Below are 143,371 nucleotides of genomic sequence, written 5' to 3'. Positions count from 1 at the left end.
GGCATGTCGGGCGTGTGGCTGTTCCGGAACGGCGTGGTGCGGCTGGTGGAGAACCCGACGTCGGGGAACGCGGCGGCGGCGTCGGGCAAGCGCAAGGCGTTGCTGCACACGCCGTCCGGGGAGGTGGTCACGTCCTACGCCTCGCTGGAGCGCAAGCTGGCGGCGCTCGGCTGGGAGCGCTACTACACCGACGACAACGGCGGCGGCCTGCTGCAGTACCACAAGCGGACCTCCGTGGACCTCATCTCGCTGCCCAAGGACTTTGCCCACTTCGGCTCCGTCCACATGTACGACATCGTCATCAAGAACCGCGACGCCTTCCGCGTCATCGACGCCTAGATAGCTAGGCTGCCTAGTCGTACTGGCTGCTTCTACCTCTCCTCTCTCGATCGATCGCTCCATCATCGCCTTCTTCTTTATTAATTCCTGCCTGCTGCATCACTGCAGTAGTTCATCGTCTACCTATAGCTAGCTAGCTAGCCTTTGTTTGTACCCTAATTTGTTGCGTCTATCTACTTGCTCATCCATCGATCGGTTTGTGTAATGTACGTGGCGTTCGCGTGCTGTGTAATGCTCGATTTGGTTGCCCTTGGGTCCAAAATAGCTGATGTCCTGATGAGTTTGCATGCTTGTGGCCTTATGCATGTTTTCACATGTTGCTGGGTCGATCTGCTTGTATTCTCAGTCGATCTCATGAGCTGTGATCCAAGAACCAATTAATCGGTTAGTTTCTATTGCAGAGTTTTAGGATCGATGAATCGGATTACAGCAACAGACTCTAAAATTAATTAGGTGATGACGTACTGATCCAAAACCAAGTGTTAGAAGCCTGATCACTAGCCAGCTAACACTTGAAATAATCAAGTGCAGAGTCAGCTACCACTTGAATAGTAATCAAGTGCAGAGCGAGTACAGAACTCTTTGCTAGTAACCGATCCTCTCTTCTGGCTGCGGCGGCCAGCCATGGCCATGCCGTCGATCAGTGGCAGAGCCACCCCTGGCGTCCACCCAACTCGTCGTCGTCAGCGGCGAAGTATAAAGAAAAAATTTCTTTTACATATCAAACAGAAACATCATATTTTTTTGGATAGATACTTTCATACAACGAGATCGAATCGCTTGGGCTAGTAAGAATTTCTGGCTATATATGCCACCACCGCGCTGTCGATGGATGTAGACTGCTGGAGGGGAGGACCAACCAATGCAAAGCCGGTCACTGTAGCTGAGATACTCAGTCTCTGTTTACTGATCAATAGCGACCACTCACTCATGGATGTGCACAGGGAGGGTCAGGGACAGGATACAGCTAGAGCTAGGCCCGTGGGGACGTGATCGTGAGTGAGAGAATATATGTTGCTGACTTGCTGTCGCTGGGTTGGGTACGTCGTTCGCCTCCGCCTCTGGTTCCACTCGCTCATCCACCAATGGCCCGGCCACAGCACAACCGCTCTAGCTGGCATCATTTTTGCACACAATAATTTCTGCGCGTCCTACTCCTACCCCGGCTGCTACCTCTGCTCGACCGTCCGGTAGTTTAGAGATTTTTAGATAGAGGGCTTTTTACCAAACTTATGTTGTGTTTAGTTCGCGAAATGAAAATTTTTGGATGTCACATCGGATGTTTCGGGGATATCGGAAGGGGTTTTCGGATACTAATAAAAAAACTAATTACATAGCTCGCCTAAAAACTGCGAGACGAATTTATTAAGCTTAATTAATCAATCATCAGTGCATGTTAGTTACTGTAGCACTTATGGCTAATCATGGACTAATTAGTCTTAAAACATTCGTACCGCGATTTCCAACCAAACTGTGCAATTAGTTTTTTTCGTCTATATTTAATACTCCATGCATGTGCTACAAGATTCGATATGATAGTTTGGGGCGAAAATTTTTTGGAAACTAAACCAGGCCTTAGATATGCTGTAGCTGTACTGCAACAGCTAGCAGTAGTCATAGCCTGAGAGAGGACCATTATATAAGCACAGAAAACTCGTGGATGCTTTAATTTGTCCTTAATCAAACTATTTTAAGGTGAATCAAATTTATAGAAGATAGTACCAATCAAATTTATAGAAGATAGTACCAACAACTGTAACTCTGATATAGTGTACGATATATTTAATGATACCTATTTGACATCATAAAATAATTATAGTTTTTTTTTTGTAGAAATTTAGTCACACTTAAGATTGTTTGACTTAGAACTATGTAGAATTACATTCCTTTTGGATGGAGGAAGCTATAAGTGAAGGCGATTCAATATGTGGGATTGGAGAAGAAACTAAAAGGAGAAATGTGCGCGATGTACGCCTGTATGATACTTGCCAACTAGTTCGAGATAAGAGGTAGTACATGCTGGGAATAAATCTATTTCACCCCTACTATTCAAAGATTTTGACTACTTAAACCCATCACCTATGAACAAGGCATTCTATGGTGGTTTTAGAAGTGATTTTTACCCTGTGGCACTACCCGTTGGACAATGGTACACAGTGAGAATATTTTTAAAACAATTCCAAAGCACCATACATGCATCGATGACCACCGGATAAAGGTCAACGAGAAGATGAGAACAATGGCAGCTTTGCTTAACCACGAGGGCGATAACAGCCACAAGGGAGATAATGAAGCAAGGGCCTGGCATGGCGGTTGCCTATCCCATGGAACTATTGACATTGACGTGTGTTGTGGTGATCAGTGGATCGAATCTTGGTGGTGGAAAAAGGTCAACTCATATACGTGATTGGTAATTGGTTGTATGTCCTCACCATATCATCGTCAATGTGTAGTGGCTCCTAAGCAAAACCACCACTTAAATTTGCTAGAGGGTACGTGTTATTTAAATAGCTTTGGATGGTTTAGAGGGCAGAATACCTGGCTTCACTGTAAGGGGTTAAGTAGTCAATCTTGATTAGATGCACTACATAAGCAGAATTCTAGACTCTATGATGAGCCGTGGCAATAGAGCTATTCATCACTAATCAATAATCATTCGGTCTATGATATTTTCTAGGAGCTAGTTCGGTCTTTGATTTTGGTGGTGAAATTTTTTATTTTTTTAGGAAGGATTAGTGGTTCAATGAACAATAATATTGAATATGTTATTACTTTTTAACATTTTGTAAAAAAAAACAAAAAAGAAACAAAGTAGACTAAAGACGCAAAACAGAAGAAGAAAAAACATCAAACAAAATCGAGCGAAGCCACCGAGCAGAATCCGGACCAAAAAGAAAAATCGAGCTCATCGATTTGAAAAGCCTAATTTGAGGCCGAACAAAATTTACCAACAAAAAATTTATCATTTCAATATTAAATACAATGGTATAGATATAGATATATAAAAAGGAGATCTTTTAAAAAAAATGAAAAAAGCCCGAAACGGGCATGGGAAAGAACGACAGAAAAATGGATGGAAAAAATCCTAAGAGCATCTTAGGAGTGTTTCTAAAATTTCCTCTCCATTATTCGAAGAGTCATTCGAGTAAAACTTGCTTTCTATATCCTTGTATCATTCAACAACTTTTCTATATCTTATGCGCATTCTAGTGAGAGTCATCCTCACTCTCTATCTATGGCTAGTGAGAAATTTGAAATAGAAGATGTCTATATTTGAATATTCATTTAAAAAGACTGTTGGATGATGTTTCTTTCACCAAAATCTATATTCTTATAAACCACGAACGATATAAAGAGTCTTGGAGTTGGATGATCAGAAGAAAAACAAAAAAAAAACATGAAAACCGAATGGCGGAAGGTAGGACGCGAAAACTATAGTCGAAAAAAGAAAAAAAGATCCATGGAAGAAAAATAACTCGGACATGGAAACAGAAAAAAAGAAGTGGTAACTGAGTGGATGTCTTAGGCTGGATGAAAGCGACAAATTTTTTAGCTCTTTAATATTAGGCATAGATATCCGAGTTAAATGAAAATTCACTGTGTTGAGTCCCTCTACTTTTAAGAGCATTTATTCTCCTATTTTAATATATGTTCTAGTTAAATGAAAAATCACTACGCTTGAAAAATCTCCGAAAGAGAAAAAAAATCACTACGCTCGAAAAATGTCTAAAAAGAGAAAAACTACTTTTAAGAGCATGTAGTTTCCTATTTTAATATATGTTCGAGTTAAATGAAAAATTACTATGCTTGAAAAATCTTCGGGAAAAATCACCATGCTTGTAAAATCCGGGAAAAAAAAAAGAAAAACAAAAAAGCTCGGCGCACATATCGTACACCAGCCTATATGGCCAGTTTTTTTTATAGGAATCTTGTCTTGATTTCAAATTGAGAGGGTGCTCTCCACGCTTCCCACGCGGTGATGTAACTATCACGGTCATTGTTTATTAGCTGCAAAATGTACGGTTTTGTAGATGTGGCGCTAATAACAAATGGTACGGCTTATAAATACGCCCCACGCCTAAAAATGTCAACGGGGACCCGATCCCCGATTTCCCGCGGGGAATTCCCCTATTAGGGGACGGGGATGGGGCTAAATTCATCCCCATGGGGATTTAAATGGTAGGAAATTGGTCCCCGTCGGGTCTGACGGGGACGGGGATGGTTTGGTGTCCCCCGCCCTCGTTCCCCGTATCCCCGGCCCGCTAAGCTGCTACGCAAGTGCGCACGCAAAGCCCACCTAAAGGCCCAACGCAGCCGAATATATATACTACGACTAACCCTAGATTCTCACTTCTCACCTCCCGCACGGCCGCACCAGACACACACACACACTCCGCCGACGCGCCGACACAGCACCACCACCAACCTCCGTCTCTGTCTCGCCCTCTCCCTTTTAGGCGGCCACGGGGAGGAGCAGAGTTGAGGGAGAACGGGGGAGTAGAGCGGTGGGCGGCGGTGAGCACGGAGTAGAGAGGGAGAAGGGGAAGCAGAGAGAGAGGGAGCTCGACGGCGCTCTGTGGAGGTGGAGCAGAGGAGGAGAGGAGAGGGCAGAGTAGAGGGAGAGCACGGCCGACGGCGGCAGCCTTGGCTCCGGGGAGGAGGATGCCGGATCCGTCGTCGGGGACGAGGTGGGGGCTGGATCCGCCATTGGGGACGAGGTGGGGGGCGGATCTGCCGCTAGGGACGAGGTGGGGGCCGGATCTGTCGTGGGGGATGAGGTGGGGGTTGGTGGCCGGATTCGCCACCGGGGACGGGGTCGGGGCCAGATCCGCCGCCGGGGAGGAGGTGGGGGCGGATCCGCGCGCCGCCGGGCGAGACGGGCCGCGCTCGCCGTCGTGGTCGAGCCGCGCCGCCGTGGTTGGAGGGAGAGGGAGGAGGGGCGCCACCATGGTGGGAGCGAGGAGGGTCGCCGGCGTGGTTGGAGGGAGAGGGAAGGCCACCGAGGGAGGGAGAGAGAGAGTGGGGGGAGGGAGAGACCACATGGGAGGGGATGGGACTGCGCGGGCGAGCGGGGAGGGGGAGGGGTTGATGCGGGGATGGGGATCCCCGCGGGGATTAAATCTCCGAGCGGGGACGGGGATGGGAAAGAAGTGCTCCCCGTGAGCCTTCACAGGGACGGGGACCGGAGAAATTTGCTCCCGTGGGGACGGGGACGGGGCAGCGTTGACATTTCTACCCAAGCCCCGTCGTTCTGCACTTGGGCCAAACCGACTATAGGCCTGCTGGGCCAATCAACGGACCGGACTGGTCTGAGTTCGGATTCATGCATGGGCTTAATAACAACTAATAATGCGCGCCAAAGGCCAATCGTCGGTCAATCAACTAATTTAAGTAGAAGGCTTGTGCTGCCGAGCCTAATTAACCCAAAGTCCGGAGGGAGCTGCTAGGATCCGAATAATCGGACCGTACCCCGCGCCGGCGTAGCGTGCCAAATATTTCACAGAGGAAAGCGCGCGCGGGCGGACGCTGGCTAATGGCGCAGAGGCCCACCTCAGCCACGTCACATCTGAGCTCACACATGCAAATGACCTCTAACGATTTAAAAAAATCATAACTGCTAAACCAAACATCCAAATTAAATTTCGATTACACCATCAGATTTTTTGCAATAAATCCTTCGAAACAAGATCCCACATGGATATATTTAGATAATTTTTTACGAACATTTGTCTTATAAAGATATAACATTTTTCTTTTATTGAGCAGAGACGAGGTTCTAAGTTCAAAGAACGATGTTCCGTCTTTATAAGAAGAATGTTCTCAATTTAGGTTGATGAAATTGGTATTATAATATACATAAAAAAAATAAAAGAAACATACAAAATATGAAAAAATGAAAAAAAAATAAATCGCATAGAACATAAAAGAAATAAAAATAAAAATTGAAGGACAAAAAGGAAAAAGAGAAATAAAAAAGATAAGAAAAGAAAAGAAAATAAAAGGAAAAGAAAAGAAAAGGAAAGGGAAAAAATAAGGAGACGAAAAAAAAAGACATCAACTACCAGCCTATCGAGAGAAGCAGTACGTGCGGGAAACCGATGAACTGTACATCGCTGTCGCTAGCTAGTTGGGCCGTCTCCGTGGGCCGACACCTCAGTCGTTGGACCATTTCTGCGTTTACGGGTATCACGCGGGAACCATCACTAGGCGGCTCCGGTCGGACCGGAAGATTTCCGAAGGACGGACGGATTCACATGGGCTAAACAACTAATAATGCTGCCGAGTAATTTGAATTGTTTTTTTTAGGAAAAGAGTAATTTGAATTCTTATATGTTAGAAAAGTTACTGTGTTACTAATTAAATTAAAGAAATCGCCTCTTTCACTCGCTCTTAGGGTTAAAAACTACCATATTCCTATAAATATATAAGATTGTAATGTTTAGATCTACCGCCTGTTCGCTTGGAGGAATTCTGGAGGAATTTGGATGGTTTGGAAGAATGCTGGAGGAATTTATGAGAGAAAAACACTGTTGTGGATGAAAAAAGAAGCAGATCAAGCCGGGTTTAAGGGCACGTGAATGGGGCCATGAGAAATAAATAAAGACTCAAATACAGCAGCATGAAAAGAGATAGTAGTGTACAATAACTATATTTGCCATGTGAATAAAAAAAGAGGAAACCACATCGAATGTGTAAGGGGACGGGTTACACCCACAGAGAAGAGTTATCCAAGCCGGGTACCATTGTCTTGGCGCGCCCACAAAAATCATCAAAGCAAGTCGGATCATCATGCCACTTCTTCCTCGCCTTGTCATCTCAACACATCCTCTCACCATACTCTAAACTTGCCAAGTTGGTCTTTTCCACGTGGAAAGTTCTGCATCATTATTGATGTTGATGAAGGGCAAATAACCACATAGAATGTGTTGATTCCAATGATCGTGACTTAAATCTGATGTCTTATATCAACTTTTGACACCTTACCTATAATTGGTCCATAGATTTCTCAGTGCACATGTGTGAGAAACTTGGCAACATATATGGTTGACTTTTTTTTTTGGCAATGCCGGGAATCAGACATCCGTCCGCGACGGACACTCCTGTTGGTGGACCCGACATCCAAAAACCTATCCTTCCTATCCGCTCCGATCCAGTCACCGTAGATTAGAAAAAATCATGCATCACCGCGATTGCGCTCTGCGACCAGCTCCGCCGCGGCTCCGGCACGCCACCTTCTCTACCGCGCTCCTCCTTCTCTACTACCACCGCGCCCACATGGCCGCGACGTGCTCCCCATGACCACATCACTGCGGCATGCTCGTCGCGCGAGTCCGCACCACCCGAACGCCGTTGTCGCCTCCACCGTGGGTACCATGCGCGCCCTATCGCCAGGGCCAGCCCTCACCGGGGGCCGCATAGCCACCCGCCCGCTGTCATCCTCCTTCTCCACCACGACTGCACAGCCGGATCCTGCTGTGCCGTGCTCCGTCTACCTGGTTGTCATGTTTTGCTGAAAGCGCATGTTGCAAGCGTATGTTTTGAGTGTTTGAGATGTTTCAGGGGTATGCTGCAAGTGTTTCAGATGGACTATGTAAAAGTAGATCGAGATGTTGCATATATGTTGCAATTGTTGTGCATGTATGTTGCAAAGGTCTATTACCATTATTTCATTTGTGTTTTCGGGACGCATGTTGCAAGTGTGTTTATCTGGATGTTGCATATGTTTCACACATACGTTGCATGTGTTTTATCTGGATGTCGCGTATGTTTGCAATAGTTTTCAAGTGTTTTCAGGTGTTTTTTCAAGTGTTTTAGAACCATGTTTTATGTCTTTAGGTGTATGTTGCAACTGTTGTATTTGGATGTTTCAAAAGCAGATCGATTGTTGCTTCTGTCCTCGCCTTCTGCTATATCGTCTCAGTGTGTCCTCCTCCTGGCGCCGGTAGGGCATCCATATGACGTCGCGGCTGGGTCCTTTTGAATCGGAGGCGTCGCCACTTCCCCTCTTATTGCTCGGGCAGCGTGGGCCCACGTGGAGTGCGTGGAACGGAGTGCAGCCCACGTGCGTCCGTCCAGACATCCGGGCGCTAAAACTGCCGCTTTTTTTCCGTGAGAAGTTGGTCACAAGTGAAAATAAACGTGGTCAATTCGTTGCTAGTAACAATATGGTTGAGTGACATGGGTAGCCGGCCTGGGAGTCCAGATCATAATTGATGGTTCGATAGCTTCTTTGAAGGTTTGAGGCCTCGACGGATGTTGGCAGATGACAAGATTGGCCACGGTTTCTTAAGCCAACAGTGGCTCCAACCTCCAATAATAGACATGAGCCCACCAATTATGTTTTAGGACAAAAAGGCAACTACAAATCCAATGTAGAATAATGTATATGACGATTCAAACTTTGAATTTATGAAAGTATAAGGTCTAAACAAACTGTGAGAGATTTGATAGTGGTTTCGTTGAGGAATATGGATCTCACCGAAAGAGACGACAGCTACATAGCTTGGTACGGTTTGGCTTAGATAGGAATTGCATAGCCACGTGATACTAGTGGGGGAACCGCTAGCGCCCGGACATCCGATACGAGCGCTAGCGTCGGACGCTCACGCTGCTGCTCCTAGATGCCCCCCTCCTCTCCCCCCTCCGCCCACAACCAGCAACCTCGTTCCCATCCCCAACCTCGTCCCCATCGTTCGCAACTAGCGCCCGCCCGCAACCGAGCCCGCTTCCATCGGGATGCCCTCGCGCACGCCCGCACCTCGTCCCATCTCCATCCCCATCCCCATCCGTTTGCCTCGCTCCCGCAGGAGAACCCCCCACCACGTCGTGCCCCCGACGACGGCTCCGCTTTCCAACGCGCTCCTGTCCCCCATTCCCCAACTTCCACATGGAAAAAAAAATTGTAGTGCAACATTGATAAACATACACTACAACATCGAAAAATATCTACTGCAAGAACAAAAATATCTACTGCAACAAACAAAAAATATGTACTGCAACATTAAAAAAACATGCACTACAACATCTAAAAAAATTTGATGCAACAATGAAAAATATCTACTGCAACAACAAAAAATGTGTACTACAACGTTTAAAAACATGTACTGCAACATCGAAAAAACATATACTGCAACATCGAAAAATGTGTACTGCAACATCGAAAAAATGTGTACTGCAACATCAAAAAATTATGCCGCAACATTCGAAAAAATGTATTGCAACATCTCAAGCAGTAGTACTGCAACATCACAAAAACATCTGTTGCAACAACCCAAAAAAAATCCTATTGCAACATTCAAAATCATCTGTTGCAGCATCCAAAAAAACCCAGTGTAACATGACGAGATCTGACCCCGAGAGCTCACCGGAACCCTAGCCACCGCCGCGTCCCTCAAATCCAGATCCAGAGAAGGAGGAGGAGGAGGAGGAGAGCGCAGATCTAGAGGAGGAGGGAGGAGGGCTCAGATCCAGATCCAGAGGAGGAGGGGCAAGGCCTCAGATCTAGATCCCTTCGCGATGTACCTCGTCGGAGCCGCCACCGTCGTCCTCGTCTCCGGTGGGGTGCGGGAGCCGGGTCACAGGGAGAGTGGGGGTGCATGGAGGTTGCGGAGGCGCAAGGGACGGAGGGAGGAAGGGGCACGGACGAGCGGGCGCGCAGCGAGCTCGCGTGCGGTGGGAGGGAGGGAGCTCGCGCGGCGACGAACGGCGCGGAGAGCGAGTGCGGGAGAGAGCAAGGGCGTGGGAACGGGCGGAGTGCGGAACAGAGCGACTGCGGCGCAGCGGGCGGAGCGGGTGTGCGAGTCACGAGTACGGGGTGGTGCGTGCGGAAGCCGGACGCCCGATTTATAGCATTACCATACTCGTGGGAGAAAAAGAAAGACCGAGCCTTTATTTTGTTGAGCGGCCGCTATCGTTCGTGGCTTTCATTGCTGATGCCAAACGGCAAATGCTCACCGCTCGCTGCTATTCTCTTCGATCTGCCTGCCTGTCGTGGCCCGCCATGCTTGCTACGTGTGCGTGTGCGTGCGCGTGCATTCGTTGCGTCTGATCCCCTCCCACTGTCCGCTGCCGCCTTCCTCCTTTCCATCCATCCCTCTCTGTCTCTGTCCTGATCACCTCCAGAAACGCAACTTGCTGCCGCCTTTCCGTCGCCAGCAGGGGCCAGCCCCTGGTCGCCAGCCTTTCAAACGTGTATGCTCCATAATAGTTGATCTTCAAGTACCATTGAGCCATATGTGTCTTCAGATATATATGGTTTTTGCATATTTTTTTCCTATTTTCTTTGTAGCTTTAAGTTACAGTTTAAACACGGATGCTCTAAAATGGCTATAAGAAAATAAGATACTCTCCGTTCGCGTGCTCTTGAACCCGGCTTGATCCGCTTCTTTTTTCATCCAGAACAGTATTTTTCTCTCACAAATTCCTCCAGAATTCCTCCAAATCATCCAAATTCCTCCAGAACCATACCATCCAAACGGGGCCATATCTTATTTTCTTTACAACTTCAAGTCGCAGCCACAAGAGCAGATGCTTCACTATGGTTAAGATGTCATGCCCATCACACTTCGAGTACGTTGATCTTCAAGTACCTCTAAGCTGCGTGTGTGTCTTTAAGTATATGTATAGATCTAGCTTTGTGCATAGTGTGAGTTTATGCTTAAGTTTACATACAATAACTTGTACTCGAAGTATCGAGGCATAACAAAAATCAGTTTTTTTTAATCCCCTTTATTTTGAAAGTCTTACTTTTGCACCTTGAACGGTTTTGGACGCAGACTTTGTTAATAGTTTATGGTATAAACCAGGCTATAAATACTTTTTTAAAATATATCCTCTTTCAAAATTGATACGACTAAAATCCTAAAACCTATTCTATTCTTAGAATAAATTATAGCAAATTTGTTTTAGCTTAGAAAAACATCAAACCGGTTTCAGATTTTTTTCCTCTAAAATTATACTCTATAGTATAGTGCCTAGATTTAAATGGTTTGAATATGCAATATTTTATTGTTTTTACTAGTTGATGTTGTCATTATCTATTATAATTGGTCAGTAACCAACCAAACTATGTAACACACTGACTACTCTCGCTAGTAGATACCCATGTTATTTATTATAGTTAGTCGATGTTTATCTACCAAACTACGTAGAGGCTAAGTCAGCTCCTCTTGTTAATGGGTCCACGTACGCGTCACTTTTGTCCTCGTTACGTGTAAAAAGGTTAACCTAGAGGTGTTTCGTTTGGAGCGACAAGGATTATAAGCTTATCCACACTCTCCTAAACTTCCAAGTTGGTATTAAGCCCACCAACTACAAAAACACATAGACCAAACTACTACTGGCTACTAATAGACTGAGGTGTTACAATTACTCTCGCTAACAGACACTCTCGTTATCTATCTGGTTTTTTTTATAAAATTTGTTTTTTTGTATTCTTGGTGTTTGTGTAGTGATACCTGTGAGTCATGTCATCCACACTTTAACGACAATACTTTCTACACTAGCATGATTATAGATAGAATCAAGTAACACTAGTGTTCAAACTAAGGACCTGTTCTGTACAACCTATAAGCTGTTTAAATAAACTGAAACAAGAAGCCAAACAATATTTTTTTGTGCCGTTTTCTGTTCACACTTCTCTTCTTAGCTCCCGTTTGTACTAAACACATACAAGGGTTAGCCGCTTATTTTGGTCGTGCTTTTTCTCCATTTGCTCAGCATCTCCCAATAGTTGTATCAAACACGGTGTAAATAAGATCAAGTATGATATGGTTACATCATTACTGTTGTCACCAAATCACCTCAACCTTTTCATAGTTCGGGCCGTCGATATAGGCTATATATCTATTTCTAATATTAAATAGTCAAAATTTTCTTCTCAAAATTTGATCAATCAATCTTTCTTTGTTCACGTATCCCTCCACTATCTAGACTCTAGAGTATGTACTAGCCTATTTTAGTATATATATGAGTTAGATGAAAAATCACTAAGCTGTGTCCCTTCACTCTTTGGAGCATATATTGGCCTATTTTAGTATATATACGAGTTAGATGAAAAATAATTGTGCTTGAACAATCATAGAAAAAAAAATCACTATGGATCAAATGAAAAATCCCGGTAAAAGAGAAACAAAAAAGCTGGGCGCACATATCGTACGCCGGCCTAATATAGGCTGTATTCATATAAGGATTCTGGTCTGAATCACAATTATGCAATGTCGTACGCCAACCTATTCAGGCGGTGTTTTTCATATACATAAATTCTTGTCTGAATTTTGTTCGTGCTCTCCGCGCTTGCCACGCGGTGATCGTACTATCAGGGTCATTGTTTGTTAGCTGCGGAGCACACGGTTTTGCAGACAATGTGGCACTAATAACAAATAAATTACGGCTTATCCTTTTTTTTAAGGAACGGTACGGCTTGCCTGGCGCCCCACGCCCCGTCGTATACACTTGGGCCAAATCGATTATAGGCCTGCTGGGCCAATCAACGGACGGGACTGGTCTGGGCATGGACCGAAGTGCCGAACAACTAAGGAAATAATGCGCGCCAAACGACGATCACCCCTCTCAACTTTTACGAAAGTCTGCGTTTCCTTCCAGAACTCTAAAATCGGGTAAATCATCTCCCTAAACTTTTAAAATCGTTCATTGTACCTCCCTAACCGGTTCAAAGGCGGTTTTGTCTTATTTATTTATTTATTTATTTATTTATTTCGGTTAATCTTTGAAAAATCATAGTAAATCATAGAAAAATCATAAAATAAAAAAATCCAATTTTGTTGGACTCCACATGAATATATCTACACAATGAACATATAATATGAAATGCTTTAGTATAATTTTTTTGTTGTAACTTTAGATCTATGATTTTTTTATAATTAATTCATAACTACAGTATCTATGGTCCAATTGTGTTGAATTTTTTATGGTGAACTAATTATTATATGCTTGAGCTGTAATAAAAATTTTATATTCATTGGATCATGTGTAACTTAGTTATAGATTTATAAATATTTTTTTAACAAACATACACCTAAATAAATCTATAACTAAGTTATACATTATCCAATGAGTATGAAATTTTTACTACAGTTTAAACATACAATAATTAGCCCACCATAAAAATTTTACTATAATTGGAACATAGAAACTGCAGCTTTGAATTAATTATAGAAAAGCATAGATCTAAAGATACAACAAATTTTTTTTACTAAAGCATACCATATTATATGTTCACTATGTAGATCTACTCATGTGGAGTCCAACAAAATTTAATTTTTCTATTTTATAAATTTTCTATGATTTACTATGATTTTTCAAGATTTAGTCAAAATAAATAAAAAAGAAAAAGATAAAACCGCCTTTGAAAACCGCTTATAGCCGGTCAAGGAGATAAAATGAATGGTTTTAAAAGTTCAAGGAGATGATTTACCCGATTTTAAAGTCCAGGAGAAAAAACAGACTTTCGCAAAAGTTAAAGGAGGTAATGTAGACTTTTTTTCACCAACTAATAAGTAGCAGTCTTGTGCTGCCGAGCCCAACCCAAAGGAAGTCCTTGTTGGAAGCATTTGGGATCGGCTGCCGAACCGAAAGGGGGACCTTATCAGTCTAGCTATGAACTTGGAGATGGACGAGTGTTATCAGCTCGGCGTTCGACATGAACAATCCCCCCTCCCCCTTTTTTTCCCCGCTGTCTGATTCTGAATCTAAATGAGACCAGAAAGAAGCGCACCAACATTAGCATATAGCAATATAGTATATAGTGGAAGAAGAAAGCAACGCGGTTTTTAGGTAACCAGCCCTGCCTTTATTTTGTTCAGCGGCAACTAGCGTAGCCTCCGTGGCTTTTCTTTGCTGCCGCTGCCAAAACGGCAAACCACTCGCTGCGCTTCTCCTCGATCGATCTGCCTGTCGTGGCCCGCCATGCTTATTGCTTGCTACGTGTGCGTGCTCCGATCCGATCCCATCCCATCCCATCCCATCCTCCCACTGCTCGCTGCCGCCTTCCTCCTTTTCCATCCATCCCTGTGTGTCCTTATCACCACACACTGCTCGCTGCCGCCTTTCCGTCGCCAGCTGTTACCCGTGCCCGCCCGTTCGTCCCGGCTCAACGCGTGGCACGGCGGCACCACGTCATGGCGATCCAAACGGGACGGCCGCCATGCATATTCCTCACTCCCCCTCTCCTCCTCCGTCCGATCGAGACAAAACCTAAAGACGATCGACGACGACGCAGAACCGCTTGGCAGCAACCAGCAAGAAAGCCCAATGCGCGGCTGTCCGTCGCTCGCTCTCGCTGACGAGTGACGACGAACCAACCAAGGCCGGGGCCGGGCCGGCCGTCCCATTCCGATCCGTTCCCGCCGGCTTCGCTCGATCGATCTTGCTCTCTGGTCGTCGCCTCCCCGGCCCCGTCGCTTTTGCATTCCACCATCGCGCGTCCCCACACACACTGCCCGGCGCGGCCTTTAGTTGGGTTTCGCAGCCTCGTGCAGCAGTCAGCCGTGCCGTTGCTGTACCTCTCCGAGTCTCCGTCCGTCTTTAACAGCTAATGCTCGGGAGCTTTTGCTCGTGGTGGTGACGGCTGACGGGATGGGACATGGGAGGAAGGCGAGAGGAGGAAGAGAGACTCGGCGACGGCGACGGTCATATATACGAACGAACGGAGTGGTGGGATGATTGATCGATCCGGGCATGCGGCCGGCCATCTTTCTTGGAAGTATCACCCTGTTCGTGAGTCGTGAGTCGTGAGTCGTGACAGCAACAGGGACCGTATGTATGTACCATTCAGAGACAAAAGAGATATGCGTGCGTGTATCAGCATGTTCATGTTCATGCTGGTGGATCGGTGAGATTCTGAATTTTGTTTCGGAAAAGTGCTTTCTCTGATATGGCACGCACTTTGTTGTTTGTGTTCACAACCGATAGTTAAACTAAACAAGCCAACCTGTGTGCAGCCAGGCAGCCAGCGTGCTTCTTCCATGCATGGAGCAGCTGCAGCAGAAACAGAAAGTATAACTGAATGAACTAGCCAACTGCCTGTTCAATTTCGACGGCGTTGGACAGTGTGAGAGAGGGGGTCAAGAGCCTCCTTTTCCTTTCCATGTCTTTAGCAGATAGTCCACCAATCACCATCTCTTGACGTTGCAATAATGCGGCGTGCTTTATATCTCTCTCTCGTTGACGTCTTCCTGCTTCATTGCTGATCAATGCGTTTATTACATGCATCTTCTTAATTGTTCTGCACGGTCCGAGTGATGATATCCTGCCGCCGGAAGACAAAACTCTACTGCCTCATTCAGCACATTGATTCAGTATGTACAAAGTAAAATCCGCATATTATCTCGATCTCCAAAACAATTGCGATACACATAATAATATATATAATCCAGAACTAACTAGTGCGTGATCGCTTAACAGCAATTAAGTTTGCCGACCAAATCACCAAATAATAAGCATCCATATATATAACCAAACACATCAAGCCATATTCTAGGTCGATCTCCTTCCACGTGCCTGCAAAAACACAAAAATACCAATTCCAGATCATTCCAGAATTCAGCTTTTGCAAATATAATGTGGCCGGCCAAAGCAAGCACCTGCAATTTGCGCTTAATGATGGCTCAAACAAAGCTAAACGTATCTATATATATAATAATAATAATAACATATAACTAAGAACCACACAGCCCCAGCCCCAGGCTTGGACAACTAACAGGCGTTGTCAAAAAAGGCTTCTTCTCCTCTGGAATGTGGAATCGATGCTTTCTTCTCCGACCATGCAAAACTGAAAAAAGCGTGACACAACACAACACGCGCGCTTTGTGACGACGAGGCTCTTCCTCTGCACGCCCGGCCGGGCAAACTTAACGAACCAATAACGAGATGCATTTGCAAGGGCCAATCTTTCTTTCCTCTGGTGTTAATTTGGCGGCGGCGACTGGCTTGGCGTGACGGAGCTGGCGGCTGGCCACCACTAACCCGCGGTTGCATGCGTGCATTGGGTTGCCCGCGACGCCGTAACACTCCATGGGAGGGCCAGGAATCTCACTCAGCATGCGTGCATATGGGAGTTGAGAGGGGCTATCGTATTCAGTTTCTTCTCGGCGTCGTCATTTTCTTCTTCGTCATTGTTGTAATTCAGTGCCGTCTCCTTCAGCGAGTTGTTGCTGCCTTCGCTTTTGCTTGTTTCATTCACAAGTGAAACTCTGACTACGTGCAGCAATATGAGAAAAAGGTGTTAAAAAAGCGTAGAAGGGACAGGGACACATATTTTTGTTTTCCTTTCTCTTTTGATTGTAATGCTTGAAGGCAAGAGCATGCGTCGACAAGAGGGATAACATAGAATATGGTTAGCGCTCATATGTTGTCAAACTAAAGACTAGTTCTTAGCAAGAAAATTGCATGTGAACTTGTCTTTCTCTGAAACTCTGAACATTAGCCTTCTTATTTGTTCCTCCGACGAAATCTTTCTGAGTACGTATCTATATGGGCGCACATATCTGCTAACCTCACTCTACAGATATCAGCACAACTAAACCTCCACATAAGCATCTAATAAATCACACGAGGATCAGGTGAATCAGTCTGTCTGTCCACATGCCGCACATATCTAAAATGTTACTCAATGACCTCTGCTTGGTCTTATGGAAAACAAAAGAGAAGGGAGAAGAAGAACAGCACAGCAGGAAAATCTCTACTAAAGGTAGCTCAGGTCAGCAAGACAGCAACAATTAGCAAAAGAGATGTTCAAGTGTAATCCCCCCTCCCTGCAAAAAACCGCTTTAGTTGCCATCATGCAACCTGTTCGTTTGGCTGGTTCGTATCGTTGTTGATTCGTGAAGAAGTACCGTTGGCTGGTTTGTGTGAGAGAAAAATACTGTTCCGGCTGAAAATTTACGATCGTTTACGACAAGCCACAGCTAAACGAACAGGCTGATGCATCACCTAAAATGAAAATCTCAGCTGCTGCATGCACAGTATTATTGTAGTACAGCTCATGATGAGCTCTGAAAGGAAGAAGACGACGACTAGGACTAGCACTGAACCATCGATCGCCACCTCCCTACGCTTGCTTTCACTGTCACAGGCTCACATCCATCTTTACCTCCTTCCAAAGCCTCCAAGGGCGTGGTGCGCTCTGCGCTGCGCCCATTTGTAAAGCCACCCCCTCCCTCCCTCCTCCCCTAGCTGATCAGCTCTCCCAAAGATATTCAATTCAGCACGCACGGAAAAATTTATCGGCGATAAAATTTCGATAAACCCAATAACCCCGTTTATCGCTAAGGTCCGACAAATTTTATTTATCACCGAGATTCCAAATTTCACTAGTCCACCTACACGAAAGTGTGATATTCTCTTACATCAATACTATTATGTGCTAGTTCTTAATGTTAAATGCTTTAGAGACAACTTATGTAATTTTCTAGACAAATTAGGTATTTTTGTTTTATTTTTGACCGAGAAAATTTCCGACAAATTCGATAAACCCGTTTATCGGTGACCTCCGGGTTTTTTTCGCTACCGGTAAAGTGAACCTTGTCACCACGTACTATTTCTTCTGTGTATGGCGGTTGCTTCCATTCCTTTCACTTTCTAACTAAACTTGTGCGGGTATAAAGATCGCCCTCCGCACTTCCCCCATAGTTCACGACTCCACGGACACACTTTCCCCTCCTCTCCTCCTGCAAGCACCTTCCTCACCTCGCTCTCATGGCCTCAGAGCCTATAGAGTGCCAGGTACCAATATTCTTTCTTCCCTCTTCTCTCTCTCTCTCCCTCGGCCTGATCGGATTCCAGTTCCAGTAGATGTTTCCAGAACGATTTCTGTTCTTCAGTCTGATTCCTGTTCCAGTCACTGATTTTGTTTGATTCTTGTTCTCAATCCGTTTGTGTGTGCCCTGTTTCAGGATGTGGTGCTGAGGGTGTCCATTCACTGCCAAGGATGCAAGAAGAAGGTGAAGAAAGTGCTCCAGAACATCAGTGGTACGCTCTTGTTTAATTTTGCCCCGAATTGCATGATATGATTCGATATACGACAGGTCTTTCAGTTCACCAGCACGTAGCTTCGCATTGTCAAAGGCCTTGCTTTGCTTACACAAGTCCTGATGCTGCAAAATTTGCGTCTTCGATTGCAACACTGAACACTGAGCATTAGTAGTCTAGTACAGTACATGTTAGGTGGCTTTGTTTGCAAGCAACTGCCTCCTTTTCTTTGTACTATATACCAAACTAAAAATAAAAACAATCAATGAAGGGCGCGTCTAGCACAATTTGATTTTGATCGGTGAAGATGGACCATACATGCCCCATGCTGACCATACTAAATTTGTGTTCTTTTGATCTTGTTGAAGGCGTGTACCGATGCGAAATCGATGCCCGGAGCAACAAGGTCGTGGCGACGGTCTCGACGAAGCTCGACCCCTACATGCTCGTCGCCAAGCTGCGTAAGTCCGGCAAGCAGGCGGAGCTATGGCCGGAGCAGCCGCCACCACCACCACCGGCAGCTGAGAGCCAAACTCAGGAGCCCAAGAACAACCAGCCTGACGAGCCGAGCAAACCCAGCGAACCTGCCGAGAAGCGCGGCGCCGACACAGCCGACGCCGCCGCGGCAGAGCCGAGCAACCCTCCGGAGCCCAAGCAGAGCACCGGCGAGGCCCCGAATCCGGCTCAGGGCAGCAAAGAAAATGCCAGCGCTGACGACACCGGCGATGACACCGCGGCGGCACCGGCGCCGGCACCGGCGCAGCATGGACCCAGCGAGGCGAAGGGGAAAGCGAAAGCGATGCAGCAGCCGGAGATGGAGAGGCAGCCGGTGGACGCCAGAGTGACTGTAGAGTACGACCGAGGCGTCCCGGGCTACGTGAACCGCATGCCGGTGCCGCCGGCGGCGGTCATGAGCTACAACCAGGTGCGGCCGAGCGTGAGCGCGTCCTACTACGCCCCCGCCCCCGCCCCGGCACCAGCGGCGCCGGCACCGGCGCCAATGCCGATGGCGAGGCCGGGGCCGTCGCAGGGCTACATCGACGAACACTACACGCCGTCCTACTATAACAGCAACTACAACCGGTCGCCGGCGTACGAGCCCGAGCCGTACTACTACAGCCCTCCGCAGCCGGCGCCGTATAGCTACCAGTACCAGCCGGCTTCTTCGTCGGAGGATTACTACTACAGCGCGCCGCCGCAGAGGAGCGCCTTCTCGCCGCCGCGGGACGGCTACGGCGACATGTTCAACGACGAGAACGCCAGTTCTTGCACCGTCATGTGAAGGGATCGGAGGAGTTGCAACATGAAAATGGGTTGATCGCTAGTAGCTAGTTTACTTACAGTTCCTTATTAATCAAGCGAGTCTATATATATATGTTAGTAGATTTTAGAATCAGTACGAGCAAGGAGATGTATTGAAAGCACTGGTCAGGCTTGATGGCGCTGAATAAGTTGAGAGCTGAGCTTGAATGCTTGATGCATCATGCATGTATGATAGAGGAGAATGTGAGGATCTGAGGGAACAGCTCTGGTGGTGCTCGTCAGAGCAATTTTGTAATGTATGACACGGTTAAACTGGAGACTTCCAATCTCCTCAACTTCTTCACCAGAGAACTTTGTATGTACAGAGAATATGAGCAAAGGCACGAGCTGTTCTGTTTCCTTGTGAATCTTGCACCTAAACGGTGCTGTGTTCAATCATTCAGGAGGTTGGTTAACTAAACTGTGTAGGAGTATTTCAGGAGTAGCATGGGCGTTTCTAATACTCTAAACTGCTCTTGGGAAAGGATAACTCAGCTAATTCCAATGTAAAGTTGCTTGGACGTTCTCAAAAGAACCCAAGGAACAGAGCTGGTAACTTTTTTCATTGTTGCTTCGCCTTTCATTTGAAACCTGCTACTGCTCCTACTATTTGTTCACCGAGTAACGTTAGAGAGAACAAGAGGAGCTGACGTTTGTAGACTGACACTGTAAAGATGAAGCACTGAAGATGCATGGACTAGTTCTGACCACACCTGAAGTCCTGAAGAGCGGCTGCATCAAGAACTGGAGACAAGAGCGGGAGACAAACTTGCTCCAAGTACAACGAAGAATGCACATGCATGAATCATGATGCGGCAGCTTCTGTAGCTTATACAACAAATGCAGAGTCAGAAATTCAGGGCCCAGAGAACAATAGAGGCGTTTGGGATTGACACGCCTCTGCTTTGGATTTGCCCCACGGACACCAATTATGGATTCCAAACTGCGGTTAGTTAACTGAAACCGACGGCTGTGCGCTTCACAATCCCCATGAAAGTGAGGTGAAAGCAAACAGGCTATGTCAGTATCACTGTTTCTTTAACCCAAAGCAAGGCTGCCATGAAAATCGCTGTCCTAGTCGGCCATTTAGGCAGCAGGGACTGCTATTTTTAAGCTTTGTAGTCGGCCATTTAGGCAGCAGGGACTGCTATTTTTAAGCTTTGTAGACATAAACATGTTGTCCAAGGCCTGAGTGTGGTCGATTTAGAGGGACCAGGTTGTAAACATGTAAACATGCTGTCCAAGAAAATTGATATAAAAATTGTTTATATTAATCTGAATGTTTTATCTTTATTTATTTTCTCACGATTGGCATATAAAAATTAACACGCCTGGAGTAGCACGATGATTTCAAAGGATTAGAAAGGACTAGAGCAAGGTGGAGATTGTTGTGCGGTGACTCAAATCCTACTTGTAATATGACGCAATAGAGGTGTGGTTTTAAGACTTCTGGTTCTTCTAAGAGTTGCTGTAGAATCCTACTAGGAGTGGGACTTCTACTTGCATGTATGAAGGCCTTGGAGCGACTATATAAACAAGGGTAGAGGCCATAGGCATCAACCAAGCCAACACAAGAGACTCATCCAAGGCTTGTAAGTACAATTAGGAGCGCTCAAGAGGATTAGGCTAGAAGTTCTATTCCACTATATTCTTGTATAGGACACAGTGGGACCTAGAGAATCAAGTAGGACAGTGGGTCGTAGAGACTCAAGTAGGGTCGTGAGAGAGCGACAATCACTTGTACACTTTTGAAGTTGTGTGCTAATAGAATTTGCGGTTGGCTTCGCCAAAATTCTAATATCTTATCGTGGTTGCTTCAACATCATCATCTAGAGTTTCCTACCTGATTCGACTACCTCGTTTATAATACGGTGCAAGCTTATCTCATACTTAGATATTCTTTCAAAGATCCAAGGGTTGCTGCGGGGTATCTGATTCTAACAGAAACGGCTATAGCAGCTAACGACAAATGCGACTGGGCGCGCACTACATGCAATTAAACGTCAGGACTCCAAAGTCTAAATTCACACCCAACTTGAGAGGCTGGAAGTACAGGATAAAATTGGGGCCCTAATGATCTCTGAATGTTCTCGACAACATACTGTGGTGCAAAACCGAGGCACTTGGGATTGACACGGCTTCTCCTGACAGACACCCGACACCATTTATGGATTCCAAATTGCGGTTAGTTAACTGACACCGATGGTTTTGCGCTTCACAATCCCCATGAAAGTCAAGTGAAATCAAATTGGCTACGTTAACATCAATGTATTTTTAACCCAAAGCAAGGCATCCATGAAAATTGTTCTCCTAGCCTTCCCCATTTAGGCAGCTAGATAGAATTAGATAGAGATAGAGGTAGAGATAGCTATCTGTAAAGTAATCTACTGCTCTCCCTCTATTCACGTGGCAGAGGCAGACGCCGAAAGGGCTCCCCTGCTGCTGCACTGTAGCCGCGACAGGGGCAGGTGCCGAAAGGCTCTTCTGCCGCACTGTAACCACAGCAGGGACATGCGCCAAAGTTAGCTCTGCTGTCACATCTAGTCATCGTTGGAGGCTATCCTCGCTGCTGTGCCAGCGGAGTACAGGGAGCCATTGAGGCCGAAGAACTCTACTAAGGACGCGTGGGAGGCCATTGCAGCGATGCGCGTCGGCTCCGACCACGCAAAGAAGATGACGGCCTAGCTGCTAAAGCAGGAGTACGTCAACCTCAAGTTCAAGGATGGTGAGTCGGTGGAGGACTTCTCCCTCCGCCTGCAGTCGCTCATCAGCAAGCTGAGGAGTCATGGCGTCACCATCGACAAAGAAGAGATGGTCTCCAAGTACCTCCACTCCGTGTCGGTGAAATACATCCAGATCGCTCTCTCCAAGAGACGATGCTGGACTTGTCCACCCTCACCATTGAGAATGTGACAGGCCATCTGCGGGCGGTGGACGAGCGCATGGAGCAGGCCACAACAACAACAGACAACGGTAAGCTGCTGCTAATACAGAGGAGTGGGCTGCCCGGATAAAGGAGAAGAAGTCCAGGGAAGCCTCCTTCAGCTGCGGTGGCGATGGCAAGCGCCACGGCAAGGCTTCTTCGGAGAAGAAGAAGAAGGTCGACCCCAACGTCTGCCGGCGCTGCGGGAAGACGGGCCATTGGGCAAAGGAGTGCACAAATCGCAAGCAGGAGAAGAAGGCTGAGGCTCATTTGTCGCAGACTGATGAGGATGATGAGGCCACTCTCCTGATGGCGACGTTCCGTGCACTGCACGACGTTGAGGCCAAGGAGAAGGGAGAGGTGATGGCGGTGGAAGGGCATGGCAAGGCTCTAAAGGCTGTCAACCTTGACAAACCGCGTGTCCAAGTCCACCTCGGACGTGTGGATGGCGAGCAGGAGCAGCGGTGGTACCTGGACTCCAGCGCCAGCAACCGCATGATAGGCTCCAAGGTAGCCTTCTCCGAGCTCGATGGCAACGTGACCAGCACGGTGAAGTTCGATGATGGCTCAAGGGTGGCGATCCGAGGGCGTGACACCATCATCTTTAGGTGCCAGAATGGTGAGCACCGCGCGCTGATGGATGTGTACTACATCCTGTAGGTGCGTTCAAGCATCGTCAGCATCGGGCAACTGGACGAGCGTGGATACGAGGTACTGATCGAGTGCGGGATCCTGAAGATTCGGGATCAGGAGCGGCGTCTTCTCGTGATGGTAAAATGCTCACGTAATCGATTATACCTACTCGACTTGAAGGTGGAGCAGCCAGTGTGCCTGGTAGCATGACACACCGAGGAGTCATGGCTGTGGCATGCTTGGTTTGGCCTTGTCAGCTTTGACGCGCTCGGTCGGCTGGAGAAGATGGTCCAGGGGTTGCCCCACATCAAGCACGCTGGCAAGCTGTGTGACAGCTGCTTGGCCGGGAAGCAGAGGAGGCTGTCGTTCCCAAAGGCGACCAAGTATCGCTCGGCGGACGCTCTCGAGCTCGTCCACGGCGATCTCTGCGGGCCAATCACGCCAGCCACAAACGGTGGTCGACGGTACTTCCTCCTACTCGTGGATGATTACAGTCACTATATGTGGCTGCAACTCCTAACGAGCAAGGATGAGGCGGCGGAGGTGATCAAGAAGTTCAAGGCGCGCGCGGAGGCGGAGAGCGGCAAGAAGCTACGTGTGCTGCGGACTAATCACGGCGGTGAATTCACTTTGGTGGAGTTCGCTGCGTACTACGCGGATCAGGGTGTGGTGCGACACCACTCCACGCCGTACTCGCCACAGTAGAATGACATGGTGGAGCGGTGGAACCAGATGGTGGTCGGCATGGCTCGATCCATGATGAAGGCCAAAAGCATGCCAACAAAGTTCTAGGGAGAGATGGTGACCACAACGGTGTTCATCCTCAACCGCGCACCCACAAAGGTCCTGAAGGGCGTGACGCCGTTTGAAGCTTGTCATGGGCACAAGCCGAGCGTGTCCTTCCTCTGGACATTCGGCTGCATCAACCATGTTAGGAAGATGAAGCTGGTCCTCACCAAGCTGGAGGACAGGAGCACACCGATGGCGCTCCTGGGCTATGAGGATGGTACCAAGGTGTACCGGCTCTACGACCCATGTGGAGGCAAGGTGGTTGTCTCACAGGACGTCATGTTCGACGAGAAGGCGGTCTAGGACTGGGACAGTCTGGGCACGGGGGAAGCTGGCGGCTTTACTAGCACCTTCGTCGTCGAACACTTGGTCATCCATGGTGGTGGAGACGCTGGAGAGGAGGTGCCGACCACTCCAGCAACAGAGCCGAGCACTCCTAGGGCGGTGCCGAGCACTCTGAGAGGGGTGCCGAGCACTACAGGAGGGCTGTCGAGCGGTCCTACAGTGGTGCCGACTACTCTAGGATGGGTGTCGAACGCTCCCGTAGCAGAGCCAAGAGGTCTTGCAGTGGTGCCAACCACTCCAAGACTGGTGCCGAGCACTCCTGCAGTGGTGACAACCACTCCAGGAGTGGTGACGAGCGGTCCAGGAGTAGTGCTAAAAACTATAGCTAGGGTGCCGAGCACTCCAGGTGCTGTGCCGACCACTTCGACAGAACAGGGGACTCCATTGACGTTGATCGAGTTTGCCTCACCTCCAAGCGATATCACTGAGTTTGTGGATGCCTTCCACGATGGTGAGGAGGTGCGGTTCCGCAGGCTGGACGACATCGTCGGCGGCATAGGATCCTCAGGCCTGGCGGGTTGGCTGCTCAATGACCTAGAGCTACTTCTCATCAGTGCAGAGGAACCACCCACATTTGCGCTGGCCGAGCGCGATACAAATTGGCGATGGGTGATGCTGGAGGAGATGAAGGCAATCAAGGAAAACTAGACATGAGAGCTCGTCGATCCACCTCCAGGAAGCCATCCGATCGGCCTGAGTGGGTGTACAAAGTCAAGGGGACGAGCGCGGGGCCATTGTCAAGCACAAGGCGTGCCTCATCGCCTGAGGCTTTGTCCAGTGCGAAGGCATCGACTTCGAGGAAATCTTTGCGCCGGTAGTAAGTATGGAGTCTATTCGACTGCTGCTGGCTTTGGCAGTAGCGAAGGACTGGCGTGTCCATCACCTAGACGTAAAATCGGCCTTCCTCGATGGCGAGTTGGCGGAGACGGTCTTCATTAGGCAACCTCCGAGTTTTGCCGTCAAGGGAGCGGAGCACAGGGTGCTCCGACTGCGCAAGGCGCTCTACGGGCTACGGTAGGCCCCACGAGCGTGGAACGCCAAGCTTGATGCCACGCTAGGTGAGCTTTGGTTCACGCGGTGCACAACCGAGCACGCGCTCTACATGCGGCGTGTATGTGGTTGACTTGATCGTCATCGGCGCGCGTGTGGAGGACATCGATAGCTTCAAGCGCGAGATGGCGGCTCGTTTTCGAATAAGCGATCTCGACGCACTCTCCTACTACCTCGGCATCGAGGTGAGACAGGGGAAGGAGGCGCTCACACTCGGTCAGAGCGCGTACGCCTCGAAGCTATTGGAGTAGAGTGGCATGGCTGAGTGCAAGAGTGCGTGACTCCGATGGAGAAGCGGCTGAAGCTGACGAAGGCCAGTACCGCAGCGAAGGTAGATGCAATACTCTACCGGGTGCATCGTTGGCGGTCTGCGCTACGTAGTCCACACGAGGCTGGACATTACGTTCGCCGTGGGCTACGTCAGCCGCTTCATGGAGGATCCCCGAGAGGATCACTAGGCTATCGTAAAGCGGCTGCTACGCTACGTCAAGGGGACGGTGGATCACGGGATCGTCTTCCCCAAGACCGGCAGAAGTGGGTTGTAGCTCACTGTGTTCAGCGATGTAGACATGGCGGGGGATATCGACGGACGGTGGAGCACCTCTGGCGTGCTCGTCTTCCTTGGGTCGGCTCCAATCTCATGGCTGTCACTGAAACAAAAGGTGGTGGTGCTGTCCACGTGTGAGGCACAGTACGTGGCGGCGTTCACAGCGGTGTGCCAAGCTGTGTGGCTGCGCCGGCTGTTGGACGAGATGACAGGTGTGGAAGCTCACCCACCAACACTGATGGTGGACAACCAGCCCGCCATCGCCCTCGCGAAGAATCTGGTTCTCCACGACCGGAGCAAGCACATCGACGTCAAGTTCCACTTCCTCAGGGACTGTGTCGATGGAGGGCCGATCGTCATCGAGTTCGTCGAAACTGGTCGGCAAATCACGGACGTCCTCACCAAGCCGCTCAGCCATCTTCGGTTCACGGAGCTAAAGAAGATGATCGGCATGGTGGAGGTTCTAGGGTTAACAGTAGGATTAGGGGAAGAATTGTAAAGTAATTTGCTGCTCTCCCTCTGTACGCGAGGCAGGGGTAGGCGCCAAAAGGGCTCCCCTGCTGCTGCACTGTATCCGCAGCAAGGGCAGGCGCCGAAAGGCTCCCCCGCCGCACTGTAGCCACAACAGAGGCAGACGCCAAAGTCAGCCCTGCTATCATATCTAGTCACTGTAGCAGCATGGCAGTCTGACATGTCTGTGTACTAGGATTAGATGGGTATAGTTGTATATATAGCTTCTCACTGTAACTCAGTAAAGTGAGAGAGTTCAGTTTTGTCATCTCCTCTATAGAGTTTCGGCCAACGTTGATGCTTGTGCTGTGTGCGCGCGCTTTGTTCTTCCTCCCTTCTTTTACCTCTAGCCATAGCGAGCGAGAATGCCGGTGACCGGTCGGCTCACCCGTGCGGGAGATCTCAGGACCAACACTATCTAGAGCACTGAATGTACCCCCGAGAGCGAGGTCTAACAAACCATTATATAAATATCGAACATGTCTATGCTATCTTCCTCACACCAAATAATTATGACATCCAATACAGATGTAGTGGTTCCTGCTATCTTCATCCATGCCTTGCTCCTCATGGCCTATTGTAAGTAACTAAAACAACCTTCTTGCTTATCAAGTTCAAGCTCCATTCAAGAAAATATGTGGTTTATATGGTTCTAACTACCCATCAATTTATGATTGTGCGTAGGCGCAGAGGCAAAGATATGCACGAAGCCTAATCGAGGCAAAGATATGCACGAAGCCTAATCCATTTTACCTTAGTTTATGCCAAAGCGATAAGGATTGTGGAGACTCGTGCATTCACTTTGGCATCGGCACCAGCGGGTTCTTCAAGGCCAGAAGACCACCTACCAGAGTATGTACATGTAACTTTGAATGTCCAGGGCAAGGACGAAGCAATCTGCCAGGAGTCAAGCTGCTATCCAGCGGGAAGAAGTTGTTGTCATCTGGAGATGAGCCTCCATCTAGGATGCCCAAATTGACAATATCCAATTGAATGTTTATGTAGTTGATTGATGAAATTGATGAAGCTGGAACTTTTTGTTTCCATTATCTAAAAAAAATGATTGATGAAATAAGAGCAACACATTTATATGTACACATGCATGTTTTAAGCAATCGTGTTAAAGTAATTAAGTAATATGAACAAAACTGATAGCATTTGCATGATGTGTGAAACATCTTCATGGACAAGACTCGGTACTTTTTGTTCCAATACGGCCTGTGTGTTTATCATAACAAACCTAGCCTAGAAAGCCTAAGGGTCTGTTTGGATTGCTTCCACAACTGACCGCAAAAACTTAGCTCTCTCTCTGGATGGCTTCATAATCTCGTCGTAACTCTGGCATGCCGCAAGTTTTGCTTCAGCTTTCAGTAATCTCTGGCGAGCAAAACACTCTCAGTGCTTTTGGCTCACCCATAGCTACTGTGTGGTAAATCGAGGGAGCTATCCAAACAGACCCTAAACCTTAAACTGATGAGTGCAACAAGATCACCATTTCCTAAGCTAAATGTACATGCAGTGAATGTCTTTTCGGCCACTTTCTAGATATTAGCAATTTCTCTAAAGAAAGATTAGGCTTGTTTAAAAGTGAGATAGATAGATAGATAGATAGATAGATAGATAGATAGATAGATAGATAGATAGATAGATAGATAGATCATGATACATTTGATTTTTTTACTTAAAAATCTATGTTGCAAATAGTTTTATTGCTCATTTGATTGTAGTTTTCCTCTCTCCATGAGCCCCGGTACGAAATCTATATAGCTGTCATCAACCAATTCCTTAATTAGAGCATCTCCAAGAATGCCCCTAGTTAACATCTCATAGTAAAAAAATTAACAAAAAAAACATCAGTAGCACACCTATCTAACATCCTAAATTCAATAATGGCGCCATAAATAAAGCATCCTTCTGCCTCAAATTTGAGTCACTCCATGGACACAACATATAAAAAAAATAGAAGGTTGAGATTTAGCGGGAATTACTATGGGATAAAAATGATTTAGGGTACATTTATGTTTAAGATGGACCCTGCATCAGAAAATAGGACATCTAATTTTAAGTGGGATCCTGGAGATGCTCTTAGTTTAAAGATATTGTCATTTTTCTTAGCTCTTCTTTTCTTTTCACTTATTCATTGGTTGCCTGATTCCTGTCGAGGTCAAATCAAGGTTGCTTCAGCTACTCTCTTTCCTCATCAAGTTTCTCAAACGTTTAGTTTCTTGGCCCCTTGTAAAATTTAAATTCTTTATTATTATCATATAATTAACTTCTCTTGTGGATTGGTTGCCATGTAATATGGATCCACTAGTACATTTGGTTTGAGGACAAGGGTGGATGAGATATGGCCATCCATAGATTTAGGGATATGGATATCCATGTTGTCTATTTGGTTGGATGAATGGAGCAAGCTATTTTTCTATCTGGTTAGATGGATGAGAGTGGATGTGATAAGAATAATTGATTAATTATATCTATTATTTAAAAATAATAACAACTAATTATTACACTAATAAATATACACTAACACTAATTTTGTCATGATAAACAATAATAAAAAATAAAATATATTAATTAGCACTACTACACTACCCTAATTATTGGCACACAAAATATGTGCTAATCAACATATTAGCACGTATCAAAACTAATCTTGTCATCATAATTACTAATTAATAATATAACATACCAATAATCTTTAATTTATTTAGGGGGCTGGTGAAGCTCTACCAAACATACCCTTAACCTAGAAAAAAAAACAAAGTGAGAGTTTGAGATCAGAAGGAGTAAATTCTACTCTTATAACATTATTGGGGTTCCAAACAAAAGGAAATACTATTATTCATGTTGTATCTAATGGTGCTCATTATAAACTTGGTCAATTTTATGATAGTTGAATAGAATAATTCAAAATCCATTATTTAGGATGAAGATAGATAGATAGATAGATAGATAGATAGATAGATAGATAGAGAGAGAGAGAGATAGACAGATATATAGATAGATAGATAGATAGAGACAAATAGACAAATAGACAGTGTCCCATAGCATAGCTATGGTTTCTTAGACATTCATTAAATCGCTGCATGTGCTCCTGGTTTACGTATGTCAGCTATGCCTACTACCTTGTATGTGCCAATGCTACTTCATTATGTGCATGCTATCATTTATTTCCACTAATTGTGCACACAACTAAAGTGCATGGTAGTTTAGTCTGTTCGCCATTTCAATTCCCTAGATACTAAAAAATAGTTGTATTTTTGACAAAATTTTAAACAACTGATGTAGCTATATTCTAAGATGGAGGGGCGAATAGATTAGATATAGATAGAGAGATCAAGAGAGACATAGATATCGATATAGATAAAGATAGGGACACATAGAGCGATAGAGATCATAGCCATCTAGAACATGAACCCCGGAGGTGCACTAAGGAACCACTATAAATATTGAACATGTATATGCTCTTTTCTTCACACCAAGTAACCATGGCATCCAGCAGCAAGATTGTAGCGGTGCCTGTTGTCTTCACCCTCGCCTTGCTCCTTGTTGCCTATTGTAAGTAACTAAATCAACCTTGTCGCTTATCAAGTTCACTGAAACACTAAAGTAGAATTACTTCTAATTCGACACTTGATGACACATATACCTCTTGTATATATATCATGGAGCGATTACTTTGAACCTCCGTTCAAGAGTACATGTGATTATTATGCTTCTAACTAGTCGGTGATTTATGATTGTACGCAGGTGCGGAGGCAACAATCTGCTCAAGGAAAAATCCTTCTTACCCTGGCTCGTGCAGGAGCAATAAGGACTGTGCAAACTCGTGTACTCAACATGGGCTTGGCACTAGCGGGTACTGCAAGGGCAATGTCCGCTTTTTCAAAACATGCTTATTGTACCTTTGAATGTCCAGGGGGAGGGGAGGGGGAGGGGGAGGAGGAAATCCGCCAGGAGTCAAGCCGCTATCCAACGGGCACTAGTAGTCATTTGGGGATGAGCCACCGTTTCATGTCTAGATTGGAAGTATATGTCTGAGTGTTTATGCAATTGATCGATCGAATAAGAGCAAAACATATATATGTACACATGCATGTTTTAAGCAATATATCGTGTGAAAGTAATTAAGTGATATGAACAAAATTGATAGTATATTTGATGTGAAACATCTTCATGGACAAGGTTTGGTACTTTTTGTTCCAATACGACCACGTGTTTATCATGAGAGATCTAGCCCAGAAAAGCTAAACCTTGCACTGATGATGAGTGACGACAAGATCATTGTTTCCTAAGTTAAATGTACGGCACAGTAATAATTGGTCACTTTCTAGATATTAGTAATTTCTCTACAGAAAGATTATCTGTAACTTGCGATTGGATCATATACTCTTCACCACGGTGATCTGGGCTTGCTTAAACATGAGAAAATTGAAACGATGCACATCCATAGTGCATCTATACGCACCAAATTTGAGATTCAAACTCCATCTAGAAAAAAAATCATACGAAAAGAACAAATTTCAGCTGCATAGAGGCATTATTAGAAGACAATTGTTTTTGAGAATTTTGTCTTCTGGTACATATGCACCTGAGATTGGATATTTTTGTATAAATTTTATAAAATGAATTTGAATCTCAAATTTAGTGGCGACGTACATCTATATAGTTGCACTATGGATGTGCACCGTTTTTTATTTTTAAAAACTCCTAAGTAAGTTTTTCAAAGGGGTTTTCATGATTCCATTGAGAAGGTGGTTTGCATCTAATAATATTTTCCCTAGTAGATAGATAGAGATAGAGATAGCCGTCTAGGACACTAAACATAGCGTGGAGGCTAAAGAAACCACTAAAAATATTGAACTTATTTAAGCTCTTTTCCTCATACAAAATACATTACTCACATCCAACAAGAAAGCAACGTTGGTTGCTGATTTTATCATGGACGCTCCTCGTGACCTATATTGCAAAGTAACTAAAACAACATTGTTTTTTTAGATAAAGGATAGTTTATATCCGGCTTCATCTACCTCAGGGTAGAATCAGGCTAATTATTACAAAGTTCGGTACAACGACCAGCACACAACCCACAGGGATCACAAGCTTACAAGTAGACACTTAGGACAACAAAGCGGGAAGTAAAGTTCTGACTAATGAAGACCAATAAATCTAGTCGATAACCATCTATTGGAATTAAAGAAGTGCAATGTTGATGTCTCCAGATGCTGCCCAATAAGAATCAGCTGATCCCGTAGATCATTACGCCAGCTGCAGCCTTGCCCATTGCCGTAGCCAATGGGTTTCCCTGAATAGCACCTGCAAAAAAGTTTTCGGTCTGCATTTGTCAAAAACTACTTCATTTCTTGTTAACCAGATTGTCCAACATAACGCTGACGCTGTAGTTAATAACAAAGAATTATGTATGTTACCACCCGCCTTAGACCAATTAACAAATAAATCATGTATACTGAGGGGGGTGATAACCCAAACATCAAGTGTACAACACGCCACAAGAACTTAGCATAATAACATTGGAAAAAAAGGTGTTGAATAGTTTCTGGATGGTGACAGAAGCAACATTTCGTATCACCATTCTAGCTTCGTCGTGCAAGATTGTCCTTGGTTAAGATCACACCCTCTTTTTAAATACCACAAGAATATTTTTATTCTTGAAGGAATTTTGATCTGCCATAAATCATGTGACACTCTGACCCTATTGTTAATTAGTGCAGCATACATAGATTTAACAGAAAATGTACCAGATGAATGTAATGCCCAAACAAACACATCCCTTTCCCCCTGTAAGTTCACATCTTGTAACGAGGCAACAATTCTATGCCAATCCCTTAGATTTCTACCCCCTAAATTCCGGCGAAAGGAAATGTTCAGCGGGATTGATGCAAGTACAGTTGCCACAGAATCCTACTTTCTACTCACAATATTGAACAACGAGGGAAATTTATCTTTTAATAGGTTGGTTTCCCAACCAGGTGTCCATCCAAAAATGAGTTTGTGACCCGTCTTTTACTTTGAATGAACCAAAAGTCATGAAACTATCTTTTACATTCATCAGTCCTTTCTAGAAGTGAGAGTCAGTGGGCCTTTTGGTACAACTCCCTATAGTTTTATCTTTTATATATTTATTTCTCAATAATTCTTGCCACATGCCATCCTCATTTAACAGCTTGAAGAGCCATTTACTCATCAGGCATTTGTTTTGTAAATCCAAATTATGTATGCCTAAATCACCCTATATTTTTGGTTGGCACATAATTTCCCATTTGGCCTAGTCTATATTTTCGCTTGTGATGGTCGCTTTGCCAGTAGAATCTTGATCTAAAGCAGTCGATATTTTCTAATACTCCTTTTGGGAGTTCAAAGAAAGACATCATAAACATCGGTAAGCTAGAGAGCACCGAGTTTATTAAGACCAAGCAACCTCCTAAAGAAAGCATCTTACCTTTCCATCCGCTAAGCTTGTTTTCAATTCTGTTCTCTATTGGCTGCCAATCTTTATTACTCAGTTTCCTAGTGTGCATAGGTAAACCAAGGTACCGAAAGGGAAACTTACCCACCCCACACCCAAACAACTGCGAATAGAAAACCTCATGCTCTTTTGCTTTACCAAAACAAAATATTTTGCTTTTATGAAAATTAATTTTGAGCTCCGAAAGTTGCTCAAACGTGCTTAGTATCAATTTCATGTTTACCGCCTTCTCAACATCATGGCTCATAAAGATCACTGTGTCATCCGCATATTGTAGAATAGACAAACCATCTTGGACAAGATGAGGAATGACCCCTTCTATCTGGCCTGCTTCCTTGGCCCTAGCAATTAGTATAGCCAACATGTCTACCACTATATTAAATAGTATTGGAGACATTGGCCAACCTTGCCTTAGGCCTTTTTTGGTCTGGAAATAGGAACCAAGTTGGCCATTCACTTTAATGTTTACATTTCCTTCCTGTGTAAACTGCTTGTACCCAAGAACACCACTTCTGAGAGAATCCTTTCATCGCTAAGGTTTGTTGTAAAAAGTTCCATTTTACTTTATCATAAGCCTTTTCAAAATATATTTTAAAGATTATTCCATCTTGATTTTTCGAGTGGAGTTCATGAATCGTTTCATGGAGAATTACTGCGCCCTCCATGATGTTTCTTCCTAGGAGGAAAGCAGTTTGTGTTGGTCTAATGATCTTCTGGGCAACAGTAGACAGTCTATTAGTCGCAACTTTGGTAAAGATCTTAAAAGAAACATTCAACAAATAGACCGGTCTATATTGTTGAATGACTTTCGCATCTTTCTTCTTTGGTAACAGAATTATAGTACTAAAGTTGAGACTATTCAAAGGCAGAGTTCCCTCATGAAATTCCATAAAGAGAGCCATCAGATCGTCTTTTATTAAATCCTAGAAGACCTGATAGAACTCAGGTGGAAAGCCATCCGGTCCTGGTGCCTTATTGTGTTGCATCTGGAACACCGTTGCTCTGACCTCGGACTCAGAAAACACATCAGTTAGAAACTCATTTTCTAGATCAGAGACTTGAGGTATGTCTTGGACCTGGTGCTCCTCCAACACTATAGAAGAGCTCTCCGGGGGACCAAACATGTTTTTATAATAGTTGGTAATATGTTGTTTTAGTTGAGCATCACCTTCTATTATATTGTTGTCATCCTCCAATTGGAAAATACGAGTTTTTCGATGCCTACCATTAGCCAATAGATGATAATATTTAGTATTATCATCACCCTCCAGTAGATGTTTTACCTTTGCCCTTTGGTACCATTTAATTTCCTCTTCACGCAGCAGTTCAGCCAATCTCTCATTTAACACATGTTTAAGATTTAGTTCCGTCTGATTAAGCAAAGATATTTCTGCCTTCTTGTCTAGCTCATCGAATTTGTCTAACAGTTCTTTTTTTCCTTCTTATAAGCCCCACTCACATTTTTTGTCCAGCCTCTGAGGTACTAGCGAAGTCTTCCTGATCTTCGCCTGCCACCTCTCTAATGGGCTGCCCTCCACAATCACACTAAGCCAAACATCTCGCACCATGTCACAAAAACCATCCCTAAGCAACCAACCCAATTCAAATTTGAATTGGGGTTGGTAAGCCAAAGATGGACTATTTGTGCTAAATAATAGTGGAGTGTGGTCAGAAATGTCTCCGCTCAAAGCAACCACAGTTGAAAGCGGATACTTAGACTCAAAATCCGTACAAATTAGAATCCTATCTAGTTTCTCAAAGGTCTGATTTTGTACGTGATTAGCCCAAGTAAACTTTCTTCCTGTCAACTCTAATTCTCTAAGATTTAGCGTGTCAATGACTGCATTAAACAGAAAAGGCCATCTATTACTATAGTTTTCATTATTTTTCTCATCCGAACTACGAATAATATTAAAATCACCACCTATAACAATAGGTAGGGTGTCTTTTGAACATACTCTAACCAGCTCGGATAAGAATTGTGTTTTTAGATCTAATTGAGCAGGGCAGTAAACCGAGATTAAATTAAATTTAAAATCAACCTTCTTGTGTCTCAACTTGAACCGAATAAAAAAATCCCCTTCTTCTATCTAACCAATATAAAAAATTAAAGGGTTTATACATAGCATCATACCACCGGACCGACCCCTTGGAGCCATGCAATGCCAAAGAAAATCTCTGCCAGCGCAGATATTATTCAAAGTTGATTGCGGAAAATTGGCTCTCCTGGTCTCCGATAAGGCAATGAAATCTAGGTTCTTTTCTTTTGTCAAGTCAGACAGAAATGTATACTTTTTATGGTCAGCAAAACCATTGCAGTTCTAGAAAATTCCTTTCATTTAGATTGACTTTTAGCTTTTTTCATTAATTTTGGACCTAGATTTTTTGTAATGTGATAAAGGGGTCTGTAGACACAAAGGATCACAGCCCCCATCACCTAGGTCTTCAGTAATCTCCGCACAAATGAGGTTTAAAGCATCTAAATTCCATATTTTCCTCTAAATAGCAAACAGATGAGACAACATCCACTAGGTTCTTGCTAGATTCCTCTAAATTAAAAAACTCAGATAGTCTATGTGACTCCACATCTTTTAAAGATTTTAAAGAATAGGAAACCTCATGCTCATTAACCCCGAGTGAAATTCCTAGTGCACTAGTAGAAGCTAGCAAAATAGAATCATCAAGAGCATCAAAAGAAAGTGGTCTATGATTCTTTACCTTTGATCGAAGATGATTACAAATTTTTGCGCACTTTTAACTTCGTCGCCTTCTCCAACGAGTCTTGCTCCGGAGTAGATGCATTTCTTTTGCTAGCTCTCACTGGTGACACTGCCCGCCACTCATTGCCTTAGTTTTTTTGAGGAGGCCAGAGTCACTTTTAGACTGCAACAGACTAGCCTTCCATTGTGCAGTACCATCAGGAGTCATCCGAGTATGAGATAGTAACACAACTGGCTTATTTGCATTTTTCTTTTCCACTGAGACATGTCCTGAAAAGTTTTGCTAGAGTACTGCACCTGTACCAGCCCCCATGCTCTGCTGAGTATCAGCGGCCCGTGGTAGGACCGACTGGTTGGTCGTGATATTGCCCAGGTGATGGTCAGTAGGTGTACCAGCAGCCGCCTTGTTCTTGTGCTGTCCACTTAGCGCAACTGAGGCATTGGGCAGCCTATCAAACATTTGACCAGCTGGTGGATCTCCTGTTTTGTTAGCATCATGATCCATGTTTTTCGGTTCCTTCTCCTCCGAGGCTTTGTCCTTGTCCATGGTAGAGTCCATGTCAATGACTTGGGGCTCACCATTAGACATATCCTTCTCAACTCTGAATTGTATCTCATATACAAAATCCCCAATGACTACATCCACATGGTTTGGGATGAGGTCAGGATTTAGCACTGCTACTTTTATTCTTGCTCTGCCATATTTCTTTGTGAATTTCATATCAACAAGCCCGAGATACCCCTAAAATTGAGCCAATTGCCTAGATAATAGGAAATTCCCGTAACTCCTTTGGGAGCCCTCTGAACTGCACCCAAACCTTGTCAATCTCATATTTAAAAACATCATTTTCGGCTCCTTTCTCGAACCGAATCTTTCCTTTCACTGTCTTTGTGTCCATTGGGCCCCAATTCACCATGTGGTTGAGCACTTCAGAAGATGGGAAATTAGTGAAAAAGGCATCGTTGCCTTTCTCTTCAATCACCCAACTATTCCTAGGCAGTAGTTTGTCAAGTTCCACTGCTAACTGGTCAGCAGTAAAAGAACCCTCCAAAACACATACCATAGCGGATTTGTCATCAGAAGCAATTTTTGGATTCTCAACAACAGGTATGAAATAAAAGCCCAGGCCTTCTACAGCATATCCACAAGGTATAGCAGTAGAGTTCAAATTCTTCAGATTTGGACATATTTTTTTAACATGATCACCAAAGCATAATTCACAACTAAGAACAAGCCGTACAAACTGAAATCGTATGCCCTTTAGTGTGGCATCGATAGCAGTAAGGTTTACCCTTGCTTTTTTGAGTTCCTCCTTTCTAGGATAACTCTGGCACATCACTCATAATAACTGTAGAATTGGATCCTTGGTGGGGCAGTGTCTGTCGCAAGAGTTTCAGCTGATGCCGAGTGCTGACTTGTTCGAAGTAGTCGAGGTCGCCTGCTGCGATGACCCCATTGCTGGTGTCGGTTGGGGAGCAGCCCCCTGCGCACCTACCAACGCCTGCCCCCCTGGATCGAGTTTGGGAGAGGGGGTGGCCCTGCTGGTTGCTGCGGCATGTGGCTGCCTCCCAGCTCCTGCGACGAAGATGGTTGGTAGCGGGGGCGGCTAGGGTTTGGCCAGCCCCCACGACCTCTGCCTCCGCTGAACCCTCCTCCATTGCCGCCCTGTGGACTCCCGCCCCGGCCCCCGCCAAAGCCCTGGTTGAAGTAGCCGAAGCCACCGTATCCCTGACCCCAGGCCTCGACCACGTGGGGGAAACTGGTCAGCGGCCATGGCCCCGTCCGTGTCCTGGGTCAAAACTCGGGTGAAACCTAGGGTTGTACCCCGCCCCCCTTCCTCCTCCACGAGCGCCATGATCACCACCATGACCTGAACCCTACGCCGCCATCTGTTTGCCTGCTCGCACGACGTCTGCGAACGAAGGTCGCGATGGCGTCGTATACACTGCTGGCGGCGGCTTAGTTACGATAGGACTTCTCCTCGTCCCTGTCCTCCTGAATAACGCACATAGTCCCTTCGTGGGCCAAAAAAACTTTCCTGACCCGATTTGCACCCGTTCAGCACATCCAGAGAAAGCACGCACCGTTCCCCCCTCCGCACCGATCCGAGCGCACGCGATCGCGGCCTCGGTCCATAGCGTCGAACGAGGAAGCGGATGGAATAACGTATCATGATCCTGGATTTTCGTTTTTTCAAAAAAAAATTTGAATCTTCCTGTGACCTCGCCGGAACAGTCCTCGTCGGCGATCTAGGGTACCGTGGAGACTTTCCCGAGCCACCACGAGTTCCCAGGTCACGGTGGCTGGCCTTGGCAAGGAAGTCGCCTAGCGTTCTTGGCGGAGACACACGCGGAGCGGGCAGCGGCCCTTGCCATGGCTCGCCAACGAGCTTCCTCTTGATCAAAGATTCAACGATAGCCCTAGGCAGAAGAAGATCGCGAGGTAACGAAGCCTTACCTGTGTCTAGAACCTGTTCCACCGTAGCTAACTGATCGATCGTGAAGCCGGCGTCCAAGGCTTCCTTAACGAACTCCGGCGTGGAATGGTTGTGAACCTTCGGTTCGTCTTCTTCCGATTCATCAGAATCACCTCCCGATGCCCAGAACTTGGACTTCAGTGGGGAGGCCTTCTGGACACCATGTACCGGTGTCGGTTTCCGGGACACCTCCGCGGCCATGGCCACGAAGCTGGACAAAGCTTCACGCCCCTCCTTGCGACGTCGATCTTCATCTCCTCCTCTCCTCCCAACGCCATCTGGATGCGGTCCAGGTCGTATAACCTGCTTGACCGCCGGCGCCAAAGTAAGTCTCCTTCCCCTCGTGATCCAAGGCTGTACCTGTACTACGTGTGGTCTGTACTCTCGACGCCGGCGAGGGGCCGTTGCGGCGAGAGCGCGGCGGCTGCTCTCGATGATTGACGTAATTTATTCGTCCCTCCGACGCGCGGCTGCCTCCATACTGCTACTACTTGGTCACTAAAACAACATTGTTGCTTATCAAGTTCATTCAAATACTAAAGGAGAACTGCTACATCTAATTAAACACTTGGCGGTAGATATATGTACCATGGAGCGATTATTGCTCCTGGAAAAATAATTTTTTTGTGCGCTGAAAAACAACGAAGTAAATTGATTATATCGGTCACCCGACTGACAAATAAAATTGTGCCGTCTGTCTCCCAACCGAATGTATTTTCCGGACCTTACCTTACAGGGAATTTTCTAGTCGTTAAGTTTTGTGATATCTCAGGTGCAAGGTTAAATACTTTTCATATCAGTAGCCGCACAAGGAAAAGCCAACTAGAGAAAAAGCAGGTTCTTGAGCCTTTTCTGTGGGCCTAGAGACGGGAACCAAAGCAAAGGACGAAACAGATAATGGGCCTGTTCGACAGGACTGAAAAATACTGTTCTAATTTATTGTTGTGAGAAAAAAATACTGTTCTGTATTAACTGTTCTGGCAGAACGTTAACCGCACTATATGCGCACATTTAAGCGTCAGGGCTCCAGAGTTGGAAATTCAAGGTTCACCCAACTCGAGAGGCTGCAAGTACAGGATTACTAGAGCACACCTCTGCTTTGGTTTTTGCCCGACGGACGCCAGATATGGACTCCAAATTATGGTTAGTTAATAACCGATACCGATGGTTGTGCGCCTCAGAATCCCCATGAAAGTGAAGTGAAAGCAAACGAGTAACACCACTGTTTCTTTAACCAAAGCAATGTTGTAGTGGTGTAAATAGATCGGATAGGGATGGATATATACGGCTACGGCTACAAATAGCTATAATTTGGATTCGGATTCAGGTGTAAATTGGACCAATCAAAATAGTCTCTATGTAAACTAAGCCAAGATTTGTTCATACATTAACCATGCAAAGAGGATATGTGAATGCTTTCTTTATTCTGTATAGAGTGCATATCAAGACAAATTGTATTAGGTCCAATATTTGGGTCTCGTTTGTTATTGTAAATTATGTTCCCTGCTACATAGGCGCATTGGCATGGTTTCCCCTCTCCTTGCTCCAACAGGAAGAAGAGGAGACTGAGATGCTGTTGTCAAGAATAGATAAAAAGAGAGGGTTCTAGTTGAGAAAGTGCTAGAGAGAAAGAAAATAAAGAAGGGCTAGATTGGTTAGTAATAGTTCAAGGTTCCCTATGCAACATACCTATTAGGTCAGTCTCAGTGAGAGGTTTTATGGGAGTTTCATGGCATTAAATGAGCTGACATGGCATAGTATAGATGAAGGGAGAGATGCTAGAAAATTTATGGGATGAAATGAGTCTCATGAGGATGAAACTTGTCAACACCGTTTCTAACACATGTGAGTCTTGGAAACCGGGACATGAAACTCTCACTGAGACTAACCTTAGCTGTAATAAATCGAAGAAAACACGAAGAATGGTGAAATAAATTTTGTTAGAATTGAATTAACTGTAACTACACAATAGAAGTCGTCAATCACATGTTGCATACTTTATATTTCTTGGGTAAATGCATTTAGTAAAACCATAGCCTAATTTTGTAAGTAGTTCTTCTCCTCAATAAATCCCATAAAATTACATCAAGTTAATAACATGAATTCCACGCTAGCATAAAAGTTTAGCACCTAAAAAAGCTCAAATGATAATGCAAAAAATAAAATAATGTTTTTGTCAGCTTTAGGATAGTTTGACTAGGACAAATCAAAATCCATTAGATAGATAGACAAATAGATAGATAGATACATAGATAGATAGATAGATAAACACTAGATATATAGACAGAGAATTACATAATAATATTTTCAAACAGATTAAGGACAGCAGCAAAAGGACTAATATGGCCTTCATTAAACTTGTCCTACATGTGCATCGGTTGACTGGTTCGTATCGTTGTTGGTTCGTGAAGAAGTACTGCTAGCTGGTTTATGTGAGAGAAAAATACTGTTCCGGCTGAAAATTTACGATCGTTTACGACAAGCCACAGCCAAACGAACAGGCTGTATGTATGGCAGCTATGCCTGCCTTGCATGTGTCAATGGTAATTCATTATAAATGTGCATGCTAGTATGCTAGCATTTATTTCCACTAACTGTGCACACAAATCAGGTGGAAGTGTAGTATAGCTATTCTGTTCACCATTTAAATCCCCTAGAAAGTCAAACATAGTTGTATTTTGAGCACATTTTAAATGATAAATGAAGCTACATTCTGAGATGGAGGGAGTAGTGTGTGTGTGGCTAGAACACTGAATGTACCGAGGCCTAAGAAATCACTATAAATATTGAGCATGTATATGCTCTTTTCCTCACACCAAATAACCATGGCATCTAACAAGATTGTAGCGGTGCCTGTTGTTTTCGTCCTCGCCTTGCTCCTTGTGGCCTATTGTCGGTAACTAAAACAACCTTTCTGCTTATGAAGTTCGTTGAAATACTAAAGGAAAAACTACTCCTATGGCCCCGTTCGGCTGACCTTAAAAGTCGACTTGTTTGGTTTTTTTTTTCAACTGGAACAGTATTTTTTCTCACAACAATTCAGCCGGAACAGTGTTTTTCAGCCAAATTTAGCCAAACGAACGGGGCCTACCACCTCTACCATATGGAGCTATTACTGTGAAGCTCTGTTCAAGAGTATATGTGATGCATATATATGGTCCTAAACACCGAGCGGGTTATGATTGTACGTAGGTGCGGAGGCAGCTATCTGCCGTAGGCGTAATGGTTTTTACCACGGACGATGCATGAGCAATAAGGACTGTGCAAACTCATGCGTTCAACATGGCCTCGGTGTCGGCGGGTATTGCAAGGGCCGGATCCCGTTTAGCCAACAATGCATGTGTACCTTTGAATGCCCGCCGGGAGGTGGTCCGCCAGGAGCCGATTCGCTACGAGTCAAGAAGCCACTATCCGGCGAGCGCAAAGTTGGCATCTGGGGATGAACTGCCATTCGGCATTCCAAATTGAAAGTATCCAACTGAGTATTTATGCGCAGTTGAGCGATGTAATAAGAGCAAACACATGCATATATATGCACATGCATGCATGTTTTAAGACATCATGTGGAAGTAGTGATATACGAATAAAACAAAGGCACGATACTTTTTTTTAGGTAAACTTCGGGCGATTAAATAAACACCCCCCCCCCCCCCCATTCCATATTCCACAGATTCCGGCAAGCCGATGGGTGGAAGGGGCGGAGCCCTCCAAGTTACGAGTGATTACGATTACATCACGAGTAAAATGCACCGGAGGTCAATTAACTTTCGTTGAGGTGTCATCTAGGTTCATCAACTTTGAAACTGCATTTTTAGGTCCATGAACTTTTAAAATGGTTCACTGCAGGTCCATGCCACTTATTTAACCTTAAATTCAAAGTACATTTATAGAAAACCCCCTAACTTTCTTCGCGCTGCTCGTTTTGGCACAGCCTACCTCGTCGCGGGAGAGCAGCCCTTCGCGGGCGATTGTAGCCAAGCAGCAGCGGCAGCACGACGTACCGATGCATTCGCCGAAGTCGTAGCGGGAGAGCAGCCCTTCGCGGGTGAGGTCGTTGAATCGCTCCTCGACGCGGCGCCACAGCTCAGCGGCCTCGACGGAGCCCGTGGTGCGGCTGATGAAGCAGAGGCCCTTGAGGACACGCCTGGCTCCCGCGCGGGAGCGGTTGAGCTGCGCCTGCTCCCTCAGCCGCTCGCGCGCCGCCATGGCCGCCTCCCACTGCAGCTCGACAGGCGTGGGGTAGTACGGGGACGGGGACGGGGACCACCGCAAGGCTACATATATATTATCATGTAAGCTTGCTAGGTATACTTGGCCATATGGCCCGAGGCCCGTTGGCCCGGCCCACGACACGATGTTTCGGCCCGGCCCAGGCACGGCACGGCCCGGTGGCTGGCGGGCCCAGGCTGGCCGGCCCGACCCTTAGGCCTCACTTTCGGCACGGCGTGCCGGCCGGCCCGGCCCGACACTTTGCAGGCCTGGAAATGGCTTCACAGTATATATACGTTGAGCATAACTAAAACCCTAACTCTCTCCGTCTCCCTCAGGCACCGCGCCCTCCAACCCTCTATCTCCGTCTCCCTCGGGCGCCGCTCCATCTCTCTCGCTCTCTCTCCCTCCCCATCAGGCGCAACTCCATCCCTCTAGCTCTCCCTCATCCCGAGCACAACCAAGTGGCCACGGCCATGGCCAGGGAGAGCTCCATCCCTCTCCCTCTCCCTTAGGCGGCCACGGCGGCGCAAGAGGCGCGCATGGAGGCTAGGGCTGGCTCGCGCGCATGGAGACCACGACGTCATAGGGCGGGCTCGCACGGGTCGTGGGCACGTGGATCCGTGCAGCAGCAGCTCCTGCACCTTCCTCGACAGCGGATCCAGCGCCACCACCTCCATGTCGGCGGCCGCGCGCATCGTCATCAACTCCGACAGCAGATCAGGTAGGAGCAGCTCCTCCCCCGTGTAGTTTCAGCGGGCTCCCTCCTCCCTCCCTCTCCCTCGGTGGATCTGGCGACCCGGTGGAGCTAGCAACCCCGGCGGCAACCGGCCTCGGGCGGATCCGGCGGGCTCCCTCCCCCCTCTGCCCGTGCGGATCCGGCGCATCTAGATCTCGACGATGGACATCTAGATGGGAAACTTTGTGTAGCTTGTTCTAACTTCTATCATTTTGTAGGCCACATGCTTCTTGCTCAGCTGCGGTAGCCGCCGTTGAGGGACCAGAGTGCCCGCGATGGCTGATGGCGACGATCCCCCTGTGTAGCGCTGCCTGCGACGCTGGGCCAGTCAGGCCATCGGGCCGGCACGACACGGCATGAGGCCTTTTAGGGCTGTGCTTGGGCCGTTAGTGCTGCTCGTGGGCCGGCACGGCACGGCCCGATGCACCTGACGAGCCGTGCCGGCCCGATGACCTCCGGGCCGTGCCGAGCACGAGCCCGTGCCAGGCCAGGCCGGGTGGCCCGAATGGCCATCTATATTGCTAGGTTTACACGTACGCTGACTACCAAGCAAATTAAAGCATAACCAATCATGTCTGGTTGTCGTCGTTCGTGGACAATATGGGCGCCTCTCCTAGCGTCGCTGCTGCTCGTCGGGCTCGCGTCGTCGTCGACCGCGGGCGCCAAGGTGGTGGAGGAGGAGGAGGAGGACGATGACGGCGAAGCCAACAAGAAGAAGCCCCACGTTAACCACGGCAAGTTCAAGGCGGACCCATGGACGGACGGGCACACGACATTCTACGGCGGGCGCGATGGGTCCGGCACCACGGACGGTGGCGCGTGCGGGTACAAGGGCGAGCTGGGAAAAGACTACGGTGCGCTGACGGCGGCCATGGGCCCGTCACTGTACAGCAACAGGGCTGGGTGCGGCGCGTGCTACGAGCTCAAGGGCACCGTGGTGGTGACGGCCACCAACCAGGCCCCGCCGCCGGTGAGCGGGCAGAAGGGCGAGCACTTCGACCTCACCATGCCGGCGTTCCTCAAGATCGCTGAAAAGAAGGCCGGCATCGTGCCCATCACCTACCGCAAGTACGTAGTAGTAGTGCAGCTGTCGATGTTTGACCACCATAGCCTACCACGGGGTTCCCCGGGGCAGTATGTTCGGGCTTCAGCGTATGCAGAACTCGACGGTTAACGCAAGAGACAGTCGATTTATTCTGGTTCGAACCCTCAATCTTTGATCGAGTAATAGCCCTATGTCCAGTTGGCGTCCTAGTTTTTAGGACCGGACCGGAGATCGAACCGGCGAGGCTGTCGGTTCATTGGTCCAACCGTATAGAACCGGTTGAACCGCTGGTCCGATTGTATTGGACCGAACTAGTTGAACCGGTCACAAATACTATGAACCAGTGTATATATATATATATGCTATAATTAATAATTGGATTCATATATATATATATATATATATATATATATATATATATATATATATATAATGACATGTTAATTCAAAACATCAAGTGACTGATAGCAATAACATAAGTTTCGCTTCATACATAGTTCATATTCATACATCATAGAAATAGTCATGGGCTCATGGCTCACAGCAACACAACCTCAGGTTCTTTAATACAAAATATCAAGTGCATGCTAACTGATAACACACCGACATGCTAAAAGTTCCAAACAAGTTCGTGCTAAAAAGATTACGAACACAATCAGAAAACATGATAGCTAGATGGTACTCAATCAAAATTCACAGGATCCCATTCATCTCGTGGTGCAGCATAACAAGCACTTGATCCACCAACATCAAATGCCATACCATCAAAATCAAATAGATCTTCATCCCTTTGGGGCCTTTCCTGGTCCTGAATGTCCTGAATCTCGTCACTGTCTTCCATGGCATCAGCCTCAATAGCATTCAAGTCCAGCACCAATTCTATTTTTTTCAACATAGACATGATGTTAAATAAGCAAAAAAAAAAAACTGGTATGTGAGTTGAATTTATTTCACAATTGACAAGAGACATTACCATCACTGCATTGTATACTTAGTGCGGATAGTTCACTACGAAAGGCGTTCAACTCTTCCGAGTTAAGGCGAGGTGGACTGTCTTCTAAGATCCAAGCTTCATTTCCCATTCCAATTTGTTCCAAACTTATTGGGTCATAATTTCTAGTCCTGATCTTGGACCTAATGTTCAAATAGTACATACTGACAATATTATTTTCCGGTTATAGAATAGGCTAGCAGCTAGCTATGCAAGTTTTAGTCTTTCAAGAGAAGGGGTACCTTTGACGCAGCCTCAGGTTACAATGAACATACACAATATCATTTAACCTTTGATGCTCTAATCTATTTCTTTTCTTGGAGTGCACATGTTCAAAGTAGCTCCAGCTCCTCTCACATCCAGAAGCACTACAAGTTTGGCTCAACACACGCAAGGCAAGCTTCTGCAAGTTTGGTGCGCTGCAGCCATAAGTTTCCCACCACTCATCTATGTGACAAACAGAAGTTAGTAATATGCTTAAATGAACTGGAAAAGTAAGAACAGCAATGTAGTGAATGAAGTTACCAGCAAGCATGCCCGAGCGATCATTTATAGCACTTGCACGCCCAAAATCACCTTCTGCATTCCTAAAAGTCTTCATTTCTTTTGTCAAAATATTTCTAAGGGCAACATCTTTGCCAGCATATCTCTCTATGACATCAAGAACTCCAGAAGTAGCGAACTTGTACTTCTCTCGTAGTTGAGGATTGTACTGGTTATTAGGATTGAACCAAAAGCCAACAGCATGAAGATTCTTATCAAAGTGCTTATCCCACCGTGCATCCATGTATTCCAAGAAAGGCTTTACAAACTCTTTCTTTCGCTGAAATCTCTTTTCAATTTCATCTCTTGCAGCATGGAATCCTGCAAATAGATATCCCATTGCAGGTCTCTCATCGCTGTCCACTATTCTCAGCACCCGAACTAGTGGCTCTGATAATTGGCAAACAATAGCACAGTTTTTCCAAAACTTTTGATCTAGCACAACTCTAGTGAATTTTTTGGCTTTTGGTTCCTTATAATATGCACAGTTTGTCCACTCATTGGAGATAACCATTGCATGCAGATCAGCCTTGTGCTTATATATGCTTTGCAAAGCAATAAAATTAGTAGCAAAACGAGTTTGGGCTGGACGAAGAATCTCATGACCTTTAGTGAACTTCCTCATTAAATACAATGGGAAGCAATGGTTGTAGACATATTTTGTAATGATTGATGCATGAGCTACGGTGGTCTTCACTACATCCTCCTTACCAAAGTCATGCAATATCAAATTGACACAATGGGCAGCACAAGGGGACCAATAAATGGATGGGAACTCATCTTCTATCCTTCTACCAGCAGCAACCATGTTTGAGGCATTATCAGTGACAAAATGAACCACATTTTTAGGCCCAACAAAATGAACCACATCTTTGAATAATCTAAACAAGAAATCTGCAGTTTTGGAGCTATCAGTGGCATCGATTGACTTGAGAAAAATAGTACCTTTGGGACAATAGACCAAGAAGTTGATGAGGGTCCTTCTCTTTCTGTCAGTCCACCCATCAGCCATAATAGTGCAACCAGTTTCCCTCCAAGTGTTGCGGAAACCATCAACAAAATTCCTAGTTTCCACAACTAATTTTGCAAGCAATGAACCACGCAGCTGATTAAAGTTTGGCCCCTTGTATCCAGAACCATATGCACACACAACATCAATCATGGGTTGGTAAAAAATGGAATTACTTGCACTGAATGTAATAGTGGCATCAAGGAACCATCTTGCCATGCACAAATCTGTCTTCTCCTTGACTGCTTCCCCTTGAAGAACACTCTTGATTGTTGGTTGATCCCCTGGGCCAGTTCTAGGCTTGAAGTACTTGCCAACACTAGGAGTTGCAGCTGCAGGTCTCTTTTTTCCTTTGTTTCCTGCAGGTGCAGCAGCAACACGCCGAGAAGGGGCTCCAGGTTCATTAGCAACAGAGACTTCAACAACATCATCTTGTTCTCTAGGTTCTGGCCCATATGCATTCCCTTCCTCATAGTCCTGTTGTGCCTTCTTTTTCTTCTCAGTCCAATCAACCAGGTTTTGATACATTGTATGCTCAACCTCAGGATCAACTTTTTTACATGCTGCCACATTACCAGGCCATTTGGCTAAATGCTCCTTGAAACGATGGATTCCTCCTCCTGCAAATACATCATTACAGAACATGCATTTGATCTTCTTTCTTCCTCCTTCAGTGATCAGCGTACAATATCCCCATGCTGGATCAGATTTCTTTCTTGTCCTCACTTCTGTAGATGCCTCTTGAGTAGCAGGTGTTGCAATTTGGTTCTGGCCACTATCAGTGTCACCCGGAGTTGGAGTCGCTGAAGAATCAACTATATGCACAAGAAAGGGGAAGACAAGTTACCAGCAGTCCAGCAGCTAAGAAATGGAACATATTTGTTACTAGCCAAATCTTGTAGAAACAATCCTAAACTATTCAGATCAGGAGAACACTGCCACAGTGGCTGCATGAGTGGAGAGTATGGTGCATGGACGCAACGTCAAACTCGAATTTACGCCGGGCAGTCAGTCGCCCATGCCCTCCACTTCCATGGACCTGGACCCTGCTGGTCACCGGCCTCGCTGCGCGCTCCAGTGCCCGCAGTACTAGTAGGAGTAGCTTCTACTGCTGTGCTGCACTGCGTGCGAACGTAGGCCGAGGAGGAGCAACTGTAGCTAGCTCTCCATCCATCGGAAGCCCATTCCCCGCCTGTTGCTGCATGCCTTGGATACTGGAGACTAGAGAGTGGAGAACAGAGATGCCAGTTAATGCTCACCATTAGCCATGCTTCTGATCATTGAAGAACAGCAAGCTCTACAGTCATGGAGATGGAGACTGGTCGCTCGTCATAGTGCTGACGGCTGAAGCCGCCTGCAGTCCCTCGCCGCCACGCGCACTGTTGCACGCTGGGTCGCCGCGGTCGCTGGTCGCGCTTCGTTTGCAGTCACAGCTCGCTGCGGTCGCATGTGACGCCGCATCCCGTGACCCGCCCGCAGAGGCGTAGGTGCGTAGCCCGCAGCCAGTAGCCGGCAGGAGCGCCGACCACCGAGCGCCTCGGCCCTCACCCCTCAGTCCCTCACCCTCAGGCCTCAGGCCTCAGGCGCAGAGGCATAGCCCGCAGCCAGCAGCCGGTAGGAGCGCCGACCACCGAGCGCCTCGGCCCTCACCCCTCAGTCCTAGAGTCCCTCACCCTCAGGCCTCAGTCCCTCGCCGCCACGGCGCACGCGCAAAAGCCCCGCGTCGCCGCCCAGAAACGAAAAGGGGAAAATTTTCCCTCCCACTGAGTCACTCCAGCGCCAAAACAACCCTAAAGAGTAATTTCCAATAATACCCCTACCTAAATAAGGTCATCCTGAATGCACAGAGGGGTAATTTTGGAAAATTTCCAAACCACACCGGTTTGCATGGAACCGCCCGGTTCACCGGTTCTACAAAAAACCAGCCGGTTCAACCGGTTTATAGCGGTTCGATCGCACAGATGGTCTTTTAAGTGAACCGGACCGTTGTAGGCTCTGGTTCGGTCTTTTAGCGGTCGAACCGCCGGTCCGGTCCGGTCCGAATAACAAGGGTTGGCGTTAGCCTTTTGCGTTGGATTGATTGTAAAGTGTTGTGTTGTGTACAATTATTCTCTTGAACTCTCGATCTAAGGAGCCCTGCCCTCCTTTATATAGTCAGGAGGCCAGAGTCCTAGTCGGTTTACAATGAGAGTTCCTAGTAGGATTACAGAGTAATACTGCTACTAAGATTACAGGGGAAGAATCCTAATTAGACTAGGTCTTCTCTCTTCCTTGCGGGGTATCCCATGGGTCCTGCACCGACAAGCCCCCAAGCACTTCATGGTTGAGTTCTGGAAGCCTTGTCTTGTTCCTTCAAGTCTCGTCGAGCAGGAACAAGCGTCGTCCGAGTGCTTTCTTGAGTGAAACCGTGTAGCGCTTCGTGAGATCTTTGTGTGGTGTGTACTTTTTTTAAAGAAAAAAGTACTCCTATTTGGATGTAGCCCCCGAGCCTCTTGCTGTTTGGCACAAGGAGCTTGAGGGTCTTTTCTTGAAATCGTCCTGATTCTTCGTCGAAAGGCTCTCGAGCATATACCCAGGTTCTTTGTCGAAAAGAGCTCGGATATAGTTATGTTCGGGTTCTTTTTGTCATGTGGTATTGAAGTTGTCTGTCTTAAAGAAGTCTTCTGAGTGATGTGCGCTTTCTGAAGAAAAAAGTGCGCTCACGGAGTGTAGCCCCCGAGCCTCTTGCTATTTGGAATAAAAAATTGGAGGGTCTTGAATCTTATGTTGTTTTAAAAAATGTTGTCTTGAAGTAGTTGTCTTGGTGACGTGCACTTTTTGAAGGAAAAAGTGCACTCACTGAGTGTAGCCCCCGAGCCTCTTGCTATTTGGAACAAAAAGTTGGAGGGTCTTGAATCTTGTGTTGTTTGAAAGGAACTAAGAACTTCTCCTATTGCAGCCCCCGAGCATTTATCCAGGTTGTTTTGTTCAGGAAGAACTCAGATGCATGGTCTTGGCATATTCCCTGGTAGTCTACTGTTGTCAGATATAGTCGTATGGTGGTGGTTGAGTGTGAATGTTGTTTGTTCACGAGTTGTACTGTGTTGGTATATCCTTTCGAATACGCTTGTCCTTGAGTACTGTTCCTTCACGCCTGAGTCCTTTTTCATTGAATTCTGTCTTTTCACTGTGTCCTTTGTTAGGCTTGTTTCGTTTGTGCTCCTGGTCCATGTGCACCGCTCTTTCGGTCTATAAATACCCTCTTGGAGTGCTATTTTTGATTCATTAACCATTTTGTTGCTTGTTCTGAAGTCTCTGTAGTCATGAATATGATAGTTTGTGAAGTAGAGCAGCCCCTGGGCGTATTTTGTAATTCTTGTATGTCTTGCCGTAGCTGGAGGGAGTCTTGTGATAGGGATTAGAGGTAGGCTAATCCTGCAGCAACAATGTACCAGGATGTACGTGGCGATAGTTAGAGGAAGTCTTGTGATGTGGGCTTCGTTCCTTCATCTGGCAGTTCTAGGTTGATCCTCGTTGCCTGTCCTAAGACTGTCCGATGTAGATCAACACCATATCCAGCATCACATCGGTCTTGGATAGACAGATGCCTGCCGGCCTTCTCTGCTCCATGTTGTCCCACCGTGTTGCTGATTTTCGCCTTGGATGCACTGCGTTCGTCCTTTGAAGAAAACAGTGTAGCCGAGGGCGGTTTGTCCTTTCGAGTAGCAATTTGGGACACGTAGTCGTTCAAGAGCCTAGCCGTGTCCGGGTTCCTCTTTGCTACTTTTCTTTTTGTGGTATCGAGTTCGTTAGGTCTTGTAAGATTTGTAATCTTCTATTTTTAAAGTCGCTTGTAATGGAAAGAATCTTATCTTCTGAGTTGTCATTTATTTTTCTGTTGTAGTCCTGGTTGTTCATGAGATTCCTGAGTTCTTTCCGTAAGAACCAGGTTCTTATGTTCCTTGTGAGGTAGCCCTTCGTTTCTTCATGGTTGACGGGTTGTTTTTGTAGTAATCTGATAACTCCGCCGTGGTGCTAGATGGATGAGTCTGAAATTTGCCCGTTGAATTGTATAATTGTGTGGATTTGTGCCCTCCATCATTTTAGCTGTGTCAGTAAATGGACCGTTGCGTTCTCACACTGTGCTTTAACGGGCCTGGTGGGCCGTTTTTATTGTTGTAAAATCTATTTAAAGACATTTCATCTTCTTTTTCTTTACTGCCCTTCTCTTGCCTTGAATAACTAGCTTTCAAAAATCCGTCGTCGCCATTGCCGCCGCCATCTTAGCGCCGTCGTCCAAGCCTTCTCATCCCCTAGTTCCTTCTTGCCTCCGTTAGTACATGGGTAGGAAGAAAACTGTGAGCAAGTCCCAGGCAACCTTCATGGACGAGGAGTCATCTCTTTCCGTGATCGAGAACTAGGAGTTCGTGGCCATGAGGGCTGCCCAGAAAGCTTGGCTGGCTTCGACAACAACTGAAGACTAGCTTCATGAGCTTGCCGGTGATGGTCTAATCCAGAGCAAGGGTATTGCTGAATGGAGAGTTCCAGGCAAGCATTGGGTCCCCGCTCTAGGTCCTGGTGAGATTATCCTTTTTGTCTCCTTTATCCGTGCCGGTCTTTGCCTTCCTGCTTCTGCCTTCCTTCATCAATTTCTTGGTTATTTTGGGGTTAGTCTGAACCATCTAACTCCTAATGCCGTCCTCCATCTTTCTGTTTTTGTACATCTCTGTGAAGCTTTCCTTAGAATTCCTCCTTCTCTTTCTCTTTTTCGTCACTTCTTTCGTTTGAAGCCTCAACCCCGCCGCAAAGACACCAATGTTCTTGGTGGCTATGGGATTCAGTTTCACCAGGGTCTTAAAAGCAAGTTCTTTGACTATGACCTGGTTGATTCTGTGAGGGATTGGTGTGCTGATTGGTTCTATGCCACCAATTTGATTCCTTCTCTTGCCATACATTCTAGATCTGGTCCCTCGGTTAATGACCGGTGGGAAAAGAACTCCCTGACGCCAAACGAGCTCCAGGTGATCTAGCCATTCCTTGAGCAGATAAGCACTCTAAAGCAACAGGGCTTGACTGGCTTCGGTATTGTCTCGAGCTTTCTCTGTCGCCGTGTTTAGCCTCTGAAGGAGCGAGAGAACCTTGGCTTCGAGTACTCTAGGGCTGAGGATCCTTCACGCATGGTCCCAGCCCTTGAGTTGACCGACGAGGAGGTACTCGAGCGTCTCTAGAAGATGCTGAAAGGAGCAAGCGTTGTCCCGCTTACTGTCTCCGAGTACTCTGCTAACAACCCGCCTCTGGCTGTAAGTCGTTTTCTCTTCGTGTGGGTTCTTTCTATATTTCTTTTGCTGTATCCATTTTTTCTTAATTTGCCTTGTCTTGTTGTTTTATTATTTTCATAGGAATTGGGGCGCAACTTTGTTGACCCTATTCCCCCTGATGTCCTCCCTGCCGTGGTGAATACTAGGGAGAATCTTGCTGGGGCTTCTGTAACCAGTAAGTTCCCAATCACCACCATGCTTCCTGGAGTTTCTTTCGAAGTTGCTGATATATATGAAGAATATGTTACCCGTCTAGTCCCTCGAGGTCCTCATAGTGTCTCGAAGAGGGGGCGAGCGGATGGTTCTTCGTCTGGTTTACCTGCTTCCAAGAAGTCTCGTCAGCCAAGTACTCGTCTAGGTACTCCAGTTGTAGCTAGCATGCTCTTAGGTGAGCATATTAATACACTTTGCCCTTTGTCTTTTTGTTTTTATCTTGAACCGAGTACTTTTGTTCTTTTTTTAGCTGGTGCAATGGTGGCCTTGGTCGAGACTGAGGAAGAAGAGGACGATGATGCACCCCTTATCATGCGGCGGTGAGTTGTTTTTTTTCTGCTGCTGAATCCCTCCTCTTTGTTTTGACTTTGGTCTTGATCTTTTTGTAGTAAGCAGTCATTGAGTATGAGCTCTTCTAAGGCTCCTGCACTGGGTTCTTCAATAGCTTCGGTGCCGAGTTCTTCTGTAGCTTTGGTACCGAGTTCTTCTGGGGCTTCGGTACCGACTATGCCGCTCCCGTCGTCGAGTGGCGGGGTTGTTTTTGCTACCGTGGTTCCCCCTGCGAGGTCTTCTTTTTGTTTTACGAAGAAGAAGATAGCTGGGTGAGTAGATTTTGGTTTTGTTTCTCTGCTTCTGTTCTTCTTTTTTCTTATTCTTTTTTGATGGGTTCTCTTGTTATCTTTTAGGTCTTCATCTTCCCCGGCCCTCCAGTCGACTTCTTGTCAAACCTCTAGTGCGCCCTTGTATGCTGAGTCTCAAGGCTTAGAACACATGGGCGCCGAGGTGGCTGTGGGGGGGGATGGAGTCCGCGGCTATTGATTTGCCAATTCCCGAAGTGACCGTGGCCATGGCGATGGGTTCTTCTGAGGGATTGGCCTTGGCTTCCAGGGAGATTGCTCTGGTCTTGCCTTCTTCGCCTCGGCCTGCTTCTCCTTCTCCTTCTCTTGCCTCCGGTGGTCCGCCTTTTGCTGATGATGTGGTGCAGCAGTTTGATGCCACTCATCGACTATCGGAGTTAACTACTACCTAGGGAAGCTTATCGACCCTTGCGACTTCTTTTGGAGAAAAGATCCAGGTAAGTTTTTCTGTCGTTCCTTCTTTGGATGCTCGTTTTTCTTCTGTCCTTATGTCTTGTTTTTCTTTGTCTCTTTTTGCTCAGTCCTTCTCTCATGATCATACTGGCTTCTTTTTCTCGTCTGAAAATAAGAAAAAGTTGTATTTCGAAGTGAGCGCCCTGAAAGCCGATCTTGACCTCCTCCGGGCCGAGATGGAGGCTGAGCGTCAAACGCATCAGAAGGAGGAACAAGCTCTTCGTGCCCGGGTTGTTGAGACCGAGAAGCAGAGGGATGCTGCTTTCTAGGAGGCTTTAAAGAATTCGGAGGCCATGAAGAGCTTGGAGGCCGCGAAGAAAGATTGCAATGGTATTGCGGGTTCTTTTGGTTTCCTTCTATATTCAAACTTTCCTTTCTGCTGACTTGTTGTTTGGTGCCTTGTCCAGCTCTCTGAGTTGAAAAGCAGAAGCTCTCGGAGGGTATTGATGAGATGAAGACTCTTGTTCGTTCTAGTCACAACAAGGCTGAGGAGGTAATTACTCATGATGAGGAAGAACTCACGCTTGCTAAGTTGATTAGGCGTGGAGCTGATAGAGATCTTGTGCAGGCCCAAAAAACTATTGAAGACTTGTCTAGCAAGTTGGCGATGGCTACTGAAAACTAGAAAGCTTTGTGGAAATCCTTTCGTTCAGTAGTCGATGTTCTCTGAACTCTAGCGGATGATGGGCAATCTTGGGCTCAGTTGATTCCTCAAATTCCGACTCATTTCCAAGAGTTCGTGAAGAGGTGCACCCAACTATGTACCAAGAATGTCCTGGCCTAGGTCCGGGTTCTTGCTCCAACGGCGCCTTTGTCCAAGATAGCAGAGGAAGCCGATAGTCAAGAATACATTGATGCCATTGAGAGGATGGAGCCTGAAGTCGAAGACTTAGCTAGTAGAATTGTAGATAATCTTAATATTGTTATCTCTTCTCCTGATGATGACGCTTGATGTATTTGACCTTTATGTCCGTGCCTTGTAATATGACATTATACTTCTTTTTGAATGAAGATTTTTGTTGATGTCTTCTTTGCTTGGATCCCTTGTTTATTCTTTGGATGAGTTGTCCAAGTGATCCGAGTTACTTGACTTGCCGAGTACTTTGTCTTACTTTCGTCTTTGCCATGTAAACAATTCTGCGTGTTATCAAACTTTCTTGATTTGTCGAGTACTTTTCTGTCCCATGTAAACAACTCGTTATATGTAGATCTTTGTGTTGACAACCTTTCTTGATCTATCGAGTGCTTGTCTGGCCTTCTTCTGTGCCATGTAAACAACTCATTATATGTAGATCTTTATGTTCTTGGGTATCTCCAGTGTAGCCCCCGAGCCTCTTGCTATTTGGAACAAGTAGCTGGAGGGTCTTGTCTTGAAATTGCTCTGGTCTATGCTCAGGCTTAGTTTCAGTCGTTTTGCTTTTTGTTTCAGGTGTTAGCTCGTTAGCTACCCTCATCGGCGGGCTCAAGCGTCTTTTCAGCTATTTTGCTCTCGGCTGGGATGCTCAGGCGTATTTTCAGCCATTTTGCTTTTTATTTTGGGTGTTAGCTTGTTAGCTACCCTCATCGGCGGGCTCAAGCGTCTTTTCAGCTATTTTGCCCTCGGCCGGGTTGCTCAGGCATATTTTTAGCCATTATGCTTTTTATTTTGGGTGTTAGCTTGTTAGCTACCCTCATCGGTTGGCTCGAGCATCTTTTCAGCTATTTTGCTCTCGGTCGGGATGCTCAGACGTATTTTTAGCCATTTTGCTTTTTATTTTGGGTGTTAGCTTGTTAGCTACCCTCATCGGCGGGCTCAAGCGTTTTTAGCTATTTTGCTCTCGGCCGGGATGCTCAGGCGTATTTTCAGCCATTTTGCTTTTTATTTTGGGTGTTAGCTTGTTAGCTACCCTCATCGGCGGGCTCAAGCATTTTTTAGCTATTTTGCTCTCTGCCAGGATGCTCAGGCGTCTTTTCAGCCATTTTGCTTTTAAGAAACAACTCGGGAAAGCCATAATGGGACATATGTTTATCGAGAAAGAATAATCTTTATTGATCATGAATATTGATATGTCACAATGGTACATATGTTTTTGGTGAGCGCTATCTTTGTTGATCATGAACGTTGATCTCTTGTGTCTTGTATACCTATTTTCTCTTGAGTTGTTTTCATACATAGAATCTTCGTAGCTGACTGATGTGCCATGTATTGTTGACTTCTTTTCCGTCTTCAGTTATGAGCTTGTATGTGCCCGGTCCGATGACTTTTGTGACGATAAAAGGACCTTCCCATGGACTGAGTAGTTTGTGGCGTCCGTTGGTTTTTTGTATTCTTCTTAGTACTAGATCTTCGACTTGTAATGATTGAGACTGGGTATTCTTGTTGTAGTGGCGCCTTAGTCCTTGGAGGTATCTTGCTGATTGCAGGGTAGCGTTTATTCTGACTTCTTCTGTACTATCGATTTCTAATCTTCGGGTGTGTTCTACTTCTCCTTTGTCGTATTGCTTTATCCTTGGTGACGTCCAGATCAAGTCTGTGGGTAGTATGGCTTCTAATCCGTACACCAGGAAGAAAGGTGAGTATCCGGTGGCTCTACTTATTTGAGTCCGTAGCCCCCATACAACCTTGGGTAATTCTTCAATCCATTTTGATCCATAGTCTACTAGTTCTTCATACAGTCTTGGTTTTAATCTAGCTAGTATGAGTCTGTTTGCCCTTTCGACCTGTCCGTTGGCCTCTAGGTGTGCGACTAATGCGTAATCTATTTTGAAACTGTAGTCCTGTGCCCAACTTTGGAATTCTATGGCCATGAAGGGAGAACCCAAATCCGTGATGATTCGATTGGGCATGTCGAAGCGGTGCATAATGTCTTGGATGAACTCAACTGCTTTGGCTACGCTGTATTTTGCTAGTGGTTTGAATTCAATCCATTTGGTGAACTTGTCAATTGCCACGAAGATGTACTCGAATCCGCCTTTTGCTTTCTTGAGAGGTCCTACTTGATCCAGCCCCCAGCAGGAGAAGGGCCAAGCGGGTGGTATGCAGATGAGGTTGTGGGCTGGCACATGAGCCTGTCTTACAAACATCTAATAACTTTTGCATCTTCTGACGAGTTCTTCTGTGTCTTTCAAAGCGGTTGGCCAGTAGAAACCGGTACGAAATGCTTTGCTGACTAGTGTTCTTGAAGCGGCGTGATTTCCACAGCAACCTGAGTGTATTTTATCTAGGATTTGTTTACCTTCTTCAAATAAGACATATTTTAGGAGTACTCCTGATGATGTGGCTCTTCTGTAGAGCTTGTCTCCTACTAGGACTTAATTCTTGCTTCTATGAACAACTCAGGTAGCTTCCTGTTTTTCCGCTGGCAACTTATTCTCTTTGATATAATCAATAAAAGCCTGTGTCCATGAAGTGTTGATTACCAGAATCTGGTTGCCTTTGGCTATGAGTTTTGGGGTTGTCTCACCAGGTTGTTTGATAGGAGCTGATAACTCCTCTATGAATACGCCGGGTGGGACCTTTGCCCTATCTGATCCGAGCTTGGCGAGGACATCTGCTGCAATGTTGGAATCGCGTAGGACATATAGAATTTCTAATCCTTAGAAATGTTTTTTGGGTTTTCGGATTTCAACACAGTAAGCACCCATGTTTTCTTTGGTGCAATCCCAATCTTTGTTGACTTGGTTGATGACTACTATCGAATCGCCGTACACAAGTAATCGCTTGATTCCGAGGGTAATTGCCACTCGTAGCCCGTGGATGAGAGCTTCATACTCTGCTTCATTGTTGGTAGCTTGCCATAATATCTGAAGGACATACTTAAGTTGTTTTTCGTCTAGAGAAATTAGGAGAACGCCTACACCGGCTCTGCCTAGCTTGAGTGATCCATCAAAGTACATCTTCCAGTGGTCAAGGATTGTACTTGATCCATCAAAGTAATTAAATCTCTGTACACTCGGCAACAAAATCAGCAAGGGCTTGAGATTTAATTGCTTTCCGTGGGGTAAAATCGATGTTGAGAGCACCGAGTTCAACTGCCCACTTAGATATGCGCCCTATTGCGTCTCTGTTGTGTAAGATGTCTCCTAGTGGGAAATCTGTCACCACGGTAATCTTGTGGCTTTCAAAATAGTGGCGAAGCTTGCGTGAAGTGATCAGTAGGGCATAGAGTAGTTTTTACACATGCGGGTACCGAATTTTTGATTCTGACAGTACTTCACTGATGTAGTATACTGGGCGTTGTACTTTATATACGTGCCCTTCTTCTCTTTCTACTACTATCGTTGTGCTGACCATAGTAGAAGTTGCCGCAATGTATATCATCATGTCTTCATCTTTCTTTGGAGGTCAGAGAACTGGTGAGGAGGTGAGGTATGCCTTAAGTTTCTTGAAAGCTTCATTGGCTTCTTCTGTCCACTCGAACTTGTCTGTCTTCTTTAGCAATTTAAAGAAAGATAACCCTTTTTCGCCCAGTCTTGATATGAAACGATTTAGTGCCGCCATGCAGCCTGTTAGCTTCTGCACATCTTTGACACTTCGAGGAGGGCCCATCTCTGTTATGGCACAAATTTGCTTGGCGCTTGCTTCGATTCCGCAATGACTGACCAAGAATTTGAGTAGTTGTCCTGAAGGAACTCCGAATACACACTTGTTTGGGTTCAATTTCCACCTCCACCTTTTTAGATTTTCAAAGGTTTGCTTTAGGTCTTCAATTAGTGCATCCATGTTCTTTGTCTTTACCACTACGTCATCCACGTATGCTTCTACATTTTCGTCGATCTGATCACCAAGGCATGTTTGAATAGCTCTTTGATAGGTGGCTCCAGTATTCTTGAGTCCAAACGACATGGTTTTGTAGCAGTAGGCACTGAACGGAGTGATGAAAGATGTCTTGTTCTGGTCTTGTTCTTTTAATGCAGTCTGGTGATATCCTGAATAGCAATCAAGAAAAGATAATAGGGCAGATCCTGCCATTGAGTCAACTATCTGATCAATGCGCGGTAGGCCAAATGGATCTTTCGGGCAGTGTTTGTTGAGATCTGTGTAGTCGACACACATGCGCCACTCGTCTTTATTCTTTTTCTGTACTAGAACTAGGTTTGCTAGCCAATCTGGATGAAGGATTTCTCTGATGAACCCGACTGCTAATAGCTTCGTGATTTCTTTTTTAATTGCTGCCTTCTTGTCGGGTGAGAATCGTCGTAGTCATTGCTTCACAGGCTTGGAGCCTTCATTGATATCAATTTTGTGCTCAGCCAACTCTCTTGGGACCCCTAGCATGTCGGCTGGCTTCCAAGCGAAGATATCTCTGTTGTTCCGAAGAAAGTTGGTGAGCGTGAGTTCCTATTTTGCCGAGAGGTGGGCGCTGATGGTTGCTGTTTTGGAGGGATCGCCAGTGCCCAGGTCGATTTGCTTGACGTCGACTTCTTTTGGTGGTGCGAGGATGCTTGGCTTTTTAGCCGGTATCTCTAGTTCTTCTTGGCTTATTTCTATAGCAATAATGGCTATTTCTTTTCTTCCATCGTTTGTCTGTGCTTTTGCTGCAATTTGGATTGCCTGAACATCACAGTCAAATGCACGCTTTAAATCACTTCGAAGAGAAAGGACACCGTTAGGCCCTGGCATCTTAAGCAATAGGTACGGATAATGCGGTATTGCCATGAATTTTGCTAGTGCCGGGCGCCCAAGGATCGTGTGATATGATGAATCGAAGTCCACGACTTCAAACTTGATGAACTCTGTACGGTAGTTCGAGGGAGTTCCAAAAGTAACTGGTAGAGTAATTTGTCCGAGTGGCATGGCTGCCTTGTCGGGTACTATTCCATAAAAAGGTGTACTTGTTGGTGTAATCATCCCAACGAGTTGTAGTCCCATCTTCCTTAGCGTTTTTGAAAAGATGATGTTGAGTCCGACTCCCCTGTCGATTAGTACCTTGGTGACAGTCATACCGGCAATAGTTGGATCTAGAACCAGTGGGTAATGGCCTACGTTTCCTACGCTGGTCCATTGGTCTTCTCTTGAAAATTGGATTGGATACTCTGACCAATTGAGATATCTTGGTGTAGCAGGTTCTGCTGCCATGATGGTTCGTAATGCTAGTTTTTCTTGATGTTTGCTTCTGGAATCTGGAACCCCGGCAAAGATTACTGCCACTGTCCCTCTGGATTTTTGGAATCCCTTGTCTTCATGGTTGTCTCCTTTTTTCTGATTGTCTTCTTTATTGTTTCCCTTGCTATATTTTCTAGTGTATCTTTCGTTGAAGGTGTAGCAATTTCTGATGGTGTGCTTTCCATTGGGGTGTAAGGGGCAACGTATGTTCTCAATGTCGTCATATCTTCTGAGCTTGGTAAATTTCTTTGATTTGTCAGCCATTGCTACTGTGTTGTCTGGACCACGCTTTCTTTCCTGATGTCTGTTGTTTCAAGGATTTTGCCTGTCCGGGTTGTCTCTGTTGTTTCTATCCGGAAATCTTTCACGTGTCTTCTCCTCTGCAGTAATCATCTTTTCACTGTTCGTCTGAATTCTTTGTTGTTTCTTGGATTTTCTTTGTAGAAGTCTTGAAATTGCCACCTAGCCATGATTCCGTAAGAGAAAGCTTCGATTACTTCTCGTTGTGTGATGTCATATACTTGAGCTCGTAGTTCACCAAATCATTAATAGTAATTTCTGAGACTTTCGCCTCCTTTCTGCTTGAGTCCTTTTAACTCTGCGTGGGTGATTGGATGTGTAATAATACCCATGAAATTTTCATAGAAAGCTCTTTGCAAGTCCTCTCAATTTCTGATTGATCCTAGATTCAATTTGTCAAACCATTGAAGTGGCATAGTTTCTAGGGCCATGGGAAAGAACAAGGTCTTGATGTCATCGTCCCCACCGGCCAATTCAATCGATTGCGAGTAAATCCTGAGCCATTACTTTGGTTCGGTCTTGCCATCATACTTGGAGTGGTTGGACGGCTTGAACTTGTGAGGTAGTCGTATTGAAGCAAGTCTGTTTGCAAAACAGGGGAATCTATCGTGCGTTCTGGCTTCTGTATATTCTGATTCTGCGCCCCCTTCTTGCCAACTATTGTCTTGGTGAGAGTAGTTTTGCGTGGCTGTCCGAGTAGGTGCTTTGCATCTAGCCTTTCTTGTTTGTTCGACCCAGTTGTCTTGACTATGATTCCTTCTACTTCCTCTGTTGTGTCTTCCGCTCGGTCCAAGTCTTTCAAAAGCGGACTTCCTTTGATTTTGATCTTCCTGTTCATGAGATGCTGACCTGTTCGGTAGTCTTGAGTAGGCCTTTCCGTCGTGCGTCCTTAGGACTGTTGATCGGAGGAAGTCCCGAAGTTGTTCTTGTTTTTCATTGGGATATGAAGTTGCTCTGAGTTCTTCTAATGCTTCTCGGATCTTGTCGTAGGGCGTATTCGCTGCTCATCCTTCTTCGACCTCTCATTCTGATTTTCTTCTATTGTACTCAGCTAGGTCTGATTCATATTTGATCCAAGTGTCCTTTCGTTGTTTAGCACGACGTTGACGTCCTTGTTTCAATTTATTCTTTCTCTCTCTGGCTTGCCTCTGACTTTCAGTCTCACCATCGTGCCCCTGGATAAACGGTGATATGTTGGATTCAGATTCATCTGAAGATCTAACGTTGGGTGCTTCTAGGGGGATCAATGGTGATCGAGGACGGTGAATCATGAATACTTCTCTAGCGTGAGTTGTTTCGTCATCGTCGTTGATTTCTGTACTACCAGAACTGTTGATAACTTTAGTAGAGGTTTCAAGATCACAGATCGAGTCTCCTTCTTGGTAGGGTAGAGTTGTTGTTGTCGTATCGTCGACTAGTTGGGTACCGTCATCCTCAGGAATGGAACCTGACCAGTGGACGATGCAGTCTTGAGATGTTATGGTTAAAACGAGACCTTCCTGGGCTCCCTTCAGCGGCATTCTAAGCACGGAATAGGTGGATCCTTCGGGCCATGTCTGATAAGATGTTGCCATGTTGTGGAGTTCGAACGGAAGAGGACCCGACTTCTTTGAAGTACTTTCAGTGTACTCTGAGTAATATTCTTGATAGGTTGACGTCATGTTCCGGAGCTTTGTTAAAAAAGAACTCGGTTTTCCTAAAGAACTCGGATAAGACTTTGTCTCAGAAGCGGAACTTGAGTTTGAATTGGATGCGTGAAGTCGCGAAATCCGAGTTGGATTGGACATTACGAGCTGTACGAATCTTCCGGCAAGCTGATCTGTCATCGTCGTCAAAATGGAAAAGTCCTGATGATGATCTAAATCTTCGAGGAGACAGCCTTGGAGCTTGCCATTGTCGCCTGCCTCGTAGATCCATGAACCGAAGATGAAGGTCGATCCCTTCGAGAAGATCATGTTATCGAGGTCCATCGAGCTCTCGGATGCAAAGTCGTCGAAAGCCCCTACCTGGCACGCCAGCTGTCGATGTTTGACCACCGATAGCCTGCCACGGGGGTCCCCGGGGCAGTATGTCCGGGCTTCAGCGTATGCGGAACTTGACGGTTAACGCAAGAGACAGTCGATTTATCCTGGTTTAGACCCTCGATCTTTGATTAAGTAATAGCCCTACATCCAGTCGGCGTTAGCCTTTTGCGTTGGATTGATTGTAAAGTGTTGTGTTGTGTACAATTATTCTCTTGAACTCCCGATTCAAGGAGCCCTGCCCTCCTTTATATAGTCAGGAGGCCAGAGTTCTAGTTGGTTTATAATGAGAGTTCCTAGTAGGATTATAGAGTAATACTACTACTAAGATTACAGGGGAAGAATCCTAATTAGACTAGGTCTTCTCCCTTCCTTGCGGGGTATCCCGTGGGTCCTGCACCGACAGCAGCACTTCCGTATGCATGTGCATCATCTACCGATCTACGTACAAACAATTGACACACGCATATGCAGGGTGGCGTGCGTGAGGCAAGGCGGCATCTGGTACACGATCACGGGGAACCCACACTACAACATGGTGATGGTGACGAACGTCAGCGGCGCCGGGATGTGGTGGGGCTGTCGGTGAAGGGCAACAAGCGCGTCAAGTGGACGCCAATGAAGCGCAGCTGGGGCCAGCTCTGGACGACGGAGGTCGACCTCACCGGCGCTCCCTGCGGCGGCGAAGAACTCTCCCCATAGGCGGTAGTGTTGGACTCATTGTTGGACGCGTCGGTGGCGGCGGTGGTGGTCTGGTCGTCCGCCAGGTAGTCCGTGATGCGGCGGTGGCCGCTACACCGGGCGTTGCTCCCACGCGACGGCGTCCACATGGCGGCTGTCGTGGCGCGAGAGCTGTCGTCCTCCTCTCCGAGGCGGCACGGCGGTGGTTGCGCACCCCGCCAGGCCCGGCCCTTTTATTATCTTGCCCATAGTTCTAGTCCTCACCGCAATGCGTCTGTCCATCAGCCAGCTATCCCCGTTCCCGTGGACAGGCACCAGGCAGCAGCGGCTAGGCGGTGGGCGGCCCGAGCCCCGGGCCGGTGATTCCTTCGCGGGCGTGGTGCTCGGCTAGCTGTTGCGTCCTGTGGTTCTGCCACGGCGCTGGGCGAGCTTAGCTTTTGGCCGCTCTCGCCGTCGCTGTTCCCGTCCCCGTCCCCGTCCCCGTAACGCCCCACGCCCGTCGAGCTGCAGCGAGAGGCGGCCATGGCGGCGCGCGAGCGGCGGAGGGAGCAGGCGCACCTCAACCGCTCCCGCACGGGCGCCAGGCGCGCGCTCAAGGGCCTCTGCTTCAACAGCCACACCACGGGCTCCGTCGAGGCCGCCGAGCTGTGGCGCCGCGTCGAGGAGCGATTCAACGACCTCGCCCGCGAAGGGTTGCTCTCCCGCGACGACTTCGGTGAATGCATCGGTACGTCGTGCTGCCGCTGCTGCTTGGCTACAATCGCCCGCGAAGGGCTACTCTCCCACGACGAGGCAGGCTGTGCCGAAACGAGCAGCGCGAAGAAAGGTAGGGGGTTTTCTACAAATATACTTTGAATTTAAGGTTAAATAAGTGGCATGGACCTGCAGTGAACTATTTTAAAAGTTCATGACCCAAAAATACAGTTTTAAAGTTGATAGACCTAGATGACATCCGAGCAAAAGCTAATGGACCTCCGGTGCATTTTACTGTTACATCATTATCAATAGCAGGGAAGCGATTACATAGGAAAGAAGGTACTCCAGCTCAAGGCTAACACTGCATTCCGCCTTGGGATCCTACAGCTCCATGAGACGACTGATTGCTTGCAAGCTGCTAGTAGGCGTTCCACGTTCGGCTGTAGTCCTCTGAAGATCACATCATTACGGTGCTTCCAAATTTCCCAACAGCACAGCAAGAGGAGGGGGTGAGCGACGGAAGTATGGAACCTGGTTGGTGACTGAGTTAGCCATAGCTGTTTGACTTCGGCAATCCCTTCCGGTGCCCATCCGATTCTTGTCCAGGAGTGCACAAAGCTACACCGGAGATGGTGTGATCTGCGGTTACCTCCTCAGTCCCACAAATCTCACACTTTGCATCGTCGACTATGTTTTTGCGCCGGAGGGAGGAACGGCATTGGATTCTGTCCTGTGTTAGGAGCCAGCCGAAGAACTTTACCCTCTGGGTGGTGCGAAATTGCGCCAAACGAACTTGAACGCTGGACAAGGCTGATCACCACGCGTTGATGCTCGGTAGATGAGCCCGGACATGAGGCGTCTGTTGTCGTCCTGGAAGAAGCTGACACGCTGATCATGACTTTCATCGAGCGAGACATCGAGCAGGAGTTCCTCCAGCTGAAGCCTGGGCAGTTAGTCGTCGCTGAAGTAGGTTGCGGATCCCCGTAGTGACGACGTCGCACACGAACGCCGCGCGACCATTGTAGTGGCTGAAGATTGCTGGCATCTTTTGCGCCAGGGAGCCGTCGATGAGCCAGCAGTCGTGTGACTAGAAAGCGGCTTGCAGTAACGAGTGACGTATATATGTGCACAACTAGCTTACAGTTTCCTGAACTAAATGCACATGCAAGGTTACAAGCTCTTGTCCATATATACTACCTAAATGATGATCGAGTCCTGAAGACCATAGACACACTTTGCATTCCATTCAACTCAACATAACCATACTTACCGGTCTCCACACTACCTCCATGATGCAAAGGTTACAAGATTGTGTCCATCTACTTCATATACAAAAAAAAACGATCTTTATATAGGCTAATCTCAAAGTGAACAACTACGGATAATTAATCCATAAATCAAGGACCTACATTGTGATCCTAACCTACAGTGTAATGGTAATCGAGCACGCATCAATCTCATGGTCTCTAATTCAAAATGAAGGCACATTAAAATTGCATGGCATACGACTATCTACTCATTGAATCCAGACCTACATTGCAATGGAAAACAATCCTTCTACACCTATGCTCATACATACAACATACAAACGAATCAACGCCTAACGCTCTCTGCGGTAGTGGTAAGGAACGAAACTGGATGCTGTCTTTACAAAGAAAGAAAGAAAGAAAGAAAGAAAGAAAGAAAGAAAGAAAGAAAGAAAGAAACTAACTTGAGACTGAAACGCCGCTGCATCAGCCTGAAGATCTGATGAGCAGATGAGACACAGAAAACTAGCAAGGGCTAGCCGTGTCTGGAGCATACATCCAAGCAAGATATGGCAGGAAACGGGAGCGTTGGCACGTGCTCCCGGCCCCCGACGTGCCAGAAACAGCCGGCGCAGCTGTGACCTCATGTGCCGCGGCGCGCGCGCGGACAAGGCGCCTCCCCGTATATTAATGCCGCGCGGCAGGCGCGCCATGTTGCCATGTCGTCACGGATCGAGATCGTGATCCAGGGACAGGGAGCGAGCAAGCACTTCACTTCCATTAGCCGTTAGTCTCGGGTCGCGCTGAGAAGCAAAAGAAAAAAATATCACCCATCGTGAGCGGGAGGAGATCGAGCGCGCACCGGCACCGCCGCGCCGGGGCAACTAGCAAACGGATGGCGCACGTCGACCGGCCAATGAGCCGCGCCGTGCTCGCGGTCGCCGTCGCCACCGTGGCGCTCCTCCTTGTCGCCGCGGGCGCCCCGTGGGTGGCCGGCCAGACGACGACGACGACGGTGGTGGATCCGGACAGCTGGGCCGATCACGGCGCGGCGTGCGCGGGCACGGTGGAGGAGTGCGTCGACGGCGGTGGCGGTGGCATGGCCAGGAGGGAGCTGGGTTACGGTGGGTACATCAGCTACGACGCCATGAGCCGCGGGCGCGTGCCGTGCTCGTACCGCGGCGCGTCCTACTACAACTGCCGGCCGGGCGCGCCGGCTAACCCTTACTCCCGGGGCTGCTCCGCCATCACCCGCTGCAGAGGCTAGGGCAGCGAGCGATGACACGGCCGGCCATGCATATGCATTGGTCTCGTCCGTCGTTTCAGTTCCTGCTGTGGCGCAGCTTGTAAGGCGAATCCTGTTTTGTTTTCTTCTCCTTTTGATTGATTCTTTCTTCAATCTTTTTGGTGTTTTTGTGTTCTGTAGCTGGTTAGCTATTAGCTGGGCTTTGAGAGATTGATTATTGATCTGTTGGCATAGAGCAAGCTGCTTCTTGCTCCATGATTTTGTAATTGGCGATAGAAAAAGGCGGCATGTATTGATCAAGAACTCCTCCTGGTTCATTATATTCGTGTGCATGCATACAACGTTTGTTCATGCTAATTGGGGTTGCGAACGAAATTGTGAAATCATCTGTACATAAGGAAAATAAGTGAAAAAAATGTTGTAACTTGTAGGGGACAAGTAAGAAGAGTGGTTTGGTTCATTCAGATGGAACCTGGTGAATAAGTGAGTGGTCCTGATCTTGTCCTGTTTTATTTTGCCGGAATCCAATCAGTTTGCGCTTTTTCCCAGTTCAGATCAGACATCAGAGAGTGGAGACCGGAGACAGATTGAAATAGTTGCCGAGGCGGCAGCAGCAGCATCGCATTGCACTGCAGAGTAAATAAACTTGGAGAAGCAGCGATAGCTGTGTTGACGGGCTCCAGAAAAATCAAATTTTGGTGAAACAGATGAAAATTCACGGTTTAAAGTCAGAAACTCAGAATGCGATCGGTTATGTATGGGCCTTGAAGCGCCGATTGATCGAGCACCTCTGCAGGCCCACATGGAGCGTACTGGGCCTAGTCAGGTGAGGTCTTTGTTGAGTATTGGGCTGAAGGGGGGCCAGACCAAGCCGTTTCTTTTTGAGCTTTTTACCTGTATGACCTGGGAAAAAATGGCTCTTCCTTGTATGGTCTTTTTTTTTAACTTATTTGTATGGCCCTGAAACGAACTTTTATTCCTTCTATGGCCTTCTGTCAAGTCTGTTAGCGAACTCTGTTAGTTTGTCCACTGGTGGATACGTGAAAAGACGAAATTGCCCTTCTGTATTTCTGAAGGGGCCGCACGGAGCCGAGCGAGTTAGACCGACGTCGCGTATCGAAAAAAAAAAGAAGATCGAGTGTCCGCCCGGTACTGCGACTCGCGAGGGAGATGGGGGAGTGTGCGCCGCCGCCGTCTAGGTGCCTCGGCCGGGATCTCCGGCCCCGGATCCAGCTCCGCCCGACCCCGCTCCCGTCCTTCCTCGCCGTGGGGGAGGCACCGTCGCCCGCCTCGTGCACCGCGTGTGGCCGGGGCTGGTCCAGCGCGGCTAGCCCGACGGCTCCTCGTCGAGCGGACAGCCCGGTGGCCCCTCCAACAGCGGCCAGGCCAGACGGCTCCTCGTCGAGCGGCCAGCCCGGCGGCCCCTCCTCCAACGGCCATCCCAACGGCCAGCCCAGCGGCCCATCGTCCAGCGAGAAGCCCGACGCGGCCTCTCCAGCGAGCAGCGCGGCCGCCACCTCCAGCGAGCAGCAGCCCCGCGCGGCCGGCCCATCCTATAGCAAGCGGGCAGAAACGGTGGATGGCGTCAACTCTGATCAAGAAGATTGGCTACAAGGGTGAGTCCACAATTTTTCTGCTCCTAGAAGAAGTTACAGATGTACCGAAACCCTAAACCCTATTTTGATTTTGAATAACAACATGGATCCAAATTCCAGTTTCAAGCTGAAAGTTAAATTATTGGGCAACCGTAAGAAGTGTAGACAAGATATGAAATGTTTTTGCTTTGACATGGTTGTTGATTCAAACAAAATAAATTATGAGGACCTTGTTGAATCAGTGGTAGAGAAGTACCCGCCTGGTTATTTGGAAGTAGCTCATATTCAGTATTACGATGAAGGTCTAAAATCTTTCCCAGAAGTAAAAACCAACCAAGAGGGCAAGAGTTGATGTCTATGTTTGATAAACATTTAAAGAGAAAGGTTGTCATCATGTTTGTTGTATATCGAGGTCATTCTGATCCATATGAGCCTGTCACAGAGTGGGATTTTGGTGTGGATACCCAACCTAAGGACAACATAGACAATGACAACATAGACAATGATGATGCAGATGAGGATGATTACCTTAGGAATCCTGAACCACAGAATGAACATGTAGGTGTTGATGAGGAAACTATGTACTATGATATTGTTGCACCCAATGCTCTACAAGTGGTTCATAGCCCTATTCAAAAAGACCCATCCTATGTTGTTGATGATAACGAGGATGATAGTGAAGGTGGAGATGAGTCACAGGATGAGGAAGATATACCATGCAATGAGCAAAACTATGCTCCAAATGTAGGACATGATCTAGAAGATCCACCAATGGTAGTAGGCTCCACTTATGCTAATATGTATACATTCAAATTGGTAATTTCTCAGCATGCAATCAAAAATCAGTTTGAGTTCAATACTGCAAAGAGTGCACCAAATAGGTTCAGGGCATATTGTTCAAGGAGAGACAAAGACAACTGTCCATGGTGGATATTTGCTTCTACCACTAAGGATAACTGCACTGTTATGGTAAGGCTTTGTCTTTGTCCTTACGTTAATTGAGATTGCATATTATTTAGATCTTTATTATTTTTCTTTCTAACTAATTGTTTCTCATCTTATAGGTGAAAAGGAACCCTTGTGCTCATGCTTGCTCCAGTACAAGGAGGAAAAAGAGGGTCAAGAATGCAACCAAGTTTTGGATATGTGAAAAGGTGAAGGACTTTCTCATAGTGGATGCAACTTTGGGTGCAGCGACATTGGTGAACAAATTGAAAGAACACCATAAAGTAAATATCAACTACAAGAGAGTGTATGATGGTAAGGAGATAGCATTGAAATATCTTTATGGTGTCTGGGATTCCAGCTTTGATAACTATTCAAGTTTAAAGTATAAGTTGAGAGTTGTTGCCCTGGTAGCTTAGTCATTATTGACCATCACATAGTAGATGACAAGATCAAATTTAGAAGATTCTTTTTTGCATTAAAACCATGCATAGATGGGTTCCTTGCTGGTTGTAGGCCATACCTTGCAATAGAAAGCACATTCTCGACAGGCAAGTACAAAGGGCAATTGGCCAGTGCATGTGTTGTTGATGGGCATAAGTGGCTGTATCATGTTTGCTTTGGAGTTTTTGATTCAGAAACTACCGAGAACTGGATTTGGTTCATGAGTCACCTTAGAGAGGCTATAGGATCACCAAGGGGCTTAACCATATGTGCTGATGCAGGACAGGCTGTGATGGCAGGGGTGGGTGAAGTATTTCTAGGGTGTGAACATAGAGAATGCATGTTACATTTAGTGACCAACTTCAAGAAAAGGTATCATGGTAAGGTGTTTGATGACCACCTATGGGTAGCAGCTTACTCATGGAACCCATATTTGTTTGAAAAATATTGGCTTGCTATGGAGAATTCAAAGCCAATCGCAACAAATTGCTAAGGAAAACCCACAAAAAGTTATGGACAACGAGCCAATTCAAAACCATTTGCAAGGTAGACTATGTGACTAACAACCTTGCAAAAAGCTTCAACAACTGGATTAAGCCTCATAAGTCTATGAACTTGGATGATTTCATGGACAAGCTCAGGCAAATGCTCATGTCCAAGTGGAACAAAAGAAGGAAAATAGGAAGGAAGCTTCAGGGCTTGATTCTACCCCACATCATCGAGGAATTGAATGAGAAGAGTAGAGAAGTAAACTTGAAAGTTAAAGAATGCTCAGAAGAGGTAGCTGAAGTTACTACAATGGGAGGAAGTGGATTTTGGTTTATTGTTAACCTACAAGAGAGGACTTGTTCTTGCAGACAATGGCAGGTTTCTGGGATTCCTTGCAAGCATGCACTAGCATTCATTACATCCCTTAGCGATGCACCAATAGAGAATTATGTTGACTTGTACTACTCGGTGGAGAAATTTAGAGTTGCATACAGTTAGTTGATTCCTGCTATGCTAGACAAGTCTGAGTGGTCTAAATCTAACCATGAATTTTTCATGCACCCACCTTTATTGACACCAGTTGTTGGTAGGCCTAAAACTGAAAGGCACAAAGGTACCGGTGACAAGAAAAAGAGAAAATGACAGCACCAGTGCCCTATTTGTATGGACTATGGACATCATTGGCATAATTGCAAGAGAGGCAGACCAGAAGACATTGAAGCTATGAAAGCAATCAGGTAATAATTTGTCTACTCTTCTCCACCATTTATGTTTTTCCTTTGTAAAATACATGATATTGATTCTATTCTTATTTCAGGGGAGAACCAAAGAAGAGGGCAAGGAACACCAAATCAGCCCAAAGTTCCATTGTGCCTTTAGAGGAAGATGCACCAACGGCATCCATGTCTTTTCCTCCAAGGTTTAGTATTTCTTCCTTGCTCACATGGTTATTTCGCACTTCTGATGGATTCTAAGTATCAACTAATTTGTCACCGTAGTCAAAACTTGGAAACAACATCTTCTAAAAAGAGAAAAAGTGATGATTGTACACCTGAAGCCTCTAAAAGGTAATTTATATATTGCTGAAATCTCTCTATATCATTACATCTTGCTTTGAAAACTTCATTATTTGACTACCATGATAGCCATAGCTTGGAGGTTTCAAGTAAAAAAAGGGAAACCGCACTAACTCCAACTCTGGACGTTCAAAATTATACATTTTTTAATTCTGAATTTTAGTTACATGAATCCAATTCTTTTCCTCTTATATAAACCATTGCCAATGTATAACATTTGTAGGTCAAGAAGTGGGTCAAATCAGCCCGAAACACTTTCTATTGCTTCACGCGAAGATCGACCTGCTCAAGTTAAAAGAAAGCGAACACCCATCAAGAAGAAGCTAGGCCTTCCAAAGAAAAATGTCGTAGATATTCCAAAGGTGCCACTTGATAGCCCATCGATGGGTACAAGAAGCAAGGCAGTACTTCCTAGCAGCCCTGCCATGAGCACGCGAAGCAAAAGAAGGCTCAGTCTTTGATTTGTGATATGCCTATTGAATTTGCTAGTTGTATATGAGACCAATGTATGTTTGAATTCACACTCTTGTGTGACCTTATTTATGTGTGACTGAAACTATGGTGGATTTATGTGAGACCTTATTTATGTGAGACTTGGTTACTTGCAATGCATGTGTGAAATTTTTTAGAGCACATAATGTACTGTTATGTGCCCTATTTGCTTAATATTACTCCAAATATGTACTGTTATGTGTATTACATACTCCAAATATGCCCTATTGTAACGTGTGAATTTATTTGCTTAATATTACTCAAAATATACAACAAACAAACAAAACTCTGCAATTTATTTTTTTACGCCAGGGGCAAAACAATCTTTTTACCCTTGACTTAACACCGTCAAGTGACAAAAACGGACACAAGGCCATAGAAGGAATGAAAGTTCATTTTAGGGCCATACAAGTAAGTTTAAAAAAAAGTCATATAAGGAAGAGCCATTTTTTTCAAGGCATACAGGTAAAAAGCTCTTTTTCATTCCCTTTGTACTTAGAACCAGCCCAACCCACGTCTAGTTAAAGTAGCATTTTCAACCCGAACCATGTCTTCCACAAAATGGGCTGAAATCATAGTCGTGGACGTGGGTTGGGCTGGTGGCTATGCCACGTTGTTGCTGTTGTTGTTTTGAATTTGAAAGGGATGCCACGTTGTTAAGTACCGAGGGTTCCGCTAAAGGCGGCAGCTAAGCACGACCGAGTCAACCAAACAAGCCAGGTTCTTCGCTCGAGATTCCAGCCAAGCAAAATAAGTCAATGTACATTGTACAGCGCAAAGAGGCAGATCCAAAACTGCAAGGGCCGGGTTTTTTTAAGATTTACAAGGTACAACGAAGACACACACAACACGTACGCATACTCATCCCTATGAACACACGTACATAAACCCTACCCCTATGAGCATCTCCTAAGAACTGGGTCGGCAGATCTCGAAATTCATGAAGTCATCACAGGCGCCTCGCTGTCGACGGGGATGCCGCCTACCACTGAAAGCATAGCGCCGTTAAATTCTGAAATAAATCGAGGAAAATGGCTTACACGTATACACAATACTTACCCTACTACCGACATTGCATGAATCACGTGGACCATTATTCCTTGTGTAGAGAAAGTGTGATCTACGGCACCATGCAGTAAATAAAGAACGGAAGGCCTAGCGTTCGGACGTCCGAACGGGATGTCACGTCCGAACGCAGCTCCACGTCCGCTTAACGCCCCACGCCCTGCATCCCCTTATCCCGCCTAGCGTGACGGAGCTCTCGCATCCGCATCACGCCCTGCATCCCGCACAACACCCGCGCTCATGTCTGTTCATAGGATCCGCGCACACCCCACACTCGCACGGGGAAGCCCACAGGGGTTGACATGGCTACGTCCAGCAGCTACGGTGGGCTGCTATCCCGTGACGGGCGACATGCAACATAGGTCTGAAGATAGGGAGATACAGATGCAACACTTGATCTATTTTCAAAACCTCCAGATGCAACACTTGCACCATAGGTATGAAGACAGATGAAACATTTGAAATATGCATCTAAAACACTTACGAAAACACCTCAAAACCATTATAAAAACATATGCAACATTCAAATAAAACACTTGCAACAGATGTGTGAAACATGTGCAACATCCAAAAATAAACAAAGTTGCAACATAAATCGAAAAAACATATGAAATATTATGAACATAATGTTGCAACATACGTGTACAATGATTGCAACATATGCAACATCCCGATCTAGTTTTGTAACATGTATATGAAACATCTGAAACACCTAAAACATAGGATTGCAACATGCATTTTTCGCCTTTCTTTCGACAAGCTCTTGCTAGGCGGGGGCGGGAAGAAGGGGCCGACGGGGAGCTCTGCCGGACGGGGGACAGGAAGAAGGGGCTGGCAGCAGGTGTAGCGGCCAGCGGCAGGGGGAAGCGCCGCGGGGAGTGGGCCAAGCTTGTTGGAAAAGCGTCGCTACCGACGCATTGGCCGAGCTTGTTGGAGAAGCGTCGCTACCGCTGCACTGGTAGAGGCTGCCCCATTGGCGGCGTCGCGTTGGCTTGTGCCATAGCCGTGTCCTGGTGGCTGGGGCTGTGCCACCGTCGCTGTCACCTCCTTGCGCACCTCGGACGAGGACGGGACTTGCCACTCCTCCACACGCAAAAGGTCATGCCCCACCTCCGCGAGCGTCTGACGGCGATGGGATGCGTTGCACGTCAGATGGGAGGGAGTCGCTGCTTCTTCGTGCGTCAGAGAGGAGGAAAGGGGGTGGCGGCGACACGAGAGGGGCGTGGAGGAAGCGGAGATCTAGGAGTGCGGTGTGGGAATGGCGAGGGTCAGAGGAAGCGACTCGATGCGGGCCTTGTTTTTCTTTGGCATGATCGTTCTATTGGGCCATAGGCCCAAGCGCGCGATGTCTAGACAAGACGGACGCCCATGTCCTATCATTATCGAATAAAGAAACATGGTGCATCATATCGATCGGTCGTGCACCACATCAAAATGAACTGGTGGCTGGGGGCCAAAAGGAGAATTGGCTCTTTCGTACCATGCATTATAAGTCCAAGTTGTTGGAGCCATCTTAGATTCTAATTGGATCTATTAGCTAGTTATAGTTAGCTAATTAATAGTTTATATCAAATATTAGCTGTTATTAACTAGTTTAGTCCAACTAATAAAATAGTTATTAGCTAGTTTAGTCCAACAAATATTAGCTGTTATTAACAAATATTAGCTATTATTAACTAGTTTAGTCCATCAAATATTAGCTGTTATTAATAAATACTAGCTGTTATTAACAATTATTAGCTGTTATTAACTAGTTTAGTCCAATAAATATTAGTTGTTATTAACAAATATTAGCTGTTATTAACTAGTTTAGTTCAACTAACAATTAGCTAAACTATTGGCTAGACATGTTTGGATCCAAAAAGCTAACTATTAGCAAGAGCATCTCCAAGAGTTTCCAAAACCCACTCCCAATCTTATTTTTTTAGCAAAATTGTAAAAAAAATTGTTCTTCAACAATTCTCTATCTCTGTCGGGTATCGATATTAGGGATACACAAAGCAAGGAAGTTAGCGCTCACGCTGACTTCCCCGGATGGCTCGAGACATTAAAAGGTCTCGCCCGACCTCAAGGCCATAGGCTCCATCTCGCCCGACCCGTTGGGTGCGAGCTCCGTATCGCCCGACCCCAAGGATGCGGGTTCCGTCTCGCCCAAGGCTACGGGTTCCGTCTTGCCCAAGGCCGCGGGCTCAGTCTCGCCCGAACTCGAGGCCGCGGGCTCTGTCTTGCCAGACTTCGAGGCCACGGGCTCCACCTCGCCCGGCTCCTTGGGTGCGGGCTCTGTCTCGCCCAACCCCAAGGACGCGGGTTCAGTCTTGTCCGACCTCAAGGCCACGGGCTCTGTCTCGCCCGACCCCTTGGCTACGGGCTCCGTCTTGTCCGACCCCAAGGACGCGGTTTTTGTCTCGCCCGACCTCGGGCTCTGTCTAGCCCGACCTTGAGGACGCGGGCTCCGTCTCGCCCGACCCAAGGATGCGGTTCCATCTTGCCCGACCCCTTGGGTTCGGGCTCCGTCTCATCCAAGGTCGCGGGCTCCGACTCACCCGGCCTCAAGGACGCAGGTTTTGTCTTGTCCGACGAGGACCCATACCGCCGCCAACCACTTCAGGTCCAAACGTATGGGCGTGGGTCAAAACTCTGACACTAGGGAAGAGGCTGGCACTTCTCAATGTAACCCGTGGTCATGATGGGCCATACCCGGGGATTCACATCAAGAATAGTGTCGGATGTGCCGATGTTGTTCCGCCTAATCCTAGTACAGACGCTGACAGGCGCGTCAGTTCACCACGACGTCCGCCGGGACGGAGTGGAACGCCATGACCGGCAGATGACGCCTGCGCATGGCGCCAGTGACGAACTGGGCCGCGACATGGAGCCGTCCCTGTGACATCTATAGGATCGACGAGATCCGTATGAAGGAGAAGAAGGACCCGGCAACCCTGGAAGCCTTCTTCTCTCTCTTGTTCTTCTCCTTTTCCCCCTCTGTAACCCATGTTTTCCCTTCGTCTATAAAAGGGGAAGCAGGGCGCCCCTACCGGGGGGATGAAAACAAAAGAGCACGACATGAGCACACGCCTGAGCGGCAAGCGAGCTCTCAGCACCCGTTCACTCCTTCCACCAAAGACTTGGGATCCTCTCCCTCTCTCGCCTATTTGTCACCCCTACTGCAAACCAAGTGACGGTAACACGAGCAGCAACGAACTGGACGTAGGGACATTCCGCCCGAATCAGTATAAACCCTTGTGTCCTCCGAGCACACCATCCGAGCTAGACATGTAAATACAAATTTACTCTTCGGTGGTCCGAAAACACCGACAATCTCAACCCTCAATCTTTTCGTACTTAGGAGAATTGACCCAATCGCGCCAATCTGGAGGTGGAAGGACGTGGGGGAAGAATATAAGTAGGACATGATTTTTTTATGCAAATGTACAAGAGAAAAAGAATGTATAAAAATGGTTAGGATGATTTCAAAATAGTACGGGTGTTCCTGATGCAAAATTCTCTTCTATATTTTAGGAGTGGGAATCTGAAAACTATTAGAGTAACCCAACAAATATCCTCCCTTAGCCACTTAAAAAACCCATAGATTTACCAATTGTCTTTTTGGAAACTATTAGAGATGCTCTAACTATTAGCTCCATGATCCAAACCAGACCTTATTCACCTTTAAAGCGTCATGCTACGCTATGGGTATTGGTTCAGAGAAACCTAGCTTTTTCACTAAGCACCTCCTTTAAGCATCACATTATCATGCTCACCAGGGGATCTAGAAGGTGTAATGTATATAAAAACTTATAAATGTTTAACATTGATTACGAATTTCCACACGCCTCACCTTATTATTTAAAATCCAATCCTCTCGGGGGTTTTTTTTAAACTGACTAAACTGTCCTCGAATCTTTAAACTTGGTAGCTCTGGCACTGGTAACGTGGTGCCCCAGGACACACAACAAGAACAAACACAGAAAGCGCAGCAAGACTACTGACTGCAGCCCTGCAGGAGAGCATTCTACCGCGCAGGTCTGCAGCATAAAGCGGCCGGCCGGACGCGCGCCATGCTGCCGACGCCGCCACGGAGCCGCGCGGCGCTCGCGGCGCTCGCGGCGCTTGTTGTGTCCGCCGTGCTCCTCGCCGTCGCAGGCAACAACGCGCAGCGGAGCGCCGCCGCCGCGTCGGCACCGGTGTACCGCCACGACGATGACTGGGCGGTGGACGCGGACTACGGTTACGGCGGCGTGGCCTGCGCGGGCACGGCGGTGGGGGCGGAGTGCTCGGTGACGGCCAGGAGGGAGCTGGGCGGCGGCGGCAACATCGGCTACGGCGCGCTGCAGAAGGACCAGACGCCGTGCTCGTACCGCGGCGCGTCCTACTACAACTGCCGCCCCGGCGGCGCCGCCAACCCCTACACCCGGGGCTGCTCCGCCATCACCCAGTGCAGAGGCTAGCCAGTGAGCGAGCTGTGGTCAATGCGGCGGCATGGGGGGGTATGGTGGAGCTCCACCACTTGTTCAGTTCTTGCACCTTGCATTGTTTGTAGTAAGAGTAAGACAAAGCCTCCCATTTCATCTTCTTCCATTTTCTTGTTTTCGGTGATCTTGCGTTCCCCAGTTCCCTCGAGATCCCTGCTCGGTTGAGTTGACACAGAGAAAGATTCCTGTTCCTTGAGCATGTATAATCGGCATTGGTAGGGGAAAACATGTCCTGATTGGTTCCTCGCAGAAAAAAACAAAAAAAAATCCTGATTGCCTCGTGCAGTGCTCAGTCACGGCTCTCATCACATGACTATATACTCTGAGTCTCTGACTGGAACCTATCATTTTATTTTGAAATGCAGTATAGACGTTCTTTTTGTTTGAATTTCTGATGACGAACTCAGAGGTGGACGCTCTGCTCTTCGCTATGTAGGCTCTGTTTCACTGTTTGGATGCTTGTAGATCATAGTTATCTGCTAATAATTATCTATTTTTGATTTAAATATGTATAAATAATAGACTAGCTAATGGTTAACCAGACCTCTAAATAACAACTATCTCACTAGTTAGACCAAATTAGATAATAACAGCTAATAGGTGGAGAAATAACAGAAACCTGCTAATAATTGTTAGCTGGCTAATAGATGTGCATCCAAACACCCTCCAGCTAATAGGTAGCTAATAGTTATCCAGCTAATATTAGTTATGAGCTACTCCCTCCGTTCTAAATTATAAGTCGTTTTGACTTTTTTCGTACATTCATTTTGCTATGCACCTAGATATAAATATTGTATCCAGATACATGGCAAAATAGATAAACTAAAAAAATCAAAGCGACTTATAATTTGGCTAGATATAATATTGTATCCAGATACATGGCAAAATAGATAAACTAAAAAAATTAAAGCGACTTATAATTTGAAACGGATAGAGTATTAGCCAACTAACTATTAGCAAATAATTAATGAATCAAACAGGTTCTTAGCTTGCAAACAGCTAGGAATTCAGGAAGTGTTGGACAAAATAGAGAAGGGTAAAGCGGGGAGGTCGTTGCAGGTTTGAGTTCAAATCGTGTCTAGCAAACTTAGTTGAATTCGACATCCAAAAAACTGGAAACGCATTCATTCATACTTTGACATACTCTGTTTACGAACGTTAGAATGCTCATGCATCATGTGCAAATGCAGTTGCATGTTTTGTCACCTTGTGATTACATTACATGAAAAGAGAAGTTGAAGGTTATTAAAGCGCCGCCACCAGGTTAAGCACCGACGTTTCCGCTAAACACAGTAATTAAGCACGATTTCCAGGTAATAGGTCAACTACAATAAGCCTATGAAAACTTCCTCCTGCTTCGACGAGGTTGTAGGCCACAATAGTCAACAAGGGCCACGAGTGGGATTTGCAATTCGGCATGTTACTACCGACACGTTACATGGACCTCGTGAAAATTTGCTTATGTACAAAAGAAGTGGCCTAACAATCATTTCACGTTCTCATTAAAAAAAAACATTTTTCATGTTAGGGATACATCGGCCAGGAACTTCTTGTTTTGCGAGGGGAGAGGAATTATACTAATACGTACTATGATAGGCTGGCATAGTGCATCCCAACAAATACAATATTCTTCCAATTCTTTTCGTAGTCATTCTCCCCAGTGGGCAGTGTCAAGGTAGGTAATGCTTTAGATAAATGAACCTCTTGAACACCAAAACCACAATGCAATCTTCATATCCAATCCCTCGATCAACTCTAGCCTAAAATATTAGACATGCCTCAAGATCTACTAATGCTCTAGAAGACCGAAATGCATATGACGAAGCTGTGAAATAACACTGACGGTTGCATCATCGAGTACATCATAGTGAGGAAATACAATACCTCCAACCAGTGACGAAGCCAGAAAAAAATTTAGGAGGGGCTGAACAAAAGAATAGAGGTTTTTTTATCTTCTTTTAACCTTAGCCCCTCCTACCTAATACATGTATGCATAAAATTTTAAGGAAGAACTTAGGAAAACTCCACGTGCTCAGGATGGGTAGGGGGGCTGAAGCCCCCCTAGCCCCACCGCTGGCTACGTCCCTGCCTCCAACCCTTGGACGTATGATTTTCTATCCTCGGCTTTCGGCGGCTAGGTCGTCCACTCGAAATTACTACCCCTATTGGAGACTGTCGAGGAGCACCCATCCCTTCGCAGATAGAGACCAACAAGTCACCTCCCGCCGATAAAAATGATGCTTACAACTATTACTTTGTTGTGGTGTCTTTGCTGAAGTCATCATGGGTAACAAGCTCTAAACTAAACATCGTTCCAGAAAAGAGTGAAAGACATGACCTTGCGGAGTGCAGACCGTAAAATCTGCACCAACTTTCCGTGATCCGCCTGTTGCCACTGCATGTTGTTTTGGCTCACTCCTTTGAGGATTTTGGATCACAGCACCCAACGTCACTACCCACTCAAGAGCCGGGAACAGATTTGAGAACTGGTCTAAGAAAAGGATGAAAATGAACAGAAATAGGCAGAAAAACCCTTCTCCCATTTCCGTTTCTATATCTTTTTTGGGTGGAAACATAACCTGGTTCGAAAAAGCTAAGATCGAAAACGGAATCGGGATATGCTGACATATGGAAACAGACAGGTATGGACGGAAAAAGCCGAAAAATTAAGTTAGAAATATGTATGTATAAAGTCACACAATAATATGCATGTATGAACATTAGTATAAAGTCACACAATAATATACACATGAACATCGGAAACTATAGTCCTTTTTGAGTTTTTAAAACTCTATTCATGACCTCTTTTTTCTGAGCCATGGTTTTGCGTCTCTTTATTAGCTTACAAAACCACAATTTTGTGACACCATTTGTTTCCAAAAACTACGTCATCGAAAAAAAAAATGTCACCCAAATAGGCCCTTAGTTTGGACCTAAAATCTATGGCCAGTAGCAGCCCATAGGCCATTTCAGGCCTTGTTTTTTTAGACCAGAAACAGGCCGAGCCTAATCGAGCCACCCGCTGTCTAAAATATTTCAGGCACACGTTTTTGCTGTCCACGTCAATAACACACGCTGGCTGAGCCAAGCCCATCGGCCAGGCCACGCTGACAGGCCAGGCAAGAGTTGTGATTTTCTTTGGGCCAGAAGCCCACAAAGATGCAAGAGTCTTAACCCGGCCCTATACATTGTTTCCAACAGCAATAAAAGAAATGAAGCTAGCTGTCAACAACTAGGCACATGAATTCAGAACTGTCGGAACGTCAAAAAAATTCAGAGCTGTCGGTGCCCTCGTTGAACAACCAAATAATTATTATCCAACAGAAAATGAAATCAGAACTACTACCTCTAAAATTTCATAGCGCGCAGGAAAGCCCTGATCCCATGTTCCATTTCATATTGCATATGATCTCCAGCCAGGGGGATATCAAGCTGGGCATATTTGCTATAATGGCACAAGTGAGCAAGGCATAAGTTCACAAAACAAGTGTGATGTTACAGTTTTATTCAAGCTGAGCTACGTTATTATGCTCTGAAGACCCAAAACGAGCATCGAACATTGTGTCGAGGGACGGCAGCAACAGAAGAAACCGAGCGCTTGCAAAAGGATGCTCCAGAATGTTTACACAGCCTCCACATTTGGCTCAACATCCCCATTATCCTCAACAGGCTCATCATCCTTCTGTTTCACAAAGCCGAAATATTCCTCCTCCGAATAATGCTCCTCTGCGCTTCTGCCAAAGATGAATGGTCTTCTACCCATTGTTGTAAAAGGCATTAACCCAAACGCACGCGCGGTTTTTATCTCTCTTGCAATCTTACGCTGAGCTTTTGCACTTATACGGGTCTGAAGAAAATAAGTAGGTTAAAAACCATGGCAAACATATGTATTGACTATTATACAGAATTACAAATGCAAAAACGTAAGAAGATCCTGGCATAGCAGTGGCATCGGGATCTCTTTCCAGCTATTCTACCCAGATACGTCAGGGTAGGGACTAGGGACGTATCCCGTATCGGATAAATATCCAATACACACCTACTTCTTGCCAATACGTTGGGGTTGTTGGATACGCAGATCGATACGGCCCAGTCCACAAGTGGATTTGCTTGTAGTAACTCCTGCAGACCTCCATCTGCCGCATCCTTTCTCCCCATACACGGCCGCCACAACTCGCTCTATGCCCGTACGGCGAGATCTCGTACATGGCCACCAAGTGACCGCAGCGGTGAGGTCCTCAGGAATTACTGTGGCAGTGACGCCCCACGGTTGCGAGCTCCTGACTTCCTGATCTCCTCCAGGACGAGCGATGGCGTGTTATGCTGCTCCAGAAGATGAGGCAGCAGCTGCACTCGCGCTAGGAGGCGATGGCACAGGGCCGGTAGCAGAGCGTGACTGCCCATGGTGTGGTTGCTGCCACACGAGGCGGCCATGGCGATGCCTATGCGTTTGCCAGCAGCAGCCTCTCTGTCCACTTAGCTGTTCTGCTCCAAGAAAAGGGAGGTAAGGGCAAAGGCCCCCAGAATGATGTGTGTTGGTTGCTGATCGGCAGTTACGCTGCCTGAGTTCCACTTTTGCTATTCTCCTCCGACAATTATTTGTTTAATTTCTCTCCGGATATTGATATTTTTTCCCACCAAAAAAATGATAAGTTTCTCAGAGGTAAGCTCCTCCCACCTGACATTGAGGTCTAACTTATCACAATAGTTTTTAGTATGGTTCAGGCATGCTCTTTAGGTCTAGCGGCATTAAAGAAATTTGGAATTCATGGAATGCCTACCAAGATTGTGTCCGCATACCTAGCATAGTACACCTTCAAAGGCTGTTCTCCCTGTTGGGAGAAACCACCTCTTTTAAGATCTTGTCAAGCTGGTGAAGATAACATTGCATTAGGACTTGTGAGATACATACAGATAGGTTCGCATTTTGATATGCTTGAGTAGTGAGTCCTCCCTCAAGTTTCTACTTCTGCACTAAAGCGTTTATACAAGGATGAGAATAACAACGTAATTGCAAGAATGCATGGTAACTTCTTGCTAGGCTGCTACTGCTTGTAGAATTTTCATATGCCTAATTGTTTATTTATTTAAAATATCAATACATATCATTTTTTCTAAAAAATGCCATATCCGTGTCCGTCAGATATTGATACACGTATCCGTGTCCGTCAGATATTGATACATGTATCCATATCCATGCTGCATAGCTATCCAGGATGGAGTAATGCATTCAGGATAGCTGCTCCCAGTATTGCATGATAAACAACTATCTAACACGACAGGATCTGACAATTTCACTAAAAGGAAGGAATATCTTGCCCCAAAAAGCTCGTCGTCATATATAATGAGTACTTGAGTATCAGTGGTTACCTGGCTTCTCTTGATGATAATTCCAGCTTCTGTAAGAAATTTGGAGAGGAATCTAACGTTCTGCAAGAAACAGTTCCAAATCTGTTAAGGAGTGAAACTAGAATGTACATGTAGACAAACATGAATTCATCAACCAGACCAAAGCTCAAGATATAATCTTTGGAGAAACATTACATGTCTCTTCATTGCAAAGAGGCGCCTAACAGTAATATTTATTGACATAGTTTTCCACAGTGAACTGATTTTCTTTGCAAATTGATCTGATCAGTCAAAATATATGTATTTCATACACGTTGAAACTTGGAACATTAAACACATGGTTCGCATTCGAATACTTGCTTCGATGCATGTCGCAGTCAAATGTTTGCAAACCAAAACCATTCCAATATGTATATAAGCTTCTTTTATGCACTAGTAAATTAAAGCAGGTGGCATAGTGATTAACATGTACTTCATTGCAATGAACTACCTTGAATTTGCTAAATTCAAACAGAACAATTAGAAAAATCAGAAGAAAATGTCAGAGTAACATAGATTTAGTGTTAACAGTGATTATTAGTTCCACCCCTGGTGTCCACCTCTTGTTCAAGTATTAGTTCCAGAATAACCCATAGTAGTCCACCTCCTTTCATCTCCACAATTCATAGAAAATCATTAGTTCTAGATTCCTATCACTCCTTGTTCCCTATGGATTCGATACCATGATCCTCCCAACACTTCTAGAGTCAATCTCCACCCTTGGATCCCGAGATTCTCTTCTCTTATTGGCTAAAAGGGAGAGCACACGGATTTATGGGCCCACAAGGAAGCATCCAACATGACACAAGTATCCAACCTTCACTATGACACATGGGGACACCTTCTAGAAGGTGGTGGCATGGCCCACCTGCCATAGGGAAAAAGAGATCAGCATAGACTCTTTGTGTTCCTGAGCTTTGTGTTACCTAGCAGCCCTAGAATTTACAAAGCCGTAGAGCACAGCAAAATACACATTTCAATATAAAATAGAAACTGTAGTCAATTTCCTTGTGTTGTCAGGCAGATATACTCACCCTAAAATCAGCCTTCTTCAAAACCTCCGCTGTAGTTGTTTCAAACTGTGGTCTAGGAGGGTTCTTTGCGGCTGCAGGTCTTCTAAGGTCAAGGTCCTACACTTATCAGAATTGAATGAAACAAGGCATTAGAATAGCAACCACGCACGGGCAGATCACCGAATAAACTAATAAATGAAGAAAGAAAGTTGTAAAGTACACATGGTATATTGGTATTATAAAGAGTAAATCTGGGTATTGGAAATGAAATTCCCATTTTGTTGACGAACATCAGCTAGTAAAACACACGATTTTACTGTGACTTCAGGATAGCAGACATTTCTAGCCCACACACTTACCCACTAATTCCTGAATGCTTACACAGGATAACAAGATCATATAGGCAGCAAAAGATTTAAGATGACTCCAATAATTCTGGCTATGTACTGACAAACCAAACTACTGCTTACCCGAACAGAATATGTCGAACCTCGCTTATACGGCACATCAGACCTGAACTCAAAATCATCTTCCCAGTCGCCGTCGTCGTCATCCTCCTCCTCCATTTGGAAGTTGCGTGCCACATTAGCAAGCTTATCACTTAAGCCATCGTGCAAAGAATCAAAACCACCCATCAACCTAGAGCTGCTCCTGTCGCCAGATGCAGCAAACCCAGGCAAACCAGAGCTGTTCCTGTCACCGAACCCAGGGAAACCACCCATGGACGACCCAGATCTGCTCCTGTCACTGAACCCAGTGAAACCACCCATCCCAGAGCCCATATTGTATCTCCTACCAGCGTTCTCAGCCCTATCAAGCTTCGCGTAGAGTGATCCTTCATCTGTGCCCTTCCTCCCAAACAGCCGTTCTTCGAATTCGTCCATAGTCTCGCCATCCCCTGCACAGAAACAGTCGAACAAGATAGCCATATCAACATCAGCCTGATTGAGACCATTAACACTACGGGAGGCAAAATTCCCCGAGTGTCTCTGGCTTCCCTAAGTGCCAAAAATCGGGCACTCGGAAAAAAGAATCTTCTCCGAATGTTGCACTCGGGGAATAATTGCACTCGGGGAAGAGAGGTTTTTCCGAGTGCCGCAGAGATCGTGGCACTCGGTAAAGAGCAACACTCGGCAAATGCCCTCTTCCCCGAGTGCAACACTCGGGGAAGATCGGCACTCGGCAAAGAAACATGTTACTTGACGGTTCACCCCGCCCACGTCGTTAAAACTTAAAAAAAACAAAAATTCTTCCCTGAGTGCCAGGGAAGGCACTCGGGGAAGAGGCCCTTTTTCGAGTGTCAGGACAGGACACTCGGGGAAGAGGCTGCCTTCCCCGAGTGCCCTGTCCTGACACTCGGGAAAGGGACTCTTCCCCGAGTGCTAGGGATGGCACTCGGGGGAAGAATTTTTGTTTTTTTTTGTTTTTTTTGCCTCATTTTTTTTTGAGGCCTTCCCACATTATTTAAAACTCCCTGTTCAAATTTGGAACAATTTTGATTTTTTTTGTTATATTTCGTTAGTTTTTTTCGTTTCGTTGAATTTTTTTACATACTTCGAATTTGAACTGCAGGTACATGAAATAATGAAATTTGGTGATTCAAAAAATTATATTAATGATATATGGTGTATGTTGAGGCCTTATCCAGGAACTCGCATGAAATGTCGAGCATCTTGTTGACGTAACATGACGAATAACTTGCGGGAAAAGTGTTTTTAAATTATATAAAATCTGAACGAAGTCTGATAATCACGAAACTTGTCTGGGCGTCGTGTTATCGTATGTAGATGCTATGATAAAAAATTGAGAAGATTTCGAATAAGTTGTAACGTCGGATGCCTAAAACCCAGACATCTACCTAGCCTTTTCTTGCTTTTGATAATAACCTGACCGGCCATATCTATATTATTTGGCCCTTTCAGAAACTAAAGCTCAGCTCAAAAAAAAACTCACTCTGTTTCCCTCTCATTGATCTTGAAAGTGGCGAGAAATGGATCGTGATGATGTGGCTGGCTATTATTAGTGGAGGTTAATTGCAAACATATATTCCTGACCTCGATCTGAGACTTCTAATTAACACAGTACAGTACGCAGCGGGATCTGTTCTTTTCATCTTTGGTATTAATATGTTTCTTAATTCAAATGGACAGGGCCTACCTAAACCTTGGATCTGGTGGTATTAATATTAACTCCTTGAACGATCCTTGACATTGGAGCATGTACAGATCAGCGAGCAGTAGAGTATAAAGGTACTTCCATTGGCACACTACTACCACATGCTATGCATGTTGTGCATGCTCTCTATTAATTTGTCAAGTTAGCATGACATATAGCTTGTATAGCCAGCTGTTGACATCATTTTTTGCACGTGTTAAAATGTTCGGAGTGGACTAATCGGCAAGGGGAAAGTTACTGTATACTTTGATAGCCGATGAAAGCCAGCTTGTAAAGATGGTTGCCGATAGCTGGTGATGCCGATAAAGGGAGGCTTGAAGACTACTGCCGATGAAACAGGGAGTATGCCGATGAAGGGAGATTTGAGGACTACTGCCGATGAAACAAGGAGTATGCTGATGGGGGAAGACTTGAAGACTATTGCCGATGAGACAGGGGGTATGCCGATGGGAGGAAGGACAGTGAGATTTCCATCGTAATTAAGGCGGACAGGGAAATAGATAGGAGTTGATTTCTTTTTCTATATTTGTTAGAGTATGATTCATGTAAGAGTCACGTGTTTTCTTAGATATGGGCTTGGTGTCCTAGTTGTGTTTGGTTGTGTTTCTTTAGATCAGGGTATAAATATGGAGTGAGGGGCAATGTAAATAGATATATCAATCAATATCAAAACCAATTTTTACTCCTATTTGCATCTACTTACTTTTCGGCAATGTAAATAGATATATCAGCAGGTACCTTCTGTAGAAATTCAGCCAGTTCGTCAGCAGGAAGCTGATGCTTTTTGGGCCGATAGGATAGCAGAAATTATGAAGGATCAGTTTGAGATAAAGCCCAAGGTCAATATTTATTCTTATCGGACTCCATATCCTCCTGCATATGATTTAATTTCTCTCCCAAATCGGTATAAGGTACCAGATTTCACTAAATTCTCCGGGCAGGATGATACATCAATAATGGAACATGTCAATCGCTTCATTATTCAATGTGGAGAGGCAGCTAGCAGAGATGAATTAAGAGTTCGATTATTTTCATCATCTTTGTCTGGATCGGCATTTACGTGGTTCATTTCATTACCACCAAATTCTATTATTACCTGGGCTGATCTAGAAAAACAATTTCATAAGTATTTCTTTGCTGGAATCCATGAAAAGAAGCTTACCGATTTAGTAAAATTGAGACAGCGCAATGATGAATCGGTAGAGAGCTTTGTGCAAAGACTACGAGATGTAAAAAATAAGTGCTACAGTCTGGTGCTAGATAATCGGCAGCTTGCCGATCTGGCTTTCTAAGGGTTATTGCCACATCTTAAAGACAGATATGCTACTCAGGAATTTGAAAGCCTCAGTCATCTTGTGCAAAGGATCTCCGATCAAGATACTAGGGTTTTTGAACCTAAAAAGAATTGGAGTAAAAAGGTATCATTTGTTGAAGAAGTAGGAGATTCTGATTCTGATGAAGAACCAGTTATCGGCTTAGCTGAGTGGGTTAAGAATAAAAAGTCAATATCTTGTCCCTTTGGTAAAAAAGAGCCAGAAAAGTTTACCTTTGATATCACCAAGGCTGACAAAATATTTGATCTTTTGCTTCAAGAGGGTCAAATTAAGCTGTCACCTAATCATGTGATCCCATCAGCAGAAGAGTTGAAGAAGATCTTGTACTGTAAATGGCACAATGCAACTTTACACAGTACAAATGAATGCAAGGTGTTCAGGCAACAGTTACAATCGGCTATTGAATCTGGGAGAATTAAGTTTGGTACTTCTAATGCCCAAAGGCCGATGAAAATTGATCAACACCCCTTTCCAGCAAATACGTTGGAGGCCAAAGGGAAGACCAAGGTATTGACGTCCGAGGCTGCTGAGAAAAACGCATCAGTGGATCCTCAACATCGGATAACTACCGATAATGCAAGAAGTAAGGGATTGCTGGGAGAAAGTGTTGACACCGTTTTTTGCACGTGTCAAAATAATCGGAGTGGACCAATCGGCAAGGGGAAAGTTATTGAATACTTTGATAGCCAATGAAAGCCAGTTTGTAAAAATGGTTGCCGATAGTTGGTGATGATCGATGAAAAGGTTGATTTAGACTCGGGCGTTGCCGATGAGGTTGGAGGAGTTGTTGTTGATGCCGATGAAAGGAGGCTTGAAGACTACTGCCGATGAGACAGGGAGTATGCCGATGAAGGAAGACTTGACGACTACTGCCGATGAAACAGGGAGTATGCCGATGAAGGAAGACTTAAAGACTACTGCCGATGAAACAGGGAGTATGCCGATGAAGGAAGACTTGAAGACTACTGCCGATGAAGCAGGGAATATGCCGATGGGAAGGAGGACAGTGAGATTTCCATCGTAATTGAGGCGGACAGGGAAATAGATAGGAGTTGATTTCCTTTTCTATATTTGTTAGGTTATGATTCGTGTAAGAGTCACGTGTTTCCTTAGATATGGGATTGGTGTCCTAGTTGTGTTTGGTTGTGTCTCTTTAGATCAGGGTATAAATATGGAGTAAGGGGCAATGTAATGGACAATATCAATCAATATCAAAACCAACTTTTTACTCCTATCTGCATCTACTTACTTTTCGGCGACTTCGTCAATTTGCATATTTTTCCTTTTTACGAGTTCTCATTGATTCGGCGAGCTGCATCGCTTCAGTGCGACCTTCGGCGATTCTCGAGTTCCGTGTGAGCACCTCTTGGCCGTGACTTCCGGGCGTATCGCTGTTGTCAGGACCAAAGTGTTCGTGTCTTCATCCTTGTCGATTAGCAGGTCAAATCGACTGGCACGCTTTGGATATCGATTCGGGTATTAGCCCTTTGTGTTTGCAGATCACTTTTGCATCAACACATCTTTTGGCACGCTCGGTGGGACAAATCAATCAATATGTTCAATTCCGAGATCGATCCAGGGAACATCATCGCAGTATCAGAAGAAGATCTCAAGGAAGAACAGAGGCAGGCTATGGAAAAGGCTGTAGAAGAATACAAGCAGCTTTGTCTGAGGTCGTTTAGCTTGAACAAGAGTGGACAAGTCATCCAGAAGCAAGATTTGCCGTTACCTCGGCAGGTTACCTTTGACTCCAATCCTGGTAAACTTCAAGAGATGGTTAATTCTGCAGTAAATCATGCTTTGATTAATCATTCCAATGTGCTGTCCAATACTGTTCATAATGCTGTGGTTCGAACTCTCAAAGAAGGACAAGCGGCACCACATTACGTTGGGCCTGCCTATCATCAACCAGAGCCGGCATCTGTCAAAACTCCATCGGCTCCTTCGGCCGTTGTGGGTACAGAAGCTACTTCCCCTCCAGTATTGGCAGGTTCACCTAATATTCAATCTACACCGATACAATCAGATCAGGTACTACCAGGAGGGCGAATTCAGCTTAATACAGATCTATCGGCATCAGCTATGTCAGGCCCTGTGTCTCAGAATAACCAGATTCCTACTAATTGGTGGGGATATGGCATGCCTCCAGAGTCATCTGCTTTCAATCCTAGATTACCTCAAGTATTTGATGCAGCAGGAAGAGCGCCTATATCATCGGCCGTTTCGCCGATGGCTCAAGTGCCTCAATATGCCGCGACTACTTCTGTACAACCAACTCCAGGAGGTTTCCAGATGCCTATGATTCAAACATTCAATTCAAGTCCATCGGCGAGCGTACTACCGATGCAGCAGAAAGCCCCTGCTATGAGTCAAACTGGGGTTCAGTTCATGCCTCAAACCAGTTATAATTATCCAACAATATCAGCAAATTACCAGCCGTCGGTAAGTTTTGTGCCGATGAGTTCTAATAATGATTGGTCAGGACAGTTACCTATTCAACATACAGTTCAGCGAAATCAGCAGGTTGCAGGGATTCAACAAGGTCATATGCAAGCTGGTTTCTAGAATCAAGCATCGGCGGCCCAGCCGATGAATCCTTTCCAACAGGTTAATGGACCACAAGTAGCGGCAAATATGCCGATTGCTGGAGATCGTGGGCCACAAAGATATGTGGAAGGATGTCAGCAGGCACCTCCTGTAGAAATTCAACCAGTTCGTCAGCAGGAGGCTGATGCTTTTTGGGCCGATAAGATAGCAGAGATTATGAAGGATCAGTTTGGAATAAAGCCCAAGGTCAATACTTATTCTTATCGGACTCCATACCCTCCTGCATACGATTTAATTCCTCTCCCAAATCGGTACAAGGTACCGGATTTCACTAAATTCTCTGGGCAAGATGATACATCAACAATGGAACATGTCAATCGCTTCATTATTCAATGTGGAGAGGCAGCTAACAGAGATGAATTAAGAGTTCGATTATTTTCATCATCTTTGTCTGGATCAGCATTTACATGGTTCATTTCATTGCCATCAAATTCTATTATTACTTGGGTTGATCTAGAAAAACAATTCCACAAGTATTTCTTTGCTGGAATCCATGAAAAGAAGCTTACCGATTTAGTAAAATTGAGACAGCGTAATGATGAATCGGTAGAGAGCTTTGTACAAAGGCTACGAGATGTAAAAAATAAGTGCTACAGCCTGGTGCTGGATGATCGGCAGCTTGCCGATTTAGCTTTCCAGGGGTTATTGCCACATCTTAAGGACAGATATGCTTCTCAGGAATTTGAAAGCCTCAGTCATCTTGTGCAAAGGATCTCTGATCAAGATATTAGGGTTTTTGAACCTAAAAAGAACTGGAGTAAAAAGGTATCATTTGTTGAAGAAGTAGGAGATTCTGACTCTGATGAAGAACCAGTTATCGGCTTAGCTGAGTGGGTTAAGAATAAAAAGCCGATATCATGTCCCTTTGGTCAAAAAGAGCCAGAAAAGTTTACCTTTGATATCACCAAGGCCGATAAAATATTTGATCTTCTGCTTCAAGAGGGCCAAATTAAGCTGTCACCTAATCACGTGATCCCATCGGCAGAAGAGTTGAAGAAGATTTTGTACTGCAAATGGCACAATGCAACTTCACACAGTACAAATGAGTGCAAGGTATTCAGGCAACAGTTACAATCGGCTATTGAATCTGGGAGAATTAAGTTTGGTGCTTCCAAGACCCAGAAGCCGATGAAAATTGATCAACACCCTTTTCCAGCAAATATATTGGATGCCAAAGGAAAGACCAAGGTATTGACGTCAGAGGCTGCTGAGAAAAACGCGTCAGTAGACCCCCAACATCGGATAACTATCGATGATGCAAAAAGTAAGGGTTTGCTAGGAGAAAGCAGTAGTTCCAAAAAACCTCCTCGACCTGGCATTGTGATTACTCATCGAAGGCAGCAGGAGGGTTGGCATCAACGTAATGACCGATATCGGCAACAGCAAGAAATGAGACGTCAGGAAGAGTGGAATCGACATAAAGATCATTGGAGATGTCCGTTCTTCATCCATTGCTGGGAAGAAGGTATTAAATTGCCAACTGTTGAAAATTGCCCTGAGTGTAATGGTTATTACGGAGTCAATCGTTCAGAAAGGAGGTTTCAACGTGGTAATCAGGGTTTGTCTATCAACGAGCCGATTAGAGGCAGAGCATCAGTGCATGATCGGCTGGGGGGCAGACTTAGTGTACATGAGAGGCTTGGTAAACGCGCTGGATATTTTCCAAGGAATCAAGAGGAGCTTGAGGAGATGGCAAACGCAAGAGTTCCCGATGAGGAAATATTCTACAGGGACCCTAATATACGTCGCGTAGAACCAACTAGGACTTGTTATCAGCCGGTTTGGAAGACCAAGTTTCCTCGATGGTGCCCAGAGGGTCTGACAAAGACGCAGAGAAGGAGGATGCAACGTGAGCGTCAGGAGGATTTATACCAGGAGGAAAATTCCTCCAATGAAAGGCCTGGTCATCAGCAGTGGCAGGTAAAACACAAAAATAAGGGTCCATTGGCAGATGTTAATATGGTATTCATGTTGCCGATGGAGTTTCTGGCAATATCTGATAATGAGGAAGAAGTTGTTCTCTCTGATCAAGTGGCTCAGCTAACACTAGATCCAATGATGGCTGTTTTTGAGAAACCTACCGATGACGAGAGACAGCATCTTAAAGCTTTATTTATGAAGGGCAGAGTTGATGGGCAGCCTGTGTCTAAGGTACTTATTGATGGAGGGGCTGCGATTAATATTATGCCTTACGTGATGTATCGGAAACTTGGTAGGGGAGAGCAAGACTTGACCAAAACCGATATGATGTTGAAAGATTTTGAAGGCAATGTGTCACCGGCTAAAGGGGCAGTGTGCGTTGAATTGACCATCGGCAGCAAAACCTTGCCAACGACGTTCTTTGTTATCAACGGCAAGGGTGCATATAATCTGCTTCTAGGGAGGGATTGGATTCATGCTAATTGTTGTGTTCCTTCTACAATGCATCAATGCCTCGTACAGTGGATTGGGGATAATATTGAGGTCGTCCCTGGTGATTCTTCTTATATCATCGCATCGGCAGAATCAGATACTTATGAGCGAACTAAATGCATATCAGGAGAAGCTTGGGAAAAAGAGTTCCTTAGAGTTGCTGATTATGAAATTCCACCGATCCAAGCAGTCGGTTCTGAAGAGGAGTTTTAATGGATAGGTTTGCCGATGATGGAAAATTAGGCCAAGGGTTCACATCGGCAGATGATTTAGTAGAAGTAGATATCGGTGATGGTGATGGGTCGAGGCCTACTTTTATTAGTGCTAAGTTAGATTCTAAGTGTAAGCAGCGAATAACAGATTTGTTAAAAGAATATAAAGATTGTTTTGCTTGGGATTATACTGAGATGCCTGGGTTAGACCGATCGATAGTTGAACATCGGTTACCTATCAAATCTGGATTTCGGCCACATCAGCAGCCAGCGCGCCGATGCAACCCTAATGTACTTCCTGACATTAAGGCCGAAATAACTAAATTAATTGAAGCAAAGTTTATTCGGCAATGTCGATACGCAGAGTGGATCTCTAATGTGGTTCCTGTTTATAAGAAAAATGGAAAACTTCGTGTTTGTATTGATTTCAGGAATCTCAACAAAGCCACACCGATGGATGGCTATCCAATGCCGATTGCTGATTTGTTGATTGATGCTGCGGCTGGACATCAAATTATTAGCTTCATGGATGGTAATGCAGGTTACAATCAAATATTCATGGCTGAGGAGGATATTCCCAAGACTGCTTTCAGATGTCCAGGACATGTGGGGTTGTTCGAGTGGATAGTCATGACGTTTGGTTTGAAAAATGCCGGTGCTACTTATCAAAGGGCTATGAACTTTATTTTTCATGAGTACATCGGCACATTAGTGGAGATCTACATTGATGATGTAGTGATTAAGTCTAGAGATATCACAGCACATTTAGCCGATCTGCGAAAGATACTGGAGTGCACAAGGAGGCATGGATTGAAGATGAATCCTAATAAATGTGCATTCGGTGTATCGGCAGGACAATTCTTGGGTTTTATGGTGCATCAACGGGGCATTGAAATCAGTGGGAAGTCTATTGATGCAATTAACAAGGTGATTGCTCCTGCCAATAAGACTGAATTGCAATCTTTGATCGGTAAGATTAATTTCATTAGAAGATTCATATCTAATCTGTCGGGTAAGATCAAGGCTTTCAGCCCACTACTTAAATTAAAAGCTGATCAGGAATTTGTATGGGGAGTTGAACAGCAATTAGCCCTTGATGAAATTAAGAAATATTTATCAAATCCTCCAGTGCTAGTTCCACCTCAACATGGGAAGCCTTTCAGGTTGTATTTATCAGCTGATGATACAGTTATCGGTTCAGCTCTTATTCAAGAATTTGAAGGGAAGGAGCGTGTTGTTTATTATTTGAGCAGAAGATTAGTGGATGCTGAGACGAGGTATTCGGCTATCGAGAAATTGTGTCTGTGCTTATACTTTTCTTGTGTCAAATTAAGGCATTATTTGTTATCTGCCGAGTGTATGGTCATATGCAAAGACGATGTGGTCAAGTATATGCTGTCGATGCCGATATTAAGTGGTAGAATCGGCAAATGGATTTTAGCATTATCAGAATTTGAGCTACGCTACAAATCAACTAAGGCAGTTAAAGGGTAAGTGATGGCTGATTTTGTCACTCAGCATTGTAATACGGTGGATTCTTTGGGGATTGCTCCCTGGACACTTTTCTTCGATGGGTCCACATGTGGTGAAGGAGCAGGTATCGGCATTATGTTAATTTCACCTCAAGGAAAGAAGTATGAGTTTTCATTGCCGATTGTTGCTACAGCGACAAATAATCAAGCTGAATACCAAGCCTTGATAAAGGGGTTAGAATTGCTGAAGGAGATACGTGCCGATGTTGTTGAAATCTTTGGCGATTCTATGCTAGTTATAAATCAATTAGATGGAATTTATGAATGCCGAAGTGAAGCTTTGATTCCGTATTATGAAAGATGTTTGCAATTGTTGAAAGGATTTAGAGATTTTCGTCTTGAACATATCTCTCGATTGCATAATGAGGAAGCTAATCGACTAGCTCAGCATGCTTCAGGGTATCAGCCTATTCAGGAAGTGCTAACATCGGTAGTTGATACCGATGACTGGAGGAAAGAGATTGTCGATTATTTAAAGGATCCATGTAGAAAGGTCGAGAGACGTATAAGGTTCCAAGCTACCAAATATGTGCTCCTCGATGATGAATTATATTATCGAACTATAGATGGAGTTTTACTCAGATGTGTTAGCAATGATGAATCGAAAAGCTTGATGGGTGAAATTCATGAAGGAGTATGTGGGGCACATCAATCGGCTTTCAAGATGAAATGGATGATCAGAAGGAATGGGTACTATTGGCCGACTATTCTTGAAGATTGTTTTAAATATTTTAAGGGATGCCAGGGGTGTCAAAAGTTTGGTAATATTCAAAGAGCGCCTGCATCGGCTATGAATCCTATAATCAAACCATGGCCGTTCCGGGGATGGGCTATTGATCTCATTGGTCAGATCTATCCGCCATCGAGTAAAGGACATAAATTTATTCTGGTTGCTACCGATTATTTCACAAAGTGGGTTGAGGCAATTCCTTTAAAGAAGGTGACATCGGTCAATATGATTGATTTTGTGAAAGAGCATATTGTTTACCGATTTGGTATTCCTCAGACTATCACTACCGATCAGGGTACTATGTTTACATCAGGAGAATTTGGTGAGTTTGCTGTAGGTATGAGAATTAAAATTTTAAATTCTTCTCCATATTATGCTCAAGCTAATGGTCAAGCTGAGGCTTCTAACAAAGGGATCATCAAACTCATTAAGCGCAAAATTGAAGAAAATCCTAGGAGGTGGCATACAGTATTAAATGAAGCCTTGTGGTCATATCGGGTGTCATGCCATGGTGCAACCAAAGTAACGCCTTATCAGTTAGTATATGGACACGATGCAGTGTTGCCTTGGGAAATTAAGGTTGGCTCTAGACGAATACGTTCTCAAAATCAGCTGACAGCCGATGAGTATAATACTCTTATGAAAGATGAGTTGGAAGATGTGGCGGGTCATCGGTTAAGGGCTTTAGTTAGTATTGAAGAAAATAAGAAAAGAGTAGCTAGATGGTATGACAAGAAGGTGAAAGTAAAAGAGTTTGCCGATGGAGATCTGGTCTGGAAATTGATTTTACCGATTGGGACTAAAAGTTCAAAGTTTGGAAAGTGGTCTCCTAATTGGGAAGGTCCATATCGGATAAATCAGTCTATTCCTGGTAATGCATATATTTTAGAAACCCTCGAAGGGGTTGTGTTTCCCAGAGCGTTAAATGGAAAATATTTAAAGAAATATTACCCTAGTATCTGGACAGATGCATAAAAGTATAAGTGCCGATAACAGTACTATCGGCTAAGAATTATGCAAGGGTATCAATGTCTCATAAAGTGCCGATACAATAAATAAGATTACACGTTCAGCAAGGATTGGATAGCTAATATCGCACGTAGGCGAATCTGGTCGGCTTCTTCCATTTCTTTGATATCGTCATCGGCAGCACCCTCCACAGGCTTGAGTTTCTTCTTCACGGCTAAAGCTTTGCGAGCTTGGATATCTCTTTCTTACTGAAGGGCTTTGACGGCATTGGGTAGCTGGCTTTCTTCTTGTTGAGCATGAGTTAAGGCTGCATCAATTTCTTTCAATTCAGCCAATAGAGCTGCCTTCCTTGCCGATAGATCCAAGATTCTCTGCTTAAGTGCAGCACCCGAAGTCTGCAAGTTGACGATGCCCTTGTGTTTCTCATCAGCGATTTGTTTCAGTTGTAGCATCTCTCCTTTAAGTTGAGCTTGAGCTGCTCTATCGGCAATGCGCTGAGCAGCCCGTTGATATTGCAGTTGACGGCTTTCTAAGTGAGCTGCTGGGAAGAGTATTTCTTCAACATCGGCAGGGACCTGGCCACGAATTGTTTTGAAGATTGCCTTTGCGGGGTCCGAGTCATCTACCAGTTGGGCGGTACTTTGCTGTAGCAAGTTCAGGAGGGTTTCCAACTTGGATTTAGTTTCTGCCGATATTGTTCCCAGTGCAAGGGAAGAACTTGTTTTCTCTCCATCGTCGTCAGAAATGTCAATGGCAAAGGAAAATAGGCTGTTCGGGGAATCTTGTTCCTGAAAGAAAGACAAGGAGATCAATCAGGGGTAAGTATGAGTATTGTAAAATCAGATAGGTTGATCGGTTTACCTGTTTCAAGGCAATTTCCTGTGCTTGACTGGAGGAAGCAACCTGGAGTATGTCGTGTGGATCGACTGAGCTTGCCGATGGGATATCCTCTGTGACTTCATCGGTGGTAGGCTCTTGAGGTATGATGACCGATGACATTGGGGCAGATGTAGGGATCGGCATAGACCTTTGTCGTTTTGGCTGTGCTTCAGTATCTGTTGAAGCTTTGCGCTTTGCTTGGACATCGGCAACGATCGGCTGGGGGGCATCGACACTTGTTGGTTGTGAAGCTTGGGCATCTGGTACGTTTGCCGATGTACCCAATTGTTGCTGTAAAACAAGTGTGAGATATGATATTTAACAGATAAAATGTAAAGTCAAGAAGCTACCTCTGAAGGAGTGGTGCTTGATATCGGCGGAATTGCCGATGATGATCCAGTAGCAGCTCTTACCCCCTGATGATTAAGGTCAATATAGTTTGTGATTGGCATAAGTGAAAATAAACAAGGTTGTTACCTTAAAGGCTTTGACCAAGGTTGTAGCAGCGGCCGATGGAGTAGCCCTGGATATAGCCAATTTGGACTTAGAAGTGATGGTCTTGGTACGAATCTTCTGGTGGGTCAAAGCGGCTAAGGTGGGAGCGTTGTAGCCGATCGGCGATGTTGGGGAAATAGGCCGGAGGTTGAAGGGTTTCCCACTTTTGCTCACCGATGGTGCTGGGTGGTTAACCTGTTACAAGGGAGTCAGTTATTGATAAATGAAAGGAAAAGCAGAAGGGAGTTCAAAGAAACTTACCGCGTCGTCAGGGATGGCATATTCAGAATCGATCATGTGCCGATATGTGTGAGCAGAAGTCACGAACAGTTGCTCTTTCCACTCTCGCCACCATTGCTTGTATGACTCGGTGATGAAAGATATTGGTGTCCAGGTGGATACATCAACATCTGTGGTATCGGCATCAGGAGAAAGTTGTACTACTTTGTTCCAGTCTGTTCCGCAGGTGATTGTTTCCCTGGGTTTGATCACATCGGCAAAGCAGAGTTTGATTGGCAGTTGCCCAAAAGCCAATTGGCGGGATACTGCCGATGGGTTGTAAAATTCATATGTAATGTTGGTGTTTTTCCCGCTGCCGAATGTGTTTACTGGAATTGCCCTGGGAGTGATGATAGCCATCATGAGCTCATTATCTTGATTCAGAGTGTCATCGGCAAAGTTGAAAAGAAGGGGGAATCTGTTTTCTTCGTCGATATAAGGCACCCAGGCCCTATGATCACGAGAAAGACCATTATAGAAGCTTTGAAAGAATCTGCCGATTTGGTCTTCGTTGGCTTCTGTTCCAGGAAGGACAATTATGGCTTCACCAAAATTGAGGGGTGAGCGTGTTGCCGATTCATCATCCCCGAGCACATAATCTTCGGCAATTTCTCGTGGGAATTGTTGAGCAAAAAAGTCCCATTGCAAACGTTTGTGCATATGGGCATTCAGCCACATGTTGATGAACCACCACGGGCCTCCCAGGTTGCCGATGGGTTCGCCAAGCAGACGTTTCTGAGACACTTGGTGAAGAAGATGATAAGTGGAGCTCAGAAGGTATCGGCCAAGAGGAAACCTTACGCCATTAGCCAGAAGTTCAGCTGCAGGGAGGAAGGCGTTGGTTGGTCCTACTGATCGACCACAGAAGATAAATTTTTCTAACCACATATTCAGGAATGTGGCATGTTCCCTCTGGCTAGGTGTCCCGGTTTTCTGGTATTCTTGAATATATCCTGTCCAACCGCCGATGTTACGGGTATTCACTCTATATTCAGGCTTTCTACCATAGATGGAGCCTTCATCGGCAGTTGAGATGTCCAAGCCAGTAAGCATGTGGACATCGGCAAGGGTAGGGGTAGCTGGGCCATGTCCAAACATAAAAGTATTGGTCGTATCTGACCAGAAATAAGCAGCTGCAATTATCATTGATTCATTTTTCTGCATATCGGCAATAGAGAGCCTGATACATTGGTCTAACTTTCGTTCTGCCCAGTATACTTGCATCGATCTATTAACCCTCAAATACCAATCTTTCCACCCTTTGGTGGTTTTGGGCCAAGATCGGAATGTGTCTTTCCACAAGTTCAGAGAGAAATTTTGGGCTCTAAAGGGGATTCTGTTAACCTCTGCGTTGATCAGATCGGTTGGATCTAGGTTGCCCATTGGTCCAAGGCATTGGACGTGTGGCTGATCGGTTGGGATAATTAATTTGTTGCGCAGTTCCTAAGGTTATGGAATCCAGAAGACAGAAGAAAGGAAAAATCACCAACTGAATAAATTTGCAAAAAGATCAAAGTAAAAGGTAGTGGAAGTGGAGCGAACCGCGGGGACGTCGAAGTTGATGGCCATTGTCTTGAGGAAGGTGGAGATACGAGCCGAGAACTTGAAGTTAGCGCCGGAGAAGGGTTCTTGTTGGTTGAGGTCGCGCGGTTGTTCGTCGGAGTCGCCGCCGGAGAGAGAATGCCAAGGATTGGAGGCTGAAGATAGAGAATAAGGGTTCCGGAGAAATCTATTTATAAGCCGGCCAGAATAAGGGTATTTTGGACTTATCTCTATGACGCGCGCATATAGGTCAAGGCGGTGCAGGGGGGTATGGTAACTATTCGCGCGATAATCAGGGGATTGTACAGATGAGTTGATAACAAGTAATCATGACTTGGAAGGGATATTGATACATGATATTTTAATTCTTAAAATGGCAGCATTATCATGTTAAGATCTTGCCGATGGGTTGTTGTTTTGGTATCTCAATCAAGGCAAGAGTGGTTGACGATTGTGCGATATTTACTGAAGTGCGTGGATCAAGATTAGATTTGATTGGATTTGATAACAAATCAAGTTTTGGCTTGGGGAATGAGTTACGGTAATTGGGCAAAGGCAAGCGTTATCTGGAGTAAATTTCGGAGCATTAATGGTTTTATACTCCGAAATTGGGGGGCATGTGTTGACACCGTTTTTTGCACGTGTCAAAATAATCGGAGTGGACCAATCGGCAAGGGGAAAGTTATTGAATACTTTGATAGCCAATGAAAGCCAGTTTGTAAAAATGGTTGCCGATAGTTGGTGATGATCGATGAAAAGGTTGATTTGGACTCGGGCGTTGCCGATGAGGTTGGAGGAGTTGTTGTCGATGCCGATGAAAGGAGGCTTGAAGACTACTGCCGATGAGATAGGGAGTATGCCGATGAAGGAAGACTTGACGACTACTGCCGATGAAACAGGGAGTATGCCGATGAAGGAAGACTTAAAGACTACTGCCGATGAAACAGGGAGTATGCCGATGAAGGAAGACTTGAAGACTACTGCCGATGAAGCAGGGAATATGCCGATGGGAAGGAGGACAGTGAGATTTCCATCGTAATTGAGGCGGACAGGGAAATAGATAGGAGTTGATTTCCTTTTCTATATTTGTTAGGTTATGATTCGTGTAAGAGTCACGTGTTTCCTTAGATATGGGATTGGTGTCCTAGTTGTGTTTGGTTGTGTCTCTTTAGATCAGGGTATAAATATGGAGTAAGGGGCAATGTAATGGACAATATCAATCAATATCAAAACCAACTTTTTACTCCTATCTGCATCTACTTACTTTTCGGCGACTTCGTCAATTTGCATATTTTTCCTTTTTACGAGTTCTCATTGATTCGGCGAGCTGCATCGCTTCAGTGCGACCTTCGGCGATTCTCGAGTTCCGTGTGAGCACCTCTTGGCCGTGACTTCCGGGCGTATCGCTGTTGTCAGGACCAAAGTGTTCGTGTCTTCATCCTTGTCGATTAGCAGGTCAAATCGACTGGCACGCTTTGGATATCGATTCGGGTATTAGCCCTTTGTGTTTGCAGATCACTTTTGCATCAACAGAAAGCAGTAGTTCCAAAAAACCTCCTCGACCTGGCATTGTGATTACTCATCGAAGGCAGCAGGAGGGTTGGCGTCAGCGTAATAATCGATATCGACAACAGCAAGAAGAAAAACGTCGGGAAGAATGGCATCGGCATAAAGATCATTGGAGGTGCCCATTTTTTATCCATTGCTGGGAAGAAGGTATTAAATTGCCAACTGTTGAAAATTGCCCTGAGTGCAATGGTTATTATGGGGTCAATCGGTCAGAAAGAAGATTTCAACCTAGCAATCGGGGTTTATTTATCAATGAGCCGATTAGAAGCAGAGCATCAGTACATGATCGGCTGGGGGGCAGACTTAGTGTATATGAAAGGCTTGGTAAACGCGCTGGATGTTTTCCGAGGAATCAAGAGGAGCTTGAGGAAATGGCAAATGCAAGAGTTCCTGATGAGGAAATATTCTACAGGGACCCTAATATACGCCGTGTGGAATCGACTAGGACCTGTTATCAGCCGGTTTGGAAAACCAAGTTTCCTCGATGGTGCCCGGAGGGTCTAACAAAAATACAGAGAAGGAGGATGCAACGTGAGCGTCAGGAGGATTTATACCAAGAGGAAAATTCCTCCAATGAGAAGTCCGGTCATCAGCAATGGCAGGTAAAACATAAAAATAAGGGTCCATCGGCAGATGTTAATATGGTATTCATGTTGCCGATGGAATTTTTGGCACTATCTGATAATGAGGAAGAAGTTGTTCTCTCTGATCAAGTAGCTCAGTTGACACTAGATCCAATGATGGCTGTTTTTGAGAAACCTACCGATGACGAGAGACAGCATCTTAAGGCTTTGTTTGTGAAGGGCAGAGTTGATGGGCAGCCTGTGTCTAAGGTACTTATTGATGGAGGGGCTGCGATTAATATTATGCCTTATGTGATGTATCGGAAACTTGGTAAGGGAGATCAAGACTTGACCAAACCCGATATGATGCTGAAAGATTTTGAAGGCAATGTGTCGCCGGCTAAAGGGGCAGTATGCGTTGAATTGACCATCGGCAGCAAAACCTTACCGACGACGTTCTTTGTTATTAATGGCAAGGGTGCATATAATCTGCTTCTAGGGAGGGATTGGATTCATGCTAATTGTTGTGTTCCTTCTACAATGCATCAATGCCTCGTACAGTGGATTGGGGATAAGATTGAGGTTGTCCCTGGTGATTCTTCTTATATCATCGCATCGGCAGAATCAGATACTTATGAGCGAACTAAATACATATCAGGAGAAGTTTGGGAAAAAGAGTTCCTTAGAGTTGCTGATTATGAAATTCCACCGATCCAAGCAGTCGGTTCTGAAGAAGAATTTTAATGGATAGGTTTGCCGATGATGGAAAATTAGGTCAAGGGTTCACATCGGCAGATGATTTAGTAGAAGTAGATATCGGTAATGGCGATAGGCCAAGACCTACTTTTATTAGTGCTAAGTTAGATTCCAAGTGTAAGCAGCAAATAATTGATGTGTTAAAGGAGTATAAAGATTGTTTTGCTTGGGATTATACTGAGATGCCTGGATTAGACCGATCGGTAGTTGAACATCGGTTACCTATCAAATCTGGATTTCGGCCACATCAGCAGCCAGCGCGCCGATGCAACCCTAATATACTTCCTGATATTAAGGCCGAAATAACTAAATTAATCGAGGCAAAGTTTATTCGGCAGTGTCGATATGAAGAGTGGATCTCTAACGTGGTTCCTGTTTATAAGAAAAATGGAAAACTTCGTGTTTGTATTGACTTCAGGAATCTCAACAAAGCCACACCGATGGATGGCTATCCAATGCCGATTACTGATTTATTGATTGATGCTGCAGCCGGACATCAGATTATCAGCTTTATGGATGGTAATGCAGGCTACAATCAAATATTCATGGCTGAAGAAGATATTCCCAAGACTGCTTTCAGATGTCCAGGTCATATAGGGTTGTTTGAGTGGGTAGTCATGACGTTTGGCTTGAAAAATGCCGGTGCTACTTATCAGAGAGCTATGAACTTTATTTTTCATAAATACATCGGCACATTAGTGGAAATCTACATTGATGATGTGGTGATTAAATCTAGAGATATCACAAAACATCTAGTCGATCTGCGAAAGATACTGGGGTGTACAAGGAAGCATGGATTGAAGATGAATCCTAATAAATGTGCATTTGGCGTATCGGCAGGTCAATTCTTGGGTTTTATGGTGCATCAGCGGGGCATCAAAATCAGTAGGAAGTCTATTGATGCAATTAACAAGGTGGTTGCTCCTGCCAATAAGACTGAATTGCAATCTTTGATCGGTAAGATTAATTTCATTAGAAGATTCATATCTAATTTGTCGGGTAAGATCAAGGCTTTCAGTCCATTACTTAAATTAAAAGCCGATCAGGAATTTGTATGGGGAGCTGAGCAGCAGTTAGCCCTCGATGAAATTAAGAAATATTTAACAAATCCTCTAGTGCTAGTTCCACCTCAACACGGGAAGCCTTTCAGGTTATATTTATCAACTGATGATACAGTTATTGGTTCAGCTCTTATTCAAGAATTTGAAGGGAAAGAACGTGTTATTTATTATTTGAGCAGAAGACTAGTGGATGCTGAGACGAGGTATTCGGCCATCGAAAAATTATGTCTATGTTTATACTTTTCGTGTGTCAAATTGAGGCATTATTTGTTATCTGCCGAATGTACGGTCATATGCATTGTGTTAATTTCACCTCAAGGAAGGAAGTATGAGTTTTCATTGCCGATTGTTGCTACGTCGACGAATAATCAGGCTGAATACCAAGCCTTGGTAAAAGGGTTAGAATTACTGAAGGAGATACGTGCCGATGCTGTTGAAATCTTTGGTGATTCTATGCTAGTTATAAATTAATTGGCTAGACTTTATGAATGCCGAAGTGAAGCTTTAATTTCGTATTATGAAAAATGTGTGCAATTGTTGAAAGAATTTAGGGATTTTCATCTTGAACATATCCCTCGATTGCATAATGAGGAAGCTAATCGATTAGCTCAGCATGCTTCAGGGTATCAACTTATTCAGGAAGTGCTAACATCGGTAGTTAATACCGATGACTGGAGAAAGGAGATTGTCGATTATTTAAAGGATCCATATAAAAAGGTTGAAAGACGTGTAAGGTTCCAAGCTACCAAGTATGTGCTCCTCGATGATGAATTATATTATCGAACTATAGATGGAGTTTTACTCAGATGTGTTGGTAGTGATGAATCGAAAACTTTGATGGGTGAAATTCATGAAGGAGTGTGTGGTGCGCATCAATCGGCTTTCAAGATGAAGTGGATGATCAGAAGGAATGGATACTATTGGCCGACTATTCTTAAAGATCGTTTTAAATATTTTAAAGGATGTCAGGGATGTCAAAAGTTTGGTAATATTCAAAGAGCGCCTGCATCGGCTATGAACCCTATAATCAAACCGTGGCCGTTCCGGGGATGGGCTATTGATCTCATTGGTCAGATTTATCCGCCATCGAGTAAGGGACATAAATTTATTCTGGTTGCTACCGATTATTTCACAAAATGGGTTGAGGCAATTCCTTTGAAAAAGGTGACATCGGTTAATATGATTGATTTTGTGAAAGAGCATATTGTTTACCGATTTGGTATTCCTCAGACTATCACTACCGATCAGGGCACTATGTTTACGTCAGAAGAATTTGATGAGTTTGCTGTAAGTATGGGAATTAAAGTTTTAAATTCTTCTCCATATTATGCTCAAGCTAATGGTCAAGCTAAGGCTTCTAACAAAGGGATCATCAAACTCATTAAGCGTAAAATTGAAGAAAATCCTAGGAGGTGGCATACAGTATTAAATGAAGCCTTATGGTCATATTGGATGTCATGTCATGGTGCAACCAAAGTAACGCCTTATCAGTTAGTATATGGACACGATGCAGTATTGCCTTGGGAAATTAAAGTTGGCTCTAGGCGAATATGTTCTCAAGATCAGCTGACAGCCGATGATTATAATACTCTTATGAAGGATGAGTTGGAAGATGTGGCGGGTCATCGGTTAAGGGCTTTAGTTAGCATCGAAGAAAATAAGAAAAGAGTAGCCAGATGGTATGACAAGAAGGTGAAGATAAAGGAGTTTGTCGATGGAGATCTGGTCTGGAAATTGGTTTTACCGATTGGGACCAAAAGTTCAAAATTTGGAAAGTGGTCTCCTAATTGGGAAGGTCCATATCGGATAAATCAGTCTGTTCCTGGTAACGCATATATTCTAGAAACCCTCGAAGGGGTTGTGTTTCCTAGAGCATTAAATGGAAAATATTTAAAGAAATATTACCCTAGTATCTGGATGGATGCATAAAAGTATAAGTGCCGATAACAGTCCTATCGGCTGGAATTACTCAAGGATGTCAATGTCTCGCAAAGTGCCGATACAATAAACAAGATTACAAGTTCAACAAGGATTGGATAGCTAATATCGCACGCAGGCGAATTTGCTCGGCTTCCTCCATTTCTTTGATATCGTCATCGGCGGTACCCTCCACGGGCTTGAGTTTTTTCTTCATGGCCAAAGCTTTGCGAGCCTGGATATCTCTTTCTTGCTGAAGGGTTTTGATGGCGTTGGGTAGCTGGCTTTCTTCTTGTTGAGCATGAGTTAAAGCTGCCTCGATTTCCTTCAATTCAGCCAATAGAGCCATCTTCCTTGCTGATAAATCCAAGATTTTCTGCTTAAGTTCAGCACCCGAAGTCTGCAAGTTGCCGATGCCCTTGTGCTTCTCATCGGCAATTTGTTTCAGTTGTAGCATCTCTTCCTTGAGTTGAGCCTGAGCTGCTCTATCGGCAATACGTTGGGCAGCCCGTTGATATTGTAATTGGCGACTCTCTAAATGGGCTGCTGGGAAGAGTACTTCTTCAACATCGGTAGGGACCTGGCCACGGATTGTTTTGAAAATTGCCTTTGCGGGGTCCGAGTCATCTACCAGTTGGGCGGTATCCTACTGTAGCAAGTTCAGGAGAGCTTCCAACCTGGACTTAGTTTCTGCCGATATTGTTCCCAGTACAAGGGAAGAACTTGTTTCCTCTCCATCATCGTCAGAGATGTCAATAGCGAAGGAGAATAGGCTGTTTGGGGAGTCTTGTTCCTGAGAAAAAGAAAAGGAGGTCGGTTAAGGATAAGTATGAATATTGTAAATCAGCTAGGTTAATCGGTTTACCTGTTTCAAGGCAATTTCCTGTGCTTGACTGGAAGAAACAACCTGGAGTGTGTCGTGTGAGGGATCGGTTGAGCTTGCCGATGGGATGTCCTCTGTGACTTCATCAGTGGTTGGCTCTTGAGGTATGATGACCGATGACATTGGGGCAGATGTAGGGATCGGCATGGACCTTTGTCGTTTTGGCTGTGCCTCGGCATCTGTTAAAGCTTTGCGCTTTGCTTGGGCATCAGCAACGATTGGCTGGGGGCATCAGCACTTGTTGGTTGTGAAGCTTGGACGTCTGGTACGCTTGCCGATGTACCCAATTGTTGCTGCAAGACAAGTGTAAGGTATGATATTTAACGGATAAAATGAGAAGTCAAGAGAATACCTCTGAAGATTTGTCAAAAGAAGTGGTGCTTGATATCGGAGGAATTGCCGATGACGATCCAGTGGCAGCTCTTACCCCCTGGTGATTAATGTTAATACAGTTTGTAATCGGTTTAAGTAGAAATAAACAAGGTTGTTACCTTGAATGCCTTGACCAAGGTTGTAGCAGCAGCCGATGGAGTGGCCCTAGCTGTAGCCAATCTGGACTTAGAGGTGATGGTCTTGGTACGGATCTTCTGGTGGGTCAAAGCAGTTAAGGTGGGGGCGTTGTAGCCGATCGGTGATATCGGGGAAATAGGCTGAAGATCGAAGGGTTTCCCACTTTTGCTCACCGATGGTGCTGGGTTGTTAACCTGTCATGCGAGAGTCAGTTACTGATATATGTAGGGAAAAAGCAAAAAGGAGTTAAAAGAAACTTACTGCGTCGTCAGGGATGGCATATTCAGGGTCGATCATGTGCCGATATGTGTGAGCAGAAGTTGCAAACAGTTGTTCCTTCCACTCTCGCCACCATTGCTTGTATGACTCGGTGATGAAGGATACTGGCGTCCAGGTGGATATATCAACATCTGTGATATCGGCATCGGGGGAGAGGTTGTACCACCTTGTTCCAATCTGTTCCATAGGTGATTGTTTCCCTGGGTTTGATCACATCGGCAAAGCAAAGTTTGATTGGCAGTTGCCCAAAAGCCAATTGACGGGATACTGCCGATGGGTTGTAAAATTCATATGAAATGTTGGTGTTTTTCCCGCTACCAAATGTATTCACTGGAATTGCCCTGGGAGTAATGATGGCCATCATGAGTTCCTTATCCTGATTCAGGGTGTCATCGGCAAAGTTGAAAAGAAGGGGAAATCTGTTGTCCTCGTCAATATAAGGTACCCAGGCCCTATGATCACGAGAAAGACCATTGTAGAAGTTTTGGAAGAATCTGCCGATCTGGTCTTCATTGGCCTCTGTTCCGGGAAGGACAATTATGGCTTCACCAAAATTAAGGGGTGAGCGTGTTGCCGATTCATCATCCCCAAGCACATGGTCTTCAGCAATTTCTCGTGGGAATTGTTGGGCAAAAAAGTCCCATTGCAAGCGTTTGTGCATATGGGCATTCAGCCACATGTTGATAAACCACCACGGGCCTCCTAGGTTGCCGATGGGTTCGCCAAGCAGAAGTTTCTGAGACACTTGATGAAGAAGATGATAAGTGGAGCTCAGAAGGTATCGGCCAAGAGGAAACCTTACGCCATTAGCCAAAAGTTCAGCTGCGGGGAGGAAGGCGTTGGTTGGTCCTACTGATCGACCACAGAAAATAAATTTTTCTAACCACATATTCAAGAATGTGGCATGTTCCCTCTGGTTAAGTGTCCCAGTCTTCTGGTATTCTTGAATGTATCCCGTCCAACCGCTGATGTTGCGGGTATTCACCCTATATTTAGATTTTCTACCATAAATGGAGCCTTCATCGGCAGTTGAAATATCCAAGCCAGTGAGCATGTGGACATCGGCAAGTGTAGGAGTAGCTGGGCCATGTCCAAACATAAAAGTGTTTGTTGTGTCTGACCAGAAGTAAGCAGCTGCAATCATCATCGATTCATTCTTCTGCATATCGGCAATAGATAGCCTAATGCATTGGTCTAATTTCCGTTCTGCCCAGTATACTTGCATCGATCTATTAACCCTTAAGTACCAATCTTTCCACCCTTTGGTGGTTTTGGGCCAAGATCGGAATGTGTCTTTCCATAAATTCATAGAGAAATTTTGGGCTCTAAAGGGGATTCTGTTAACCTCTGCATTAATCAGATCGGTTGGATCTGGGTTGCCCATTGGTCCTAGGCATTGGACATGCGGCTGGTCGGTTGGGATAACTAATTTGTTGCGCAGTTCCTAAGTTTGAAAGATCCGGAGAACAAAAGAAAAGAAAAATCACCAACTGTATGGATTTGCAGAAACTAGGGGAATCAAAGTAAAGGTAATGGAAGAGGAGCAAACCGCGGGGACGTCGAAGTTGACTGCCATTATCTTGAAGAAGATGAAGGCACGAGCCAGAGACTTGAGGTAACGCTGGAGAAGGGTTCTTGTTGGTTGAGGTCGTGCAGTGGTTCGTCGGAGTCGCCGCCGGGAAGAGAAATGTCAAAGATTGGAGTCTGAGGGTAGAAGACAAGTGTTCCGGAGGAGTCTATTTATAAGCCACTTGGAGTAGGGGTATTTTGGACTTATCTCTATGCCGCGCGCATGTAGGTCGAAGTGGTTCAGATGGATATGGTAACTGTTTGCACGATGATCAGGGGATTGTACAGATGGGTTGATGGCAAGTAATCATGACTTGGGAGAAATATCGGTACAGGATATTTTAATTCTGAAAATGACAGCATTATCATGTTAAGATCTTGCCGATGGGTTATTGTTTCGGTATCTTAACCATAATCAAGGCAAGAGTGGCTGGCGATTGTGCGATATTTGCTGAAGTGCGTGAATCAGGATTAGATTTGATTGGATTTGATAACAGATCAGGTTTTGGCTTGGAGAATAAGTTATGGTAATCTGGAGTAAATTTCGGAGCATTAATGGTTTTATACTCCAAAATTGGGGGGTATGTGTTGACACCGTTTTTTGCACGTGTTAAAATGTTTGGAGTGGACTGATCGGCAAGGGGAAAGTTACTGTATACTTTGATAGCCGATGAAAGCTAGCTTGTAAAGATGGTTGCCGATAGCTGGTGATGCCGATAAAGGGAGGCTTGAAGACTACTGCCGATGAAACAGGGAGTATGCCGATGAAGGGAGATTTGAGGACTACTGCCGATGAAACAAGGAGTATGCTGATGGGGGAAGACTTGAAGACTATTGCCGATGAGACAGGGGGTATGCCGATGGGAGGAAGGACAGTGAGATTTCCATCGTAATTAAGGCGGACAGGGAAATAGATAGGAGTTGATTTCTTTTTCTATATTTGTTAGAGTATGATTCATATAAGAGTCACGTGTTTCCTTAGATATGGGCTTGGTGTCCTAGTTGTGTTTGGTTGTGTTTCTTTAGATCAGGGTATAAATATGGAGTGAGGGGCAATGTAAATAGATATATCAATCAATATCAAAACCAATTTTTACTCCTATTTGCATCTACTTACTTTTCGGCGACTTCGTCAATTTGCATTATTTTCTCTTTACGAGTTCTCATTGATTCGGCGAGCTGCATCGCTTCAGTGCGACCTTCGGCGATCCTCGAGTTCCGCATGAGTACCTCTTGGCCGTGACTTCCGGGCGTATCGCTGTTGTCAGGACCAAATTGCTCGTATCTTCATCCTTGTCGATTAACAGGTCAAATCGACTGGCACGCCTTGGATACCGATTCGGGTATTAGCCCTTTGTGTTTGCAGATCCACTTTTGCATCAACACCAGCGAATCGATCGATGTTTACTTGCAGGTGTTCGAACTCCTGAGCTGACCCGGCCCGGTTGATGAATCGCAGGTGATTCAGCTAATTAATTCATTGTGATATGTGAAGAAAATAAAGCCAAATCAACTCTTCCGCTGAGGGTGGAGCTTTTGTGGAAGTAGTCTGATGTCAAATGTAGAGCTTTTGTTGGTCTCCAGAGCCGAAAATTCTAGTTAATTATTAATCGTGTACATAGGACATTTCTCTGGACTTATTGTCCACCGGAGCTAGAATTTCTCGTTAAATATCGGTGTACGTACAGACGACCCTTCCCTGGAATTTTTCTCCACCCCAACTGAAAATTTCAGTTCAGCTCAAATCGATTTGGCCGCGCCTGACTATTATATATATAGTAGAGGCGTTCTACATTCCTATTGCTACATTTCTACAAAAGTGATAAATACCAAAGTTGAATAACTCATCAAGATCTACAACTTTTATATTGATCATTTCTTCATATGACAAAGTGGTAATGACATTGTTCACAAATGTGACATATTTCTCATAAGGTTTTATAAACTATATGGGACATGTGTAAGATTAGCGAACAATATGTGCTAAGAATTTGTCAAATGAAAAAATTATCAAAATAAAAGTTGTAGATATTCATGAGTTGAACAACTTTGGTATTCATCACTTTTTATGCTAAAATCAATTTGGGTCTCAAATTTTGGTTCGAACTTGTCGTTTTTCAAAATTTCAAATTTGAAAGGTTTAAATTTTTTCAAATGACAAGATGACTAAAATAAAAGTTGTAGATATTAATGATTTGAACAACTTTGGTATTCATCACTTTTTATGTTGAAATCATTTTGGGTCTCAAATTTTGGTTCGAACTTGTCATTTTTTCAAATATCAAATTTGAAAGGTTCAAATTTAGTCAAATGACAAGATAACCAAAATAAAAGTTGTAGATCTTGATGAGTTGAACAACTTTTGTATTCATCACTTTTACATCTGAAATCATTTAGGGTTTTAAAATTTGGTTTGAACTTGTTAAATTTTAAATTTCAAATTTTAAAATGTGTAAAACATTGTTACATCCAAGTTTGATCAAACTTAAATGCTGAAGTATGATTTTAGAAATTTTTAGAAAAAAAACCATCACATTTGAAGTTAGTATGAGGAAGAACAACTAGTTACAAAATTTACCCATAAATTAAAAAGAGAAATCACACTGTTCTACATGATCCTTACATGATCATAGTGAACAGTGTGATTTCTTTTTTTAATTTATAACTAATTTTTCTTCCTCATACTAACTCCAAATCTGATGATTTTTTTTCTAAATTTTTTTAAAATCATTCTCTATCAATTTATTTTGTTGGTTTTGTCAATATATACATATGAAAAGTTTGAGCAATTTATATTTTGAATTTTAAAAAAATGCAATTTCAGACAAGATTTTGGTACCCCAAATGATTTCAGCTGAAAAAGTGATAAATACCAAAGTTGAATAACTCATCAAGATCTACAACTTTTGTATTGGTCATTTCTTCATATGATAAAGTGGTAATGACATTGTTCACAATTGTGACATTTCTCATATGGTTTTATAAACTATGAGATATGTGTAAGATTAGTGAACAATGTGTGCTAAGAATTTGTCAAATGAAGAAATGACAAAAATAAAAGCTGTAGATATTCATGAGTTGAACAACTTTGATATTTATCACTTTTTATGTTGAAATCAATTTGGGTCTCAAATTTTAGTTCGAACTTGTCGTTTTTCAAAATTTCAAATTTGAAAGGTTCAAATTTTGTCAAATGACAAGATGACTAAAATAAAAGTTGTAGATATTAATGAATTAAACAACTTTGGTATTCATCACTTTTTATGTTGAAATCATTTTGGGTCTCAAATAAGAAATCAGAAAGAATCAAAAGTAAAAAAAAAGAAACATGAAAAAAGGACACAGCAAAATAAATGGGTGATAAAGAACAACCCAGAGGCCTTTGGGCCGAACAACCCTGGATTGGGCTACCGCTGCAGCCGACCTTCACCTCGCGGGCGCTCTCTCTCTCTCTGTCTGCGACGACTGGGCGCCGCCGCCGCCACCGCCCTGCGTCAGGAGCCGGAGGTCTTCGTTGGACCCTTCGCCCACGACGAGCGTCCGCCAGGTTTTCCCGCTCGCACCATTTCCCTTCTCTTCCTGATGTGCTAAACCGAGCACCCAAAACCTAACTTAATCGGCTGTGCATGTGTACACCCATGTCCTTCACCGGTTCCATCCCTGTCCGTAGGCTGACGGCGACGGCGATGGCGGAGGCGACGGAGAGGAGGAAGCGCGCGGCAGTCGTGGTACTGGGCGACATCGGTCGCAGCCCGCGGATGCAATACCACTCCCTCTCGCTCGCTAACCAGGTCCGCTCCTCCTAAATCCACCATCTCGTTTTAGCAGTGTTTCGGTTAAATTGGGCAGGGCTGCACTCGAACCGTCTCTCCAGCTTGCTGCGCGCAGTTGATTGCTTCCGCAGTAGCAAAAAATTATCTATTGGCCATGGAAAGATTTTGGAGTGACGTGAAGGAAGGAATAGTCCTTACAGTTACCTATCCGATGTTCAGAACACCAAGCATGCAATACATAGGGGAAAGAGATAGCCATGAATGACACGGCAACTAATGCCAAGAAGTTTGAGGAGCAGAGATAAATCATTGATAGAAATTATACAACACATTTCTTTTCTTTGAGTGCAAAGATCTTGTAGAGTTCTAGACATCACAAATCTCTTATTTAGTAAAGATAATTTTGAGCATACAGTAATCCAAATAGACCTCCATACATTATTATTTTTTACATTCATCAGAGGTATATTTTTCTGAAAAAAATAAAGATAGTCATATGATAATTTCATTAGTGGGAGAGATTAATCAAGCAAAGAGAGAGTACATATATAGGAATAAAGTACTGCCTATGAATTAGCATATACCTGAAAATCAACAACTCTGTGTAAATATAGAAACCATAGAAAGGAGGGAGAGAATCCAAGGTAGCATGTATCGCTTGATTGACATGGACGACGGTGGTACTACTCGACCTAAGTAGCAGTCTTCATTGTCAGAGTTGTTGTGACTAACCTCAACAATTACGGTGGGTCTTTCTCTTAGGAAAGGTCCAATTGCTTGCTGATCCGTCCCTCTGCCACGAACAGGTAGGAACTCAAGCCGACGTTCATGGCCATATCGCCGCCCAGCACGGACCCTGGTTCGAGTTCGCCGCCTGGCGCGTATAGCGGCTCTGCGTCTTCTGCGACGCAGATGTCCCGGAGTACTGGAGCTCAGCGCCAATCCCACATCCCCCCTCGCTGCTTTGATCAGCCCCAAGGTTGAGACATGGGCCGATGGCCGTGGGTGGCTGCGCCAGCATGGCCGGTAGGCTCGTGGAGTCGGCAGCGCTCCTTCTTGGTCTCCATCTCTTTCGTGTACCTCGCCCTGATGTATTTGTTGTTCAGGTTAGTGTCAAGTTCCTTATTATGTGTATTCAGAGTTTCATGAACACTACACACAACCACTATCAGTTCAGATGTCATGTAAGCTGGCTAACGTTAGCATTGTATCTTTGTGTCTGGCTTAAGCTGGAGATCATGCTATGCAGTGGATATGGTGCCTTTCTGACACCTTTTCTTTCTAACTAGTCTTTGTATAGCACATTTGTGAAGCTGTCTAATCTGACTTGTACATCCTTAGTTGCAGAATATGCTCCAGTCTCCTCTTTTAGTGGATTATATTGTAGTTTTGTACCATGAGTGTTTTGATTACAGTCGCCTAGAGTCCCTTTGTTTGATGCTTACAGAAGTACCTTTTTGTTTGACATGGCTTCAAAATTTTCAACAACATGCTTTTTGATGTAACAGGAGACCTAATTTCAGTTTTTTGTTTATCTTTTTTCCAATAGAATCCACCCTCTGTCCCAACACTGGCTGCTGTAAAACTGGCAAGCTGGCTGAGAGGTGCTAAATTTATTGTGGATTGGCATAACTTTGGATATACATTGCTGGGGTTGTCGCATGGCAGAAGTCACATTATAGTCAAAATATATTTCTGGTAATCCATTTTACCCTGATCGTTTATCTTCTGTTAAGATTAACATAGCATATATAACTTGGTGTTCCAGAATTTTGTTCCTTTACTTGAAAATATCTGTTAATATAGTAACTTGTTCTGTATTCTATAGGTTTGAGAAGCACTTTGGGCAGATGGCTGATGGTGCCTTTTGTGTTACAAAAGCAATGCAGCATGAGCTTGCTCAAAATTGGGGAATCAGGTAGACTGATCAAACTTAAACATAGTTTTCTCCATATATATGAAGGACTGCTGTTCACATTCTCTAGTCTGCAATTCCAGGGCGACAGTTCTTTATGATCAATCTCCTGATTTTTTCCACCCTGCTTCATTGATGGAGAAACATGGGGTGAGCATTTATTTTGAGTTTTTCTTTCCTCCTTCCAGTACCACATGTGACCTGAAGACACATAATAGTTGTTTAGCAGGCTAGGGAATTCCATCTGTAGTGCTATGGGCAATGCTGATTGCATATCAGTGGGTATGTTTTTTCTTCAGTTAACCAGAGTATTTTGATGTTTTGTGCTTATTTCACTTCAATTTATTTCTTGTTGCCTGATCATACCACCACCACCACATCGTCGAGAGTCTACTCCGGTAAGTATGAGTACGGATGTTTTACTTTCTTTGCTCATGCTTAGTGTCAAACCTAGTGATGGCCTTCGTGCCGGATTTGTTGATGTGTCGGCCTTCGTGCCGGAAATGTGGTTGTCGGCCTTCGTGCCGACGTTTTTCTTGTAGGTTTTGAAAACCTCCCCGTGCAGGGGAGGTGCTGCCAAAATTTTTAACTTTTCTTTAAACTCCTTACATTTTTATCTTGTCACTCACGTGCAATCTCCTCTCTTTTTTGCAGCATCAATCGGGGGCGACGTCGAACCATGTCGAAGGGTCGCCGGCATCGCATGTCGGGCCATCCCCACCTGGACCGTCGCCGGGATCGCACGCTGGGGCGTCCCACCCCTCACAGTCGCCGTGAGCCGCCTTCGGAGTCGTTTTTATGTATTGAACTTGTGAACTTGGAATAGTGTGTACTTTTGAACGTGTGGTTTGTAATATATTGTGGATTTCGGACAAATTTGGTCGTTTGTGATATATAAATGTGGTTTGTGACATATTGGTGTTGATTTGTGGTTTGTGATATATATATGCTTTGTTGTTTACATGGAAAAGCAAAAAACAAAAAAAAAGAATTTTAGAGGTGGCTTCCCCGAGTGCCTGTGCTGTGGCACTCGGGAAGAGGGATTTAAAAAAAAAACAAATTTCTTTGCCGAGTGCCTGAGCTGCGGCACTCGGCAAAGAGTATTTAAAAAAAATTAAAAATCTTTCCCGAGTGTTGCACTCGGGGAAGAAAATCAAAAAAAGAAAAAGAAAACGACGTCGGCTGTTGGCCAACGGCGTCAAGTCTTCCCCGAGTGCCAGCACAGCACTCGGCAAAGCCTTCCCCGAGTGCACGATTTTTGACACTCGGGGAAGGCGAGTTTCCCGTGAGAGGATTAGCCGGAGGCTCTTCCCCGAGTGCAACTGGCACTCAGGGAATCCAGCAGTTCCTGTAGTTTCAAGAGTCAATTCTTCATTCTTAAAGTATTATTACACCAGAAGTATAAGGAAATTATGGTTTTTAGCTTGAGAAAGCTAGACAGAGAATTCACATCAGACCTAGATGTCCAAGGCCATTCGATTCAATTTACTGTTATAACCGACTTTGGGGAAAGGTACACAAGTATAACAACTATGGGCATCATACAACACGAGGACCTCCCATGAGTGTTATCTTTTGTTTCAAGAGATACCACTCATGGGAGGCCAGGGAGAAGCAGGGATCGGAGGAGGGCTGGATGCTCACTGGACTGGAATGAGCGATGGAAGGCGCTGGCAGCGGCGGGCGGTAGGTGGGGAGGAAAGGCATGATGGAGAGAGGCACGGAACGGGAGACACCGCCTTAGTGCAGAGCTAACCATCATGCTCACCTGGTGGTACTCCTACTACCTGTGGCATTCAATACACAAAGTTAAGTGTGACAATAGCTCCCTTCAAAATGCCCAAGCCAAAAAGACCACTGATCACAGCCACCTATAACCTCTCAGAGGTGTTCACAGACGTAGCATACATTGGTTTCTCTGCTGCAACTTAGTCCAAATAGGATTGTCACCTATACCAGAGTTTAATCGCCTGAAGCAATTCCGGGCCACTAAATATGTTAAGTAATCTACTGTCCCCTTGTGTGAACGCACGGCAGGAACAGGCGGTTCCGAAAAGGGCTCCCTGCTGTTGTACTATAGCAGCTGCAGGGGCAGGCATCGAATGGCTCTCCTGCCGCACTGTAGCCACAGCAGGGGCAGGCGCCAAAGTCAGACCTGCTGTCACATCTAATCACTATAGCAGCATGACAGCCTAACATGTCTGTACTAGGATTAGATGGATAGAGTTGTATATATAGTTTGCCACTGCAACTCAGTAAACAGTGAGTTCAGTTTTGCCATCCCCTCTGCAGAGCTCCAGTCAACGCTGGTGCTTGTGTTGTGTGTGTGTTGTTCTCCCTCCCTTCTTCTACCTCTAGCCATAGTGTGTGGTCGGCAACGCTGGTGAGTGGTCGGCTCACCCGTTATGAAGATCCAGGGGCTAACAAGTGGTATCGGAGCCGTACAAGCACCGCCGCTGGACTAACTACTGGCGATGATGAACGGTTTGAAGATGGATGATAGTAGCGGTGCTGCTGTGGCTACCCAGCCACGACAGGAGGTCATTGTGTGCACGGTGCAGGAGGTCAACGGCACCAGTTGGCCGACACTGACTCGCACCAACTATGGCGAGTGGTCGGTGACCATGAAGGTTAAGCTCAAAACCCGACGGCTCTAGAACGTTGTTGATAAGAGCACCAAAAACGAAGAAGACGACATGTCAGCGTTGGAGGCTATCCTCGTTGCTGTGCTAGCGGAGTACAGGGAGCCGTTGGAGGCGAAGAGCTCTGCTAAGGAGGCGTGGGAGGCCATTGCGGTGATGCACGTCGGTTCCGACCGCGCAAAGAAGGCGATGGCCCAACTGCTGAAGCAGGAGTACGCCAACCTCAAGTTCAAGGATGATGAATCGGTGGAGGACTTCTCCCTCTGCCTGCAGACGCTCATCAGCAAGCTGAGGAGCCACGGCGTCACCATCGACGAAGAAGATGCGGTCTCCAAGTACTTCCACTCTGAGCTGGCAAAGTATATCCAGATTGCTCTCTCCATAGAGACAATGTTGAACTTGTCCACCCTCACCATTGAGGATGTGATAGGCCGTCTACGGACGGTGGACGAGCACATGGAGCAGGCCACAGCAACAAAGGATAGCGGCAAGCTACTGCTGACAGAGGAGTGGGATGCCCGGAGAAACTTCAGGGAAGCCTCCTCCAGCCGCGGTGGTGATGGCAAGTGCCGTGGTAAGGCTTCTTCGGAGAAGAAGAAGGTCGACCCCAACGTCTGCCGGCGCTGCGGGAAGACGGGCCATTGGGCAAAGGAGTGCCCAAATCGCAAGCAGGAGAAGAAGGCTAAGGCTCATCTGGCGTAGGTTGATGATGATGATGAGGCCACTCTCCTGATGGCGACGTTCTGTGCACTGCACGACGTTGAGGCTGAGTTGAAGGGAGAGGTGACGGCAGTGGAAGGGAACGGCAAGGCTCTGAAGGCTGTCCACCTCAACGAACTGCGCGCCCAAATCCACCTCGGACGTGTGGGCGGCGGACAGGAGCAGCGGTGGTACCTGGACTCCGGCGCCAGCAGCCACATGACAGGTTCCAAGAAAGCCTTCTCCGAGCTCGATAGCAATGTGACCAGCACGGTGAAGTTCGGTGACGGCTCACGGGTGGCGATCCGAGGGCGCGGCACCATCATCTTCAGGTGCTAGAACGGCGAGCACCGCGCGCTAACGGATGTATATTACATCCCGCAGCTGCGATCAAGCATCATCAGCATTGACCAACTAGATGAGCGTGGCAGCGAGGTATTGATCTAGGACGGCGTCCTCAGGATCAGGGACCGGGAGCAGCGCCTTCTTGCCAAGGTCAAGAGGTCCTGGAACCAGCTGTACCTGCTCGACTTGAAGGTGGAGCAGCCGGTGTGCCTGGTAGCATGGCACATCGAGAAGCCATGGCTGTGGAATGCTCAGTTCGGCCATCTCAGCTTTGACGCGCTCGGTCGGCTGGAGAAGATGGTCCAAGGGCTACCTCACATCGAGCACGTAGGCGAGCTGTGTGACAGCTGCCTGGCCGAGAAGCAGAGGAGGTGTTGATGCAAAAATGGATCTGCAAACACAAAGGGCTAATACCCGAATCGATATCCAAAGCGTGCCAGTCGATTTGACCTGTTAATCGACAAGGATGAAGATACGAGCACTTTGGTCCTAACAACAGCGATACGCCCGGAAGTCATGGCCAAGAGGTACTCACGCGGAACTCAAGAATCGTCGAAGGTCGCACTGAAGCTATGCAACTCGCCGAATCAATGAGAACTCGTAAAAAAGAAAAATATGCAAATTGACAAAGTCGCCGAAAAGTAAGTAGATGCAAATAGGAGTAAAAATTGGTTTTGATATTGATTCCTTTTTTTATTACATTGCCCCTCACTCTATATTTATACCCTGATCTAAAGAGACATAACCAAACACAACTAGGACACCAAGTCCATATCTAAGGAAACACGTGACTCTTACATGAATCATACTCTAACAAATATAGAAAAGGAAATCAACTCCTATCTATTTCCCTGTCCGCCTCAATTACGATGGAAATCTCACCGACCTCCTTTCCATCGGCATACTTCCTGTTTCATCGGCAGTAGTCTTCAAGCCTTCCTTCATCGACATCGACAATAACATCTCCAACCTTATCGGCAACACTCGAGTCTAAATCAACCTTTCCATCGATCACCACCATTCATCGGCAACCATCTTTACAAGCTGATTTTCATTGACTGTCAGCGTATATAGTAACTCTCCTCTGCCGATTAACCCACTCTGATAATTTTGACACGTGCAAAAAACGGTGTCAACACATGCCCCCCAATTTCGGAGTATAAAACCATTAATGCTCTGAAATTTACTCCAGATAACGTTTGCCTTCGCCCAATTACCGTAACTTATCCTTCAAGCCAAAACTTGATCTGTTATCAAATCTAATTAAATCTAATCCTGATTCACGCACCTCAATAAATATCGCACAATTGCCAACCACTCTTGCCTTGATTATGGTTAAGATACCGAAACAATAATCCATCGGCAAGATCCTAACATAATAATGCCGCCACTTTCAGAATTAAAATATCCTGTACCGATATCTCTTCCAAGTCATGATTACTTGCCATCAAATCATCTGTACAATCCCTTGATTATCGTGCGAACAGTTACCATATCCATCTGAAACACCTCGACCTACATGCGTGCGGTATAGAGATAAGTCCAAAATACCCCTACTCCAAGCGGCTTATAAATAGATTTCTCCGGAACGCTCGTCTTCTACCCTCAGACTCCAATCTTTGACATTCTCTCTTTCCGGCGGCGACTCCGACGAACAACTACGCGACCTCAACCAACAAGAACTTTTCTCCAGCGTCAACCTCGAGTCTCCGGCTCGTGCCCCCATCTACCTCAAGATAATGGCAATCAACTTCGACGTCCCTGCGGTTCGTTCCACTTCCATTACCTTTTACCTCGATTCCTCTAGTCTTTGCGAGTTCATACAGTTGGTAATTTTTTTCTTTTCTTTTGTTCTTCGGATCCTCTAAACTTAGGAACTGCGCAACAAATTAGTTATTCCAACCGATCAGCCACATGTCTAATGCCTAGGACCAATGGGCAACCCAGATCCAACTGATCTGATTAATGCAGAGGTCAATAGAATCCCCTTTAGAGCTCAAAATTTCTCTCTGAATTTATGGAAAGATACATTCCGATCTTGGCCCAAAACCACCAAAGGGTGGAAAGATTGGTACTTAAGGGTCAATAGGTCGATGCAAGTACACTGGGCAGAACGTAAGCTAGACCAATGCATTAGGCTATCTATTGCCGATATGTAAAAGAACGAGTCAATGATGATTGCAGCTGCTTACTTCTGGTCAGACACAACAAACACTTTTATGTTTGGACATGGCCCAGCTACTCCCACACTTGCCGATGTCTACATGCTCACTGGCTTGGATATTTCAATTGCCGATGAAGACTCCATCTATGACAGAAAATCTGAATATAGGGTGAATACCCGCAACATCGGCGGCTGGACAGGATACATTCAAGAATGCCAGAAGACCGGGACAGTTAACCAGAGGGAACATGCCACATTCTTGAATATGTGGTTAGAAAAAATTATCTTCTGTGGTCGATCAGTAGGACCAACCAATGCCTTCCTCCCCGCAGCTGAACTCTTGGCCAATGGTGTAAGGTTCCCTCTTGGCCGATACCTTCTGAGCTCCACTTATCATCTTCTTCATCAAGTGTCTCAGAAACTTTTGCTTGGCGAACCCATCGGCAACTTAGGAAGCCCGTGGTGGTTTATCAATATGTGGCTGAATGCCCATATGCACAAACGTTTGCAATGGGACTTCTTTGCCCAACAATTCCCACAAGAAATTGCTGAAGACCACGTGCTTGGGGACGAGGAATCGGCAACACGCTCACCCCTCAATTTTTGTGAAGCCATAATTGTCCTTCCTGGAACAGAGGCCAATGAAGACCAGATCGACAGATTCTTCCAAAGCTTCTACAATGGTCTTTCTCATGATCATAGGGCCTGGGTACCTTATATTGATGAAGAAAACAGATTTCCCCTTCTTTTCAACTTTGCCGATGACACTCTGAATCAGGATAATGAACTCATGATGGCCATCATTACTCCCAGGGCAATTCTAGTAAACACATTCGGTAGCGGGAAAAACACCAACATCACGTATGAATTTTACAACCCATCGGCAGTATCTCGTCAATTGGCTTTTGGGCAACTGCCAATCAAACTTTGTTTTGCCGATGTGATCAAACCCAGAGAAACAATCACCTGCGGAACAGATTGGAGCAGGGTAGTGCGACTCTCCCCCGATGCCGACACTACAGATGTCGATATATCCGTCTGGACGCCAGTATCTTTCATCATCGAATCATATAAGCAATGGTGGCGAGAGTGGAGGGAACAACTGTTTGCAACATTTGCTCACATATATCGGCACATGATCAACCCTGAATACGCCATTCCCGATGACGCAGTAAGTTTCTTTTAACTCCCTTCTGCTTTTTCTTTTCATATATCGGTAACTAACTTTCTCATGACAGGTTAACAACCTAGCACCATCTATGAGCAAAAGTGGAAAACCCTTCGATCTTCAGCCTGTTTCCCCGATATCACCGATCGGCTACAACGCCCCTACTTAGCTGCTTTGACTCACTAGAAGACCCGTGCCAAGACCATCACCTCCAAGTCCAAATTGGCTACAGCTAGGGCCACTCCATTGGCTGCTGCTACAACTCTAATCAAGGCATTCAAGGTAACAACCCTGTTTATTTCTACTCATGCCGATCACAAACTGTATTAACATTAATCATCAGGGTGTAAGAGCCGCTACTGGATCGTCATCGGCAATTCCTTCGATATCAAGCACCACTTCTTCTGACAAACCTTCAGAGGTATTCCTTTGATTTTACATTTTATCTATTAAATATCATACCTTATACTTGTCTTGCAGCAACAAATGGGTACATCGGCAAGCATACCAGATGTCCAAGCTCCACAACCAACAAGTGCCGATGCCCCCCAGCCAACCGTTGCTGAGGCTCAAGCAAAGCGCAAAGCCTTAACAGATACCGAGGCATAGCCAAAACGATAGAAGTCCATGCCGATCCCCACATCTGCCCCAATGTCTGCAATTCGGCCAGAATCAGTCGATGCAACTGAGCAAGCAGTTAATCCTCCTATACAGGACACACCATCGGTCATCATACCCCAGGAGTCAACCACCGATGAGGCCACAGAGGATATCCCATCAGCAAGCTCAGCCGATCCTCCACACGGCATACTCCAGGCTGCTTCCTCCAGCCAAGTATAGGAAATTGCCTTGAAACAGGTAAGCCGATTGACCTAGTCGATTTATAATATTCATACTTATCCTTAACTGACCTCTTTTTCTTTTCCTCAGGAACAAGACTCCCCAAATAGTCTATTTTCCTTTGCCATTGACGTTTCTGACGATGATGGAGAGGAAATAAGTTCTTCCCTTGCACTGGGAATAATATCGGTAGAAATTAAGTCCAAGTTGGAAGCTCTCCTAAACTTGTTACAGCAGGATACCGCCCAACTAATAGATGATTCGGACCCCGCAAAGGCAATTTTCAAAACAATCCATGGCTAGGTCCCTGCCGATGTTGAAGAAGTACTCTTCCCAGTAGCCCATTTTGAAAGCCGCCAACTGCAATATCAACGGGCTGCTCAACGCATTGCCGATAGAGCAGCTCAGGCTCAACTCAAAAAAGAGATGCTACAACTGAAACAAATTGCCAATGAGAAGCACAAGGGCATCGGCAACTTGCAGACTTCGGGCGCTGAACTTAAGCAAAAAATCTTAGATTTATTGGCAAAGAAGAAGGCTCTGTTGGCTGAATTAAAAGAAGTCGAGGCAGCCTTAGCTCATGCCCAATAAGAAGAAAGCCAACTACCCAATGCCATCAAGGCTCTTCAGCAAGAAAGAGACATCCAGGCTCGTAAAGCCTTGGCCATGAAGAAAAAACTCAAGCCTGTGGAGGGTGCTGCCGATGAAGACATCAAAGAAATGAAGGAAGCCGACCAGATTCGCCTGCGTACGATATTGGCTATCCAATCCCTGTTAAACTTGTAAATCTTGTCTATTGCATCGGCACTTTATGAGACATTGACATCCTTGTATAATTCTAGCCGATAGGACTGTTATCGGCACTTATACTTTTATGCATCCATCCAGATACTAGGGTAATATTTCTTTAAATATTTTCCATTTAATGCTCTAGGAAACACGACCCCTTCGAGGGTTTCTAGAATATATGCGTTACCAGGAACAGACTGATTTATCCGATATGGACCTTCCCAATTAGGAGACCACTTTCCAAACTTTGAACTTTTAGTCCCAATCGGTAAAATCAATTTCCAGACCAGATCTCCATCGGTAAACTTCTTTACCTTCACCTTCTTGTCATACCATCTGGCTACTCTTTTCTTATTTTCTTCGATGCTAACTAAAGCCCTTAACCGATGACCCGCCACATCTTCCCACTCATCCTTCATAAGAGTATCATAATCATCGGCTGTCAGCTGATTTTGAGAACGTATTCGCCTAGAGCCAATTTTAATTTCCCAAGGTAATACTGCGTCGTGTCCATATACTAACTGATAAGGTGTCACTTTGGTTGCACCATGACATGACATCCGATATGACCACAAGGCTTCATTTAATACTGTATGCCACCTCTTAGGATTTTCTTTAATTTTACGCTTAATGAGTTTGATGATCCCTTTGTTAGAAGCCTTAGCCTGACCATTAGCTTGAGCATAATATGGAGAAGAATTTAAAACTTTAATTCCCATACCTACAGCAAACTCATCAAATTCTCCCGATGTAAACATAGTACCTTGATCGGTAGTGATAGTTTGAGGAATACCAAATCGGTAAACAATATGCTCTTTCACAAAATCGATCATATTAGCCGATGTCACCTTTTTTAAAGGAATTGCCTCAACCCATTTTGTGAAATAATCGGTAGCAACCAGAATAAATTTATGTCCTTTGCTCGATGGCGGATAAATCTGACCGATGAGATCGATAGCCCATCCCTAGAACGGCCAAGGTTTAATTATAGGGTTCATAGCCGATGCAGGCGCTCTTTGAACATTACCAAACTTTTGACACCCCTAACATCCTTTAAAATACTTAAAACAATCTTCAAGAATAATCAGCCAATAGTATCCATTCCTTCTGATCATCCACTTCATCTTGAAAGTCGATTGATGCGCTCCACACACTCCTTCATGAATTTCACCCATCAAGTTTTTCGATTCATCACTGCTAACACATCTGAGTAAAACTCCATCTATAGTTCGATAATATAATTCATCATCGAGGAGCACATACTTGGTAGCTTGGAACCTTATACGTCTTTCAACCTTTTTATATGGATCCTTTAAATAATCAACAATCTCCTTTCTCCAGTCATCGGTATCGACCACCGATGTTAGCACTTCCTGAATAGGCTGATACCCTGAAGCATGCTGAGCCAGTCGATTAGCCTCTTCATTATGCAGTCGAGAAATATGTTCAAGACGAAAATCTCTAAACCCTTTCAACAATTGCAAACATCTTTCATAATACGAAATTAAAACTTCACTTCGGCATTTATAAATCCCAGCCAATTAATTTATAACTAGCATAGAATCACCAAAGATTTCAACAGCATCGGCACGTATCTCCTTCAGCAATTCTAACCCTTTCATCAAGGCTTGGTATTCAGTCTGATTGTTTGTCGACGTAGCAACAATCAGCAATGAAAACTCATACTTCCTTCCTTGAGGTGAAATCAACACAATGCCGATACCTGCTCCTTCACCACATGTGGACCCATCGAAGAAAAGTGTCCAAGGAGCAACCTCCAGAGAGTCCACTGTATTACAATGCTGAGTGACAAAATCAGCCATAACCTGCCCCTTAACTGCCTTTATCGATTCGTGACGTAGTTCAAATTCTGATAATGCTAAAATCCACTTGCCAATTCTACCACTTAATATCGGCATCGACAGCATATACTTGACTACGTCGTCTTTGCATATGACCGTACATTCGGCAGATAACAAATAATGTCTTAATTTGACACAAGAAAAGTATAAACACAGACATAATTTTTCGATGGCCGAATACCTTGTCTCAGCATCCACTAATCTTTTGCTCAAATAATAAATAACACGTTCTTTCCCTTCAAATTTTGAATAAGAGCTGAACCGATAACGGTATCATCAGTTGACAAATACAACCTAAAAGGCTTTCCGGGTTGAGGTGGAAGTAGCACTGGAGGATTTGTTAAATATTTCTTAATTTCATCTAGGGCTAACTGTTGCTCAGCTCCCCATACAAATTCCTGATCGGCCTTCAATTTAAGTAATGAACTGAAAGCCTTGATCCTTCCCGACAGATTAGATATGAATCTTTTAATGAAATTAATCTTACCGATCAAAGATTACAATTCAGTTTTATTGGCAGGAGCAACCACCTTGTTAATTGCATCAATAGACTTCCTACTAATTTCGATGCCCCGCTGATGCACCATAAAACCCCAAAATTGACCTGCCGATACACCAAATGCACATTTATTAGGATTCATCTTCAATCCATGCTTCCTTGTGCACTCTAGTATCTTTCGTAAATCGGCTATATGTTTTGTGATATCTCCAGACTTAATCACTACATCATCAATGTAGATCTCCACTAATGTGCCGATGTATTCATGAAAAATAAAGTTCATAGCTCTTTGATAAGTAGCGCCGGCATTTTTCAAACCAAACGTCATGACTACCCACTCAAACAACCCTACATGACCTGGACATCTGAAAGCAGTCTTGGGAATATCTTCTTCAGCCATGAATATTTGATTGTAACCTGCATTACCATCCATGAAGCTGATAATTTGATGTCCGGCTGCAGCATCAATCAACAAATCAGCAATCGGCATTGGATAACCATCCATCGGTGTGGCTTTGTTAAGATTCCTGAAATCAATACAAATACGAAGTTTTCTATTTTTCTTATAAACAGGAACCACATTAGAGATCCATTCTGCATATCGACACTGCCGAATAAACTTTGCCTCAATTAATTTAGTTATTTCGGCCTTAATGTCAGGAAGTATATTAGGGTTGCATCGGCGCGCTGGCTGCTGATGTGGCCGAAATCCAGATTTGATAGGTAACCGATGTTCAACTACCGATCGGTCTAATCCAGGCATCTCAGTATAATCCCAAGCAAAACAATCTTTATACTCCTTTAACACATCAATTATTTGCTGCTTACACTTGGAATCTAACTTAGCACTAATAAAAGTAGGTCTTGGCCTATCGCCATTACCGATATCTACTTCTACTAAATCATCTGCCGATGTGAACCCTTGACCTAATTTTCCATCATCGGCAAACCTATCCATTAAAATTCTTCTTCAGAACCGACTGCTTGGATCGGTGGAATTTCATAATCAGCAACTCTAAGGAACTCTTTTTCCCAAACTTCTCCTGATATGCATTTAGTTCGCTCATAAGTATCTGATTCTGCCGATGCGATGATATAAGAAGAATCACCAGGGACAACCTCAATCTTATCCCCAATCCACTGTACGAGGCATTGATGCATTGTAGAAGGAACACAACAATTAGCATGAATCCAATCCCTCCCTAGAAGCAGATTATATGCACCCTTGCCGTTAATAACAAAGAACGTCGTCGGTAAGGTTTTGCTGCCGATGGTCAATTCAACGCATACTGCCCCTTTAGCCGGTGACACATTGCCTTCAAAATCTTTCAGCATCATATCGGGTTTGGTCAAGTCTTGATCTCCCTTACCAAGTTTCCGATACATCACATAAGGCATAATATTAATCGTAGCCCCTCCGTCGATAAGTATCTTAGATACAGGCTGCCCATCAACTCTGCCTTTCACAAACAAAGCCTTAAGATGCTGTCTCTCGTCATCAGCAGGTTTCTCAAAAACAGCCATCATTGGATCTAGTGTCAACTGAGCTACTTGATCAGAGAGAACAACTTCTTCCTCATTATCAGATAATGCCAAAAACTCCATCGGCAACATGAATACCATATTAACATCCGCCGATGGACCCTTATTTTTGTGTTTTACTTGCCACTGCTGATGACCGGACCTCTCATTGGAGAAATTTCCTCTCGGTATAAATCCTCCTGATGCTCATGTTGCATCCTTCTTTTCTGTGTCTTTGTCAGACCCTCCGGGCACCATCGAGGAAACTTGGTCTTCCAAACCGGCTGATAACAGGTTCCAGTTGATTCTACATGGCGTATATTAGGGTCCCTGTAGAATATTTCTTCATCAGGAACTCTTGCGTTTGCCATCTCCTCAAGCTCCTCTTGATTCCTTAGAAAATATCCAGCGTGTTTACCAAGCCTTTCATGTACACTAAGTCTGCCCCCCAGCCGATCATGCACTGATGCTCTGCCTCTGATCGGCTCATTGATAAATAAACCCTGATTGCCAGGTTGAAACCTCCTTTCTGACCGATTGACCCCATAATAACCATTGCACTCAGGGCAATTTTCAACAGTTGGCAATTTAATACTTTCTTCCTAACAATGGATGAAAAACGGGCACCTCCAATGATTTTTATGCCAATACCATTCTTCCCGACGTCTCTCTTCTTGCTGTTGTCGATATCGGTCCTTACGCTGATGCCAATCCTCCTGCTGCCTTCGATGGGTAATCACAATGCCAGGTCGAGGAGGGTTTTTGGAATTACTGCTTTCTCCTAGCAAACCCTTACTTTTTGCATCATCGGTAGTTATCTGATGTTGGGGATCCACTGATGCGTTTTTCTCAGCAGCTTCTGACGTCAATACCTTGGTCTTCCCTTTGGCCTCCAATATATTTGCTGGAAAAGGGTGTTGATCAATTTTCATCGGCTTCTGGGCCTTGGAAGTACCAAACTTAATTCTCCCAGATTCAATAGCCGATTGTAACTGTTGCCTGAACACCTTGCACTCATTTGTACTGTGTGAAGTTGCATTGTGCCATTTGTAGTACAAGATCTTCTTCAACTCTTCTGCCGATGGGATCACATGATTAGGTGACAGCTTAATTTGGCCCTCTTGAAGCAGAAGATCGAATATCTTGTCGGCTTTGGTGATATCAAAGATAAACTTTTCTGGTTCTTTCTGACCAAAGGGACAAAATGTCGGCTTTTTATTCTTAACCCACTCAGCTAAGCCGATAACTGGTTCTTCATCAGAATCAGAATCTCCTACTTCTTCAACAAATGATACTTTTTTACTCCAATTGTTTTTAGGCTCAAAAACCCTAGTATCTTGATCAGAGATCCTTTGCACAAGATGACTGAGGCTTTCAAACTCCTGAGAAGCATATCTGTCTTTAAGATGTGGCAATAACCCTTAGAAAGCTAGATCGGCAAGCTGCCGATCATCTAGCACCAGACTGTAGCACTTATTTTTTATGTCTCGTAGCCTTTGCACAAAGCTTTCTACCGATTCATCATTACGCTATTTCAATTTCACTAAATCGGTAAGCTTCTTTTCATGGATTCCAGCAAAGAAATACTTATGAAATTGTTTTTCTAGATCAATCCAAGTAATAATAGAATTTGGTAGTAATGAAATGAACCATGTAAATGCCGATCCAGACAAAGATGATGAAAATAATCGAACTCTTAATTCATCTCTGCTAGCTGCCTCTCCACATTGAATAATGAAGCGATTGACGTGTTCCATTGTTGATGTATCATCTTGCCCAGAGAATTTAGTGAAATCTGGTACCTTGTACCGATTTGGGAGAGGAATTAAATCATATGCAGGAGGGTATGGAGTCCGATAAGAATAAGTATTGACCTTGGGCTTTATCCCAAACTGATCCTTCATAATTTCTGCTATCTTATCGGCCCAAAAAGCATCAGCCTCCTACTGATGAACTGGCTGAATTTCTATGGGAGGTACCTGCTGATATCCCTCCACATATCTTTGTGGCCCACGATCTCTAGCAATCGGCATATTTGCCGTTACTTGTGGTCCATTAACCTGTTGGAAAGGATTCATCGGCTGAGCTGCCGATGCTTGATTCTAGAAACCAGCTTGCATATGACCTTATTGAATCCCTGCAATCTGCTAATTTTGCTGAACTGTATGTTGAACAGGTAACTGTCCTGACCAACCATTGTTAGAACTCATCGGTATAAAACTTACCAATGGCTGGTAATTTGCTGACATTGTTGGATAATTATAGCCAGCTTGAGGCATGAACTGAACCCCAGTTTGACTCATAGCAGGGGCTTTCTACTGTGCTGGCAGTAAGCTTGCCGATGGACTTGAATTGGGTGTTTAAACCAAAGGCATATGGAAACCTCCTGGAGTTGGTTGCACAGTAGTTGCTATGGCATATTGAGGCACTTGAGCCATCGGTGAAACAGCCGATGGTATAGGAGCTTTTCCTACTGCATCAAACACTTGAGGTAACCCAGGATTGAAAGCAGATGACTCCGGAGGCATACCATATCCCCACCAATTAGCAGGAATCTGGCTATTCTGAGACACAAGGCCTGACATAGCTGATGCCGATAGATCTGTATTAAGCTGAACTCGTCCTCCTGGTAGTACCGGATCTGATCGTATCGGTGTAGATTGAATATTTTAAGCCTGCCGATACTAGAGGAGAAGTAACTTCTGTACCCACAACAGCCGAGGGAGCCGATGGAGTTTTGACAGATGCCGGCTCTGGTTGGTGATAGGTAGGCCCAACGTAATGCGGTGATGCTTGTCCTTCTTTGAGAGTTCGAACCACAGCATTATGAACAGTATTGGACAGCACATTGGAATGATTAATCAAAGCATGATTTACTGCAGAATTAACCATCTCTTGAAGTTTACCAGGATTGGAGTCAAAGGTAACCTGCTGAGGCAATGGCAAATCTTGCTTCTGGATGACTTGTCCACTCTTGTTCAGGCTAAACGATTTCAGACAAAGCTGCATGTATTCTTCTACAACCTTTTCCATAGCCTGCCTCTGCTCTTCCTTAAGATCTTCTTCTAATACCACGATAATGTTCCCTGAATCGATCTCAGAATTGAACATATTGATCGGATTGATTGGTCCCACCGAGCGTGCCAAAAGATGTGTTGATGTAAAAGTGGATCTACAAACACAAAGGGCTAATACCCGAATCGATATCCAAAGTGTGCTAGTCGATTTGACCTGTTAATCGACAAGGATAAAGATACGAGCACTTTGGTCCTGACAACAGTGATACGCCCGGAAGTCACGGCCAAGAGGTACTCACGTGGAACTTGAGAATCATCGAAGGTCGCACTGAAGCTATGCAACTCGCCGAATTAATGAGAACTCGTAAAAAGAAAAATATACAAATTGACGAAGTTGCCGAAAAGTAAGTAGATGCAAATAGGAGTAAAAATTGGTTTTGATATTGATTCCTTTTTTTATTACATTGCCCCTCACTCTATATTTATACCCTGATCTAAAGAGACATAACCAAACACAACTAGGACACCAAGTCCATATCTAAGGAAACACGTGACTCTTACATGAATCATACTCTAACAAATATAGAAAAGGAAATCAACTCCTATCTATTTCCCTATCCGCCTCAATTACGATAGAAATCTCACCGACCTCCTTTCCATCGGCATACTTCCTGTTTCATCGGTAGTAGTCTTCAAGTCTTCCTTCATCGGCATCGACAATAACATCTCCAACCTTATCGACAACGCCCGAGTCTAAATCAACCTTTCCATCGATCACCACCATTCATCGGCAACCATACTGATCATTTTGACACGTGCAACCTTTTCATCGGCTGTCAGCGTATACAGTAACTCTCCTCTGCCGATTAACCCACTCTGATCATTTTGACACGTGCAAAAAACGGTGTCAACAGGAGGCTATCGTTCCCAAAGGCGGCAAGTATCGCGTGGTGGACGCTCTCGAGCTCGTCCACGGCGATCTCTGTGGGCCAATCACGCCAACCACAAACGGTGGTCGGCGGTTCTTCCTCCTGCTCATGGATGATTATAGTCGCTATATGTGGCTACAAATCCTAACGAGCAAGGACGAGGCGGCGGAGGCGATCAAGAAGTTCAAGGAGCGTGCGGAGGCGGAGAGCGGCAAGAAGCTACATGTGCTGAGGACTGATCGCGGTGGCAAATTCACTTCGGTGGAGTTCGCTGCGTATTGCGTGGATCAGGGTGTGGTGCGACACTACACCACGCCGTATTCGCCATAGCAGAATGGCATGGTGGAGCGACGGAACCAGACTATGGTCGACATGGCTCGATCCATGATAAAGGCCAAGGGCATGCCGACAAGGTTCTGGAGTGAGGCGGTGACCACGGCGGTGTTCATCCTCAACAGCACGCCCACCAAGGCCCTGAAGGGCAAGACACCGTTCGAGGCTTGGCATAGACGCAAGCCGAATGTGTCCTTCCTTAGAACATTTGGCTGCATCGGCCATGTGAGGAACACCAAGCCTCACCTCGGCAAGCTCGAAGACAGGAGCACACCGATGGTGTTCCTAGACTACGCGGAAGGTACCAAGGCGTACCAGCTCTACGACCCACGTGGAGGCAAGGTGCTTGTCTCGCGTGACGTCGTGTTCGACGAGAAGGCGGCTTGGGACAGGGACAGTCCGGGCATGGGGGAAGCTAGTGGCTTCACCAACACCTTCGTCGTCAAGCACTTGGTCATCCACGGTGGTGGAGATGCTAGAGAGGAGGTGTCGACCACTCAAGCAACAGAGCCGAACACTATTGGAGCGGTGCTGAGCACTCTGGGTGAGGTGCCGAGCACTTTAGGAGTGGTGCCGAACGGTACTGCAGTGGTGCAGACTACTCTATTATGGGTGCCGAACACTCCCATAGTGGAGCCGAGAAGTCTTGTAGTGGTGCCGACCACTCCAAGACTGGTGTTGAGCACTCTTGCAGTGGTGCTGGCCACTCCAGGAGTAGTGACGAGCAGTCCAGGAGTAGTGCCGAGCACTGCAGCCAGGGTGCTAAGCACTTCAGGTGTTGTGCTGACTACTCTGGCGGAACAGGGAACTCCATCGACGCCGATCGAGTTCGCCTCACCTCCAAGCGACATCACTGAGTTCGTGGATGCCTTCCACGGCGATGAGGAGGTGCGGTTCCGCAGGCTGAATGACATCGTCGGCGGCACAGGGCCCTCAGGCCTGGCGGGTCAGCTGCTCAATGACTCAGAGCTGCTTCTCGTCAGTGTAGAGGAACCACCCACGTTTGCGCTGGCTGAGCGCGATGTAAACTAGCAACGGACGATGCTGGAGGAGATGAAGGCGATCAAGAAAACTGGTCGGCAACTCGTGGACGTCCTCACCAAGCCGCTCGGCCGTCTTTGGCTCATGGAGCTGAAGAAAATGATCGGCATGGAGATGGTTCAAGGGTTAGCAGCAGGATTAGGGGAAGGATTGTTAAGTAATCTGCTGCTCCCCTTGTGTGAAGGCACGGCAGGGACATGTGACGCCGAAAAGGGTTCCCTGCTGTTGCACTGTAGCAGCTGCAGGGGAAGGCGACAAATGGCTCTCCTGCCGCACTGTAGCCACAGCAGGGGCATACGCCAAAGTCAGCCCTGCTATCACATCTAGTTATTATAGCAGTATGGCAACCTGACATGTCTGTGTATTAGGATTAGATGGGTAGAGTTGTATATATAGTTTGCCACTGGAACTCAGTAAAGAGTGAGTTCAGTTTTACCATCCCCTCTGCAGAGCTCTAGCCAATGCTGGTGCTTGTGTTGTGTGTGTGCTCTGTTCTCCCTCCCTTCTTCTACCTCTAGCCATAGTGTGTGGTCGACAACACTGGTGAGTGGTCGGCTCACCCGCTGCGAAAATCCAGGGGCTAACAAAATCATCAGGAAAATTATGGCTTTCTAGATTTGCCTGGATAGTATTGCACTGTTTTCAATTACTAATGGAACATCAGTACATATGGGTGGCTTAACTGAATATATTAGAGACTATTCATTTAATCCCGAGGTGTCATTCGATTCATTTGTGACCTCGCAAGGCATGAGAGACATTTATAGGCACGGACTTGCCTGACACAGTATGAGAGGGCTGCTCGAAGGCTACTGCTTGCTGCAGGTGTAGCGCTCATGAGACCTACCTTCCTGTATCAACTGTGCGTACGGAATGAATGTCCCTACAACAACACTGCCAGGAAATGGACTCAGATTAGATGCTGTATCTATATACGACATCTGAGATTGGTAAACAGAACAAGGATACCCTAAGTTATTGATAAAGGAGTGACCAAACAACTTCAGCAATAAAGTACCAAATTTCCAACCAAATTAAAGAGGACATGACCACCGGTAGCTGTTACCGGTGTAGTTAACAGGCAACTTGGGTTGAAAAGGAATGCCTGATTCAGTAGTAGGTTTTAGTATTGATGATAAATATATCTGAAGCAAAGTAGAGAGTTCGCAGGGAAATTAAACATGATGACATGAGGCAGCACGGGGCAATTTGCAATTGGTTGGAGGCTGATGAACAACATCCATCCAGTGCAATCAACAATGTACAGGCAGCATAACTAATTGATGAATCCAAAGAAATATGCCAACAGAGATGGACAAACTAACTGCACTTTTAGAATGAAATGTTGCTGCTGAATTGATGGTGACCTAGGTGGGAGGGCGACTGATGATGGAAGACCGCGCTAGGAAAGTCATTACCAGCCACCGGAATACCGAACAGTCAAAGAGTGCGGTGACAGCGGCCGGCCGCTGGAGGCGCACGGCGCAGGGCATGGATCCGCATCCTCAGGGAAATTAAAAAAATGACTAGTATGTAGACATGGCGCGAGCAACTGTCTTAACAGCAGCAGGGAAGAGCAGTGCAAAGGAGAGAAGGATTGCTCCTCTCTTTCTGGGAAGAGAAGCGTACCTGTGCGGCTGTGCGTCGGTCACCGGAGCAACGGAGACAGGCGGCGGCGATGGGGATCTGCTCTATTGTGTTGCTGTTGGGCGACGGAGTCAACGGCGACGGTCGGGAAGGCGCTCTGGCGGCGCAGATGGGAGCGAAGCTGGCGAGACGCGGTGGGCGCTGCGGGTAGGGGAGAGACTGGTGCCCGGTGGGGAGGCTGGGAGCGGAGAAAGGATTCGAAATTGGATGCGCGATGGGCTATATGGGCCGGCTTTCCCTGCCGGGCCTAAGCTGCAACAGGCAGTGAAGACGGAAGCGACGAGGGTTTCCGATTATTAAAATTAAAATTACTAGGAAGCGTGTGCGTTTCTATGGGACAGCTAAAAATTTATAAAAAAAAACATATAGATCCTACGATAAGATAACAATACTGTAAAATTAAATAATAACGTTAAAGTGACATTTAATCCAAAAGCAAAATTCATGAAATTAATAGTCATGTCACCAATTGTACTGTATAGACCTTTTCTTTTCGTGTGTTGCAACAAGAACAAATATGCCCTGATAATTTGAGCATAAATGTGTTGTATTGTTACAAAAAACGATAATATGATGTTCGGAATGTCAATATTACAAATTAAATTTTGTGCATAGCTAAAATTCTCATTGATGTTTTGTAATCATCAAGGTATGCATTTATAGTATCGGTACATTTGTGCATACACACATAAAAGTTCGTATCACCGTAACAAGATTATTTGATTCCTCAACCAGTGGCAGATCCAAAGGGGGGGGCTGGGGGGCCTCCAGCCCCCCCTAATGGCTTGATTTCACCACTAATCACTGTAGCAAAAGATTGATTTCACCATTAAATCTTCATGCAAATCAACATCTCCATTGTTTTAGCCCCCCCTTATCCCGCATTGTGCATCCGCCACTGTCCTCAACCCGTTTCAAAAGTCAGAAATCTGGGTAATGATGACAGTGACATTTCATATTAGGTAACTGGAGAGATTGTGGAGCAACTGAGTAACTGACAGATTTCATAAAGCAGATAAATATGAAGCTTACTAATTCACATATTAATTGAACTGAATTAGTTTCTGAATGAAATGGATGATTTAAATAAGTATGGGATGATTTAGTCTACTAATAATCAACAAAAAGTTCACTGAGATTGCCCTCTATGTGAACTTCTCAAATCATTAGGTACTGAACTTCCCAAATCATTATGTACCTTGTGCAATCTACAGGTTCTTGGCTTGTGAAGCTGTAGATTCAGGCATTAACCAAGACGCATGAATACATTTATTAGCCAGCGACAGTTACATGTAGATGCAGATAAAATTGCTCTAATTAATTCGTAGCATTAGAGGTCTAACAAAGCTCCAAGGCTTTGCACGAATTTCATGTTAAAGCAGAGGACGGTCACAGAATAACTGCGTTAAGGACATGAGGTACATTCAAGGTTCCCTTTGTACCTCAGATCTTCAGAATGATAAAGGTAAAAAGAGCCGGGTCATGTGTCCTTACTTCATAAGAATTACAGGTATTAAGCTTCTGGCAAAAGCTCACTGAGATTTTACTTATATACAAACACTAAAATGATTTGAAAAATAATTCTCATACGAATCGATCATTTGAAAACGGCAATGGGGACTGACCCAATAAAGAACATTGTAGACATGTGAAAGAACAAAAAAAAAATCTTATACATTCGTTTAAAAAAGTCAATCCAAAAAAATTCTTAGACAAAGTTTCATTCTCTGTGGAGAGGCGGACCAGTAAAGGTAAAGAACATGGGTTTACACATGTACTCCTATTATTAACGCAAAAGCATCTAACTTGATTAGTAACCTGACATTAGAGGCAGAGCTTGACCAAATAAAAATAAGCAGTCTAAGTAATAAAGCTCTGAACACCTATGAAAAGTACCAAAGTTAAGGTTTACCGAGTGGAGATCAAGTTGGGCAGGGGGCCATGGTCCACTTTGGTCTCAACTATCTTCTTCCCCTTCCTGACATCAGACATGACTTCTCAGAGTTCAGAAAAACTGAGTCAAGCTTTATTCATCTGTTATCAGGTCTCTTAAGAACTCTACTGAAAACCAAAAATCTTCAACATGACCTCTGTCTCTATGTGAATTTAAGAAGTCACAATGATTTGTGCACTGTGTTCCATTGTTTTTTTACGTTTGCGGAACTTACAGTGATAAATGATAACGAAGATCAGGCAACCTAAAACAACACCAATTCACTCTACCTGCACGATTGCTATTGAAACACTGAATGGCTGAAGTAGTGAAGTCTGAAACTCACAGAGGCACTGGAACTAAATTCGTGACTGACTCTTACTTCCTATATGTCAGATTGTCACTACTATCTACCATATGTCTTAGTTATGCAATATACTGTTAACTGTTATGCACTTAGCAGCTATCCTATGGAAGTGTCAATGTCTTCTGTCTGAAATCCCTTATGCTTGGACATAAATTGCATTTTTTTTAGGGGGGGGGGGGGGGCACTAAATGGCTCAGTGCCACTATACCTTACTTAGCGTTTAGGTGTATCTGCTTCTGCGATTCAAAAAATTGTCAGAAACCATAAGTTACATAGTTTATCTCACTGATCCCATCCAACCCAATGGCTCAGTGCCACTATACCTTACTTAGCGTTTAGGTGTATCTGCTTCTGCGATTTAAAAAATTGTCAGAAACCATAAGTTACATAGTTTAACTCACTGATCCCATCCAACCCTGTGCTCCCAGTAGTATAGCCTCTGCAACAAGAAAACTATATGCAGATCAGGGGATCCATCAAAGAAAATTCTTGGAAGCTCCAAAAACACAGAATTTGAATCATAATAAATTGCACTGCTTCTGTTCGCAAGATAACTCAACTGCTAAACTGAAACAGAACCGCTATGCTCTGCTACTCTTATGCCTTATGATCAAGCAAATAATATTACAAAGAATAATTAAATAGAGCATATTCCTATAGCTACTGCCCTACCATCTGGTGGCCAAAGCTCCAGCATGCACAAGATTGACAAAGGCATGATGCATTATTAACAATTAAAATGCAATTTAAGTTTTAACATAAAATCGAAACAATCTTATTGCAAACTGGCAGGACAAAACTCGATCTTGATATATGTCACACCTGCAGCTGTCCTGTTTATGAAAGTATGGCCCTGCGAGAGGTATATCATAACTCTCAAAGATGAAATGTTATACACTTCAAATAAAATTTTGCACAGTACTCACCCCAATCCCAGACCAATATAGGTGTGCCGATTCATTAACAATAGGTTATTGCTAGATCATGAATAGTGGAGAGAGGCAAAACCTAGATTGCCCCTAGGGCCGTCTCCAGCATTGCGGCAGATCGTTGAAACCAGCAAACTATTAAAGTCGGCTGAAACAAATGGCTGAAACAACAAGGAAGAAGAGTCAATTTCGGATTATTGGCATTCAGTTAGTAGTTTGGAGAGCACTGCCAACGTCGACTAACAAAGGATGTACCAAAGACTATGAAAGGCGCGGCTAAAATAGAATGATGATTAATTCAATCACAAACTGCTTATTGTAAAAATTATTGCATTTTGATTATTCTAGATAGCAGTTCAGGGCAGCAATCTCACACTCGGCACATGGCGAGGTTCTGTTCTGAAGATGCCAGCAGCAAACATTAAAACCACACCATGCTACAGTACATGTATATGTTTTGATCCAAAAATCTCAATATCTTTATAAAACCTTGGATCAGAGCATGATGGTGATGGTGGCTGTATAAACCTCACCCCTTTATTCCCTGACGCTGAATATTACTGTTTTTTGTTTGGAAGCAACAGGCAAGGGCATTGTGCAATGGTTCAGTAATCACCTCAGCTACTGATATCTATATGGTTGCATCTACCGTCAATAAATGAAGAATATGACTTCTAAGATCAATGAAGGATTACCTGATTAGCCGACCTTGGGAGATGCAAGCCTGAAATGATGCAAGGTCCAATAGCACCTCGTTCACACAGCCTTTTCAGCATTAGAGCAGGAACATGATTAAACAAAATTTGCATGATCTCAAATATGCAGCGACCATCTTATGGTAGTGTTTCTCATGCTTATCCGATTAACATCAAATCATTCGCTAAGTAGGGAAAGTTGAAGCAAAAGAAGTCTATCATTCAGAATAGGATGAAATCATAAACCGCACCTGATAAAGCAGTCGTGGTAGGGGAAAGGCAGCGTCGAGGGCCTCTTCGCACTCGTCCGCCTCCTGGTGTCTGGCGGTCGGCGTCGACGGCGTCGTGTGGCCTCTTCGCACTCGTCCGCCTCCTGGCGTCTGGTGGTCGGCGTCGACGTCGTTCCTGGCGTCGTGTGCGTCAGGACACGACCGCGTGACTGGCGGCGAGGGGACGACACCATCCTTGGTGGCTGAGGACGACGGTGAGCAGGTGGAGATCTCCTCTCCCTAGGCCGCGGCGGCTGGAGGTCGCCTCTTCGCACTCGTCCGCCTCCTGGTGTTCGGCGGTCGGCATCAACGGCGGCGGTGGGTGAGAGGATCGTGGCCTGCGGCGGGAGTTTCGCTTCCCTCTACCTCCTGTCCTGTCCCGTGTAATGAAAAAATCATCCCTGGGCAAAGTGAGGCAATCACGTGGCCTTGCCGAGTTGAGACCGGCGATTGCTACAGGGCGATCGTGACTTCCTTTCTTTTTGCTGATCTAGCGATCGTAACTTCCTTTAGGCCTTGTTCGTTTTGGCCCGGAATGACCCGGATCGCGGCCTGATCCGTCCGGATCGGCATGGCCCGGTTCAAAGCCAGGTTGGACAAGGAATGGCCGTTCGGTTAGATGTGGCCGGAATGAAAATAGTTCAATCCGGGCCTTTTTACCCCCCCCCCCCCCCTCCTCGGCCCGGAATGGAGACGAACCCTCGAACGTCTGGATTCTATCATGCCGACTAAAGATGGCAATGGGTACCCGAAATCCAGTGGGTTTTTACCCTATCAGACATGGGTATGGGTCAATTTCTCTACCCATGGATTTGTTAATGGGCAAAAAGCCAGACCCAGTGGGTTTGTGGGTATGGGGCTGAGGATATAGTACCCAAACCCATGAACCCATGGGTTTTTTATACCCGCATTTTCATAGAATAGAACATGGTTTTTTTATAATTATCATGAATATAGAACTGCAAAAAGAGAAAAATAAAATCGCTAGACCATGTCCTCACGTGCACATGCACACTGTTGTAGGCATTTTTCTTTCCAAAAGATAAGGCCTGGGAAACAACTTGCTAGTGGTAGGGTGGTAGCATTATGGGCTGGCCGCTGGCCCAATGAGCATAGCAATAAAGGACATGGCGGCATGGCACCTGCGTCCTAGTGATACTCGGTTTGCTTCCTGTGTAGGAAATAGTTCCACCTCGCTTGGACAATAGGAAGACAGAGGCTAGAATGTTATATAAACCATGGATGCTTCACTCATCGACCTACACAGGACACAACATTGTTGTAGGCATTGCAATTGCAATAATATGGTTTCCTGTTGGGAATTTGCCGCAAGAAAATGAAAGCCGAAGAAATTGTCAGAAAAAACTGTCTTCTATTCGCTCAGTGTTGGTGACACGGTGTGCCTGTTTTGAGGGCATGGTCACCCCGCTAGGTACCCATCACCCGAGTTGTCATGGATTTGGGCACCCGTCACCCGAGTTGTCTGCCATCTTTACTGCCGACCCGAGGGAAGGTGATGGTGTGGCGCATTGCGTGGGGAGGCGACGGCGACCACTTCCCATCCATCGCCCATGCTCTCCGACACCTTCTCGCCGGTAACGCATCGCCCTCATCTCCCTTTCCCTCTTCTCTCCCCAGCGCTAAGGTTCTTGCTTCCTGCGCTCCGTCGCTTGATCCTCGCTAGATCCGTCACTCGTCACCGGCGAAGCAGCACCGCATCCTTGGGGTTGGCCGCCGGGTGGGCCAACGAGTAGGACTCCACCAGCACCGACGTCCGCAAGGACTGGCCGACATGCAGGCAGTCCCGAGGAAGGTTAGCTCGCGCCGGACGGCGATCATCTAGTGCGGTGGCCGGTTGCTAAGATCGAATCCCTCCCTGCACGTTGGGGAACAGTACTTCCATTTGATGGCTCTGAATCTCTGGTATGTGATCTCACCTACTGCTACTGCTATTCTTGACTGTACTGCACTGCGGCTGCTGCTGCATTTAGGCAAAAAATGCACATGTTGATATACATTTGACAGTGAGTCGGGATGGCCAGTCTGTTTCACACCATTTGCTAGCCATGGATAAGCACTTGTGTTGTGCGCATGTAAATTGCGGCCACAAGATTTGAAGCCAGATGAGTGCCTTTAGCAACACACTAAAAACTGAAAGTACTTACAGGAAAGTAGCAGTGCGTGGTTCACTAGTTCTATAGATGTTTGCACTTAAGATTTTGCCCAAACAAGATGGCAGATGGCACAATCAATTTTTTTTCAATAAAGGAAGCATTACAACGACAATAACAAAGCCTGTGTCCTAAACAAGTTGAGCTAGGCTAGAGTTAAAACCCACCAAGAGCCCCTAGTCACGGTTCGGGCACATCAATAGTTGTTTTTCAAACACTCCTATTCAAACATAGATCTCTAGGTATATCCCAAGCTTTCAAATCTCTTTTTATGGTCTCCTCCCATGTCAATTTCGGTCTACCTCTACCTCTCATCACAATAAAGGAAGCATTGCTATGTTGAAAACTTTCCGTTCACTCGTTGTGTGTGTTCTCCAATAAATAGAGGAACGCATTTTAGCGAATTTGTTCTTTTTTTAATGTTTATATAGCTAAGCTTTCTGAGCACTCAGAAAAGATTGATGCTCTGCAATACTGACTTTAAAGTCATGATGTGCTGTTACTGAGCTGATCTATCTGTTCCATGAAATGGCATTGGCCCTGTCTAGATGTTCTGCAATCTGCATAGTGCATATGTAGCAGTGTTCAGCAGACCTTAACAATCTTACTAGTTAAGGCCTGCGGTGACAGAGTCAGTTTGCCTGATCATGTATCTAAAAGAAGGGTAGTCACATCAGACTTTAATAATCTTTTTTTTTTTTGGGAACAATGGTGCATCTTTATTTGGTGGAACTTATATGTACTTTGTAAAATATTTTCATGTGTTGCTGCCACTCTGATGGTGTGACAGCAATAGCAGTACCCAGCTGCATGCCTGTGCACTTGTGCTAATTCATGAAGATGCTAGTCTCCTGTTTGATCCTTGAAATTCATTTTGTTTAAAACGTATAGATGTAGGACCTTTGTAAGTAATGACTTGTGGTTTTTTTGCTTAACAGATACCTTTTCTTGTTACCTGTAGATCCCTCCAGAACCATTTGGAGTTGGGGAAGGTGAACCTCCGCCTTCTTGGGATCTGGTACCAACTCCAGAAGGTACACCCCCAGAAGCTTTTATATGATTATAAATTTATATGCTTCTACATTGAGTTCACTAGGCTTGGTCAGTCACATAACCTTAGGTACCATATTAGATAATTCTCCACAATAATGCAAAATACATCCTTGCATTTGCATTCTCAAATGAGATGCTGACTATAATATAGGAACGGCTATTAGAAGAACACAAAGATCTTGGTGTCAGTTAAATAATATATGGTGGCAGTTAGAAGAACAAAATTAGTCATTTTTTTGTGACGATGCCCATGTTCCATAGAGAAATGTTCAGAAACCTGAAAGAAGAAATACTTTCTAGTTCTATGCAACCCTTAGAGATGAGAGCATTTTGACAACTGAGTTGCTAGTAAGAGGATTTGGACTGCAGAGATGCATTTCCTATTAGGGTTGTGTTTGTTGTTAGCCGATTCTCCTGTCCTTTTACAGTGAGGTTGAAAGCTGAGATCTGCTCCTGTCATTTAGCTTGAAAATTGTTGTCCTTTTACAGTGATCTTGATGCTTGGCTTTCTGAAAGGAAACGGTGACGTGTCAAGAAGCCACTGCAAGAGTATGCCTGTGAAGGAACCGATTAGTTTCATAACTAATCAAGGCTTTTAAACTGACATATTGATTCAATTATGCTTTGGTTGACTACATTGTGAGTCATTTACGTTCAATTATTCAGTAATTTGTAAAAAAGCTTGCTGTCATTTTCAGGTAGGCAAATGAGTCAATGATCAAGAAACATTGGATTGGACAAAGTGCCTGGTCACTTGAGTAGGCTTAGACGAGCTATCTACTGGTTTAAATTATGCTTTGGATTTGTGCACTTTGTGATGGTTTGTGTGAGAAAAGATTGTAATTTCATGAGTGGATCATGGCAGCCTTTTGGTGCACCTTTTGTCACTTTTGGCAGTAGCTAGCATGTCCTTTATCTGTGGTACTCTGCTATTGTTGCTGCCCATTATCTCTACATGTATGAGAGCATGATGAGAGACTTGAAGATCAAGAACCCCCAAACATGGGATTTATTTATGACAAGCACTTATATTTGTTTGTCAGGTTGTGAAATTTCTGATGGGTTTGCTTTGCATGGTAATTTGAATTGTTCCAAGCTTGATCATATTCTGTTGTGTTAGTTAAATGCTTGGATATGTACGTGTACATGCTGTCAACAGCCCTGGATGGATCCCTGGCCAAACCGAACAACAAATTGGAGCCTCCTGGATTGGTTCTGCTGAGGAATTAAACCCAGGCCTGGAATGAGTACCAGCAAGTGGATCAACTAATTCCTAGCCTGGATTGAATAATCTCCTGGATTGGATCCCAAGCTGCCGAACGAGGTCTTAGTGAGAGAAAGGAAAACCGGAGAGGGGGGAAGGGAACCACGTGACGCACGCCGGCCTATAGGAAGAAAAAAAATCGAAGAACACCGCGACGCCGGGCGAGGGGTTACGTGGCAGGGATCGTAGGGCTAGGCAAAGGGACGACCCCAACAATTGTCGTACCATTTTGTTGTCTTAGTTTTGTTCTTTTTAGTTGTATGAGATTAGTTGTAGGAGATTCTTTATTACTTCCTCCCTACCAAAACAAGTGCCATTATCGCTCGCCGAAGAGTTAAATATTTTTAACTTTGATCAAATATATATAACAAAATATTAAAATTTATATTACATAACTATTATCATTTAATACTATTGAATCTATTTTTATAATAAACTTATTTGGAGATACAAATATTATTAATGATACTTTCTATGAAATTAGACAAACTTAAAAAAACTTTGACCGGCATGAACATCATAGACACTTATTTTGGGATGGAGAAAGTGCTTCGGTACTTTTTATAAAACTAGATACATGCCCGTGCGTTGCACCGGGATCAGCTTTTTTGTGCTGAATCTCACTATTCGGACGCGGATGCGGAAGCGTGAGCTTTGAAAACTTTGTATCGGACCCAAACATGTGGATCCGTTATTCGTAGCGGACCATGTGTATGACGTAAACACGTGAGCTCCGAGTAGAGGATGATTCATATCGGATGCAGACACGGGATCCACCGCTTGTGAAGGTGCTCATAGAGATAGAATGTGTGTCCTTGCATTCATAGGAGATGAGTGTACGAACATGTATGAGCACATGTGTTGTACCGTGATTCTAAAAAAAATAACAAGATATTTCTTCTCCATGTAGTATATTTGAAAAAAAAACATAACTTTTTGACTTTATATGAAATTGTAAAGATGGATGAGATCTGCAGCCTTATAGCTGTTACTTTTTTAAGACCATTTTCATACTGGAACAATTGATACGTTCAGTTTTTTTATTGGGCCAAGTCTTCCTAATTTAGCAATGAATTTTAATTAGTTATTTTATCGTTGTATTGTAATATATAGACAGATATTGGAGATCGTATTGAGCCTAGCTGCTAGCCTGGTGAATATCGATTCGGATTTTGTTTCGGTCCAGCTTTTTTTATCGAAGTTTTTTTTCCCGTCCCAGTCTTCCGGTCCTGATCCTGTCCGATTGCATTTTTTTTTACCAGAGTATTTTGCCGGATAGTATACGTATTTGGTAAGTTTTTTTTTAGTCTTTGCGCGAAGGCGTGCGAACTTTGGATTTCTGGTGCAGAGGAACGTGGCCGGATAGTGTACGTATTTGATCAGATAGTTTTTTTTTAGTCTTTGTGACCGCATAGTATACGTTTTTTGTATCACCAAGTAGATGATTACTTTAGAGTTTTTTTTTAGGTGTAGAGATTTTGTTGTCAAATATTTTCAAAGTCGATTTGGCTTTTATATTCTTGCAATTTGAATTCTATTTGCATCTAATCAAGCGGGTTTATTGTAAGATTAAGATGTTTGATACCACCGTAGGAAATTATGAAGCTCAGTTGTTGGTCGATGCGGCCATGCGGCGTGCACACCCGTGGCTGAGTAGCTTCTCACGAAGTCGAAACTAGAAAGGGAGACACGCACACACGGACAACTCGGTGACCAGAACCATCATGCAGGCTACCAACACGATCAGAATTCAGAACCTTGAAACAAAGAGTATGTGTGCCACGGTCGTCAGTGCAAGATTTTAAGAGAAAAAAACACTGTGGCCCTGCAGCAGATGCTCATGGCAAATTAAATATACCACTGCCAGTTTATTTTGTTCATCATCCCCATGCAAATTATCTTTGGTGCATGCAATTGTTGCTTACAACAACATGACTACATGTGTTCTTCTCTTATTATTCCATCGATGGACCGCATATATGCAACACTCAATTGGATACTTCGGCCCTAGCCGTGTCCAATGGCGGCTCGTCCCCTGCTCGTGCTGGCGTCGTTTCTCCCCCCACATTCAAAGGTACATTTGCATATTCTTCCAAAGGGGCCACGCTTCCAGGCGGAGGAGCAGTACCCACCGCTGCCCACGTCGTCAAGGATGCACGAGTCCGCGCAATTCTTGTTGCTCATGCACGGGCCATGGTAATACCCGTTCCTTATCGTGCACACGTGCGCCTCTGCGCCTACGCATATACAATTATAGATTGCGAGGTGGCTAATTAGGCACATATATACACAAAATTTAAAATAAGGGATAGAGATTAGCAGTACTCGCTGCATGATGCTTTGAATAGGATGATGATGCAGGAGGTATGTATGTTAGGCTGCCAAGTTTCCAATTTAAGGTGCTAGTTTTTCTTTAGTGTTTTCTTGAACATTATAAACAACAAGGATTGTTTTACTTACAATGGGCCACCAGGAGCAAGGCCAGGGCAAAGACACTGAGCACCACTACTTTCTTGTTGGATGCCATGGCTATTTAATTTGGTGCGAGAAAAAGAGCATACACAAGTTCAATATTTATAGTGGTTGCTTGATCTGGCTCACGTAGGTAAGCATTTCTAGAAGCATTCGAAATTTGCCTACAAATGTAATCATTTATAGCATAATCTACCCCCTCTATCCCGGCCCTCATCATTAATAATTAGTTTCCTTATCTGTGTCAACATAATTT

The 143,371-nt window shown here is 45.0% G+C and overlaps 8 protein-coding genes, 1 long non-coding RNA gene and 1 pseudogene across 17 annotated transcripts in view; 7 read left to right on the top strand and 3 right to left on the bottom strand.

Moving 5' to 3' along the window:
* The window catches only part of LOC136459799 (flowering-promoting factor 1-like protein 2), a 720-nt gene extending 189 nt beyond the window's left edge, over window positions 1-531 (top strand). Inside the window, exon 1 of the mRNA XM_066459647.1 lies at window positions 1-531. This exon is cut by the window's left edge and continues 189 nt beyond it. Coding sequence (XP_066315744.1) covers window positions 4-339 — 336 coding nt within the window. The 5' untranslated portion in view covers window positions 1-3 and the 3' untranslated portion in view covers window positions 340-531.
* Window positions 532-17,956: 17,425 nt separating this feature from the next.
* Window positions 17,957-19,984, top strand: LOC136459798 (heavy metal-associated isoprenylated plant protein 35-like). Its single transcript, XM_066459646.1, has 3 exons — window positions 17,957-18,081; window positions 18,252-18,327; window positions 18,696-19,984. The coding sequence occupies exons 1-3, from the start codon at window positions 18,055-18,057 to the stop codon at window positions 19,607-19,609; spliced, it is 1,017 nt and encodes a 338-aa protein (XP_066315743.1). The 5' UTR covers window positions 17,957-18,054; the 3' UTR covers window positions 19,610-19,984.
* A 23,648-nt stretch (window positions 19,985-43,632) lies between these two features.
* Window positions 43,633-62,358, top strand: LOC136461317 (expansin-A26-like; annotated as a pseudogene).
* LOC136457311 (uncharacterized) lies at window positions 44,789-46,802 on the bottom strand. Its single transcript, XM_066457354.1, has 5 exons — window positions 46,586-46,802; window positions 45,623-46,003; window positions 45,340-45,544; window positions 45,080-45,240; window positions 44,789-44,985 (listed from the first exon to the last, which is right to left on the bottom strand). The coding sequence occupies exons 1-5, from the start codon at window positions 46,800-46,802 to the stop codon at window positions 44,789-44,791; spliced, it is 1,161 nt and encodes a 386-aa protein (XP_066313451.1).
* A 2,785-nt stretch (window positions 62,359-65,143) lies between the features above and the next one.
* LOC136459797 (rapid alkalinization factor-like) lies at window positions 65,144-65,715 on the top strand. The gene has a single exon (XM_066459645.1). The coding sequence runs from the start codon at window positions 65,176-65,178 to the stop codon at window positions 65,545-65,547; it is 372 nt and encodes a 123-aa protein (XP_066315742.1). The 5' UTR covers window positions 65,144-65,175; the 3' UTR covers window positions 65,548-65,715.
* Window positions 65,716-75,690: 9,975 nt separating this feature from the next.
* LOC136461316 (rapid alkalinization factor-like) lies at window positions 75,691-76,080 on the top strand. Its single transcript, XM_066460661.1, has one exon. The coding sequence runs from the start codon at window positions 75,691-75,693 to the stop codon at window positions 76,078-76,080; it is 390 nt and encodes a 129-aa protein (XP_066316758.1).
* Window positions 76,081-79,726: 3,646 nt separating this feature from the next.
* On the bottom strand, window positions 79,727-114,225 carry LOC136459796 (uncharacterized). Its single transcript, XM_066459644.1, has 5 exons — window positions 114,111-114,225; window positions 82,976-83,403; window positions 82,527-82,622; window positions 81,475-81,534; window positions 79,727-79,951 (listed from the first exon to the last, which is right to left on the bottom strand). The coding sequence occupies exons 1-5, from the start codon at window positions 114,223-114,225 to the stop codon at window positions 79,727-79,729; spliced, it is 924 nt and encodes a 307-aa protein (XP_066315741.1).
* LOC136459795 (uncharacterized) lies at window positions 95,403-96,053 on the bottom strand. Its single transcript, XR_010760272.1, has 3 exons — window positions 95,833-96,053; window positions 95,706-95,771; window positions 95,403-95,646 (listed from the first exon to the last, which is right to left on the bottom strand). It is a non-coding gene; the product is annotated as an uncharacterized lncRNA (long non-coding RNA).
* On the top strand, window positions 110,181-113,379 carry LOC136459794 (UDP-glycosyltransferase TURAN-like). 9 transcript variants are annotated; one of them, XR_010760271.1, is made up of 8 exons: window positions 110,181-110,325; window positions 110,449-110,569; window positions 111,358-111,657; window positions 112,101-112,249; window positions 112,380-112,469; window positions 112,550-112,616; window positions 112,685-112,864; window positions 113,121-113,379. XR_010760271.1 is itself a non-coding variant. In XM_066459643.1 (8 exons), exons 3-7 carry the CDS (start codon window positions 111,547-111,549, stop codon window positions 112,714-112,716), a joined length of 438 nt encoding a protein of 145 aa, XP_066315740.1. In that variant the 5' UTR covers window positions 110,181-110,325; window positions 110,449-110,569; window positions 111,358-111,546; the 3' UTR covers window positions 112,717-112,748; window positions 113,121-113,379. The 9 variants fall into 9 exon arrangements, 8 of the variants coding, with proteins under 8 accessions (XP_066315740.1, XP_066315738.1, XP_066315732.1 ...); XM_066459643.1 differs by having other exon boundaries at window positions 112,696-112,748; XM_066459641.1 differs by having other exon boundaries at window positions 112,693-112,748.
* A 937-nt stretch (window positions 114,226-115,162) lies between the features above and the next one.
* On the top strand, window positions 115,163-116,146 carry LOC136461314 (uncharacterized). Its single transcript, XM_066460660.1, has 3 exons — window positions 115,163-115,261; window positions 115,382-115,720; window positions 115,811-116,146. The coding sequence occupies exons 1-3, from the start codon at window positions 115,163-115,165 to the stop codon at window positions 116,144-116,146; spliced, it is 774 nt and encodes a 257-aa protein (XP_066316757.1).
* Window positions 116,147-143,371: the final 27,225 nt, after the last annotated feature.

This window comes from Miscanthus floridulus, chromosome 6, assembly GCF_019320115.1.
Source record: "Miscanthus floridulus cultivar M001 chromosome 6, ASM1932011v1, whole genome shotgun sequence".
Lineage (NCBI taxonomy): Eukaryota > Viridiplantae > Streptophyta > Magnoliopsida > Poales > Poaceae > Miscanthus > Miscanthus floridulus.
This window is presented reverse-complemented; position numbering and strand designations above follow the sequence as displayed.

Bases quoted from the DNA above. Each gene is read 5' to 3' on its own strand.
- LOC136459798 (XM_066459646.1), top strand. From the start codon at position 18,055: ATGGCCTCAGAGCCTATAGAGTGCCAG. The intron at 18,082-18,251 runs GTACCAATATTC...GCCCTGTTTCAG, and splicing joins CAGAGCCTATAGAGTGCCAG to GATGTGGTGCTGAGGGTGTC. The intron at 18,328-18,695 runs GTACGCTCTTGT...ATCTTGTTGAAG, and splicing joins AGTGCTCCAGAACATCAGTG to GCGTGTACCGATGCGAAATC.
- LOC136457311 (XM_066457354.1), bottom strand. From the start codon at position 46,802: ATGATTGATGTTGTGTGTGCATATGGTTCTGGATACAAGGGGCCAAAC. The intron at 46,004-46,585 runs GTACTATTTTTC...TGCTGAGAATAG, and splicing joins CTTGGTCTATTGTCCCAAAG to TGGACAGCGATGAGAGACCT. The intron at 44,986-45,079 runs GTAATGTCTCTT...TGAAAAAAATAG, and splicing joins AAGTATACAATGCAGTGATG to AATTGGTGCTGGACTTGAAT.
- LOC136459797 (XM_066459645.1), top strand. From the start codon at position 65,176: ATGGCGCACGTCGACCGGCCAATGAGCCGCGCCGTGCTCGCGGTCGCC.
- LOC136461316 (XM_066460661.1), top strand. From the start codon at position 75,691: ATGCTGCCGACGCCGCCACGGAGCCGCGCGGCGCTCGCGGCGCTCGCG.
- LOC136459794 (XM_066459635.1), top strand. From the start codon at position 111,547: ATGGCCGTGGGTGGCTGCGCCAGCATGGCCGGTAGGCTCGTGGAGTCG. The intron at 112,470-112,549 runs GTAGACTGATCA...CTGCAATTCCAG, and splicing joins GCTCAAAATTGGGGAATCAG to GGCGACAGTTCTTTATGATC. The intron at 112,749-113,120 runs GTATGTTTTTTC...TCTTTTTTGCAG, and splicing joins TGCTGATTGCATATCAGTGG to CATCAATCGGGGGCGACGTC.
- LOC136459796 (XM_066459644.1), bottom strand. From the start codon at position 114,225: ATGGTTAGCTCTGCACTAAGGCGGTGTCTCCCGTTCCGTGCCTCTCTC. The intron at 82,623-82,975 runs GTAAGCAGTAGT...TGATAAGTGTAG, and splicing joins GTTCGACATATTCTGTTCGG to GACCTTGACCTTAGAAGACC. The intron at 79,952-81,474 runs GTAACCACTGAT...TATTTTCTTCAG, and splicing joins TTATCATCAAGAGAAGCCAG to ACCCGTATAAGTGCAAAAGC.
- LOC136461314 (XM_066460660.1), top strand. From the start codon at position 115,163: ATGTCAGCGTTGGAGGCTATCCTCGTTGCTGTGCTAGCGGAGTACAGG. The intron at 115,262-115,381 runs GTGATGCACGTC...CTCTGCCTGCAG, and splicing joins AGGCGTGGGAGGCCATTGCG to ACGCTCATCAGCAAGCTGAG. The intron at 115,721-115,810 runs GTCTGCCGGCGC...CATCTGGCGTAG, and splicing joins AGAAGAAGGTCGACCCCAAC to GTTGATGATGATGATGAGGC.